Raw genomic sequence first — 144,179 nt, 5'->3', positions numbered from 1 at the left:
TGCGGGCAGCAGAACCTTTAACATTTTAATTATATCTGGATACGTGTATTCTCCCATACGGAGCATGTCTTTTAATTCTCTATGGAACCCTGCTGGATCTTTGTCATGACAGGGAATTAATTTCTTCATCTCGAGGAGTTCCATCTTTGTAATCGGAGTGTAAACAAACACTCGTTCTAGTTCGCCACCCGTTCCTCTGACTGGGTGGACTTCTCGTAACGGATTCTGTCTCTCCATGTAAAATGGTTTACCTTCTGGGGGTGAGGCAGGAACAAAATGCGGATTCAGAAACGTTCTATATTTGTGACGCTGTTCTAGAATGACACTAATTAAGTCGGTACCTAAACCTTTCCATCTATACTGGAGTAACTCGTTCAGGATATCATGTAACGGGCCTGGATCAGAGTGCTGACCCTCATACAATGTAATGAGGTGCTGGATCATATACATACCCACCAGTCGCTGCTCGGCTGGGGGCATTTTTAGAAACATTTGTGCCACTATTTCGTCTGGAAAAGTGGTAGAATCAGTAATCCATCGGACTGCTGATCGGGCTAGTTCTTGTTCATGCATGGTACTTAACTCACTGTAACCGATTCGTGATTTCAGAATGTGATCGGTAGCTTGGAATACTTGTTCTAGAGAACCTTGTTCTGGTGCTGGAGAATGAAAAATAGACTTGTGTTCTAGGCGTAAATGGCGATCTGGAAATCTAGATTTTCCTACATACGCTATTCTGGCGGGATTCTCGTCGTCTAACTCTTCAGGATCAGAGTTACTTTCTTTCTCGCTTACTTGTGCTTCTTTACGCTGTTCGTGTAATTTTAATATTTCTTTACGGATTTTCTTGTACATACTCTCCATAGCACCGACGGTCTTGTGCTTACCCTCGGCTATATTATCACTCCACCTTGTCAGGATTTTCATTTCGGCCGGATCTTTAGACGGGTAATCTTGTTCTCTTATTAGACAATTGATCAGAAACTTTAATATCATGAGCTGGATCTCGGCTTTCCTTTGAGACATGGCCTCGCTAATACTTTCTGGATCATCCCCTGTACGGATGAAACGATATATTCTGTCTAGATCTTCTTTCATATTCGGTAAGGTGACTAGATACTCGGCCACCTTTCTTACGCGGAATGAATATAAAACCATATTATCCTCGCCTGGGACTGGATCATAGCCGCATTCGGCAAGGGATTTTCTTATTTCTGCTACAGTCTGATGTCTGGGCGTACGCTGTGACGCTTGTGCATGTAATTCGGCTGTCGTTAAACGCTTGTGTGGCGGCGGGGTTTGAGGAGTACCTCCCCCTGCGGCCCCTAAACTAGAGTCGTCTACTGAGGCTCTTCGTCCTGGCAGAGTGGGAAATGGAAATGCAGGCTGGACTTGTATGGCGGGCTGGACCGGGGGTACCGTAACAGGTACTCCGGTGTCTGGAGGAGCGGGAAGTGCCTGATTTACAGGGACTGGCGGAGCGCGAACAGGATTTGCATATTCTGGGACTGTGTCGTCCAAATAGGACGAAATAAAAATATCAGCTGCGGTCTGTTTGTGACGTAGTTTGGTCGGAACTAATGGTGGCGGGAAATTACTGGATGCCTCTGGGGTCGCTTTTGGCAAGCCCTCGGCAAGGAGAGGATACATACCCCTAATAAGGGCATGCCTCTGTCTGTCTGACTGTTCGGCTTTGACTTGTTCACCTATCTCGATTAGTTCTTTTTCTTGTGCTCGTTCTAAGGATTCTCTACTTAATTCTGACTTTCTGATTTCCTTTTCAGTTCTTTTATGAGCTTCTTTGCGCCATAACTCGATGGCATCTTTCTGTGACTGTCTGGCTTTCTTTTTCCATAATGCCTCTTCTACTCGCATGATGCACTCGGCATCCCATGTACCCGATACGGGCCATCTATACTTTTCTTCTAACTGTTTGGTATACTCTACCCATAAATCTAGATACAGTATGGCGCTTATGCCATGCTTCTGATACATAAAATGACCTGGGCTGTCCCTAGGCGGGACAGGAACTGCTGCTTCCAGCAGACCCTTTCTGGTTTTTAACTGACGTAATTTCGAAAAGAGCGGCATGACTGAACTATAATCTAGACACAATACAATACACAATAAACACGATACTTATTCCCCATTCATACCACGACATTAAAATACATGAAGAACATTTAAAATAACAGTTCGAACAGAATACTACCTGGAATACTGAACACAGAATACATGAATTTTCTCGAGAACAGAACTGACTAGAACAGGAACTAGATGCACTGCTGAAACAGTACGAAACTTACCGGTCTCATAAAGAGACACGTCAGGACCCGCATCCACTGAAGTGGACACTTCGTTTGTGGGTCTGTGTACCACCAACCCACGGACCAGAGTCAATTAGATTGACCCTGTCTAGATACCACCCCAGTAACGGTACTCACCGGGCAGCAAGAACGGAAGGCCTCGGACTGGACTGGACTGCTACGACGACGGACGACGAACTTCGGACTTCAGTTACGGGTGGGCCTCCGGATACCTCGGACCTTGGACTCTCGGCTTGGGCTCTGGTCGGGACTCGCCGCGTTCCTCCACCGTCTCGTTTGGATGCTGGACCGCCTCCTCCGTCTCCTCCGTGGGCCTGAGGGATACTTGAAGCAGAAATATCTGCCGGTGCGCAGAAGAGTTCCGTCACGACTGCAGAGGGTCAGGGGGTCGGCGTGGCTTCACCGACGCGTGGGGAAAGGGCAAGTCCCTATTCGGGCGCCATTATGTGGTAAATAAATAAATAATACCCTATTTTTGAATGTATAAATGAATAACAGATAGCTCAATAAATAAGAGTCAAAATTCGAGGTAGTAGGAGTTTCGCAGGTTTATTACAGCATAAAGGACAGGAACAGGACAACCTGCATAGGAATAGGATGGCAGGGCCCAGCAGCGCTGCTGGTGTCAGGATCGGGACAAGGAAAAGGATGACTTTTTTAATAACAGTGCATGAGCATATATACATAACGCAAACACATAGCATTACATTGCAATAGGCGTAGCAGTGGGTGGAGCAGAAGGTGTGACGCGTAGCAGTCGCGAAAGATAAGGGTGAAAAGAGGTGTAACAGGGCGTATACATAGACATGTGATGCAAACGTAACAGAATATGTCATGAATGGGGCGGAAACCATGGAGGGGGCTACCTAAGGAGCCGGGACCTCTAACCTGATGGTGCGCGCAGACTAGCAATGACGTATCACTAGGAGAAGCTGGGGGCTATGAACTCTGTGCTAGGAGCAGAGACTGAAGTCTGGAGAGTCAGGGCGACATGTACCTAAGCAGTATCTAGTATCTGATGTTTAGAGAACATGTTGATATAAACTAGAAGTCAGGAGGGGAAAGGCTGACTTGATTCTAAGACTGGACCATGCATTATTCTACATGTAGTACGTGATGAAGAATATTAAATGACCATTAAATGCAGTATTTCTCTAACGTGGAGACGTGAAGGCTAGACAATGACGGAAACTATTGATGCGATTCAGTAGCTTAGGAATGCAGAGAAGGAGGACTGAACTGATAACTGGAACTATAACATACTTTTGGCAGACTCAGAGGCAGAGCCAGGCTGAACCGGGCACTGTGAGGCAGGAAGTAAGTGAAGGGTCGAGGATACAGGTGGGGGCTGTATCGCTCCTCAGCGAGGCTTTAGGAGACAGGAGCTGAATCTGATGTCCGGGCCCTTTTGAGGCCTAGAAACGGGGACTTTACAATGAAATAACGTGCACACTGAGAAACGTGGCAACGTAACTTTACATAGGCCTGATATTCGTAGTATTCACGAGGACTAGAAACTGGCATATTAGAGATGGACACAACTATAATTGCGTCATTAATCGAACATGGGGAATGCATATGCATATTTAATCATGCACACATAACATATGATGGATGACACGTAGGGACACAGAACATGGCAAAATTTACTTTTCCACAAAGTGATAAAGTATGCATTGGTGCTTGTTTAATTGCTGTTGCGTGTCTATAAGTGTCTATTTTCTTTTACTTGTAGGATAATGCTAAAAAAGTAGAACAACAATTTTTCAGCATTTAAATGCTACTGTCATGGTTGCAGATGTTCGTACGTCACCTGCAGTCGTACAAATAAAAGTTCCATTAAGTGCAATTGAGATGCAACCTGTCAACAGACTAAATGTACCTGCTGGTGGCTATGGTTGCAAGAGATATCTGGGACAATGTATACATTTCATCCCGACAATGAGTCTTCTGATTGGCTCACAGCACTGCATGACTAAGGGTTGTGTGACTTTCTGCTTCTACGCAACGAGGCCGGTGTGGTGCTGGATTTGTGTGGACCATTCAAACTTCACAAAGTGGGATATTTTTCCAATCACAATATGTCCCAAATACACTTAAAAGTTCAGATACTAATGCTAAAACAAGGCCAATGGAGGTACCAATGGGTGAGGCGGACTGTCCTAAAGGGCCCTGTGACCTTAGTGACAAAGTCAATGTTGCTCTAGGGCATGCTGCTTTATAGGCCTTCCCGCAAGATCGGAGGTGTACTTCAGTATGGATTGTGGTGGACAGGCCTTCAAGGTTAACCCAAGCTTACCATCGCTAGGGTCCACCTGTTTGTGCTAATACAGCAGGGCTTTTAAGGTCTAGGGGGCCTTCTTAGGTCTAGCATGGGAATGTGCCTTCTCAAGAGAGTGGTCTGGTGGACTGGTCATGAAGGCTGAACCTGGTTCCCCAGTTCCAAATTCGGCAACTCTGGCCATAGTGCACATCCTCACCCCCACTGAACACGTTACTGTCCCACTGAGAGAAACTCACACTGCCTTAAGCTCAGCTATAGCCCAATTGTTCTCCGCTAAAGACACCTGGATGCAACTCAATTCAAATTATGCACCAGCCAATATTATGCTGCCTACAAAAATAAAAATAATAATAACATTCTGGAAAAAGCAAACACTCATAGGGAATGCAAGATTAAGTATAGTATGTGAAATGTAAGCAGGAACAACAAACAATATGGTTAACTTAAAGCATTTACACTCATCATTCAGAAATCAGTGAGTGATTTTACCTAAAAAGTTAAGGACTATAGAGCTCAGAAGGGACCTGTTTCAATGTCCATTGCTTATATTCTTACAAAACGTAAGCGGTATGGTTTAAAAAGACCACACCCATGGACACAGAGCTGCAGTTCACATTTTTTTTACAAATTTTTTTTCCAATCTACCAAGCAGCCAAGTACTGCAGTACCTCCAGGAAGGTGCACTTCCCCAGCCCGGGAAAACAATGTTGTTCAGAGAAAGATGAGAAAACAATAGTAGAGCTACACTGGCAGACTCTGCAAAGTAGCGCTAATGTGTTTGGGTGTGAATGAAATCAATCTGGCCACTTTGAGACCACTTCGCCTTGCTTTATTTAGTTTTTTTCTTCATATTTTAAACTATTTATTTCCCTCTTTCTCAAGGCTGCACATTGGAATAGAAAAATGTCAGAAAAAGCGATTTCCATCAAAAGTGTTTTTCTGTTTTTAGATCCATTTCACAGGGGAACAATTAAACAAAAGGAGAGGAAAGAGGGTAAGATCCCTTTCTTGAAGTCACGGGTGTCAGCAAGTGAGGACACAAAGAGCAGGAGGAATAGTAAGAAATAGCAGGGGAAGGGGACACAGTCCTTGCCGTCTCTGGAGGAAGGAAAAGAGACAGAGTCCTTTTATTTCTCTGCCCACCTTGCCTGTCCCCAAATGGCCTCGAACGACTTATCTATAGGCCTTGGCTATTTACAGCATCCTGGAATGCATTTTTTAAATAAAAAAGTAGGGGAACGGATTGCAATAAATTAAAGAAGTAGGGGCATGCCATGCTCTGCGATCTAACACCCGCTTCGACCACTGAGTGAGTCCCTAAATAACACTGCACAGTCTGAAGAGCTGGGATTGGAAGCTGTAGGGGCACTCGCAATAAGCCACACACATTATTGTGTACTCTAATGCATGCCAGATGTGATCCATGACTTCAGCCGCCACATGCCACTATTCCAGAACAAGCTTCCAGTGTCTTCAAAGGGCTCCGCACCCTCTGTCCAGGGTTGACCGTTCTGTCTGCTGCTCACTGACGCAACAATGAAGTCGGAAGTGAGCCTCAGCTGCACTCACCTAGTTTGAAACTTTAGCGGTCGTGCTCAAGCTGAACACATTGAACTGGGTGGCTGCAGTGCACCTAAAGCAGTGGCCCTCTATAGAGCAGAAAGCATTTCAGACACTGCTGTCATTGCAACATGTCACCATTTAAACTTAAATAATACAGTGCAGATTTAGAATAAATTAATGCAGCGCAGTACAGCAAGGCATTTTGCTGCGCCGTGCTGCATTAGTTTGGAGGCAGAGGGATGCAACACATTTACAACAACATGTTTCATCTCTGTGCTTTCACCTGCACTGGCATACAAACTACTGCCATGAGCCGACGCAGGCATCCTTGCACCGTGGTGCAAGGATGCCTACGCCACGGGGATGATTGTTGATGTGCAGGTCCTGATCCTGCAGATAAACAATCAGAAATGCGCTTTTCCAAATTGTATGTGTGCTGCATTAGCACACATAAAACTTGTAAAACGTCATTCATTTAAAGGATTGTTTATGTGCAGGAAGAGACACCTTCCAGTACATAAACACTCACCAGAGGTGATTTCCTCTTTCTATGCGTCCTGCAGGACGCATAGAAAGAGGAAAACAATGAGGATAAATACATTAATTTCTCCTCGTTGGGCCTCCCTACGCCTCCCCTGGGGAGGCATAGCATTCAGACGCAATTCCGGATTTACAATTTCTTGTAAATCTGGAAATGTATCTTGTCCCATGGGTGTTGTGTGGGAACACCCACAGCAACAGACATGGAAGACCCCTTTTATGCAAAGTGCGACATGTAAAGGGGCCGAATTTACAAGGACAGGAAAAGCCACAAAGGGTAGCTTTTCCTGTCCTTGTAAATATGGGGCAGAAGAATGTGCTCCCAGTGTGTCACAAAAAGTGACACACTGGCAGCGCAACAGGCTTGCAAATGTGCCCCACGTTTGCAAATTAGTCCACTGTGATTCAAAGCAGCAGTAGGTTCACAGGTAATGAGAAAGGGAATCAATCCCTCTCTTCATCCCTCAGCATCCCCTTAGGGGCCACCTGCACTTTAATAACCAGGCTCAGTAGAGGTGTGAACAACACTGGTGTTTGTTCAACATGGCCGTGTCTCAACTCTACCCAGGGTCACTGGAACAATGCGGCAAGGGCGGACCAAATTATGAGGTAGGGTTCAATCAACCAATCAGTCAGTCAGGGAATTGTAAGCGTGCTACTCACCCATGAGGGTCTCAAGGCAAGGTGTTGATTAAATTGATTAAATTAGCATAATGTGGCACATTTTCCTTGATTGTTTTGTCATTTTTACACTTGATAACGCTGTCTGGGCATCATTTGCACCTCATTAGTACCTGTCATCCACCCAAATTTAGAAATAAACAACAAAGATTTGATAGGTCAACTATTACAAATGGCCTTCCACTGTGCGGTAATATGTCACTGGATTTTCAGTAGCTTTTGAACCATTTGGGCTAGAAAGTATTTTTGGGGTTACATTTTGCAGATTATGCGTCAGATGATGGATTACGTGGCAAAAGCAGCGAATCTATAATCATGTAAAAAACACTACAGCTGCACAATCATATAATTCCAGGGGCCCTGACTATACCTCTATTAGCCTCTGTCAGCACTTCACAATGATCAATTGCTGGATGTAAAGTTCTTTAAGCAGAATGATCACACAATATAACCAAAGCATGACTTGCATGTTTTGACACAGATAATCTATTTTCTTTTGCAGTTTGCCTACAAGGATGGTAGTATATTTCTCCACAAAGCATTAGGATTGCTGATTTAAGAGCATCCCAATCTGTATTAAATAATGCTTTGTAGTGTGCTGCATATTGTTGCTTGCCCTTAACTTTAATTACATCTTCATTTTGAATTGATTGACACCAAAGGAGTAGTAACCATTTATCAACACGGAATATACTAATGATCAGGGGTAAATATGGCCATACCAGAGGCGGTACATATCTCATGCCCTTTATGGACCTGTCGAGTGCCTTCAACCAAGTGGACAGGGGCAAGCTATGGATGATGATGCAGAAGACTGGGATTAACCCTGTCCTTGGTGACCTACTAAAAATGCTTGCATTGGGGCGCTACAGTGCTGGTGCGTTACAATGTAAATGGAATTTGCATCTGTGCTTTTAGCTCCAACAAGGGTGTAAGGGAGGGCTGCATATTAGCCCCCTTTTTATTTCTTTTTTATATTAACATCCTTGAAAAGGGGTTAGTGGTGAGAGGAAAAGACCTTCCCAGATGATTTCGTTTAGATATTTTTAATGGTTTTATGGGGGGACTCAATTTGAAAATTGATCATAAGAAATGTTTTTTATTATGACATGTGGTACAAAGAACACGGGCTCCCATTCCCTTCACATCAAAGGGATCCCCATAGCTATAGTAACCAATTTTAATTATTTAGGGGTTTTGATATCTTCAGATTTTAGTTGGGACAACATTTTGTCCCAGAGAGCAAGTACATTTGAGGGGGCAATCAATGCAATCATTAGGTTTTCAAAAAGCTAACCCATTAGAGAGCTTATTTCTCCCTATAAGAGTAAGTGCATTTCCAAGGGGATTTATGGGACTTGCGTATGGGGCTACTATCTGGTAGGCAACCATAAAAAATGAAAAATTAGTCCCTTTACACAGTTACTTGCTTTGCTGAGGAGGACAACAACTTTTATTCCTCATTTGAGAGTTGGATTGTCTTTTTGGAAGATCTAGTTCAGGTTGCCCCGCTGTTATTATGCTTAAAGTTCTGGCACTTGCCCCATAAATCATTCAGTCAAATGATTCTTGCAGACCATCTTAAATTAGATAATGCAGCCGCAATCCCTTGGGTCACTTATGCCCAAAAGACTTTCACAGCTATAGGACTGTCTAAGTTCTTTCACAAACCTCAAGAAATCCATGGAATGTCAAAGAAATGTATAAAAACCTTTTTCACTTCTGATAGGCCACTTTCCGGGCTTGAGAAACATCAGTCCATGATGTCAGTCACGTGTTATTTAGATCTGTAGTAGACTGAGGGCCAGGAATGGTACCTTACTTGGATAACATTTTTGAAAAGCAGATTTTATCTGACCCATTTTAGATTTCATACTTTGTATTTTTTGGTAGCCCACCCTAAGTTAAGCTTGTGGTTCTCTTTCTTGCCTCCCTGTCCTTGAGATGCGTTTTCTAAACAATCTTTGATGCATTTCATGTTCTTTTGTAGTTTTTTCTCCAGAACAAGGGTGTTTTTTATGCCCATTACTGCGCTCTTTTGGTTCTAGTACTTTTTCTGTCTGTTTACTCCATCTCCAACTGCTAGAATCTGAATTTTGGAATTTGAAAATGGCACTGTGAATGGCTTGAGATTACACTGTAATGGTTATATTTATTTAAATATTTTGCATGTATGAAATGTATTCCTTTAGGCCATGAGCTGAATAAAGTTTTTGAATGAATCAAGTGACACCACATGTTTGCATTCGAAAAAGTGTAGCTGTAAGTAAGCATGGGCGGATCTAGCGGATCTCGCGTACGCAAATTTGCGAATTTACGGATTTGCAATCCGCAAAAATACGCAAACTCTCGGGGATGTGCAGATTTTTACGTTTTTTGTGTTGGCGAGCGTTCGCGAGGATTTGTGGACCATTTCTCAATTGCAAACTTACTTTTCGGCTCGCAACGGCCGCAACTATGTTGTTTCTACGTCTGGTTTATCATCACAGGTTCACAGCACCCTCTGTTTCACCACTGCCACCCTCTGGTACACCCATGCCACCCTCTGGTACATCCTCACTGCCACTCATTAGGTTTGTTTATCACTGTAGATTATGGGGGTGAAAAAAAGCAAGCACACCAGCCCTGCTTCAACTGCCATGAATTAATTTGGGGTTGATTAATGTGTCAGTGATTTAGAAACTTCCAGTCTGGCTGGCACCTGCTTCCTTCCCTATCTGTAATTTGCTTTCTGTTGCAGTGAAAGCAAGCACACCTGCCCTTCTTCAACTGCCATGAATTAATTTGGGGGTGATTAATGTGTCAGTAATTTTGAAACTTCCAGTCTGGCTGGCACCTGCTTCCTTCCTTATCTGTAATTTGCTTTCTGTTGCAGTGCAATTTTTTTCACAGGACCTTTATGGTCTACTTGTAGCTATTCTATGAGCCTGCTGTTTGGGTCATAGCAGGGTCATAGAATAGTTGCAAATAGGCAACTGAACTCTGGAGGGGCCCCTCAGGAAGCACTAGAGTGAATGGTTACTAATGTTAAGTTTGAACTTTTTCACCTGGTGATTGCTTTCAGTTTAGCAAAAATCGTTTTTCTGCAATTTCGCGCAATTTGCGGGGCGCGAATCCGTGCGAGATCAATTTCGGAAGCCGCGAATGCGTGCGAATACACTATTTTTTTTTTTGCGGCGTGTATGTTTGCATGATTTTTTGCATGTTCTCAAGGCGCTTGTAGTGATACGTTTGCGAACTTACCCACGCGGTCGTACACGGGCGCGGCCATCTTGTTTGCGTGACGTAATTCCGTTTCCGGCCGCTATGTGTAATCTCGCAAAGTGTGCTGCTCGCTAGTACAATTTTGCGCGTGATCGCGAGGAAAATCTCTCGCGAACTTACCCACGCGGTCGTGAATGGGCGCGGCCATCTTGTTTCTCATTCATTGCTATGGTTCTGGGCATGCTTTCTGTATCCTCTCTGAATCTCTGCCATCCTTTGCTTGTTTGAAGTTTATTTGATCTATTTTACTTATTATCTATCCCTCTATTTTTCTAGCTCTATATTTTTGTGTTTTCTGCTACTTTTAGTTAATTTTAAACTACTTTTTTAAACTCTTTTCTTTTCTTCTTCCCTATTCTATTTCTTCTTTATCATTTAACTTCATTTCTGCCCAGACCATGGTAAAGGGAGCCGGGAAGCACCCTGAGAAGGGGAAGGGTCCCGCACCCCGTGCCCGGCTCCCGTGCGGGCGTTTGAGGGGGGAGCAAGTGATGCCACGGGAGATCTTTAGCGCGGAGGAGGTGGGCGCACTAATCTTCTACATCCAGCGCCAAGATCGCAACCGGCTATGGCATCCAGGAGCGCCGGTAGCGGTGGGAGAAGGTGTGCCGGGCCATGTTTAAGCTCTCTGGGGTCCGGCGCACCTATAACCAGGCCACCCACCGCTGTACGGATGTCATGGACCGGGAATGGGACTTGCTGGACGCGCTCGACGTAGAGGTCCCCGGGCTTGGTGAGTAGTAGTAGCTATTTCTAGCTATTTCATCACTACTCTGTTTTATCCGGCTCTGTTATTTGCAAATCTTTGTTCTTTACCAAGAGCAATAATGCTGCCGATTACATTGTAGGTAAATTATATTTCAAAATCTTCTATGCATTTCAGGTGCACTGCTCTCCTTCTCAGTAGCCTTGCTTGCTACTATGCTTATTTGTTTTGTATTTTGTGTTCATTTCATTGGCCTGAGAAATTATGTATGAGTGTAGTGTAAAGAACTGCGTAATGCTAGACACTAAGGGTCATATTTTCAATTACCGGCGCATCCCTGCAAAGTAGCAGGGATGCGGCAGTAATTGTGCACCATGCCACCACCACCACCCATGGGCCCAAAACGTCACAGAAGCCTTACGCATCTGTGCCGTAAAGGCGGCGCATTGCTGGAGTTGCGTGCCAACGATGGCGCAGCTCCAGCAATGCTCCGGGGTGCCCTATCTCCCCAATGCTGCATCAAGCCGTACGTCGGCTTCAAGCAGGCGCAGGGTTTCAATCACGCATCATTGTCCTAAAAGTGACTGATTGACATCTTGTAGATTTCCCTCAGCCACTTTTAGGATTCGTTCCTGCGCAGGAACGCCCTCCCTTGCGCCAGAGGAATGGAGGAATGTGAGCCGCAAGGGACTTCTAAATTAGCCCCAACAGACTGAAGTCCAGTACTTCCTTTTAGACACATGGCTATAAGAAGAAATAGTGGTGGTGGTCGGTGGATTGATAGTTTGAGTATTCACTGATCTGCAAGCACGATGGACTTTGTCTGTCACTTCGCCTGCTGTGGACTGCTGCCTGCCAGGCCTAGGCAAACCTTTTTAGTAGTCTGTTTAGTGAGTTACATAGGAACTTTCAAAGTCAACGGTCCGCAAATCAGGCAATACGAATAACGTAGTTTACCACATGAGATTGGTCAATATATCCCGTGGAATAGTTGTCTATCTATTTGCTATTTCTCCAAAATATTTTGTTATTGTTCTTTTGAAATGTTTGATTTGGTTGACAAATCTCATCCATGTTTTCTGGTCTTTCTTTCTTTCATGTTGTACATCAGCTCCCACCAAGGGGAAGAGGACACCGGAGGAGGAGGAGGGTGCTGTTCAGGAGGATGCAGGCCAGGATCGGGCAGGCGAGGGCTCCTTTGCTGGCCCCAGTAAGTTTTAATTTTAATAGAATACCTATTTTTTCCTAGCGTTCCTCATTCGATTTTTTCTAAATCGTCTTTGATCTTCTTGTAGACTGGATCTAAATTCTTATCCTGCCTCGACTATGACTCCCTGTGGTATTACTAGATTATTCTTATTAGTCTGTCTGTGTAGCTAATTAAGATTGCACATTTGGCAATTCCATTGGACTCCCATTCTAGTCAGCAATAGCTCTATGCACTGAGTGCAGTCCTCTGGTATTGTCCATAATGTCTTTTCAAGTCTTCTAAATGTTTATGCTTTGACAATTGCCAACATTAAAAAGGTGAATGACCACCAAGAAAGAATAAGATACTACTTTACTTTTGGTTTGGATAGTAGGACAATCCATTCTACTACTGTTGCAGAACTATGGACACTAAATAATGCATTGCTTAGCTTATCAATTATAATAGGTGCTGTTAGACTTTCCACATACCTCAGTGATAACAGACTTTGTAGTTGAACCCCCAATCTCCTTACTGACTAGATAGTGTGGCAGAGTCATTTAGCTCCCAAAGTCACCGATGATTGATCCCCAATGATGATTAGATTATCCAACGCAGGACAAGAGTACGGAGTCAAGAGTCAAGAAGTGTCAGAGGCACGGACTCATGCTTGCAAAAATTCCAAAACCTTTGGCTCATCCACTCTAGTCTGGAGGACCAAAAACCACAGAGTCTATTTAAGTTTAAAAGCTTTATTAAAAGTAAACACATTTATTAAGATCAACTTTGTCATAAAACTAAACGTTTAACTGAAAATGGAAAAGTGCTTAGTGCTGACGATTAATTGGACACATTTCTTGTGGTCGAGCCGAGCTCTCACCTGGTTTGAACTTGATCCTGCTCGTGTTCTTAGAAGTCAAGCTTCTGTCTGTTAGGAGAAAAAGTGGTGTGTGTTAAAAATAAAAAGCAAGCATTCATCAGTTGTGCCAAAAAGTGCTGCAAGACAACAGCCTTCCCTGGAAAAAGGGACATTTTTACTTTAGAGTATACAGTTACAAATTATTACATTGTATTTCGTTTTTTTAACATTGCTTTATTCCTCCTAGACCAAATATTATACAGTAGTGAGTGGTGTATTTCTAACATTCTTAAATGTACTTTGTAGGTGTAACATCTGGTGGCGGGGCCAGCGCGGAGGTGGTGGTGTTGGACGAGGACTCTGGGGAGGATGCGGAGCAAGTGCCGGACGTTCCTGTGAGGGTTCACACGGTGGTGGCGGGAAGAGGTAAGCTATATATTCCTTACTTATTAAGATTGAAGACTGCATAGTGTGCTTTCTGCACGGGTGTATTATAAATCAACCAGGTAGTATCCTCCTCTAAATGTACTTCGACTTAGCTGTGAAGTTTTTGGTGAGAAGAATCCCAATAAGATCTTAGATGAACTTGATGGATGGGATGATCGAAAAGCGAAAGAAGGGTGTAAGTAAGTGTGGAAGGACGAGAAATTTTATGATGGCTGGCAAAGAAGAATGATATGTGTTTGCTTGGTCCCCGAGGTGGCTGGGAAGGAAAGAATATGGTATGGTGCATGGCTGGGTCAATGATGAAGCAAGGATGGGTGGAAGGAGAACAGCCTGGGTGGGTGAAACAGAAACTGTATGTGTGCATATACTTTGAATGGATGGATGCCTGGAGCATGGTATTATCTGACTCTTAGATAGCATATGTGTATCTAGAGAGAGTAGATGGTCACTGGATGAACTAAGTGTTACCTTGAAGAGCATGTAACACCGCACCCGCACGTCCGTTCCAGTGTAGGGAAGGCAAGGAAAAGAAGTTGTAAATTTGTCCAATACTACCATGAATAGTAGCAGTAGTTTGTATTGCAACTGCAAGCACAGCATATATCCGGTTATTACGGTGGACACTCCGTACCTCTCTTAATAACTTTAGTTTAGTAGTAGTACGTCATTCATGTGTGGGTGTATCACTGTTCACTCAATAATAAGCAAAGCACCTAAAGTCATCCCATATGTCATCAAATACATCCCATGTGAAGTGATAGATAATCAAATTATTTAGCTTCTTCATTTTCCTTTACTAGTACTTATTTTCACTGTAGGGTGAAAGGTAAATTAATTAAGCAGTAGCACTTGTAACAGAGTATTCTCAGTGCCACCCGTAATAGAAAAGTAATAGCTTCACCACCTGCATGTACTGGACCGGTACAGTAACGCAAGTCTGTCTCACTCATCATGGTGTGCGTCTGTTTTTCTCGGGTGCAAGTTCACTGCGCTGGCATTCTGCCGGCTTGCATAAGATAACGTACCAATTTTCCTAAACAAGAGAGAAGAAGAAGAATAAGACTGGTGTACTGTTATAGTCGACTGTAATGGAAGTCCATAGTGGTCGTAGAATTTGTTCATTAAACTCCCACTAATGATAGAGCAAGGATGCAGAAGTGGGAGGTAAGATAGATACTGTCCTCAATAGTTATGTACTGTGCTTTCAATTTGCTACTTGTACTGTGACACAACTTTCGGCTCAATCACTTTGTGTTATTAATGTTAAGGAGCATTGGTTACAGACTATGTCTTTCGTTCTTCATATAGTTGCTCCTTCCAAATCGACATCACGGAGGGAGCAGGCTCGAATGGCCCGGCAACGGAGGCTGGATGCCACTGTCGCCGAATATCGGCGGCTGGTGGCCCTGGAGGAGGAGGACACGCAGTCAACCGGTGGAACCACAACATCCTCCACTGGGACAGCTGCATCCTCCTCCGTGCCCGCACGGGCTGCCAGACAGCGCAGTGCTCCAGCGGTATGGAGCCGGGCTACCAAAGCCAACCGCTACCGCCAAGCAGCAAAGACATCAGCTGCCCCCGACAGGAGCTGCAAGGCACGCCAGCGCCGCTTATCCCTACGAATGTCCTACCTGGAGCAGGAGGTCCTTAGCTACAAGAACTTGGTGGAGGGCCTCCGCTTCGACCATGCCACCCTCCGCAAGGAGTATGATGCCCTGGCCGCAAAATTCAACAGCACCCTCCAGTAGTGTAGTGTCCCTTGCCCTTTTTTTAGAGACTTTGGGGGGGGTGGGATTTGGGAGTTGGGTTCTTTTTGGGACTTTTGAAAGACAATCGTTGGGGTTGGGGAGGGTCTTGAGGGAGATTATTTTGTTAGGGCTACATAAATATAATTTTTTAAACTTTATCTGACCATACCTGTTTTTTACTGCTTTTGAGTCTGGTGGGTGGGGGTTTAACAGTAAGTTTGTTTTCCTGAAGAGTCCTAGGACTTTAGTAGTACTACCGTCAATCTCTCGTCTAGTCCTAATAGTCCATTATACTACCTCCCACCAAACGCTTATCTTACCTGTAATTTGTGTTTGAAAGTAGGGCTAGGCCCAGGGCTGGCTCCACGGGAAATGGGGATTAAGGTTGGCAATCCTGGGCGGATGAAATGTCCTCATTGCGGTGGTACTAGTGGTGTGACACAGTGGCAGTTGCATGCCTATGGAAAAATAGAAAACGAAACCTGGTTTGTCCTTACTGTAGCATTACAACTGTTACGGTACGATAGAGAATATAGCAGGTGACAGTACACTAGAACAGTGCCACAATGTAGCCTAACAAATGGTAAAGTATTGCAAGTATAACTAGTACTTGCGTTGAATTTATTTGACATTGGCTCCTACTACTACAAGAAATAGTACTGAAGCTGAGTAAGTCTAGAATATATCCTCGGATTCCTTCACCAGCCTGTTGCTATGACCTTATCCTCCCCAGCAAGTGTGTGGAATTATTGATGTCATTTAGTCACACATCAAGCAAAACCACACAGCCCAGGGGAAGAGGGTTAGGGTTGGGAAAATGGATGGGAATGGGGGTTTCTTTTTGGGTAGGTTTTGTTGAGAGAAGAAAAAAAAAGGACAGCATGGTCAAACACTAATTGAAGATAAAGAAATCTGGGATCAATTTAGAAGCAGAGAGAGATCCAAGAAATGCAGTCACACTCATAGAAGAAAACAATGGATACTGTATCTGTATGTTGTTGGAGTTGTCCTGTTGAATGTGGTAAGTAAGTTGCATGCAGCAAACAATTCCTCTTATTAGCGGCACTCCTCTATTCCAGCTGACGCTTCGTCCATCAATGTTGGTGACCACTGACAGAAGACACCCTGTCCATTGCCTGCCTGGCGGATGTTGAATTGCGGCTCGTTAATGTGAAGCCTGACTCCATCTTTTTTCCCCATTGCACAGACTGAAACCCGGCCTGTAATTATTGAACGGAAAACAGGAAGTGCTATTACAATACCACTGATAAACAAATATAAGGTATGTACGCTGTGTGGTGCAAAAAGTCACACTTTGATTTTCCTAATAGACAGTACAATATTTTTGAAATTGCGTACTCTGTCTGAGTCACCTTTTGAAGGATAAATAAGTATGGCCAAATTAATTTAGGGGATCTTTCCCCTCAAGCTCGGTGTACTGTGAACTGTGTTTTAGAACAAAATTAGACCTTCCCAGCAGTGCTCCCACCCAGACCCTTACTAAAGCCAGTCGCAAAAATGTAGAAGACCCCCAATCAGATCTCAAAAAACGAGGCCTAGCAGAAAAATGGTGACAAAACGGACTTTGAAAGTAAAAGTAGGCCCAAATACCCCCTTACCCACCATGGATTGTATTCAAACCACTTGCAAGCAAGCAAAAGTATCCATAGCCAGCATCGCTCCAAGAGTGCTCTAAGACCCCAGAACTCAGTTGCAAAAATCTAGAACACCCCAAAACACATGCAATCCTGCTGCTAGGGCTAACCCTAACGAACCCTAAGTTACAAAAAGTGCCAAAAGGCTTTTCCTTATGGATTTTGTCCAAACCACTTCTATCCAGTATTAGACCTTCACAGGAATGCCCCAAGAGACCCGCCAACCCACCCGCAAAAAAGCACGCGACAACACCCCCAAACAGCCAAAAAGCAAAATCTCATACTTACAATATCTCTCGGCCTTCGGTCCAAACGCGCTGTGCAGATAGGTCATCATCATCATAACTCCTGTTTTCCACCACGGATTTCCTGAAAAGCAAATGCAATCAAGATTAGACTGTCGCAGCAGTGCTCCGACAGAGACACCAAAACCCACCCACAAACACCAGGAAGCCCCCCAAACAGGCCCCCGAAAACGCTACATTGAGCAAGATGTCAGAAGAAATAGCAAAAAAAATTCTGCATGGAGTTTGTCCAAACCACTTCTATCCGGTATTAGACCTTCACAGGAATGCCCCAAGAGGCCCGCCAACCCACCCGCAAAAAAGCACGCGACAACACCCCCAAACAGCAAAAAAGCAAAATCTCATACTTACAATATCTCTCGGCCTTCGGTCCAAACGCGCTGTGCAGCTAGGTCATCATAACTCCTGTTTTCCACTACGGATTTCCTGAAAAGCAAATGCAATCAAGATTAGACTGTCGCAGCAGTGCTCCCAGACCCCAAAACTCACCCACAAACACCCGGAACCCCGCTAAAGAGCACCTCAAAGGCAAGCAAGTCAGCAAAAACGGCAAGAAATTTCCGCCTCATATTTGGTCCAAAACACTTTTATCCGTTATTAGAGCTTCACAGCAATGGGCCCAGAGCCGTCAACTCACCCGCAAAGAAGTAGAACACCTCCACAAGTGCTGAGTCTTTCTTCATTGGGCGTAATCCAGCCCTCTGCTTTGAGGGAAATAGGAGTCTGGAGGAGGAGGATAGAGGAGCATGTTCTTCTGAACTTGTGAACCTGAGGAATGTAGACTGCGGCACCTTCAAATCAATAAGCAAACAAGTGAAGACAGTTCTGCTGATGGGCTTGTTTTTGTGATTAGGTGATTAAAGTTTGAATTAAATTAACTGTGCAAAACAAAGAAAGACAGACACACAGGAATAAAAGTGAATAAGGACGAAAAAGAAAGTTATTGATTCATTGTCTCATTTTCAGGGCTCGGTGTCAGGGAATAAGAATAAGAGTTCGTCATCATACTCTGCGAATTCAGGCAGGATGAGGTCAGCGTCACCTAACAGAGAACAAATTCCCTCATCTACGTTGCTGTCCTCCTCATCTTCATGCTGCATGCTTTCTCGTACTTTGTAATCTGGTGGTATGAGGTGCTGATTCAGCTTGATCATTGTTAGCCTCTCCACATTTTTGGGCGAGAGGCGGCTCCGTTTGGGAGTTACAATGCCACCAGCAGCACTGAAAACACGTTCAGAAGACACACTTGCGAGTGGGCAAGACAAGTAGTTTATAGCCAGGTTGGAGAGCTGTGGCCACAATTGTTTTTTCCCATGCCAATACTGCAATGGCTCATCATTAAGAAAGACCTCTGTTGAGTCATTCAGATAGTCCTGCACCATCGACTCAAGGTCCTCAACGGTTCCTCCACTTTGGTTACTTTTTGCTGTGCTTGTGACCTCTTTTCGAGAACCATACCCAAGCCAACTTAGCCAATCCTCTTCAGCAGCCAATGTTACTCTTGTGAGTGGTGCAGATGATCCGGTTGCCAGTGTCTTTAACGGCTGAGAGGTCACTTGTGCCAGAGCCACAGGTGCAGAAGTGGATTCTTTTGACTGGGGATGGCCTGCTGATGCTGATGCTGATGTACTGCCTTCTCCTTCAATATCCTGCCGTTCTTTTTCAAACCTCTTGGCTGACCAGGCTAGCCAACGTTTGTACTTTTTAACATCTTCATCAGCAAAAGGAAAGAATGCTTGGCCTGCCAGCGCCTTTTTGTAGCGTGGATCCAGAATAGTAGCACAAATGTAATGCTGTTCTGAGTTGATCATTTTAAGACGTTCATCACCACGTAGGCGCTCTAATAATTTCTCCGACAAAACAAAAGGGTCTTTGTTTTTTTTCATCTTTTTCTAACTCAGAAGACACCACCTTCAGTCGGTGCTCCAGCATGCACAACAATGGGATAGCTTTTCCCAAATTACAGTCCTCCTTGCTGACTGCACGCGTGAAGACCTCAAGAGTCCGAAGCATGTCTGTCAGGCTTTTAACTATGTCCCATTGCGCCGCACCCATCCTCAGGTCCTTCTGAGCTGTACCCTGTTTTAAGAAATAGTGATCGAGTACCGTATACTGCTCATACAGACGCTCAAGCATGTAGAAGGTTGAGTTCCAACGTGTTGCCACCTCCTGGATGAGTGCTTTCACTGGCATTCGACGTTCATGTAGCAGGTTCCTCAGATGCTTCCGGGCCTTAAAAGAATGGCTGAAATGGTTGCACATTTTTCGGCAGATAGCCATTACCTCGCACGCTGGACTGTCTTTATCACTCAAGACTTTTTGAACTACCAGGTTGATACAGTGCGCCAAACACGGCACTCTGAAATAGTCACCCAGCGACATGGCCTTAACTACATTGGCGCCATTATCTGTGGAAACATAACCCATCTTGAGTTTTTTTGGGGACAGCCAGTGAAAGACCTTTTTGTTAAACTCGTCCAAAATGTTTCGTGCTGTGTGACTTTTCTCCAAGCCAAACATGGCTAGTGTTGCATGTTTCCGAGCAGCTTTAAAAACTTGGTCCGGGTCAACACCTGCGTTTAGCTTTGCTTTAACCCCTGAAAAAGAGACCCAGTGTGCAGTGATGCACATGTAATCAGCGCCTGCGCCACTGGTCCACATGTCTGTTGTCAGATGTATAGTGTGAACAGCACTCTTCTGCAAAGCTGCCCCAATCACCTCCAGCACATCTTCATGTAGTGCTGGAACCGGAACTCTGGCAAAATAGAACCGGCTAGGAACCTTCCATTTAGGGCAGAGCGCTGCCACTAATTCTAGAAAACCTACCGCTTCTACAAAAGAAAAAGGGAGAAGGTCCACAGCTAGCATTTTAGCCAGCTTAGTGTTATACAGACGCGTCAGTGGGTGGTTGCGTTCATATGGCGCGTCTGAACAAAACATGGTTCTAATGTTGCCCTGGACCCAGCATTTACGGGATGATAATGACTTTGTTGACCCAATTATGCTCGCTGGTGAACTTTTTCGTGTTGGTGTCTCACTCGCTCCAACACTCTTAGTGTGCCTCACATAGGGTGTGCTGCTGACAGGGGTACTGGGTGTAAGTGAAGTGTTTGACACGTCTTCTTCCTCCTCGTCATCATCAGATGAAACATCAACGTTTTCTTGACTTCCAATTCGGGCTTCCTTGATCGCCTTTAGGTGCGCAAGCCATTTGACAGTGTGCTGTCTCTCAAGATGACCTCTCTGGCCTCCGGTACCATAGTTGCTACCTAACTTACCACGACTAACTGCAAGCTTACAAAGGGTACAAATGGCGAACTTTTCCCTTTTTGGGCAAACAGTAAAGAAGTCCCAAACTGGGGACTTGAAGTGTCTGTGGGGCCTGGAGGAGGCGGCGATACTGGTGGTGGTGGTCATGCTGCTAATGCCAGATGAAGTGGAGGATCTGGATTGCCCAACTTTTGTACGTTGTGCACTTTCACCGCCACTAATTAAGGTCGAGGTGGATGGAGGTCCCTTGTTGTGAGAAAGAAATATGGAAGCGGTACGAGTTGGTGTACTACTTAACTCCAATGATTGTGGTTTTTCCACTGCCTCCTCGTCAACAACATCATCATCATCACGCTCAGCAGCTTTTCGGGATAGGGTCAAAATGTCTGTTTGCTGCATGCCCGCTGGGGCTGCAGTGACCTTTATGATGACTGGGTCGTCGTTGTCAGAGTCTTCATCAGCAGCAGTATCCGCCACTTCTTGTTTAGCCTCATTATCACACTCCATAACTCTGAGACTTTGGACGAGCTTCCTTTTACGCTTAACTACCTTTGTCAGATCATGGTGTGCCTCACTCTCAGATGGCAGTGGTGCTGGTTCCCAATTTTGATCCGTATCATCAGAAGGAGGTGTGCTTGAAGAAGATGTAGACAGCACCCTTGATCTCTTCCTTGCTAGGGGTGTGGAAGACAATGAATGATCATCAGGAGGAGTGTCTTCCTCAAATGATACCTCGCCTTGATTGTCGATTTCCTGATGTTCCCCTACTTCGGGAGGAACAACTATTGTGGGCACTTGTGACCCTCCATGCACCTCTGCTTGCGCATCTCCTTGCGCTGCCTCTCCTTCCACATGTACTTGGGCTTGTACTTGCACATGTGGTTTTTGTTGCGGCTGTGGTTGTTCAACACTCGTCAGATGAGTTACAACAACCTGTGTTGATTGAGGGACATTGCTGCTACTTTCTTGCGATGAGCCAACATCACTGGTCGATGGTGATTGAACAACTAGACTAACTGCCTCTGCAGCAGTCAAGGGCTTGGACTTAAGTTGGCGTGGTGGTGGTGGTGGCACTGAGCCCAATGGAGCGGGGGTGCTGCTCCCACCTTGGTCCCCAGCAGATTCCGCTGCTGCTGCAGGCGTACTTTTTTTTTTCCTCCCAAAAAAAGAGCCGTCCGGTACACCAGTCTCCTTGGTAACTTGCTTATTCTGCTCCTTACTGGCAACTTTCTTGCTAGAGGAGCTACGGGTAACTTTTTTTGGGGCCATCTTCTTCAGAGCAGGTCAGAACAGCAGGCAGCAGTTGCACGAGTTGCAGAGTTGTCTGTGTCCAGACGTGACGTCGCGTGACCTTATGCTGCACACACACACCGCTGCAGGACTTCTTCCTGGCACTGGTGGTTCTCTTGAGTCTTGTGCACCTAAAAGCAATGGAAGACAGAGGAACATCAGTTCAGTTATACACCCCAAAAAATAGAAAAACACAGAAAAATCAGCACAATCCCATGCCATCCATGATGTTTACATTCAAGACACCACACAGAAAGACTAGGCCCATGCAACACTCAGTACCCCTGGGCATAATGGATGAAAAGTAGGCAAAATAAGTGCAGGCCTCAGACACTGCCTCTCTTCAAAATGGCCCCTTGCACCCCAAGCACATGTTGCCTGTACCAGCCAGCACTCAAGATGGCCACCACCACCACCCACATGGCCAGTCCACATCAACAGTACACCCCAAAAAAACTGAAAAACACCCAAAAATCACCACAATCCAATGCCATCCAGGATGTTTACATTAAAGAGAGTGAGACCACACCACAGGCACACTCAGTCCATGCACCACTACCCCTGGGCAAAAGGCCACACCAGCAGCCACAAAAAACAACAAAAAACACAAAAATCAGCACAATCCCAGCCCATCCATGGCCTCAATGATGTTTAAATTCAAGAAGACACCCCAGAGAAAGACTAGGCCCATGCAACACTCACCACCCCTGGGCAAAGGGCCCCACCAGCAGCCCCAAAAAACGACAAAAACCACAAAATTCAGCACAATCCCAGCCCATCCATGGCCTCAATGGTGTTTAAATTCAAGAGGACACCCCACAGAAAGACTAGGCCCATGCAACACTCACTACCCCTGGACATAATGGATGAAAAGTAGGCAAAATAAGTGCAGGCCTCAGACACTGCCTCTCTTCAAAATGGCCCCTTGCACCCCAAGCACATGTTGCCTGTACCAGCCAGCACTCAAGATGGCCACCACCACCACCCACATGGCCAGTCCACATCAACAGTACACCCCAAAAAAACTGAAAACCACCCAAAAATCACCACAATCCAATGCCATCCAGGATGTTTACATTAAAGAGAGTGAGACCCCACAGGCACACTCAGTCCATGCACCACTACCCCTGGGCAAAAGGCCACACCAGCAGCCCCAAAAAACGACAAAAAAACACAAGAAACAGTACAATCCCAGCCCATCCATGGCCTCAATGGTGTTTAAATTCAAGAGGACACGCCACAGAAAGACTAGGCCCATGCAACACTCACCACCCCTGGGCAAAGGGCCCCACCAGCAGCCCCAAAAACGACAAAAACCACAAAATTCAGCACAATCCCAGCCCATCCATGGCCTCAATGGTGTTTAAATTCAAGAAGACACCCCACAGAAAGACTAGACCCATGCAACACTCACTACCCCTGGGCATAATGGATGAAAAGTAGGCAAAATAAGTGCAGGCCTCAGACACTGCCTCTCTTCAAAATGGCCCCTTGCACCCCAAGCACATGTTGCCTGTACCAGCCAGCACTCAAGATGGCCACCACCACCCACAAGGCCAGTCCACATCAACAGTACACCCCAAAAAAACAGAAAAACACCCAAAAATCACCACAATCCAATGCCATCCAGGATGTTTACATTAAAGAGAGTGAGACCACACCACAAGCACACTCAGTCCATGCACCACTACCCCTGGGCAAAAGGCCACACCAGCAGCCCCAAAAAACGACAAAAAACACAAAAATCAGCACGATCCCAGCCCATCCATGGCCTCAATGATGTTTAAATTCAAGAAGACACCCCACAGAAAGACTAGGCCCATGCAACACTCACCACCCTTGGGCAAAGGGCCCCACCAGCAGCCCCAAAAAACGACAAAAACCACAAAAATCAGCACAATTCCAGCCCATCCATGGCCTCAATTGTGTTTAAATTCAACAAAACAGTTGTATCATGCACCCATAACCAACCCTGGTCCTACTGGATACTGTGGCTACCCACAATATATTTTATTTAATGTTCTGAAAAAGTTCCAAAATTGTAGTTGCAACAACTGTAATGCCCCAAACAAACTTACTTGTGAAAGTTGATTTCTAATCCAAAAGTGATCCAAAGAAAGTCAAAAAGGCCTCAAATCCAAATATCCAGCAGCACCCACAAAAAGTAATCCTTCCAGGTCAAGGTCCAAATGAAAGTGACCAGCACATGAAGAAAGCACTGGGAGGAGCCTGCTGGACAGGAACAGGAAGTTGGAGACTGTGGGGCACTTCCTTCCTCCCCCCCAAAAAATGGACTCCTTGCAAAAAAAAAAAGGCCATGCAAATGTCAACCTGAGGAGTGATTCTGATAAAAATCATCATTTTCTGAAGGTTTATCCTGTTTGCTGGTGATTTTCTTGTGCAGAATTGCAAAATCTCTATTTCGCGAGTCTGAGATTGTTCCTGTCCGCCGCAACTACGTGTTCGCAATTGCGAACTCTCGCGAGGCGTGCTATGCAAGGTGGCAAGCCGCGATTACGTATTCGCGGGCGCCAAACTCCCGCGGGATCCCGCAGCAAGATCCAAAATGGCGCAACACTCGCAAAATATGATCGAGAAAAACAACTCGGCAAACGCTAAATGACGGAAAGTGAACGCCGTGCACCACGCCGCGCGCCGCAATATTGTATCACCAAGCAAAAAATCCGCCGCGAGCGAATTCACGGATTTTCGACAAATTCGCGAGAGTTCGCGGATTGCGAATTTGCCGAAAATCCGAAAAATCCGCGATCAGAGCGGATTTTACGCCCATGCTTAGCTGTAAGTCCCACAGTGCCATTTGCTATTCTTGTTGCAAAACACCTTGAGCCATATTTATCAACAGGCTGTGGGGGCCATGTGTCACATAGTGTGACACAAGGCTGGTGCAAGAAGCAAGTCATATTTTTTTTAAAAAAAACAATGCATATGCACAAAGGCATAGTTTTAAGGATTGTGTTGGGTAAAAGCTGTGCTGAATCTAACTGCATAACACAAGAATTCATATATGCAATGTAGGCATTTCCTAGCAAAATCCAATGCAACCGTAATGATGTAGTATTCATTAGTTTAGCACTGCATCATGCATCGTGGAGAAGGGCAATGCAATGCTACAAAATGTGCTAGAATTGCTGTACAGTGCCAACCCAGGCATCAGAAATGAACCTTTGGCTGCAGAACAAATTCCTCACCATCAATATACACTCTGGCAAGCCCAACTATGCCATGAGGGTTCATTATACTTAGGCTGTCCAGTTTTAGGTTTAAACCTATAATAACTGATAAAACCCCACGAGAAGGGAAATAGCCTTCACCAGTGTAAACATTCGAACACTGAAAAAAAACCTGCACACCACAAACTAAATGCCATTCAAAGAAAGAAAAAGGAGAGTGACAGAGTAATTTTTATTTCTTCCTGAAGGGGTCAATACAATGTAACTTTGTAATATAAGGTAGTAGTAAGAAAGACTGGGCTAACATTTTTCTGCTTGAGTTTTGAAGTTTATGGATGTCGCTAAAATATTGTTAATTTTTCCTTTTTTCAGTTTTGGGGTCTAAAGATACAGGGGTTAGAAGCATGTTTGATTTTTTGACTACATTTGAGTCTTTCACTGATAGGAAAAATGTAGGTTTCATAAGAATCTTTACCAATATGTACCATCACATTTACCTACGGAGAATGAGTAAAAAAAAACTTGATACTTCAGCCCTCTTTTCTAGTGAGTGAGTATTGATAGTAGGGGAATTGCCAAACACCCCAAGCTTCAAACATTCAATGCAAGGTATAGTAACAGGTATATGTGAAAAGAGTGCAGTCACGCAGCATCTGGGATAGATTTTTACCAAGTTCAACAAAGATTGGAGTGATTTTCTTTGTATTTGCAGTTATTCAGCTACATATATGAAAAAGTTGTGTGATGACCTGTCACAATCGATACCTCAGCTGAAGTGCTTCCCTGTAAGAGATCCTTGCCACTTTTTAGATGATATACTGAAAGCATCTATAGATGTAATGAAAAATACAATTGACTTTTTAGTCCATTCTGATACACTGTTTTGTTATGCAAGCAAACTAAAATGCAAATATTTCAAATGTTGTGCTTTGTTTATCATCAAAGGAAAAGTGATCGCAACTGTGTCACTTAGCTGGTAGTTCTCAGTCCTAGAGGCCATGAATGCTATATTATCCATATTGCAACTTTTTACAGAACCTTTGCTGAGTGATGATGCCAAAGGCAAGATATGTGAGGATATTTTAACACATACTGATAGTGATTTGAAAAAAAAAGTACACTCTACAGCTATCCTAGATTTTTACAGGAAAGCATGACAGCTTTAGTGGACGTAATTAAAAAAACTAGAGTCTGAAAACACCCTTGTCTACCAAGTATTCAGCATAATTGGTATATATGTGAAACATCTCCTTGAGAGTAGTCTGGGAGACACTTTCAGTGACGTTGGCACTGCAACATATTCCATGTTAGAGCGCTTGCCACTTGGTAAGCAAAGAAATGTTGAGGAACAATTCAGGAACTTTTTTTTTACAATGTGTTAGAAATAGCCCTTCGCCAACAAGGGCATTTGAAGTCAATGAAGCCTCACTGTAGTACTCTGTAGTACTCTGCACAAGGAAAATTTTCTCAGGCGTTTCAAAAGTCCTGCTTCATTTCTGACCACTTCAATAACTCTGAGGGCATATGCGCCCAGTTCAACCCATATTTTGCAGAACCTGTTGCAGAGAATCACAATCTTCAGGTGCAACAGTATTGGCATGGGAAGCTATGTGAGTACATTTTAACAAAACAAAATGTACCAAGGAAGGAGAGAAAAACAATTAAATAAAATGGAGATAATTTCAGAACATATCAATACTTGTATAATATCACAATATAATGAGGTAACAAGGAGCGTCTCTCCTTCCTTGGTACATTTTGTTTTGTTAAAATTAACTTTTGTGCCTTTCTCGTGTTGTTAATAAAAAAAATTAAAAAAATATAAAAAGGAAAGCTATGTGAGTGGCCAGAGTTAGCAAATTGTATACTGGCTACTTTGGCGTTGCCTGTCTCAAGTGTCAATGTTAAGAGGGCCTTTTCACAGATAAAAGTTTACATTAGAAGGGAAGAGTGAGCGTGCATGACCAAAGACTCACTGAAGAAGTATTGTATGGTGTACTACGATAAGTTTGATTTGTAGAAATGTGTTTGGACCTCATTTATACTGTACGTACATGGTCTATATACCCTGCACTATCAGTGCAGAAAGCAAGCAATAATAAAAGCGAAGAGTTCTATAAGCACCGAAAAAACACTGTTTAGGTTGTTTTTAATGGCGTGAGAATGTTTAACCACTGATAACCACCTTTTTTAAAGGTATTGAAATCACTTGAAAACACTGGAAAAAAAACACCAAAATTTACCAAAAATAGAAACTGAAAACAGGAAAGCCTAATTATACTGCAACTGGGAGTAGCTAAGATACAACCACATAGGTAGCAAATGAGGAAGGAGCTTGTTTCTGTCAGCGCATATCCCTCACTCACCTCAGACAGGAGACGGTCATACAGTTACATAGACTAAAGAGGGAGTCCATCATGGAATCCCTGGAGAAAATAGAACCACGTCTCCAGTCAGCAATTATAAGAACCAATGCCATCCCAGCACATGTAAAATTGATAGCTGTGCTACCCATGTTGGTTTCAGGATCTGTACATCAACAGATTGCCTAGCATTTCACAGGGATCACTTTCTGCCTTCCTCTCATCTGTGTTGGATGCCATCATAAAACTCACCACTCCACTACCTTCTGTTCCCCAAAAGTACTCAACAACAAATAGATACCAAGCAATGATTCTACACTGTTGCTGCATGTTGAATTTGTGCCCCGTATAGCAACATTGCTCATGTACTGAAACCGCAAGCACAGCTACTCAGTAAATGTCCATGCAAGAGTGGATCATCGTAGAACGTTCATCAATTTCTTGCAAAATGTCCAAGAATTTCACATGATATATACATTTTCTGCCACAGTACCATCAATGAGCGGTTTCAGAGTGGCAGATAAGGGAATGGCCTACTCATTGGTAAGAAAAGTTAAAATATACATTACACCAATGTAAGACATAATTGCCATCCCTGTGTTACTTTCTCAAGTCTGGATCTCGTGACATTTGTCTAGATCTCATGTCATGTGTATATAGTGGGAATAACCTTCTCCAACATGCAGTCAATGATGTCCTACTGGATGATTCCCTCACTGGACTGGAAGTAGGAATAATCTCACAGTGTGTAGTGTTGTCTTATCACACTGCCTGAGTGGACAGAACCACAATTTCCACAATGTTAAACAGATCAACCGACAAATCATGCGGTTCATACTTTTATTCAATATGAGTAGAAAGGATAAATCTTACCAACATTCGAGATGTATGCATGTGCGGTGGTGTGGCAAGTGCAGTTTATATGTCAGTTTTCCACTAAATTAACACTTGTTGTACAAATTCTGTAATCATAAGCATATGTTTCACACATACCTGTAGTCTGGTTAAAGTATTCTGAGCACAAATGGAAAAAAACTTCAAAACTACATGTATTCATGCACTGAAAGTGTAGCATCAAATCTTGTGTAAATGTCAACTCTAGGTACATATGTGATACCAAAAATAAAAGGTTAATCTCATTTTCAGGCATTCCAGTCAGTATATAGTCATAGATAATAAACCACATTGACATACATTATCAATATGATGGATGAACAATTTAGTGCCTCAAGTTGCCTACATTTCTTGCATCTCAGTCCATCAGCATAAAGCTGATAGAGTAAATAAACATGCTGTGAAAGACGTCATACTCAAGAAAATAACCTAGGTGAAACACAACCAAGATAAAGTATCACATTGTACTCCTAATCCAAATCTGAACTGCCGCGTGTTAAAGAAATGATGTAAGAATCAAGGCATATAAGTTCAGAATCTGCTACAAGGCAAAAATCACATACATACGTGTGAATACAGAAAGTGTTTCAGAGTGGAAAATGTGTGCAATGACAATTATATGTTGAACATACATGTGTAGAGCAATGGTCAACAATACCTAAGATAAATCTGTTAAAAGTTAAAGAAATGTGAATGACGTTGCCTGCATACATTACACACATAGTTAGTTATGTCTAAGTAGCAATATACCAAATCATTGACTTGATATTTTCCCCTTTTTGGGTGACCAAGGATAAGGTTTATAGTCATGGATTATGACCCCATTCCAATATCTCCAGATGGAGAGCCAATGAAAATGAAACTCCGTTCTGGGAAAGGCAAGAAATGTTGCTGAGCAAATGTTTCAGTTCCTAAAGTCCCATTTCCACTGCCTAGACAAATTAGGCGGAAGCCTCCTGTACTCTCCTCCTATGGTCTGCAAGATAATCTTAGTATGTGCAATATTGCATAACATCAGTCTCAAAACTAATGTGCCATGGGACAATGAGATTGAAATCACACATGAACCAGAAGAGGATGATGAAACAGATGCAGATATAGAGCACACAATGGCATGTTGTGTGAGATGGGACCAAATAGTGGCAAATATTTTTTCGTAATTAAATAAAAACTATATCACTCTATTATCCAATGAATAAAAAATGTTAACCCATCAATAGTGTGGAGTTTGTGTGTATGTCAAGGTGCATATATGGTCACACACATTGTCTCAACTAGATGTGGGTCTCAACATGTATGACTTTTAAATTTTGAGCTGTTGCTAAACATAGGAGCATATCTCAAACTAAGAACAAATCAATGCAGTGAGCCAATGTGATGCAGTGCACTGCATGAAAGGGACAGGACAGGATTGCCTCATTTCTAGATGGATATGGGGAATTCCTGTCCTCCCTCTCTTAAGCAGTGCAGTGTAGCACATCAATCTGTATTGCTGTGCACTGCTGCTTGATAGTGTGTTAAATGTGCTGCACAGTGTTTGATGGATAACAATTCCCTCAAAAATGTAGTCCCTGAGGCAATCTTCAAATTCATGTGTGCTGCAGATATGGACTAGCATGCAGAATGACATCAATTTGCAGGAACACATATTGCAGCATATGCTATCACAGATAATGGGAGACATCTGTCATGGCCAAAGGCATACCCTGAGGTGTAGATTTCAAAATGTCATTTGTTAAATTGGAATTTGTGCATTTTGGGGGATGCACGAAAAGCACACATGTTACACCATTCCAGGACTGATTGATATATGGTCTACATTTGCCCACTCTTGATGCAATACACATTTACCATGCTTTACAGATCAATGCAAGGAGGCTCAATGGCCTGTATCAGAACATAATAAACTCCTGCAGTAGCAATGCATAGCATTTATCTGAAAAGTAAGGCAAGGAGGATATTTGGCAAGCATCACATCACTTCAGGAATACAAATATGTGTAATTTGTGAGGCATGTAAGTCATCATGCAAGCACAAATGTTGTGCACATACACACATATTTCAAATATGGTGCTATGGTGGTGTTGGGTTGGAATTTTCCTCTGGATGGTAAAAGTTGTGTACCCTTGCTCTGAGTGTCCAACTGTATTGTTGTCTAGATCCCTATCCGCATAGGGAACATGGAATAGGCATGTGTGCTATGACATTTGCTGTGTAATGAATTGCGGTTTTGCTGGAACAGGAGGGGCACCCAAAGAGCTTCCCTCAAGTTGGTGTATCCTACTGCCTATACCAGGCGCAAAACAGCGCATGCGTGGGTGCAGCAGCATACCGTGTAGTGATCAGCAGTAGTGAAAATGATAATTCTAGACTGGGTCACGAGAGAGAGGCCTACAGACTCAATTAATTAATCTAAAGTTCTGTTGCTGTGTGTTCAACTCACCCAAGCCAAACATCAGATTGATCTTGAAGTGTGTGCATCAGAAAATCATGTGCTGAATCCATGTGCATAAACTACACAAAGGGGGAAAAGTGTGAGCAGTGTGCACATGGTAAGTGTATGTGTGCTAGTAGTGTGTGTTACAAGTGACACTCTCTAGTACAGTACAAAAGGACTGTAGTACTGAAGAGTGTGCGCAGACTGGGTGTGTGTGATGCATGTAAGTATGCTGGTGTTAGCACATAACATGTGAATTGCAATACTGGACACTGAATGTGCTGAGGCTGTAAACTGAGTGCAGAACTTCCTGCACTGCTACATAACATGGAGGACCTTGGGTTCCTTTTTGGGTAATGCCATGGCTGCCCGGGGACAACATGAGGAGTAGAGAAATCTCATCAGTCCTAGTTTGATCATGCAACAAAGCTGCAAGCTGGGTGAGACATACACTAGAGGATGGGAGAGCAAGGCTATCTCTGCGTCTTCCTAAGTGTTTTATAATTGAGTGATAAATCACCTGGAAGGGCCTCAGCACATCTCAGGAAGACATAGATTAGGCTAAAAAGGGAAGCAAGAAGAGTGGGGCAGAGGTCCCAGGAACAACCTTTAAATGCATCATGGTAACTCATTTGAATCTTGTTATGAGATTAATCAGCTTTGGAGTCTATCCTTGCTGGGCTGCTCTGGTGCCTGCTGTTTAAGCATGAGCGCAAAATCCGCTCCGATCGCGGATTTTGCGGATTTTCGGCAAATCCGCGATCCGCGAACTCTCGCGAATTTGCCGAAAATCCGCAATCCGCGATCGGAGCGGATTTTGCGGTCAAAAGTTCAAGCGAGCCTAATTAACGATGGCGCCGGCAAGCTGCCAGCGCCATCCTGCAATAGTTACTTAATTAGCTTCAACAGGAAGCTCTAATAGATAAGATACAGCAGGGGCTCGAGCGCCTGCTTTATTTTAACAGTTGGAGCTTCCTGTTGAAGCTAATTAAGTAACTATTGCAGGATGGCGCTGGCAGCTTGCCGGCGCCATCGTAAATTATTTCAACGGTGGTGTCTTTTGAATAAATATGAAGGGCAGGGTTCATTCGGGCACGACGGTCCTGGCACAAAAAAATAAACCTCAACAGGAAACACTTGCAGATATCAATAAAGCATGTGCCCTAGTTGAAGCTTAAATTCAGTGACTCATTCATCAGCCCAAAAATTAATCTGCTGCTCTGATCGGTCTCTGCCCTTTTATACACACAAGAGGCATGCTCGCATGGACGCCCCGTCCGTTTGGCCCCGCCCACACACTCGAGGTGTGCACCGTCTTCCCGCCATTTACCCACTATGATGGACATTTCACTCAAGGGACCCCTGCGCACTTCGGCGCGATTGCATAGTAACACACACTTGGCCGCTGGAACTAGTTGAAGCGCAAATGCAGTGACTCATTCATCAGCCCCAAAATTAATCTGCTGCTCTGATCGGTCTCTGCCCTTTTATACACACAAGAGGCATGCTCGCATAGACGCCCCGTCCGTTTGGCCCCGCCCACACACTCGAGGTGTGCACCGTCTTCCCGCCATTTACCCACTATGATGGACATTTCACTCAAGGGACCCCTGCGCACTTCGGCGCGATTGCATAGTAGCACACACTTGGCCGCTGGAACTAGTTGAAGCGCAAATGCAGTGACTCATTCATCAGCCCAAAAAAAATCGTGGGCGTTGGGAGGCTGGGCAGATGTGCCTTCTTCCCAAATATACCATCGAAAATCCGCTGTGATGCTGCTCTGATCGGTCTCTGACCTTTTAGACACACAAGAGGCATGTGCGCTCGCGTGGAAGCCCCGTCCGTTTGGCCCCGCCCACACACTCGATGAAGCCCCGCCCCCCAATCCGCAAATCCGCTAAATCCGCGGATTTTGCGGATCCACGATCCGTGGATCCGCTAAATCCGCGAATCGTGGATCCGCAAAATCCGCCCATGCTTACTGCTGTTACCCTCCCTGGGTGAGAAGGACTGCCCAGGTACCATTTAACCCATATTTACTCCAAAGGCTAGCTGGCTGGCCTCCTGATCTGAGGTCTTAGGGACATAAAATACTTCTAACCACCCCTGCTTTTGCACCTGTCATCAATCAATCTACCCTGCCAAGTGGTGCAATCCCAATTCTGAACTCTTGTAAATGGGCCTAAGGTGTTTGCCGCAGCAGAAGCCATGCATAATCTGTCGAACTAGCTGATCGCCTCTATTGCGCAAGTCAGATGTGGCACATCGCCTCTTTTGCATGGATCAAAACCGACCTCCCACCGCCTTTGCATGGCCCTTAGCATTGCTGCATAAGTGCAACTGTGCAGTGCATCATGCAAAGTACATTTGTGTAGCAATGAATCCGAAAAATCGATGCAAATGTTGAGAACTTGACTGTCACACCCAAGACATGATTCAATGGGTATGGCTTCATACCAGGAAGTAAAGAAGTGTAAATGTTGGTTGGTGCTGGTGGTTTGAGGAGTGCTGTGCAAGTTTTGAAAAGTCTTTGGTTGCTTTTGGTGTAGTCTGTGTCTTCTCTATTCCTGTGAACCATATTTTGTGTTGTCATGTGGCTGTGTTAGTCCTGAGGAGAAAGACTGCCATTTTACTTACATATTTCATAAGTTAATTTGCCTTTTTACTACACATTGACTTTGGCGGTATTCAGACATAATATCGAAGTAAAAATATAGAATGGACATAATATCGAATTAAAAATATAGAATGGACTAAATATCGAATGGACATAAAATAGTTGTTAAAAATATCGAATTGAAGGTAAGTAATATCGATTGTCAAAATATCGAAGTTTAAAATATTGAAGTTTAAAATATCGAAGTATATAATATAGGCATTAAAATATATCGAATTTTTTATAATATCAATTTTTTAAAGTGTTTTGTATGTTGGTATATGTGTGAAAAGTGTATATTATTTTTGTAATGTATGTTTACTTTTTTTTAAGTAATGTATTTTATGTTATTTAATTTTTGCGTAATTTAATTCTGTAGCGGGTTGTGGGTTAATATGGGAATAGGGTGGAAAGTAATTTAAATATATTAAATGAAATATAAATTTTTAACAATTATTAATTATTTTTTATTTAATTTTGCTTTTTAGTTCTGTAGCGGGATGTGGGTTTATAGGGGAATAGGGTGGGAAGTAATTTAATTGTAATTAATTAAATATTTGTATTTATGTATTGGTATTTATTTTGAATTTATTGTTAATTACTTTTTTAATTGGTAATTCATTTTTATTAATTGATTAATTCATAATTATGTCAATGGTTTTTTTTTCTGTAGCGGGTTGTGAGTTTATAGGGGAATATGGTGGGAAGTAATTTAATTGTAATTAAGTACATATTTTTTATTTATTTATTGGTATTCATTTTTAATTTATTGTTAATACATTTTAATTGGTAATTAATTTGTATTAATTGTTAATTTATTTTTATTAATTAATTATTTGATAATTATGATCATTGTATTAATTTATTTTCTGTAGCAGGTTGTGGGTTTATAGGGGAATTGGGTGGGAAGAAATGTAATTGTAATTAATTGCATATTAAAAATACTTTTTGTGTATTGATAATTAATTTACTGTTAATGAATTAGGTGGTATTAATTTGTATTAATAATTAGTTTTTTGTTATTGAAAATTAATTAGTTGTTAATTAATTATGAATAGATAATTGATTTTTAATAACAAATATTTATTTGTATTTCTAATTAATTAATTAGTACATACATGTTTTATTAATATATTAAATCATTACTTTCCCTACTGTTTAACTCACTGGAGTGGGAATAGTAGGTTTTACCCCTACGCTATCCAACGTTTTCCCTACTGTTGCACTCTCTGGAGTGGGAATAGTAATGTGTACCCTCCCGCTATCCAATTCTTTCCCTACTGTTGCACTCACTGGAGTGGGAATAGTACATTTTACCCCTACGCTATCCAATGCTTTCCCTACTGTTGCCCTCACTGGAGTGGGAATAGTAATTGTTACCCTCCCACTATCCAACGCTTTCCCTACTGATGCACTCACTGGAGTTGGAATAGTAATTTTTACCCCTACGCTATCCAACGCTTTCCCTACTGTTGCCCTCTTTGGAGTGGGAATAGTAATTCTTACCATCCCCCTATCCAACGCTTTCCCTACTGTTGCACTCGCTGGAGTGGGAATAGTAATTTTTACCCACCCGCTATCCAACGCTTTCCCTACTGTTTCACTCTCTGGAGTGGGAATAGTAATTTTTAGCCCTACGCTATCCAACGTTTTCTCTACTGTTGCACTCTTTGGAGTGGGAATAGTAATTCTTGCCCTCCCCCTTTCCAACGCTTTCTCTAATGATGCACTCACTGGAGTGGGAATAGTAATTTTTACACTCCCGCTATCCAATGCTTTCCCTACTGTTGCACTCTCTGGAGTGGGAATAGTAATTTTTACCCCTACGCTATCCACTGCTTTCCCTACTGTTGCCCTCTGTGCAGTGGGAATAGTAATTCTTACCCTCCCCCTATCCAACGCTTTCCCTGCTGTTGCACTCACGGGAGTGGGAATAGTAATTTTTACCCTCCCGCTATCCAACGCTTTCCCTACTGTTGCACTCTGTGGAGTGGGAATAGTAATTTTTACCCCTATGCTATCCAACGCTTTCCCTACTGTTTCACTCTCTTGAGTGGGAATAGTAATTTTTACCTCTACGCTATCCGTTTTCTCTACTGTTGCACTCTTTGGAGTGGGAATAGTAATTCTTACCCTCCCCCTATCCAACGCTTTCTCTACTGTTGCACTCACTGGAGTGGGAATAATAATTTGTACCCTCCCGCTAAGCAACGCTTTCCCTACTGTTGCACTCTCTGGAGTGGGAATAGTATTTCTTACCCCTACGCTATCCAACGCTTTCCCTACTGTTGCACTATCTGGAGTGGGAATAGTAATTTTTACCCCTACGCTAAATAATGTTTTCCCTACTGTTTCACTCTCTGGAGTGGGAATAGTAATTTTTACCCCAGCGCTATCCAACACTTTCCCTACTGTTGCACTCACTGGAGTGGTAATAGTTACTTTTTACCCCTACGCTATCCAACGCTTTCCCTACTGTTGCATTTACTAGAGTTGTAATAGTAAATTTTACTCTCCCGCTATCGTATGGTAAAAACTATTGAATTTTTTTATTAATATTACGTTAATATGTATATATATATGTATTTTTTTAACCTACTTTAATTATTTATTAATTTTAAGGTTATTTAAGTATTTTAAGTATGTTTAAATTAATTATATTAATTATTTCATTAATTTTCAATTACTTTTAAGACTTAAAAAAATTGATATTTTGACAACTATATTTTTTACAACAATATTTTTGATTCGATATTTTTGTACTTACCTGTTTGGAGACAGGAATTCAATATTTTTTCATTCTATATATTTTCCTCGATATTTTTGTAGTTCTATGTTTGTGTAATCAATATTATGTCAGTGATCCAACTTTGGCACACATTTGCTTGTGTGACTGTGCAGGATATGATTCTTAGAAACCAAATTTGCTTACATTATAACTTTGTAGACACAGTATGACAACACCAAAAGTTCACTGCTCAAATGCTGTTGTTTTTTAATCATCCAGTAGGCTAAATGGCTATCATTAGAGGATAAACAATGACAGCCAGGCTGAGGTCTCGGCATGGTAGCATGGATCTGTTTTATTATATAGACATGAGCATTTTCATGTTCAAATTAGAGGAGCACTCTGCTCTCACTGTGAGGTTGATGCTTATCAGAATTCCAGCTCAGCTGTTCCTGTTTCCCTCTGCGAGGAGGGATGTCGAAATTGTGACCAAGACGGGCCCCTGAAGACCCTTATCCTCAGGTAATGGGGAGTTAGATTATCCATTACGAGATTTTGGCAGATCACCTGCCTTGGGCAAAGAGGCTGGGGAGCGCATAGTAAGAATAGACTATACCCACTACTTTTATGCCAGCATATATATACTGCTTTAGCACAATAATGGGATTGTTTGTCCTTTTCACTGTGCTTGTGATGGTAATAACTCTCATCAATATGAGTCTATTATTCATTGCAGCAGATATATTTTATATAAGAATCACAGTGCTTCTATAAATATTGAAATACTTTGTTGCGTACTTCTTGTATATCTCTTTGGGTATGCATGAGGGACCGAGCGAAAAGATTCTAGTTCTGTTACCATGATTCCTTGGGGAGTCAGTGTTGTTATGTTCTGAGGTTGTACAATCTATTTGTTACCTTCTTATGTTTAAGTGTACATATGGCTGTGCAGTGTGCTAGAGGGACTAACAGACATCATATCCTGAGGGTGTGCATCTGATTAGTCTTACACCATCGAAATGTTTAAGTTGTCTGACTAACGCACAATTCCTACAGAGAAAGTAGAAGCTGTATAACAGTGTAGTCTCACTGAGTGTTGTTTTTTGTAAGTGTAATTGTATTTGTATTGTTGGGTGTTTGTCTTTTTTGGGGTAATAGTTAATTAGGTATAGCTATGGGTTAAAGGATTTTTTTGTTTGATGGGATAAGGATAGGTAGGGCTTGTGCTATTATTAGGCCTGGGCGGTAAATTCCGTTCTGCTTGTGGAATTTGCTGATTTTGGGTAATTTTACGTTCCACGGAGAGCGCGGAATTGGCCAAAAATCTGCGATCTGCGACTTCGCAGAATTGTTTGCTTGTTCACGCTTTCAAAATGTTTGTTCGCAAGATATTTCTCCCTGAGCATGCAAACAGCATTTGAGAACAGGAAAAAAGCATTGCAAACGGGCGGAACAAGCAATTCTGCGTGTTCGCTGAACCTTTGCGTGCCTGCGTAGATTTTTTACAGTTTCGCGGAGCTTTCCGTAGCGCGACTACGCAAATTCCACCCACCCCTAGCTAATATATACATGTCTGAGAAGGGGAGAGGGAACAACTTCACAGAGCAAGACGTTGGCTGAGTCATCTGGCTGGTAAAGCATGTCCTGCCGCTGATGTTGACTGCAGGGGGAAGGGTCAGCAAAGGATACAGAGCCCAAGATCCGAAGGATCTTTGGTATTTGTGCACGGTGACCAGCGCGGGATGCTCCATTTCCCAGCTTAAGCATTGTTGGGTAGATGTCATTGCCCAGGAAGCTGATGTGCTGGACCTGCTGAGAGTGGAGATCAAAGCCTTGTAGGTAGGTAACTTTGTTAAAGTACATATCAATATCAAAATGTATTTGCAATGTGTAGCTTCCTTGTGATCCACAAGGCAAAAAAGAGTGACTCCAGGTGGCAGATGCATCAAAGTTTCACACAAAGCAGCACACCTATTATACATGCTGTGTTGTATTACAGGGAGCTGCCACTCTTGACACTTAGGGGCACATTAGGAAAGCGGGCGGAAAACCACCCCGACCGCCATGGAGGCGGAAACTAACCGCCCGCCGTGGAGGCGGAAAAACCGACCGCCGCATTAGGAACAACCGCCACAAAAGACCGACTGCGGCGGTAGCGGGCCAAGCAAAGCCATCCGACGCGGGAGGAGACAGGAAAAAAACGACCGCGGCGGTCGGATAAGCAGCAGAAAAGGCACAACCCACCGCAGGGAAAGCGGACACACCGCACGGGAAATTACGATATCCCCGAGGGTGTCGCGGACGGAACCGCCGACACCGACAGCCGCGGTCGCACCCAGCAATGAATGGGAGAATTGGCGGTCAAGCAGCAGCAAAGCCACAGCAGCGGACGAATATGAAAAGCATGGCGGTCGATGTAAAAACACCGCAGTGATGCCTAAATGGCATAAACAAAGTAGCACAGCCCCCAAAATATACAACACACATACACATAAACATAAATAACTAAATTAAAATACAAAACCACAGAACCACTCCCAAAACACACCTGACAACCAGAATCCAATTGGACACACCCACAGAGCTGAGTACAAAGCCACCCCCTTCACTGACCACAATCCTTTGCATCACTCCAGAAGAGAAGGCCATACACCACACCTGACAGGAGAGACAAAAGAGCACAGCACACACACCCACCCACCACCACCATCAACACCACAATCACACTATCTCAAACAAACCCCCATCACACAACACACCTCACACATCAGCACCACACCCCTGCACCCCCACACCCCTGCACCCACAAACACCTCAACCCCCACACACCATGGCAGCACAAAAAATGCCCAAATTCACCGAGAGTGAGTTGACAGTCATGGTCAACGAGATTGTAAGAGTAGAGCCACAACTATTTGGTAGCCTGGTCCACCAGACACCATTAGCCACCAGGACACAAATGTGGGAAAGGATAGTCCAAAGGGTGAATGCAGTAGGGGCCACCCCAAGATCCAAGAAGGAGATCATGAAGCGGTGGCATGATCTCAAGAGGGTTGTTAAGGAGAGGAGGAGCAAGAAATGGACGCTGGCAAACGCGACTGGCAGTGGCCCTCCCATCTCACCGAAGCCATTCACACCATGGGAGGAGAAGGTGCTTGCCATCCTGCTTCCTGAGAGTCTCAAAGGAGTAGCCGGGGGAGCGGAGGCTGGTAAGAACAAACAAATGACAACCACCACAATGAGATTTACTTCCTTGCAATACCCAAACACCATTACACTGTCCATCCCCACCCAACATATAGCCAGCCATCCTGCTTAGGAGGCCTGTATGGGGGAGGGAGGTCTGTACAACAACTCACAACATAGCCCCTGGCCCACAGCTGAGCAGCATGGAGGCCTCCCCCACCCAGGAGCATGTGTCAGCCATTGCACTGTTTAACAAACATACTTACAGGTTACTAGCCATATTGCATTGGAGCACTGTTTGGGGTGGGAGGGTTGTATCACAACTCCCAGCATACTCCCTGTCCCACACCCCAGCAGCATGGATGCCTCCCCCACCCAGGAACATGTGTCAGCCATTGCACTGTTTAACAAACAGACTTACAGGTTGGTAGCCATCTTGTATTGGAGATCTGTTATGGGGTGGGAGGCCAGTCTCGCTGCTCCCACCATTCCCCCTGGCCCACACCCCAGCAGCATGGAGGCCTCCCCCACCCAGGAGCATGTGTCAGCCATTGCACTGTTTAACAAACAGACTTACAGGTTGGTGGCCATCTTGTATTGGAGCACTGTTTGGGGGTGGGAGGGTTGTATCACAACTCCCAGCATACTCCCTTTCCCACACCCCAGCAGCATGGAGGTCTCCCCACCCAGGAGCATGTGTCAGCCATTGCACTGTTTAAAAAACAGACTTACAGGTTGGTAGCCATCTTCACTGGGAGGGTGTGTGTGGGAGGGAGGGAGGGAGTGAGGCCTGCACTACTACAACCACCATTCCCCCTGTCCCACACCCCAACAGCATGGAGGTCTCCCCCACCCAGGAGCATGTGTCAGCCATTGCACTGTTTGACAAACAGACGTACAGGTTGGTAGCCATCTTGTATTGGAGCTCTGTTATGGGGTGGGAGGCCAGTCTCACTGCTCCCACCATTCCCCCTGGCCCACACCCCAGCAGCATGGAGGCCTCCCCCACCCAGGAGCATGTGTAAGCCATTGCACTATCTGACAAACAGACTTACAGGTTGGTAGCCATCTTGTATTGGAGCACTGTTTTGGGGTGGGAGGGTTGTATCACAACTCCCAGCATACTCCCTGGCCCACACCCCAGCAGCATGGAGGGCTCCCCCACCCAGAAGCATGTGTCAGCCATTGCACCCTGCACACTCACCTAACAGGTACGTACCTAACGTAATTCTTCTTGAAGTGTGTGTGGGGGACCTGCATCCAGAAAACAACAACAATTGCACGCAATGCATTGACATTCAACATGTATGACAACATGATGTCCCTCTACACTATGAAATGTTAGACGGTGTTGCCATGAAATGTACTACTGATGATGGCATATATAACTAGTGTACAGACAAATGATGATACGCAGATGACACAAACACTGAACACTCCCCATCTACTCCACAGGTGATGAACAACTCACTGCTGAGGAGCACACCAACGACCAGCAGAGCCAGTCTCCACCCCCGACACATGGACTCTCAGATGTGGACTCCCAGGACAGTCTGGATGATGAGCTCCAGCCCGGCCCATCTGGTGTGCCACAGACACAGAGGTCCCAGGCCTCCATCCTCCCCACCACCACCACCTCTGCTGCTACAACAACGCAGCAGAGCCCTGCTGTCATGGCCTCTGCCTCCACCGCAACCACCACCGCCACCACTGCCACTGCCACCAACACCACCAGTACCACCAGTACCACCTGCAGCACCCTCCCTGTCCCTAGGGATGACCAACCCACAGCAACACCTGTGGAGGGCAGGGAGAGAGTGCGTGGCCCCCCAGTGGCGAGGGAAGAGGTCTGTGGCAGCAGAGCAGGTGGGTGGGCCAGGGTCACCACCATACCTCGGGAGGAGTGGACACCATCCCTGGACCACTTCACCAGGGTTGTGCAGGCCTACCAAGAGGTCCAGGGACAAAGTGGCCGGTCGGATGAACTATTAAGGGAGCTCATCCTGCTGATGAGTTCCATCGATGACCGCCTGGGACAGATGGTGGACCTCATGGGCCAGCAAGTGGCGTTGCAGAGGGACAGGCCTGTGTCCCAACCACCACTTCCATCCCCTTCAGTTGCTCCGCAGGATGACAGTGCTCCATCCTCCCCTGCGCCAACAGAGAGGGGCGAGTCCTCTGACGCCGCTGGCCATTCAGCAGGCCCCCCACCGCCAAAAAGATCTAGGGGCGTCCAAAGAAGAGCCTGGGAGTCTCTGGAGCCAAAGCACCTGCCACACGCCAGTCACGGAGCCAGCCGTGAAGACATCCCTCTTCCCAACTGCATTCACTGTTTGGACTTTCTTTCCCCACATTGCTTTGGCAATGGCACCTCTCTGTTGGACTGGGTCACCACATCCATGTGGAGTCTACTCTTGCATCTCATTGAACAGGACTGTCAACTCACTGCTCATTCTGCACCTTCATGTAAATATTAGCGCACCAATCACATGTCCACTCACAAAATAAAATACCTGATGCACCAGTTTTTGTGTAGTGAATTCTATAGCGCAGTATTTACATTGTTGATAATGTCCATGATGTGTACAAATGTTGTACAGTATGCAGGGCAGGAACACTCTCTAGCACCTAGGGAGACACAACATAACAACAGTCACTGGTCTCATTGTGGCAACACACACACATCACTGCACCAAAAAATATCCAAGACATCACAGGCATACTACACAATGTCTAGCAGATGTGCACAAATACGGTCCAGCTTACAGCTCCGTACGGAACGTCACTGTCACCAAAACCACACATAGGTGACAGAACATGTGCTATCGGTGACATCCGTGCATATCCATTCACAACAAAATCAACCACACCACACAATGTACACATTGTACCTCGTCACCCACCTTCAAGTGAAGTAGCGTTCTATGAGCTGCTGGCTCTGGTCAACTCCTTCCTCCTCTCCACTGTCCTCATCACTGTAATCAGGTCCCTGAGCAGGTGGTGGTCTTGGTTCCTCACCATCGTACATGAGCAGGGGGACCACCCTTTGGATGGCCAGGTTGTGCAGCATACAGCATGCCACAACGATCTTGCACACCTTCCCAGGCAAGTATGCCAGTGCACCTCCGGTCCTGTCAAGGCACCGGAACCTTGACTTCAGCAGGGGGAAAGTCCGCTCGATTACCCGTCGGGTCCTGCCATGGGCCGCATTGTAGCGGATGTCTGCTGGTGTCCGGGGATTACGGAGTGGGCTCAACAGCCATGGCTGACTGGGATATGCTGAGTCACCTGTGAATGACAAACACACATTGCAATGTTGTACAGCCAGAGTCCAGCAAGTGACACACAGCACGCCATAGCAGTAGTGATACTCACCCACAATCCAGGTATGTTTGGGATGCAGATTCTCCATCATCCGTGGCACCATGCTGTTCCTCATGATGTACGAATCATGGGCCGAACCGGGATACTTTGCACACACATGTGATATGGTCATGTCCTCAAAGCACACTGTCAGGATCCGCCGTGTTGCGCCTGCATAGCCATGAAACTACGTTTCCCATGATCCTTCCTGTATCTCCTCAGGAAGTACTTCAGAGGAGGAGACACGCTTCCGGGTGTGTGTTATTCCTGTTTTCGTCCCCGGCGTGAGAGCAGTCTCTCTGCACGCCAGTTCCTGTTTCCTAAGACACGGAGCACTTTGAGGTATCTGTGATTCTGAGGTAGGAGCCTCTCGTCAGGGGAGTTCCTTTGTTTGCGCGCTGATTTCCCCGGCAGCGGTAAGACTTTTCTCCCGATTCCTTTAAACTGTTACCGGGTACACTTTCGACCGCGGCTGGCGGTGGCATGTTTCCGGGTTTTGATTTGTATTTTTACGATGATACGAGGATAGTATCATTCCAAGGACTGCCGCTTGTGTAGTCAAGAAGTTGGTGGCAGTAGTTATAGTCGCGGAGCGCGGTGGTGGTCGAAACCACGCGTTACCGTGAATTCCTGGCAATGTTCTATTTCTAAATAAACCCTGAACTCAGTAGCGAAGCGCGGTAGTGAAATAACTACGCGTTACCGTGTATTACGTTGAGACTGGTGTTCTGTAAGAGAACAGAACGCCGTGGTGGACGCAACTACGCGTTGCTGTTTATCTTCATTGTTTGTAGAGAGTGTAATCTTCAACAGTGGTGTTGAGGGGCGGAGTGTTGTGGTTCTTGCCTCCTACACACTTCCGTATCCTCAGCTCTTCGTCTGGGAACTGGTTTGGTCCTATTGAAACTCATTCTTTCTTTTGGCTCAATGGACCCCCAAATACATCATGCCCACTGTGTTGCCATGTGGGAATCCAATGGCAGTATTGGAGTGACTAGATTGGCTCATTATCGAGGGTCTTTTCTTTTCTTATAAGCAGGTATTCTTGATGCATGTTTAGCGAGACTTTATGAGAGTAGCATTTCGTTTTAACATAGTGTTTACAGAAGGTGTCTTTTGTCCTTACAGGTGTCCCTTCCCTGCTGGCCCTTTCCTTTTCCCTTCCTTTGTTTTTTATTTTAGTTTGTTATTTTTTCCCTCGCCTAATGGCTCGAACACCCTGTATATTCACATCAGGGTGTTGGTGACATTTGGAGGTGGAACCATTAGTGCATCTACTGGTTCCCGTGGAGATAAACCTGACACACACCACCTGCACATTCATGGAGTGGTAGTGTTTGCGGTTCCGATAAATGTCCTCCGTTGCCTGCGGTGCCACCAGACCTACATGGGTGCAATCGATGGCACCGACTACATGTGGGATGCGCCCAAGGGGATAGAAGTCACCCTTCACGGCAGCCAATTCACGTCCCCCGGGGAAATGTATGTAGCGATTGCGATATAGCATCATGGCCCCAAGAACATCCCTCAGCACCATGCTGAACATGGGCTGCGACATCCCCCCAGCGTTAGCCACGGTCTCCTGGAAGGAACCAGACGCAAAAAAGTGGAGTGCTGCCATCACCTTGTAGGTGGGTGTGAATGCCGTAGGATAGTGACGGCGATGCTGCAGGTGGGGCTCCAATAGATCACACAGGATCTTCAATGTTGGTCTGTCCAGCCTAAATTTCCTGATGATTGCCTCATTCTCCATGTCCTCCAGCACTGTCAGGTGACGTAGGAGATTCGGCCTCCTCCTAGTTGAGGAGTGAAATGAATATGTCAGTGACAAGCATCATGAGATGGGCATAGCACTAAGCATCAATGATGTCATGGGAAAAAAACGAGTGCCAGAGAGATGCATGGCACATCAGGTTACATGGCTGGCCAATAGCTACACACAGAGGGCACGCCTCTCCACTGACAATACACAAGTGCCACAAACACATCCGGGATTGTGAATGTGGATTTAATGGATGAACAATTCACATGTGCAGACAAGGTGCAGCAAGACCCTCCAATGTATTGTGACTTACCATGTCTATCATACCCATCTGCTGTACCTGCCACACCTCAATGCATCATGTAAAGTCGGAACACATTCATTGACACAATGATCACAGTAGCAGGGACACTTCCGGTTGTGTGCATGAGCAGTTGTGAATGCACAAGTCTTGTCCGATACAATGCAGTCACACCAGCCAGGTCAAGGTCTGCACTGACCCACAACACATTAAACGTCACGACATCATTTACACCAGCTAAAGTCTGTCAATCATCATCAGCCATCATATTTCAAACTAAAATGGCTGAAGGCCAAAGTGTCTCACACTGAACGTGCGTCCACCTGTGGATGACATGGCTGTGTGGCATCGTGTGTACAATGATGTGCCCTTCACCATGTTGCTGCAGGGTGCGGATACAGTGTCCTTGATTGACATACACAGCAATGGGTACGAAAATGGCAGTACCTACCGCCGGTCCCCTGCGGTGTGACCCCAGCACCACCCCCTTCACAAGTGCGGTAGCCATTGCCATATGGACATGTGTATATGGCGGTGGGTATGCTCCGCCGCATGAGTCGCGGTACCTACCGCCGGTCCCCTGCGGTGTGACCCCAGCACCACCCCCTTCACAAGTGCGGTAGCCATTGCCATATGGACATGTGTATATGGCGGTGGGTATGCTCCGCTGCATGAATCGCGGTACCTACCGCCTGGCCCCGGTGGTGCATCACCGCCATGGGGCATTGCATACAGCCAATGGCAGCGAAGATCGCGGTGGCATGATGCAGATTTGAAAATCGCGTTAGGTGTGCTCCGCTACCGTGGAGGCGGTCATTGGATGCTTTTGAATGATGCACCATCGCGGTAGCGCAACCCGGGCACCCACGGTGCGTCACCGCCGTGGAGCATTGCATACAGCCAATGGCAGCGTTGACTGCGGTGGCATGATGCAGATTTGAAAATCGCGGTAGGTGTGCTCCGCTACCACGGAGGCGGTCATTGGATGCTTTTGAATGATGCACCATCACGGTAGCGCACCCTGGGCACCCGCGGTGCGTCACCGCCGTGGAGCATTGCATAGAGCCAATGGCAGCGTTGACCGCGGTGGCATGATGCAGATTTGAACATCGTGATAGGTGTGCTCCGCTACCGCGGAGGTGGTCATTGGATGCTTTTTAATAAGGCAGACACGGACAACCAATTGTAGCAGCTTTTAAGCTTCCAAACGACCCCAGGAGGCTATACATCTGTGGGAGTGAGCCTCACATTTCCACTGCTCACAGAGCCTGCTGCCTGGGACCCTCTCCTGCTGCTGCTTCATGAGCCTGCTGCCTGGGACCCTCTCCTGCTGCTGCTTCAAGAGCCTGTTGCCTGGGACCCTGTCCTGCTGCTGCTTCAAGAGCCTGCTGCCTGGGACCCTCTCCTGCTGCTGCTTCAAGAGCCTGCTGCCTAGGACCCTCTCCTGCTGCTGCTTCAAGAGCCTGCTGTCTGGGACCCTGTCCTGCTGCTGCTTCAAGAGCCTGCTGCCTGGGACCCCTCAGAAATCACTTCCACCACAGGTCTGCCATATCCACAGGGATGTCAAGAACAGATAATATCCGTGCCAGTCCATTCACGAGTGATGAGCTGGATGTCCTTGTGGACGAGGTGCTGGCACAGTACCCCCGGCTGTTTGGTGGTTCCAATGTTGTAGTAAGTCACCATAAAGGGAGCTGTAGGGCAGGGTGGTGTCAGATGTGTAGTCTTGATGCAGCAGTATATGCTTGGGGATGTGGGGTGATGACAAACACTGACGGACAATTCTTGTACTGCGTTGTGCTGAGGGAGCCGTTTCACCGGATTGCTGTGCGTTTTTCTTTGCCCACGCCAAGCCCACTTCTCGCGTCCCCCGCTCTGCGGGTGCCGCTCGCGTGATGAGACTCTGCTGTCAGGGCTGCAAAAAGACTGTTTCGGGAACTGAGCGGGACTGCGAGGACCAGCGGGCAGTGCGTAGCTTAATCTGCCACAGCTGGTCCTCTTCCCGCCCCCATCTACTCCTCCTACTTCAGTGACCAGGGGCTCGCGCTCGCGGGACGCGCGCGGGCCGAAGCCCGGGGCTAAGCCCAGGCAAAGGGCGGGCCCTCTTAGGCCCTCAGAACCCGGAAGAGCCCGGACCGGGCCCCCCTTAGATGTGTAATTTTCGGCGAGGTGTGAGTGACTCTTAGATCGTGTATCTGTTTTCCAGTAGCGGGATTTACCTATGTTTTTACATGACACATTTAGCTATTTGGGCACTGTGAAATGTGTGAACAGTTAGGTCTGTGAATATATCATTGTTATCGTGTACTTTGCCTAGGTATCCATTTCATTAAGTTGACACAATGACTTCACCTGCCCCCATGGTAACATCATTAGGGGGTGGAGGAGTAAAACAAGGGACATTAGATAACTACTTTATCAGGGCTGTTGCAGGAACAGACAGGGACATCGCACTTGCTGAACGACGGGCCGAGAGACGTCGCTCTGTTGAGCTAATTAAGAACAAGCGTTCTGCTCTGGGTCCGCTACAGCTAGCCCTGTCCCCACTTCCTAGTATCTATTGCGAAAGTGAGGGTATTGAAGCCTCGTTCGGAGATAGTATTCCACTACTCCTTCAAGTCATCACCCCTCCACCCGACATCACCCCTCCTCCCGACCCAAATAATGACCTGCTCATAAATCTCTCTGTCTCTTCAGGTAATATGACGCAAGAGGCGGGAGTTTTGGTAGCTTTACCGTCACCCGTGGTTGAGCCTGCTAAAAAACGTAACAGATCTTCCAAAAACCCACGACCGCAAGAAGGAAAAAGGTGGGCAGTAGATCACAGACAAACAAAGTCAGTCACATTGATTGTGCCAAACTTAGGAGCCTCACATCAGATGCACCTACACTACCCGCACCATCTATTGAATCTCCCTTCCCATTATTAGATCCACTTGGTATTAACTGAATGGGAAGTATTGAAAAACTAGTTAGGTCACTCACATTGCCCTTGGTAGAGAGACTACAAAAAATAGGCCAACAACTGGGGAATTTAGAACAGGCAATCAATGAAATCAAAGAAGGAGTTAGGGGTGTTTTAGTGCCCTCATTGGTGTCTACAACTATCGTATCGCCCCCAAATGTTATTGTTCCAAGGGTGACTAAAACCACAAATCAAACTAATCCGAATACCCAAAAACCAATGCCCCCCCAAACATCACGGCTAAAGGAGAAAAGCAGTGATAAAGTGGCTCAGGATGGTGGAAAGCCTTATCCATCGGGAAATCTTAATAAAACTACCGCTCATGAGGTTTCTGTGAGGCCACCCACTCCTAAGAGGTGCAACGTGGAACTGCCTCCGGAAGCAGTTCCGCTTGTGGTGGTGCTCATGGGAGTTCCGGTATTGGAGGATGGTAAAGACAGTAAAATTGAAAACCAAAACCAGCTGAAGAACAAAGTCATATTTTGGCTTAGGAAAAATCGACCACTTCCTCCAACTGTGAAGGGCGAAATTCTACATGTTAGGCGCCTTCCCTGGTTAGGTCCTAGCACAAAGAATATCACGGGGGACATCATTATAATACATTTTAGAGATACAAGGGCAGTCAGTTATATTTTAGATTGGTCTCCTCCCAACGGCAGTAATGCAATCACAGCACGTGATTTGACCCACTTTTATCCTAGAAACATGATCAACCCCATTAATCCCAGGCCGCTGGTCCATTATCAGGATGACGACATTAGACCCTTATTCCATCGTGAGGCCAATTGCTCCAGGCCTCAACTTGATCAACGAGATGATCACCTTAGACCTTTATCCCTACATCAGGATGCTTTCTTTAGGCCCCTACCCTTACATCAGGCTGATCACTATAGACCTACTTTTCAATATCAGAATGATTCCTCACTATGGAATCATTTTTCTACCCGGGAAGGCAGCTTTAATCATCAACCGACAACAAGACCATTTCTGATTCCCACACAGAATCGCTTTAACATTCTGTCAGGTTTAGATGATATTGAATGACTAATAACCTCCCCAACCCTTCTGGATAATTTCAATTCGTGCCTCCCAGACAGGTCGACCATACCCCAAAAGGTCTTTCTATCTGAGGATCACTGTGGTAGCTTTCCTCTCACCAGCGACCTTCCAAATAAGGCCATGGATAATAGTGTTTTGACTGAAGGGCCCTGTAATTTATTACAAGATCCTTCTATGCTGTCTCAGGGGCAAATTGCGGAAACTCAAATCCATTCCAAACAACCGCATCTTCCCCCCAAGGTACCATCATCTAGTAGCTTGATCCTTTCTATCCTATTTTGGAACATTACAGGCTTGCGCTCTAAAGTCGACCAACCTAACTGGCTAGAAATAATTAGAAATCACAATATAGTATGCTGCCAGGAAACATGGTCAGTTACTGCTATCCACCTTCAGGGGTATAGATTGTATCATTCAAGCGCACGCCCTTCTCTTTTTGGTAGGCCTAAGGGAGGCTTATCAGTATATGTATCTAATACCCTTTCATTTAAGAAAATCGTAGAAATTACAACTGAAGACAATTATCAGATAATTAAACTCTCAGTGAACCAAGGGCATACATATTTTCTGGTAAATTCCTATAACAATCTGTCACCACTTGATTTTGTGAAAATGGTAAATAGGATAACCTCTGCTCTAGATGAGCACCGGAACAGTTGTTCCTCCCTCCCTGTTAAATTGATTTGGGGCGGCTATTTTAACATTACTTTATGTAATGAATATACAAATTCAAATTGTGGTATTGTGGATGAGGGCGGAAGACCTTTAACGCATTTCGCTCACTCCAGTGCTGGGAGCATTTTAAATGAAAAGTTTTTTACCCTAGGACTGGGGTTTGCGAACGAATTAGTTTAACCCCCAATTGATTTCTCCCTTACCTTTCATGGCAGGGGCTGTAACACCTTAATCGATTTCATTTTGATTTCTAATCATATGAAGGATGAGATGCTTACATTTTGTACTGGAGACGATATTAGTAGTGATCATTTCCCTAACAGTGTCACTATTTCAGTGCCGACTGGACGTGACTCAACTGTGGTAAATAAATAATTAATTACCGGTACTATTTTTCTATGCATTAAATAATACAGATAGCTCAATAAATAAGAGGCAGGATCCGGGGTATCTGAGTTGAACAGGCTTTAATCAGGCACAAGGGAAGGGACAGGATCGGAACAGCCTGAAATAGAATGGCATGGAATGGCAGCTGCAACGTCTCATTAACATTACATGATATATATAGTAAAACAGTACAATTACATTGCATACAGTAGGCGTAACAAGTGACAAACGTAAGATAAGAACTCATGGGCGTAAAAAGAAGGCGTGCACAGGGCGTGCACGAAGACATGTGATGAGAACGTCACAGAAGTGTCATAAATGGGTGGATACATGGAGGGGGCTACCTGGGCAGCTGGAACCTTTAACCTAGTGGTGCGCGCAAACGGGCCATGACGTGTAACTGGGGAGAGCTTGGGGCTCTGACTTCTAGCACTAGAAGAGGAGACTAAAGTCTGGAATGTCAGGGCGACATGTACCTATAGCATATCTGGTATCTTGTGTTTGGAGTACATGTTGATAGAATCTAAAAGTCATCAGAGCAAAGGCTACTTGACACTAAGGCGGGTGCATGCATATATTCTTCATGTATTGCGTGTGCTATGAATCTTCTATGGATATTAATACCGTAATTCTATTGCATGGAGACAGGAAGACTAGACTATAGCTGAAGATGTTTATGCGGTTCGTTAGCTTAGGAATGTGAAGACGGAGAGCTGAACTGATAACTGTAGGCATAACATATTCTTGGCAGGCGGGCAGACAGAGCCAGGCCGGGCACCGCGCTGCGCGGCAGGAAGTAAGCAAAGGGTCAGGGATGCAGGTGGGGGCTGCATCGCTCCTCAGAGTGGGTTCAGGAGACTGGAGCTTGAATCTGGTGTTCAGGCCCTTTGAGGCCTAGAAACGGGGACAATTCGATGAATTAACGTGCATAATGTAAAACGTTGGCAACATAGGCCTAATACTTGTTGCTTACACGGGGACTGGATAACTAACATACTAACGTTGGACACAACTATAATTGCGTCTTTATTCGGTCATAGGGGGACATATGCATATTAATCATGCACATATAACATAGGATGGGGAACACGTAGGCACACATGACAAGGCAAAATTCAATTTTCCTCATTCCCTCCTTGTGCCCTACGTTTCCATCAGGAAACATTAATATTCATGATACCATCTATCATTTCATACAGCATCATTTGCTCGTCTCGATTCTTCTTGGAACGGGACTTTGAACTTGGAATACAGGATGTAGCGCACAAGCCGCAAATCGCAGGGCCACATTGTAAACAGAGACAGCAACTGAATATGATCATTACTGCTATACCCAGGAATGACAATACTTTCCATCCCCAGGCAGATATTATACTCCAGAGCCAACCGGACCATGTCCAGGTGCCTGGATTCTGGTGTAACTGATGGGCAATTTCGTGTAGTCTGGTTATAGCTGAATAAACAGACGGTGCGTTATTAGGAATGAAAATGCAGCAACTAGATCCGATGACTCTACAAGCTCCACCCCTATCGGCCAGTATGACGTCAAGGACAAGACGATTTTGGAGCACGACAAATCTCATAGCAGATTGTTCTTCAGTTAAGTTAACTAGAGCTGAAGTAGTCTCATTCACTACTGCTTCAAGGGTTCTGGTTAGCCTACGTATTAGCTTACTATTCTGGACAGGACCTATGAAGAAAAAGAAACCTTTATTGAAGTCTTGATACTGTTCTAAGGCAGTTTCAGTTTGATCGACAATTTGGGACTCGATCTCCCTTCTATGTCTGACGTGCACTAGATGTGTATTTCTGTGATAATCGGATGGGGCTAGGAAAACTGGTGGCAGTAGGAAGGCAATGTAACATGTTCCATCCCAATCTAGGGGCAGACGTACATATGCGGTCTGACCACATACAAAATACGAATGACGTGAGGCTTTGAAAGTAGATTTCCCACTGTCACTATACTCGACCACAGTAGTACAATCACTGTGTCCTAGATGTACTGAACCATTCTTTCTGACACATAATTCGCCTTTCACTGGTAGAACTGTAATAGCAGGCAAATCTGGAGTAGTTTCGGACTGAACATTCAAAACCATGAAATTCGAGGAATAATTACCTAGATCATATACTTCATTTTCTAGATCTAACCCTGTTCTATGGGAAAGACCTTCCTTATCTGGGAAACATGTTCTATTCAGAAGGGACATATCGTTTGAGGATGACGTTAACGTGGACCATGCTCCACACGAACCATTGTGTGAAAATGGATAGGGAAAGAGTGGCAGAACTCCCTTCGGTGTCTGGAAAGGGGGAAGTCGACCACACACCCAACAATTTGTGGCATTGCTAGTCTGGTGTGAATAGTGTAACATTCGGATAAAAGTATTGTTGCGCATGGCAAGACGATAGGATAACTCGTGAGGAGGCAGTTCACTAAATGTGTGCTCTACTGTAACATTAGAGGAAAAATGTACATGTGAAACGATAGGAGGAAAATATATATTTTAAAACATAACTTATGCCTGTAATCGTAGAACTCAGAAATAATAAAATTAAAAGAGTAACAATGCATCGACTTCGAAGATTCTTTCGATAACGTATTCTCTTAGAGTTTCGACTAACTCTCTCACTATGTGGGTCTATCTCATACATGTCAGGAACCTGTCTAACCGTTTCACCCGAGAGGGACTTAGACAATTAAACTGGCTGACTTACTAGACCGTAACTTTTCTTTATACTCCTGCTGTGGAGTTTTCTCTAACAGGGGAAGTTTAGAGTCAGTATCTGGGCAGTCCTTGAGAACGGGGCAGTCCTTGAAAAAAGTCTTTGGACGGAGTCCATGAAATCGTTTCACGTGACTGGAATGCAACCAGCCTTTGCGGCCCTCCACCTTGATCGCGGTCCTTGTCGTCATCAGGACGAGCTTTGGTTCTCTCCAGCGGGGCTCCAGCGGACTTGAACGATCAAAATTTCTAATCAGAACGAGGTCGCCTGGTATGACCTCGTGCGGTTTCACTTGGGTGTTGTCTGGAAAGGCAGCGGCGACCTGTGAACGACAAGAGAGTAGTGCAGACATCAAGGAAGCCAGGTAATCTGTCAGCATATTACTGTCAACATCGGTTAATGTACGTGGCCTAGGTGTACCCCACATGTTTGGGGGACGACTGAAAACTACCTCGTAAGGGGACAGACCTGAACGGGAGTGAGCGACCATTCTCATGTAAAAAAGGGCGACTGGCAGTGCTACCATCCAATCTACGCCTTTCTCTGCGCATACCTTTGCAATGCGGATTTTCAGGGTCTGATTATGTCTCTCTACGAGACCAGCTGCTTCGGGATGTCGTACACAGTGGAACTTCTACTGGTACCCTAACAGAAGGGATACTTGTTTCATGAGTTCGGAGGAGAATGGCTGGCCGTTATCTGAATACACGACCCTCGGTAATCCATAGCGGGGGAAATACTCACGAACCAACTGCCTGGCAGTGGTTGCGGCAGTGTAATCTGGGACTGGATATGCTTCTGTCCATCTGGATAAAGCGCATACAACTACGAGGACATACTTGAAACCTCGACATCGATCCATCTGAATATAATCCATCTGGAGGACTTCAAAAGGGTGGTCAGGAGGATGGAATCCACCTTGTTCCACCGGGACACCTTTACCTGGATTGAACTGACAACAGATCATGCAGGTACGCACTTTCTGCTTGGCTGCTGCTCGTAAATGCTTGTTAAACCAGAGGTTCTGAATACTGTCTAACATGGCTTTTTCTCCTAAGTGTGCTGGACTATGTGCGGTGTTAATAATGACTTGAACCATAGAGTCGGGGAGAAACCATGTGGCTTTTCCCTTCGTCAACCATCCCTGATCTGTCTGGACCCCTCCTTGTTCAGACCATTTCTTGATTTCATCTGGGGTAGCATGTGACTGTATATCTAGTACGTCTTGTGTAGGGTCCTTAACTGTCATACAAGTCGTCTGATCTGGAATATCTGTCTGTGTCGTGTTAACTGGAATGTCTCGAGTCTGAGCTGTAAGCTTGGCTGTTCGATCTGCCAGGTCGTTACCCTGGGAAATGATGTCAGTGACTTTCGTATGTGCCTTGCACTTCATGATAGCGATAGCTGTCGGTAAATGTATTGCATCTAACAGAGCTTGAATGAGGGGGCCATGCTGAATCTTGGTTCCATGAGAAGTCATGAAACCTCTCTCTTGCCAGAGTACTCCAACGTCGTGTACGACTCCGAATGCATAACGTGAATCTGTGTATATGTTTACTTTCAGGTTCTTAGCTCGTATGCAGGCTTGGGTCAGAGCGACGAGCTCTGCTGCTTGAGCAGACAGGGTGTCAATACGATGTGTTTCTATAACTTCAGTTTCAGTAGTCACTGCATACGCGGCTACTAGTTCTCCTGTACTTGTTCTCATACATGAACCATCCACATAAAGCGTCAGGTCGGGATCAGGTAATGCAATGTCTGTCAAGTCTTGTCTTGGCTTTGTCATGGTGTTAACAACTTCCACACAGTCATGTGTGGCAGGATTTGAAGTAACTGAAGGTAACAGTGTAGCGGGATTTAAAATGTTGCAGCGTCTGATTTCTATGTGTGGCTGAAACAATGTCAGTTCATATCCTGTTAAACGTGCAATTGTCAAGTGTTGAGTCTGTGTTCGGTTTAAAAGAACTTCCACGGAGTGTGGAACTTGTACTGTCAGGGAGTGTCCTAACACTATGGAATCACTCTGTCTGATAGCTAGAGCTGTGGCTGCAACCGACTTGAGGCACGCAGGCAGAGCCTGGGCCACCGGATCTAATGTGCTAGAGAAATAAGCACAGGGCTTGTATTGTCCTGCTTGATCTTGTGTGAGAACAGACAATGCAGTACCATCACGTTCAGTGACAAAAAGTGTAAAAGGCTTACTGTAGTTTGGTGTTGCTAGAACAGGTGCTTGGCATAAAGCTTTCTTTAACTCATTGAAAACAAGTGTATGTTCTTGGGTCCAAGGGAGGACAGTCAATGTGGCTGCCTCCTGTGTCGTTAACTGTATCAGTGGCTTGGCTAGATATGCGTACTGATGAATCCATTGTCTGCAGTAAGAAGTGAGGCCGATAAAAGCTCGCACCTCCTTCAGAGTCTTGGGCTGTGGAAGATGTGCTATTAACTGGATACGGTCTGGTGTCAACTGCCTACCCCTCTTGGACAGTAAGTGTCCAAGGTAGACCACTTGCTGGACACAGAATTGCAGTTTCGAAGGGGACACCTTGTGCCCCATCTCGGCCAGGAAATACAAGACTGTAAGTGACGCACGTTCGCAGTCACGTTCAGAACGGGCTGTGATCAATAGATCATCGACATACTGGAGCAGGGCAGTGTCAGTTGGCATGTGAATATTGTCTAGTTGTCTTTTAAGTGCTTGACTGTAAATACTAGGACTTTCTGTGAAACCTTGAGGAGCTCGTGTGAATTTATAGCTTCTTCCTTTTAAACAGAATCCGAAAAGAAACTGGCTGTCTGGATGAATGGGGACACTAAAGAATGCGTTCTTGAGATCAATAACAGTAAAGAACGTAGCTTCGGAATCAATGGCAGTCAATAGGGAAGAAATATCTGGAACCACTGGGTACTGGGGTATGATACATTTATTAAGTTCTCGAAGGTCAATCACTAATCGATAAACTGGAGGTGCATTGGGATCTGTACGTTTTAGAATCGGAATGATAGGAGAATTACATACATTGGAGTCAGTTTCTACAACTACTCCTTGAGCAATGAGCTCGTCAATAATTTTTGATAAGGCTGCTACAGCCTCAGGTGGCAATTTGTACTGTCGGATCCGTGGTAATACAACACCTTGCTTTAGAGTGACACGATATGGTGTAATGTGCATACAACCTACATCAGTTGGACCTTGCGCCCATAAATGCTGTGGTACATTCAATAATCTTGGATCAAAATCACGTAATACATAATGACCTTTAAAATCACGTAAAAACAATCTCACTCCTTCTGGGGAGCAACAGATGACTGCTCCTAATTCTTTCAGTGTCTTGATACCTAATAAATTTTCTGGACATGATTTCGTAAGTAACAAGTCTGTAGTTCGGGACAATGGACCAACTTCTAGGGAAACTGGTTTCGATATTTCATTAACAATAGGCTTTCCTGAAAATCCAAGGGAAACATTTCTAGAGCCTAGAGTGGAGCCCCTGGAACCTCGTCATGACTGATGGTAGTCCTACTTGCCCCTGTATCAATCAGAAACTTTCTGTCTTTCCCTAATACTTGACTGTGTACATAGGGACCCTCTTGATCTACAGGAATCTCGATGAGAGGCAAGCCAACCTCCCTCTCTAGGCTGTTTCATGAATACTGCTGATATTCTGGATATTCTGACTGTGCATACTGGTACATCTGCTGTGTAACGTGTTGTGTGGCAGCTATAGGCTGCGGTACTGTAACTGTCTGTTGTGCATTCTGCGGTGGCTGAGAATTCTGCGGAACATGTTCTTGTCTAGGAGGACGTGGTCTCTCTTTCGTTTTACCAGTAGCTATGTTGTGTTTCAGAACTGCACATTCGTTTATATAATGACCTGGCTGTTTACAATAATTGCATGTCCCTTTAATGGGAGCTGTAGAATGACTAGTCTGATTCGGACCCCTCTTCTGACTGTCTTGTGGAACAGACTGTGCAACCAGTACTTTCATTTTCGTGTCTTTCATACGTCTCCTTTCATGTTCCTGCTCCTCCCTGATTCTGTTCTGGTGATATTGTAGCATCTGGAGCATTTGTGACGGAGTATTAGCTTGCCAGGTACTTTCGACTTTCAGTACTCGATTTTTAACTTGTGGTAAAGAATTCTCAACTAGTTTGGTAACAAAAAGATGTGGATACGATTCACTACTTGTTTTCAGGCCGCTATTAATAATGAAAAATTTCTCAAATCTAGAATAAAAATCACTAGTGTCTTCGTCTTGTTTCTGTTTACAGGCTGAGATGGCATCCCAGTCTTCCTTTTTCGTGGCTAGTAATCTTGGCAAGACTTGTATTAACAATTCGGGCAATGCTTTAGCTTTATCCCCAAGACCGGTACCTGGAACTCGTGTATTATCTTCAGTCTCTAATGCGGTCCAATCTATCTTTTTCTCTCCCACCTCCCATTCTTTTTCTTTAAGTTTTTCATATATGCCCGCAGGCAACAGGACCTTTAACATTTTGATGATATCAGGATACGTGTATTCTCCCATACGGAGCATGTCTTTTAATTCACGGTGGAACCCTGCTGGATCTTTATCGTGACAGGGTATTAACTTTTTCATTTCTAAGAGTTCTATTTTCGTGATAGGGGTGTAAACAAATACTCGTTCGAGCTCACCCCCCTCCCCCTTAACTGGGTGTACTTCTCGCAACGGATTCTGTCTGTCTATGTAGAATGATTTTCTTACTGGGGGTGGAACAGGAACAAAATGTGGATTCAGGAACGTTCTGTATTTATGGCGCTGTTCTAATATGACACTAATTAAATCGGTACCTAGACCTTTCCATCTGTTTAGGAGTAACTCGTTCAGAACATCATACAAAGGACCTGGATCAGAATGCTGATCCTCATACAGTGTAATGAGGTGCTGGATCATATACATACCCACCAGACGCTGCTCGGCTGGGGGCAGCTTCAGAAACGTTTGGGCCACTATTTCATCTGAAAACGTGGTAGAATCACTAGTCCATCGAACGGCTGATCGGGCTAGTTCTTGTTCATGCATGGTACTAAGCTCACTATAACCTATTCGTAGTTTCAGAGTTTTATCGGTGGCCTGGAATACTTGTTCTAGAGAACACTGTTCTGGTACGGGAGGAGGAATCACTTTCTTGTAATCTAGACGTGAATGTCTGTCGGAAAATCTAGTTCTACCTACATACGCTATTCTGGCGGGATTCTCGCTGTCTACCTCTTCATTTGAAGAGTCGTTCTCTTTCTCGGTTGCTCTTTTTGCTTCCTCCTTCTGGTGTATACTTATAATTTCCTTACGAATTTTCCTGTACATACTTTCTATACTACCTTGTGTCTTATGTTTTCCCTCGGCTATATTGTCACTCCACCTAGTCAGGGCTTTCATCTCGTCTTTGTCTTTATCAGGATAATCCTGTTCTCTTATTAAACAGTTAATCATAAATTGCAAAATCATACTTTGAATCTCGACCTTTCTGTGTGCCATAGCTTCGTGAATACTTTCTGAATTCTCCCCTGTACGGATAAAATGATATATTCTGTCTAGATGTTCTTTCATGTCAGGCAGGGTGGCCAAAAAGTTGGCAACTCGTCTTAAACGTACTGAATATAATATCATGTAATCTTCGCCTGGAACTGAATCATATATGCAGTCAGTAAGGTGTCGCTTGAGGTCCGCGTATGTAGTCACTTTTGGCGTGCGCTGTAACGCTGCGTCTCTCAGCGTCATTCGTTTTACTTGAGGCGGGGTGGTAGGAGCACCTCCCCCCGCTCCTCCTGAACTAGAATCGTCAGTTAATACTGAACGTGCTGGTAAAGTTACTGGTAAAACGGGCACACGTAATGTGGGCTAGTCAGGGGGTACTGGCACATTAACGGGGTCCCCGGGACCAGTGGCTGGAGGAACAGGAATTACATTATTAACAGGGTGCTGAGGGTGAGCAGGCGGAATAGGATTTGCATATTCTGGGACTGTATCGTCCAAATAGGACGAAAGGAAAATTTCAGCTGCAGTCGGTTTATGACGTAGCTTAGTCGGGACCAATGGTGGCGGTAAATTACAGGGTACTTCCGGGGTTGCCTTCGGCAAGCCCTCGGCAAGAAGAGGATACATACCTTTAATAAGGGCATTTCTCTGTCTGTCTGACTGTTCTGCTCTAACCCGTTCACCTTCTTCTAGAAGTTCCCTTTCTTGGGCTTTTTCTGAGGATTCCCTACTTAATTCTGCTTTTCTGAAATCTTTTTCTGTTCTTCTATGAGATTCTTTACGCCATAACTCTATGGCATCTTTCTGGGATTGTCTGGCTTTCTTTTTCCATAATGCTTCTTCTACTCGCATGATGCACTCGGCATCCCATGTACCTGATACAGGCCATCTATATTTCTCCTCAAGATTCTTTGTATAATCCACCCATAAGTCTAGATATAATATGGCATCTAAGCCATGCTTGTGATACATAAAGTGTCCAGGACTGTCCCTAGGAGGGACGGGAACTGCTTCTTCGAGTAACCCTTTTCTGGTCTTTATCTGACGTAACTTTGAAAACAGAGGCATATTTGAGTCGTACTTGAACTTGGACTTAAACACAATACACGATAATCACAGTAATGAAATGGCAAACAAAGCACTCATACCACGACATAGAAATTCATTAATAACAGTTTGAACAGAATACTACCTGATACACTGAAAACATAACACTTGAATTTCTCGAGAACAGACTTACTAGAATTACTGGATGCACTGCTAAAACAGTACAGAACATACCGGTCTCATAAAGAGACACGTCATACCGTATCCACCTAGGTGAATACTTCGGACTGGATCTGCGTACCCAGACCCATCGGACCGGAGACAAACTAATGACCCCGTCTAGATACTCCCCCAGCAACGGTACTCACCGGGAAGCAGAACTGAAGGCCTCGGACTGGACTGGACTGCTACGACGTCTGGTTACTACGCATGCGCTTCGAACTTCGGACTTCGGAAACAGGTGGGCCTCCGGATACCTCGGACCTTGCTCTCTCGGCTTGGGCTCTGGTCGGGACGAACCGCATTCCTCACCGCCTCGTCTGGATGCCGGACCGCAGTCTCCGTCTCCTCCGTGGGCCTGAGGGAGACTTGATGAAGCAGAAATATCTGCACGTGCACGGTAGAGTTCCGTCACGGCTGTAGAAGGGTCAGGGGGCCTGCGTTACATCGCCGGCGCGTGGGGAAGGGGCTCGTCCCTATTCGGGCGCCATTATGTGGTAAATAAATAATTAATTACCGGTACTATTTTTCTATGCATTAAATAAAACAGATAGCTCAATAAATAAGAGGCAGGATCCGGGGTATCTGAGTTGAACAGGCTTTAATCAGGCACAAGGGAAGGGACAGGATCGGAACAGCCTGAAATAGAATGGCATGGAATGGCAGTTGCAACGTCTCATTAACATTACATGATATATATAGTAAAACAGTACAATTACATTGCATACAGTAGGCGTAACAAGTGACAAACGTAAGATAAGAACTCATGGGCGTAAAAAGAAGGCGTGCACAGGGCGTGCACGAAGACATGTGATGAGAACGTCACAGAAGTGTCATAAATGGGTGGATACATGGAGGGGGCTACCTGGGCAGCTGGAACCTTTAACCTAGTGGTGCGCGCAAACGGGCCATGACGTGTAACTGGGGAGAGCTGGGGGCTCTGACTTCTAGCACTAGAAGAGGAGACTAAAGTCTGGAATGTCAGGACGACATGTACCTATAGCATATCTGGTATCTTGTGTTTGGAGTACATGTTGATAGAATCTAAAAGTCATCAGAGCAAAGGCTACTTGACACTAAGGCGGGTGCATGCATATATTCTTCATGTATTGCGTGTGCTATGAATCTTCTATGGATATTAATACCGTAATTCTATTGCATGGAGACAGGAAGACTAGACTATAGCTGAAGATGTTTATGCGGTTCGTTAGCTTAGGAATGTGAAGACGGAGAGCTGAACTGATAACTGTAGGCATAACATATTCTTGGCAGGAGGGCAGACAGAACCAGGCCGGGCACCGCGCTGCGCGGCAGGAAGTAAGCAAAGGGTCAGGGATGCAGGTGGGGGCTGCATCGCTCCTCAGAGTGGGTTCAGGAGACTGGAGCTTGAATCTGGTGTTCAGGCCCTTTGAGGCCTAGAAACGGGGACAATTCGATGAATTAACGTGCATAATGTAAAACGTTGGCAACATAGGCCTAATACTCGTTGCTTACACGGGGACTGGATAACTAACATACTAACGTTGGACACAACTATAATTGCGTCTTTATTCGGTCATAGGGGGACATATGCATATTAATCATGCACATATAACATAGGATGGGGAACACGTAGGCACACATGACAAGGCAAAATTCAATTTTCCTCACAACTGGTATTCCTGGGTTGTTGAACCAAAGAGCCTTGAGTTTAAATAAAACTAACGGCTACTCGGTCAAATGGGCCAAAGTAGACCCGGATGTTATCACATCTAATGTCATCACCAGAGCCTTCCCTATGTTAGAAACATGCCTAAATTCGCACTCCACCGCAGACGATATTCTGTTTAGTTTTATTAATATTACTAAAGTAATTAGCAAGGAGCTGCTTCGTAAACAAAAGCAGTATGGCTCACAGGAAAAAGGGTGGTTTAATTCGGAATGTCGCAGAGCCCTTTCAACCCTAAAAACAGCCTTACACAAACCCGAGAGGGATCAGCTTGAAATTAGGAAGCTGAGAAAGCTTTATAATTTGGCGAAAAAAGAATGTAGGAAAGAAAGGAAAAAAGATCTGTGGGTGAAGCTCCACGAGAGCTGTAATAGAAAGGATAGTTTAATGTTTTGGAAAGTGGTCAACTCACCCTTCTTGAATGATGAGAACACTGGTCCCAGTGTTGAGGTAGCAATCACTGCAGAGGGTTGGGTTTCCCACTTCTCAAAAATATTTTAGCTGAAGGTGTTGACCTTAATGAAAGTATAAACATATCACCCTATCCTATTGAACTATCTTTTAGTCACAAGGCAGTAATTAATGCCCTGTCATCCTTGAAGCCTGGCAAAGCCCCCGGCCGGACGGCGTACCGTTGGATATTTACATGCATACTCAGGAGCTCTGGTCCCCAGTACTGACCAGAGTAATTGAAGCAGCATTAAAAGGGGGTCTTGTAAAATCCTGGTCAACTTCTATCCTGTTGCCCATTTTTAAGAAGGGCGACCGTAACAATCCAGCATGCTACAGGCCCATCTCCCTCCTGGATTCTCTTGGTAAAGTTGCAGGTCGCTTGATCCTAGAGAGATTGCGGGCCTGGTCTGAGGATAACAACATTATGACAGACCTGCAATATGGTTTTCGGGAGGGCCTGGGCACTGTAGAGCAGGCCTTGACTCTCTCCCTTCTAATCTGGAAGTATGCCCAGGCCAAGAAAGGTAATCTCCACTTGGTCTATGTGGATTTGTCCGCAGCCTTTGACTGTGTCTCACATTCAAGGCTGTGGTCAATCCTAACAGAACTGGGCGTAGACCCACCGATAATATCCTTCCTACGCGAGCTGTACTCGGGAGCATCGGCCAGGGTGAGATTTGGGGTGAACGGGGAGCTTACTCTCCCCTTCGCAGTCACAAAGGGAGTCAGACAGGGGTGTGTCCTGGCTCCCTTCTTATTTAACCTCTATACAAACGGTCAGGAGAAAGCCATGCTAGAGGGGAGTCAGGACCTACCAGCAATCGCCCGTCGCCCCATTCCTGCGTTACTTTACGCAGACGACGCGGTGATCATGGTGCGAACCCCACTACAACTTCAGATCCAGTTAAACTCTTACTGCAAATTCATTGCTTCACTGGATTTAATGGTTAACATTAAAAAAACTTTTGCTATGCATTTTGGTAAAAAGACAGCTAAGAAAAAATCGATACTTATTGAAGAAGCCAAGTTGGACTGCACTAAGACATACCCTTACTTAGGTATTTTATTTGATAATATTTCTTCTTGGAAATCGGCCATTGTTAGTAGACATCTCCTATTTTTAAGAGCTACTTCTGCCCTAATTGCCTTTGCGCGTAATAGGGAAGCCTCCCCCAAAAGAACTTATGCAAATATACTATGCTAAGTGTCATAGCGTAGCTGTTTACGGTGCTGGGGTGTGGGGCTATGTACCTGTGGACATCTTGCAGAGGGTTGAGAACAATTTTATTCGTTATCTGTTGGCCGTTCCTCCGTGCTCTCCAACGTTTGCTTGTCATGTCGAATTGGGCATGGATTATATTGCTGATTACATAAAAATTCAGCCAATATTAATGTGGCACCATATCTGGTCAACGGAGCAGTGTAGCTTAACTCGTGCCTTAATCTCAGATTGCTTGGGTCTAGACAACTGGTTAGATATTCCGTGGCTGTCCTTTGTACATAACTTTCTCAAGGATTTGGGTCTTTCTATATATTTTAAAGAACCTGCTATTTTATCTACTATTACAAGAAAGACTTTGAGATTGTCATGTCTGTCACACTTAAGGGAACTACGTATAGCCCAAGAAATTAATAAAGTTTCAAACCGGCATAGTGTAACTATTCAATGTACTCAGGGCATCCAGCCGTATCTCACCTTTTGTCTGACCAGCTATGAAAAATATCTGTTGACACGGTTTAGGCTCAATATGTTCTTCCGTCTGGTTACATTCCCAAGGAGACAAGATTGGTCAACTTCTATTATCCGGTGTCCTTGCGATGGTATTTCTGAACAGTCAAATATTCACGTATTTCTGTTCTTTAAATTCTATGAACTACCACGCAAACGTTGGATTATTCCAATCTTGTTATCCCAAGGCCTGAGAAGATGCCGCCCTGCCCTTATGGCATTACAACATTTAGAAACAGTATCAAATGCCAAATGTATAGCTATGCTTCTTAAAAACTGCCTGAAAATTCGTTCCACACATGATCAATTATAGTACCAGCGTCCTACTAAAACCCTTGGCTGAAAACTGAATCATTTATAGTAATTATGTTTGATACTATACAACTAGTCGGCGGTATCCAAACTTTTTAACCAAACAAATGTAGTTATAAAAGACTTTATTTTGTCAATGTACATATAATGTTTAATACTATTTTTATTCTATTTTTATGATGGTGTATGAAATTGTACATTATGACTGTTGCTTTTATGATTTTATCTTGTCTTAAAATTGAATAAAGCTTTCTACTACTACTACTACACTGACAGACAAGCTGTTTCCAGGTTGGGGGGAGTGTGTGTGTTGCAATGTGACTCTTACCTAGGCCTGTACTCGTATGTGTGAGTGGGGTGTGTTACATTGTCGGGCATACAGAACCAACGGTTGTTAGCCATTTAGATGCCAGGACAGTGAATGCTTGTGAGGATATTTCGGGGTGCCCCTGTAGTCAGAGTCAGTGTGACCCACAGAGTAGGTACAGTGGCTGCACAGCCATACGTTGAACATCAGCCAACTTACATGCTACAGTTGCTTCACACTGATTAGTAGATTTGCCCCATCAGTGCCCTGTACAATGTCTGAATTACACACTGCTGTCGATGCATTTGTGTTGAGGCATCATGCATTTGTGTGAATGTCATGGAGACTAGGCACCACAATGTGTGCATGCATTCACTAATGTTAATGCCATGCATAGTGGCCTTGTGAGGGTACCCCCAGTTCTGGAGGGAGGGAGGTTACTGTGAGTCCTGAGTCAGTGTCTGTCTGCTGTACTGATAGATGCTGACATCTGACATTGTGTAATTGTTCATTTGCCCTTCTTTACTCTCATACCTGCAGCTCACGGTACACCAACATAAGGCCATGTGGAGGGCCATAGCAGCAAAGGTGCGAGCCCTGGGGGTATCAAACAGACGAAACACACACTGTCACAAGAGGTGGGACATATAAACAGGAATGTGGCTTGATGCCCCTCGGCGCCCCGAAAGGAGGAGAGCCTTTGATACGACTCTTCTATGAAAGGAAGAGAGCCCTTGAAACGTTTTCAGCTTCATATCGAAGTAAGTTAATTTGCGAGATTGACTCGAGCCACTTTGCTGACCAGCCACCGCGTTACGTTATCTCTTTAATCCTCGTTGTTTTCTTTCATTAACAGCGCATACTAGTGACTGCCCCGAAACCTTGCTGTCATTACGAATTATCCGGTATGTTTTGTTTCTGAACACTTAGCTGTCTGACACTCCGTAATGCCACCATGCACTTTCATGGATCATGACAACACACGCTTAGCATGAATTTATTTAAACAACACTGACACAGTTTGCATGTTTTGCACGTTTTTTCCTGTTTTTTTTGCTTCTAGTCTTGTGTGCTGAATGTCATTTATTATGGCGCATACCAATGATGTTATTTTCACCAACAGAGCTCCTTGAGAAAGGGCCATGCCCGAAATGCATCGGAGCGTTTGTTTTTTCACCATAAATGTACACTGGACTCCATTGAATGAGGATATGAAATGAAATATTCGCTAATGAAAGTACGACACAAATGAACTTTTTGAACTTGTAAAACAATAAAAAACCAAATATAAAACAACGGAGTCTGTCCTCTGTGACGAACCCAAAGGTGTGCCCAACCACAGGGACGCACTTACGATGTTTGTGCACTAACTAAGTATTATTCATTGAGCGTACTTGGACGGTTACGCTACCTGGTGGAGCACCCAACCTTATAAATTTTGCAAATTTACAAGAACTTTTCAACAAACCATCGCTGTGCATCAAGCCACCTCCCTGTTTATATGTACCACATAACCGCCCTCAAGGCTGGTAGCACGCAGTTACAAACCTCCACTATGCAATACGATGAGATTTCCAAAACCACAGAACAAAGAGCCAGCACTCTGGCCTTTGGAGAGGATGAAACCGCACGGATTTACGCTCTAATCAATGAGGATCTCACACAAGCTACTTCAAACCGCACAAAAGAGCAATGCGTTAAACAGCTATTATACCTATCAAAAAGGAGGATAAATCAGAAACTCCACGCCAATACTCTTATTAAATACCACCGAGCACTGCGCATACCACGTGGAGTCAGGATAGCACTTAAGCCTTCTTTGTGCAAAAACTCCAAAGACTTTCAGGAAAGATGGAATGCTATTTTAAACAAATGCAGCCTAGATTTAATCTTATTGATTGTGGAAGAGCTATCATGCATACTTACAGACCTATCTAAAGAAATCATTGAAATTGAAAAAGAGTTGGAACAATCTATCTCACCCGAGGATTTAACCAAAACTATGGAAGAAATTAATTCACAACTCGATAAACATACCAAAGAAATTAATGAGAGGAAAATTCGGAAGTTCCGACGGGACACTTTAGATTACAAATTAGGTGAGGTTTACACCTGGGCGGACATATACGCCCAACGGCGTCGCAATAAGCCATATAGCCAACAAACGGACACCTCATCTTCAGGCAGTGAGACATCCAATCGCCCACCTAAACGTACCACTTTCAGCTCGACCACACCAAGAGATACCCAGGAAGCTGGTCTTAGCACCGACTCAACCACAAATAGCATCCCCACCCCGGGGCCTTTTTTAGAGGAGGGCCCGAGGAAACCGAGGACTCCGGAGGGGCAAAAGAAAAGGAAACAAATCAGACCAAAACAAGAAGCACAAAGAAAATCAACAAAAAGAAGAATCGTTAGTCATCAATATTTCGGACATGACACTGACACCATATGAAGTCAAGCTTTTACAAAAAGGAACAAAAAGGAACATCTTTCATCCCAACTCATTCCAGCAACCTTCTCGAACTAGAGATAAGTACATTTAAATTGACCAGAAAATAGAGGCTGAGGCATTTCTTCAGCAATGTGTTAACACCAACTACAGTGGTGAAACCTGATCAAATGCTTGGCTTACTCCCAAAAAGTACCTACATGCCACCATGCAGCCACAAAAGTATAGACACTTTTGAAACTCTCGTTAAACAAGATATCGCCAAAATTAATTTCAAAAGGAAGACACAACTAAATATCACTCAAAAAGATAAGGATACTCTCAGGAAAATAGCCAACAACAACCAAATCAAGTGCCTTAAGGCAGACAAAGGTGGTGCAATAGTCATTGTAAACACCAGCATGTACACAGCAAAGACAATGGAGCATATCTCTGACCGTAATACATACATGCCACTTGAAGACAATCCAACCCTTGAATACAAGAATGAACTAAGGGAACTTATACTCAAAGCCGTCAATGAAGAGATCATTGATGACAGGACCAGGAAATACCTTATGGTAGAACATCCCCGAAGTCCAACCATTACAATGCTTCCCAAAATTCACAAAGACATGGTGGACCCACCATTCCGACAGATAGTCTCCACCAGAGGTTCCATCCATGAACCAGTGGGTACGTTTTTGGACCGATATCTACAGCCGCTGGTTAAGAGTCAAAAAAGCTATATAAAAGACACCACCGAATTTTTGGCCAAATTATCTAAAGTTAACACAGAAGAAGGGGACGACCTCATTCTATGTACTGCTGATGTGAGAAGTTTATACACATCAATCCCACACGGCGAAGGGATTGACGCCGTGGAAAAAGCAATTTTGAACAGTGACATTCCAACCTCCTTACAACCTTTCCTTATGGAGTTGATGATCTACACGCTATACCACAGCTATTTTACTTACGACAAGCACTGGTACCTACAACTGTCCGGGATGTCCATGGGCAATTGCGCCGCGCCAACCTACGCTAACATGTACATGGCTGAGTTCGAAAACACATTCATTTATGGCAACAGAAACTGGACAGACAATCTAAAAATGTTCGTCCGTTACATTGATGATCTTTTTTTCATATGGAAAGACACAAGGGCCAAATTGGAAGCGGCACTCACCGAATTAAACACCAAAGACAACAGGATCCAACTAACCTGGCACATCAGCGATCACATCATAAGTTTTTTGGATGTATCCATTGAATTAACAGAAGGAAGATTAGAAACCGATCTGTTTAGGAAAGACACAGACCGCAACAACACTCTCCACCATACGAGTTTTCACCAGAATTCCCTCAAAAAGCACCTTCCATATAGTCAAATGCTGCGGATTAAGCGAAAAACTTCGGATCCCACAACTTGTCGCACCCGCATGAAGGAAACAGGTATTAGATTTCAGAACAAGGGGTACCCTCAAGATGTTATAACCGAGGCAACTGAGCGAGTAAATACCATCTCACGCAATGAATCTCTCACCAGAGTAACCAAAAAAGAAGACAACAGAATGGTGGTGGTTTCGCAATATTCCACTCAAAGTAGTCTATACAAAAAAATAATTTTTAACCATTGGCGCGTACTCGCCACAGAACCTGAATTTAAAGAATTGTTTAACGCTCCCCCCATTTTTGCCTATACCAGAGCAGATAATCTAAAAGATGTACTGTCAAGGGAATCTACAAAACAGATTGCACACAATGGAACGCTTCCCTGTTACAATTGTAGCAGCTGCAACAACATAATAGGAGGGAACAGCATAAGCCACCCCATGAGGGGATATAACATTAAGGTGAATGTAAATGCTACTTGCGATTCTATGAACCTTATCTACCTATTAAAGTGCCCATGTGGGAAGATCTACATAGGGAAAACTGAGAGGAAAATAAAGACACAACTTAACGAGCACAAATCTAATATACGGACAAAAAATGAACGATCCAGCATAGCCACGCATTTCCAAGAACAGAGACACAACATTGCCCAGCTCAAATTCATGGTATTAGAGTTGGTTGAGAAAAGAGAAGGCAGAGACAATAACAAAACTCTATTACAAAGGTAGACAGCCTGGATTTATCGGCTACAATCTTTGAAACCATTCGGCCTTAATGACCGTAATAACTTTGCTGTTATTTGTAAAGATCAGTACGATATCAGAACGCATTGCAAATTGAGTGGTTTGTTTAACTGTTTTTGTTACCCATGTTTCATGTTTTTTGTGCAACTCTTGTGACTTTGTGACATATTACAATTACACACATGCCTTTAAGCTCACACACGTTGTCGTTTCTACCCGGTACACCCCGTTTCCCATACAACTGTTGTTATTGTCTTGAAGATAGTGCATTCACTGCACTTCCCTCATCGCTCATTACCTGACCCATGCTAAGATGGGCGCCAAAATTCTATCAGCTCCATCAGTCCGTTTTCTATCTCCTGACACCACGAACCTTTCCGGGTTCCCGTCAGATTCAAATTCCCTGCTAACGCGGTGACACACCCACGCTTAGGCTACCTCGGCGCCCCGAAAGGAGAGCCTTTGATACGACTCTTCTATGAAAGGAAGAGAGCCCTTGAAACGTTTTCAGCTTCATATCGAAGTAAGTTAATTCGCGAGATTGACTCGAGCCACTTTGCTGACCAGCCGCGTTATCTCTTTAATCCTCGTTGTTTTCTATCATTAACAGCGCATACTAGTGACTGCCCCGAAACCTTGCTGTCATTACGAATTATCTGGTATGTTTTGTTTCTGAACACTTAGCTGTCTGACACTCCGTAATGCCACCATGCACTTTCATGGATCATGACAACACACGCTTAGCATGAATTTATTTAAACAACACTGACACAGTTTGCATGTTTTGCACGTTTTTTCCAGGTTTTCTTGCTTCTAGTCTTGTGTGCTGAATGTCATTTATTATGGCGTATGCCAATGATGTTATTTTCACCAATAGAGCTCCTTGAGAAAGGGCCATGCCCGAAATGCATCGGAGCGTTTGTTTTTTCACCATAAATGTACACTGGAATCCATTGAATGAGGATATGAAATGAAATATTCGCTAATGAAAGTACGACACAAATGAACTTTTTGAACTTGTAAAACAATAAAAAGCCAAATATAAAACAACGGAGTCTGTCCTCTGTGACGAACCCAAAGGTGTGCCCCACCGCAGGGACGCACTTACGATGTTTGTGCGCTAACTAAGTACAAGAGGTGGGACGACATCAGCCGGCTGGCTAAGCAAGTGGCAGAGATGACCTTGGGGATGGTACCACGCACAGGGCGTTTGGCATGGCGCACCATGACTCCGCTGATGGGACGCATACTGGCAGTGACCAATCCAGACCTGGATGCACGTCTGAAGGGGCACCAGCAGCAAAACAGAGATGGTGAGTATCTGGGGAGGGATAGTTTGTCTGGGAGTGGATGCATGTGTACAGGGCCTGTGGCAGCGGTGACACATGTGATGTGCGTGTGTTGCCATGCTGTGATATGTGATGTGAGTGGCGACTGTGATGTGTGCCTGTATGAGGCATTGGGCCACCATGCCCTTACTGTGCTGCTCCTGCCTGCAGTTCTCAGTCCACAACAGATTTGTTTGTGTCCACATGGTCACTCTTCTTTGGGATGGTGTGGGGAGTCCATATTGTACAGTACTCCTGTGTCCACTTAATGAGTGTGACACCATGTCTGTCTACTTTTCATGCACCATGATGGTTGAGGCCCACACATCCGACGACAATGTGAACCCTGTTTGGCACATGGTGAGTTTTTATGGCCTAGTTGGCATTGTGGCATGTGTAGTCAATTCAGGTGTGTGTGGTCCCCTCTAGTTCCCTTTTGGGCTGTAAGTGGTGATGTGTGTTGTGGCTACATCATGTCCATGGGGCAGGTCAATGTGGGCTGGGGGAACACCATCCATGGGCAGGGTGTAGTGCTGTGAGGCATCGACATGCCTCACTCCTGGCAGTTTGTCTGCATGACAGGCACTGTTGTGGTCTATATCGTGTGTAGCTGCACAGTGATTGCAGGGTGTGGTGGTTACCATGTAGCTCTAGGCCTCTACTGTGCTGAATTGATCTGCAATAGTGTGAACAGATGATGACACTTACACAACCCTGTTTCTCTCACTAATGCAGATTCGCAAGACACCACGGCGGAACATGATCCTGAAACAAGTGGTGGCGAGACTAGCACGACAGCGGCAGCGGAGGCAAGTGAGACTGAGCCTAGTGACACTGAGCACACCAGCGCTCCTGAGGGTGACAGGAGTATGCATGAGGAATCTGTTGCTGAGACACAGAGTACCACTTTATCTGATGCCAGCGGGGATGCATCCCTGTTAGCAGGCACAGGGGATGGGGAGTCTGCTGCAGCATCTGACACCCAGCGGCCACTGCCCAGCCTCCCATCCACTTCCTCTGGTGCTGCCCGTATCGTGTTACTAAGAGGGGACGTGTAGCATTCACACATGGCACCGCTGCCCCTGCACCTGTCCCCCCTGCTGCCCTCCGTGCAGAGTGCGTAGAGCTCCTGCGGCAACTTTGCGTGGGCCAGACCGCCCTGCTCAATGCCTTCAGTGCCCACGAGAACAAATTAGGCCAGGTCTCAGCATTCATGGAGGGCATACACTCTGACGTGGGTGGGCTACACCGCACAGTCCAGTCATTGTCAGCCACAGTCACGTCAGCCCTCCAATAGGCACATGGTCCCATTGCAGCTCAGGTGCCTGTGACGACCACACATTCAGTGGCCACATCAGAAGACAGTGACCACTTGGGACCTACGTCAACAAAACGATACAACACTAGGAACACAGGTCAGACCCAAAGCAAACAATCCCGTCCACAGACTCCATCCCCAAAGAAGAGCAGGGCCCCCCCAATATGCACGGACAAGGTGAAGTCACAGAAGAGCAAGGCCAGAAGATCATTGTGGCAGACATCAGGCTCACATGCTGCAGAGGCATCACCAGAATATGACTCACCTATGCCCACAGAGGATGTGTGGCATGTCATGGCTACACCTGGGGAGAGCACAGGGACACAACCACCCACCACATCGACACCAAAACAAAGTACATCGAGGCAGGTGGAGGAGGGCCCTGTTGGGACCAGCCCAGTCATTGAGGCAGAGGAGATCCCTGTTGTGAGCAGCCCAGTCATTGAGGCAGAGGAGAGCCCTGTTGTGACCAGCCCAGTCATTGCGGCAGAGGAGAGCCCTGTTGTGACCAGCCAAGTCATTGAGGAAGAGGATAGCCCTGTTGTGACCAGCCCACTGATTAAGGCAGGGGAGCCCAGTGTTGTGTCCAGGCCAGTGATTGAGGAAAAGGAGGGCAGTGTTGTGACCAGCCCTGGCAAGAAGGGACAGGAGGGCACTGTAGACATCACCCCTGGGGGAAGTGGGAAGGTGGTCACTGTAGGGGGTACACCTTCCAGAGAGGGTAAGGTGGTCCGGAGGTGTAGCCAGCCCAAGAGTTCAGCAGGATCAAGCACTTCACCAGAGGGAGTGCCAGTGTCTGCCCCTGATGTGGGACAGTTGGTGTGTGTGCCTGTTGTGTCAACGCCCCTTCCCATCAACCCCACGACAGGGAAGCAATTTCATATTCCAAAAAAGTGGAAGGGCACCCCTCCAACCTCTCCCACCCACACTATGTCAAGGGTGTGCATGACTCCACCTCCACATGCCACGGTGCCACCTGGTCCACACAGCCCTCCACCTTGCAGGCCCTCTGTTATTACCACATCACATGGCCCTCTGTCACACCAGTCAAGTGGACCTGCTGTCCCTGACACACAGCCAGGTCCCAGTCTGCATGACAGCCAGGAGTGAGTTGTCAACACCCTCATACGCCTGTGCCACACACAGGTGTGCTAGTCAAGACCATTGTTTGCGACCTGGGTGTATTGCTGGCCCTGTTGCTCTGATGTGCTGTACTCACCCCTGCCAAGGACTCCGGGCCTGTTGCTCTGAAGTGCTGTACTCACCCACGTGCAGCCTCTCATGTACTTGCTATCTCCTCTGCCAAGGACTCTGGGCCTGTTGCTCTGATGTGCTGTACTCACCCCTGCCAAGGACTCTGGGCCTGTCGCTCTGATGTGCTGTACTCACCCCTGTGCAGCCTCTCATGTACTTGCTATCTCCCCTGCCAAGGACTCTGGGCCTGTTGCTCTGATGTGCTGTACTCTCCCCTGTGCAGCCTCTCATGTACTTGCTATCTCCCCTGCCAAGGGCTCTGGGCCTGTTGCTCTGATGTGCTGTACTCTCCCCTGTGCAGCCTCTCATGTACTTGCTATCTCCCCTGCCAAGGACTCTGGGCCTGTAGCTCTATGTGCTGTACTCACCGCTGACAAGGACTCTGGGCCTGTTGCTCCGATGTGCTGTACTCACCCCTGCCAAGGGCTCTGGGCCTGTTGCTCTGATGTGCTGTACTCTCCCCTGTGCAGCCTCTCATGTACTTGCTATCTCCCCTGCCAAAGACTCTGAGCCTGTAGCTCTGATGTGCTGTACTCACCCCTGCCAAGGACTCTGGGCCTGTTGCTCTGATGTGCTGTACTCACCCCTGCCAAGGACTCTTATCCTGTTGCTCTGATGTGCTGTACTCTCCCCTGTGCAGCCTCTCATGTACTTGCTATCTCCCCTGCCATGGACTCTGGCCTTTTTGTTTGTGTTTCACCTGTGCATAGTCTCTGCCATTTGTCCATGAGTTTGTGGCTTGCTGTTATCTAATACTGTTGTATTGCTACATCTGTTCACTATGTGAATAAATACAGTTACTTCTGGTGTGTGTTTTCTCAGTCTCCTTGCTGATTAAAGTCCTTTTCTTATTTGCATTTGCTTGACTGTGTACCATGCTCTATGTTAAAGTTCACCATTGGAAGGCTCTCTGTAGCCATCTGATTATTAGACAGGGGTGACAGGGTCTTCCGCCCATTCTGGCCCTGCTGATGTTGTACTCTGTGATGGCTATTTCACAGGCAGTTATCTTGTTGGTGATTTGCTATTGTTGCATACACCGTTCACAGGTCATGTTGGGTGACATTGGCAGCACAGGGTGTGCTGTGGTCAGGGGTTTTGTAGCTGGTTGTGATGTCATGAGGTATGTGTGTGTTTTTCTTTCTGTATGCCCAGGCGTGTATGTGTATGGTCATCTTGTGTTGACCCTTACTCCTGGTGCCATGGCTTACATGACATGTGTGGTGTTGGGTGTAGCAGAGGTGTGCAATGTGAAGGGTGTAAGTTTGTAGTGTGTGTATGTGTGCCCCTGTATGGTGTGAGACACACATGTGTCAGCCAGGAGTTGTATGCCTGTTTGTCTTGTCTTGCCCTGTGTGGATGTTTGTATGCAATTGTGTGGGCTGTGGGGAGTGCACAGGTGTTGTGTGTTCCTTGTCAGCCAATCCTGCAGTGCCTGTGTCCCTGGTTGTGTGTTGTGTGTTGCAGTGTGTGTGTATTGTGCTTGTTGTTACAGTGCTTGTTGGTTTGCATGGGGGTGCACGGGATAGGCACCTGGGCTGTGAGTAGCTCGGGTGGGGTGCAGTGTGGTTTGGGGTGGTGTGTCACTGTGATGTTTGTGCCCTGCCCATGCCTTGGTGTGGCCCTGCCTTCTGCATAGTGCGCATGTGTTGACCGCGGCGGTGACGTGACCGTGACCGGGACGTTGCTGCTGGTTGGCGGACCTTGTGTGTTCCGGATGCTGTGGGGTGCCTTGTTGTGAGGTGGGTGATGTGTGGGTGCCCATGTGGATGTGTTGTGCCCCCCACCAGGATGCCTGTGTGGTGCTTGGTCCCCGTGTCGGCATGTGTGTTGTGTGGTGCATATGTGTAGTGGCGTACCTGCGACGGCATCCGCGGCGGCCCATCTGGCGATAGTGTTGCAGCAGGTACATGACCGGGTGCATGTGGAGGGCTGGGTCCATGGGGTTCATGTCGGGTCTTGGTGTTCGTGCTCCGCTGTCGACTTTCCGCCTGCTTCAGCAGTGCGGTGTCTCCGCTGCGGTGCGTCTGCTTGTTAGGGCCATCCTAATTTGTCGAGCGGAGCGGGCGTCATCGGGCACGGCGGAGGGTCTCGATTGGCTCCCGCCGCCGCGGTGGCGGGTGCACTTCGATGACGGCGCGCGGCGCTCCGCGGTGGACGGGAACTGACCTGTGTTTACCTATCCTAATGTTGCGGACGTGAGTTCCGCTGCTCGCGGGTGGTAAATGCTGGTTTTCTGCCCCGTCATCCTAATGGACCCCTTAGTAATGCAAAGCAGCTGTTTGTCCAGAAGAGGCTACCATTTAGCAATATCAAGCACTGAAGAATTTTTAAGCTTCTAAATGTAATTGGATTAATCATGTATTGCTGCTTTCACTCACACATGTGACACAAATACAGCACAATATGTGGCTATATCAGCCCCAATAGCTAGATTCACAATACAACTCATTATTCACACTGTGCAAGGTATTAGATATGTCTGTGTGGCAAGGCTAGTATGTATTTACCAAGGAACACATTTATAAAATCTTCACGCAGTGCAGCACAGCTAGGCAGCTTGCTGTGCTGCATGAAAGTGAAAAGGCAGGCAGGTGCGTATTTAACATTTTATGGTGCATTCCTTTCATTTCCTACCACTGCCACACTTTTGGCTGTCTAATGCCAATGCTTGCAGCCTTGAGTCATGAAGCAAGGGGGCATGTGTTTAATCTGGCCAGCAGTTCTTACATCTGACCTTTCACCTACTATCAGATCAGCCCTGTGAGATGACTAGCTGTATTCCATGGCCTGAAAATGTATGTATGTGTGTAAGGGTATCTAAATTTGCAACTATACCGGAATGTCACAGTACTAAGTTAAGGTTTGGAATTGAGTGTAGTTGCTCTATATTTAATGAAATGTCTCCATTTTTGTTTGAAGGTAGCTATTGCCCAATCACCCATGATGAAGTTGACAGCTTGAAGGATAGTGATGTGTAAAGTAAGTGTGATGGCCACATGGTTATAGTTCTGTGACAAATGTGTGGGATCCATGATAGTTGTAACAATGTGATGTGTTTGGTGAGGTATATATCACCTGCCAACAAACCACTCTGAATCATTGAGCAAACACAACATCACACATGTCAACAGAATGTAAATAAAAAGGCATGTTCATGTGAATGTAGTGTCAAAATAGGTGTGGATACGTTTTTCTGTAGTACCCTACTTGAAATAAGAGCAGGATGTACCTGTGTGTCATGCCTAATGGCACCTTGAACAAACAATCATGACAGTTTTATCCGTTTAGCCATCACATTACAATCACTGCACATCAAATTGATTCTGGAAATGTAGCAGTTACATCCTAACTTTAGTTGTATCCTAAAACAACTCATTAAAAGGTACAATTGACATCTCAACAAGTATTGCTGCTGGGGTGTGAAATCTAAACATTCCTTCAGTTTTACCACTTACATGAGGTGTAGCTGTTGTACTCCTGTATCAGGGGTGACTGAACATCCCTCAGAAGTGTCCATGTCAGAAACTAAGTAGAATGGAGCGGCAGTGGCCCCATTAAACTGATGCCTTTCATGGCTGTGTGGATGTAGGGCAGCTAATGTATTGATCCAAGGTGTACTTTAAAACAATAGCTCCCAGCCTGTCTAATGCACACTGTGAGGGTAAATGTTTACATGGCAGGGAGTTGTACTGTGGCCTAGAAATTGTACCATGGGTGATAGCCTGCATACATTGCATGCAGTGCAGGAAAGGGCAGGAATGCATAGTGATTCCATGATACAGTGCATTCCTGTCCTATACTCCTGGAGCCATTTTGCCTGCCCAGGACCAGCAGAGGCACCCTTGCATCATGATGCAAAGGAGCCTGTATTGTAGGCAAAATAGTTTGCGGGCAGGTAAGCACATCTGCCTACATAAACGCACTCCTGAGAGGCTTTTGAATCTTTCTTTGTGTTCTGCAGATTGCAGCACAGTACAAGTAGATTACAGGTTCTCCTGTGGACTTGATGATTTATAACACATTTCCAGATCAAGCATTTGTTAATATCCCTATATGCGATGGCATTACACACCATGATATATGCAGGCCGACCAAAGCAATACCAATAAATGCAATGTCAATTCTTGTAATAATCTATGGACGCATAACAATGTTGATACCAGTAGATACACTGTCAATATATGCCATATTCTATGCAGGCATAACAGTTTCAATGTCAGTAAAGACAATATTGATGTACGCTATGACAACTGTACGCACAATGCTGAGGATGCCATCCTCAGCATTGCATGGTCCACAATCTGACAGGAAGAAGGAGGGAGGTGCCCCTGAGCAGGACTGGTTTGATAGTATATTTTCTTGGATCCCCCTATGGGTGTCCAAAATATTCACAACACTACTTCCAGTTTTCGTTGGTGTACTACTGTTGAGTGTTTTCCTACAAATTGGGTTTCCCTGCTGTAGAAAATGCAGTCTGTGGAAAAGTAAATTTTGCCATGTTCTGTGTCCCTACGTGTCATCCATCATATGTTATGTGTGCATGATTAAATATGCATATGCATTCCCCATGTCCGATTAATGACGCAATTACAGTTGTGTCCACCTCTAGTATGTCAGTTTCCAGTTCTCGTGAATACTACGAATATCCGGCCTATGTAAAGCTACGTTGCCACGTTTCTCAGTGTACACGTTATTCTATTATAAAGTCCCCGTTTCTAGGCCTCAAAAGGGCCTGGACACCAGATTCAGCTCCTGTCTCCTGAAGCCTCGCTGAGGAGCGATACAGCCCCCACCTGTATCCTCGACCCTTCACTTACTTCCTGCCTCGCAGTGCCCGGCCCAGCCTGGCTCAGTCTCTGAGTCTGCCAAGAATATGTTATGATTCCAGTTATCAGTTCAGTCCTCCTTCTCTGCATTCCTAAGCTACTGAACTGCATCAATAGTTTCCGTCATTGTCTAGCCTTCACGTCTCCACGTTAGAGAAATACTGCATTTAATGGTCATTTAATATTCTTCATCACGCACTACATGTAGAATAATGCATGGTCCAGTCTTAGAAGCAAGTCAGCCTTTCCCCTCCTGACTTCTGGTTTATATCAACATGTTCTCTAAACATCAGATACTAGATACTGTTTAGGTACATGTCGCCCTGACTCTCCAGACTTCAGTCTCTGCTCCTAGCACAGAGTTCATAGCCCCCAGCTTCTCCTAGTGATACGTCATTGCTAGTTTGCGCGCACCATCAGGTTAGAGGTCCCGGCTCCTTAGGTAGCCCCCTCCATGGTTTCCGCCCCATTCATGACATATTCTGTTACGTTTGCATCACATGTCTATGTATACGCCCAGTTACACCTACTTTCGCCCTTATCTTTCGCGACTGCTACGCGTCACGCCTTCTGCTCCACCCACTGCTACGCCTACTGCAATGTAATGCTATGTGTTTGCGTTATGTATATATGCTCATGTATTGTTATTAAAAGTCAGCGCGCTCATCCCAGATCCAGCCCCAGCAGCTGCTGGGCCCTGTCATCCTATTCCTATGCAGGTTGTCCTGTTCCTGTCCTTATGCTGTATTAAACCTGCAAAACTCCTACTACCTCGAATCTTGACTCTTATTTATTGAGCTATCTGTTATGTTATATGTCTAGTCAAAAAGAGAGGTATTATTTATTTATTTACCACATAATGGCGCCCGAACAGGGACTTGCCCTTTCCCCACGCGTCGGTGAAGCCACGCCGACCCCCTGACCCTCTGCAGTCGTGACGGAACTCTTCTGTGCACCGGCAGATATTTCTGCTTCAAGTATCCCTCAGGCCCACGGAGGAGACGGAGGAGGCGGTCCAGCATCCAAACGAGACGGTGGAGGAACGCGGCGAGTCCCGACCAGAGCCCAAGCCAAGAGTCCAAGGTCCGAGGTATCCGGAGGCCCACCCGTAACTGAAGTCCGAAGTTCGTCGTCCGTCGTCGTAGCAGTCCAGTCCAGTCCGAGGCTTTCCGTTCTTGCTGCCCGGTGAGTACCATTACTGGGGTAGTATCTAGACAGGGTCAATCTAAATTGACTCTGGTCCGTGGGTTGGTGGTACACAGACTCACAAACGAAGTGTTCACCTAGGTGGATACGGGTCTTGATGCGTCCCTTTATGGGACCGGTATGTTCCGTACTGTTTCAGCAGTGCATCCAGTAACTCTAGTCTGTTCCGTTCTCGAGAAATTCTTGTGTTTCTGTTCTCAGTATTCCAGGTAATATTCTGTCCGAACTGTTATGTTATGATGTTGTTCAATGTATTTCCAATGTCGTGGTATGCCTGAATTGTTTTCCCAGTTGTTATTGTTTCTCGTGTATTGTATTGTGTTCCGATTCAAGTTTACAATGTCTCTCTTTTCGAGATTACGTCAGCTGAAAACTAGAAAGGGTTTGTTAGAAGAAGCAGTTCCTGTTCCACCGAGGGACAGTCCAGGTCATTTTATGTATCAGAAGCATGGCATAAGCGCCATATTGTATCTAGATTTATGGGTAGAGTATACCAAACAGTTAGAAGAAAAGTATAGATGGCCCGTATCGGGTACATGGGATGCCGAGTGCATCATGCGAGTAGAAGAGGCGTTATGGAAAAAGAAAGCCAGACAGTCACAGAAAGATGCCATCGAGTTATGGCGTAAAGAAGCTCATAAAAGAACCGAAAAAGAAATCAGAAAGTCAGAATTAAGTAGAGAATCCTTGGAACGAGCACAAGAAAAAGAACTAATCGAGATAGGTGAACAAGTCAAAGCCGAACAGTCAGACAGACAGAGGCATGCCCTTATTAGGGGTATGTATCCTCTCCTTGCCGAGGGCTTGCCAAAAGCGACCCCAGAGGCATCCAGTAATTTCCCGCCACCATTAGTTCCGACCAAACTACGTCACAAACAGACCGCAGCTGATATTTTTATTTCGTCCTATTTGGACGACACAGTCCCCGAATATGCAAATCCTGTTCGCGCTCCGCCAGTCCCTGTAAATCAGGCACTTCCCGCTTCTCCAGACACCGGAGTACCTGTTACGGTACCCCCGGTCCAGCCCGCCATACAAGTCCAGCCTACATTTCCATTTCCCACTCTGCCAGGACGAAGAGCCTCAGTAGACGACTCCAGTATAGGGGCCGCAGGAGGAGGTCCTCCTCAAACCCCGCCGCCACACAAGCGTTTAACGACAGCCGAATTACATGCACAAGCGTCACAGCGTACGCCTAGACATCAGACTGTAGCAGAAATAAGAAAAACCCTTGCCGAATGCGGCTATGATCCAGTCCCAGGCGAGGATAATATGGTTTTATATTCATTCCGCGTAAGAAAGGTGGCCGAGTATCTAGTCACCTTACCGAATATGAAAGAAGATCTAGACAGAATATATCGTTTCATCCGTACAGGGGATGATCCAGAAAGTATTAGCGAGGCCATGTCTCAAAGGAAAGCCGAGATCCAGCTCATGATATTAAAATTTCTGATCAATTGTCTAATAAGAGAACAAGATTATCCGTCTAAAGATCAGGCTGAAATGAAAACCCTGACAAGGTGGAGTGATAATATAGCCGAGGGTAAGCACAAGACCGTCGGTGCTATGGAGAGTATGTACAAGAAAATCCGTAGAGAAATAATAAAGATACACGAACAACGTAAAGCAGCACAAGTAAGCGAGAAAGAAAGTAACTCTGATACTGAAGAGGTAGAGGACGAGAACCCCGCCAGAATAGCGTATGGAGGAAAATCTAGATTTCCAGATCGCCATTTACGCCTAGAACACAAGTCTACTTTCCATCATCCAGCACCAGAACAAGGTTCACTGGAACAAGTGTTTCAAGCTACCGATCACATTCTGAAATCACGAATCGGTTACAGTGAGTTAAGTACCATGCATGAACAGGAACTAGCCCGATCAGCAGTCCGATGGATTACTGATTCTACCACTTTTCCAGACGAAATAGTGGCACAAATGTTTCTGAAAATGCCCCCAGCCGAACAACGACTGGCGGGTATGTATATGATTCAGCACCTCATTACATTGTATGAGGGTCAGCACTCTGATCCAGGTCCGTTACATGATATCCTGAACGAGTTACTCCAGTATAGATGGAAAGGTCTAGGTACCGATTTAATTAGTGTCATTCTAGAACAGCGTCACAAATATAGAACGTTTCTGAACCCGCATTTTGTTCATGTCTCACCCCCAGAAAGTAAACCATTTTACATGGAGAGACAGAATCCGTTACGAGAAGTCCACCCAGTTAAAGGAACGGGTGGCGAAATGCAGCGAGTGTTTGTTTACACTCCGATTACAAAGATGGAACTCCTCGAGATGAAGAAATTAATTCCCTGTCATGACAAAGATCCAGCAGGGTTCCATAGAGAACTAAAAGACATGCTCCGTATGGGAGAATACACATACCCAGATATAATTAAAATGTTAAAGGTTCTGCTGCCCGCAGGGGTGTATGAAAAGCTCAAGGAAAAAGAATGGGAGGTGGGAGAGAAAAAGATCGATTGGGCAGTTCTAGAAGCTGAAGATAAGGCACGAGTACCAGGTACCGGTCTTGGAGATAAATGTAAAGAATTACCAGAATTATTGATACAAGTTTTACCCAGATTATTGACAACTAGAAAAGAAGACTGGGATGCAATCTCAGCCTGTAAACAAAAGCAAGATGAGGATATTAGTGATTTTTATTCTAGATTTGAAAAATGTTTCAGCATCAACAGTGGCCTCAAGACAAGTAGTGAGTCATACCCTCACCTTTTTGTTACTAAATTAGTCGAGAATTCAAGCCCACAAATTAAAAATCGAGTTCTAAAAGTCGAAAGTACCTGGCAAGCTAATACCCCGTCCCAGATGTTGCAAATGCTTCAATACCACCAGAATAGAATCAGAGAAGAGCAAGAACACGAGAGAAAACGTATGAAAGATACGAAAATGAAAGTACTAGTTGCACAATCTGTTCCTCAAGACAGTCAGAAGAGGGGTCCGAATCAAGCCAGTCATCCTGCAGCTCCCGTTAAAGGGAACTGCAATTATTGTAAACAGCCAGGTCATTTCATAAATGAGTGTGCAGTTCTGAAACACAACATAGCTACTGGTAAGACTAAAGAAAGACCACGTCCGCCTAGACAAGAACAAGTTTCACAGATTCCTCAGCCACAGAATGCACCACAGACAGTTACCGCACCGCAGCCTATTGCTGCAACGCAGCACGTTACATCGCAGATGTACCAGTATGCACAGTCTGAGTATCCAGAGTATCAGCAGTATTCATGAAACAGCCTAGAGAGGGAGGTAGGCTTGCCTCTCATCGAGATACCTGTAGATCAAGAAGGTCCCTATGTTCACAGTCAAGTATTAGGGAAAGACAGAAAGTTTTTGATCGATACAGGGGCAAGTAGGACCACAATTAGTCATGCCGAAGTTCCAGAGGCTCCGCTCTCAGGCTCAAGAAATGTTTCCCTTGGATTTTCAGGAAAACCTATCGTAAATGAGATTTCAAAGCCAGTTTCTCTAGAAGTAGGTCCATTGTCCCGCACTACTGATCTGTTACTTACTAAGTCATGTCCAGAAAATCTATTAGGCATTAAAACACTGAAAGAGTTAGGTGCAGTTATATGCTGTTCCCCAGAGGGAATACGATTGTTCCTACGTGACTTCAAGGGTCACTATGTATTACGAGATTTTGATTCAAGACTGTCTAATGTTCCGCAGCACTTATGGGCGCAAGGTCCAACTGATGTAGGTTACATGCAAATCACACCCTATCGTGTGACTCTCAAGCCAGGTGTAGTGTTACCACGAATCAGACAGTACAGATTGCCACCAGAGGCTGTAGCAGCCTTATCCAAAATTATTGACGAGCTCATGGCTCAAGGAGTGGTTGTAGAAACTGACTCCAATGTACGTAATTCTCCGATCATTCCAGTCATGAAACGTACTGATCCAAATGCACCCCCAGTATATCGATTAGTGATTGACCTACGAGAGCTTAATAAATGTATTATTCCACAGTACCCAGTCGTCCCAGACATCTCTTCCCTATTAACGGCCATTGATTCCGAAGCCACGTTCTTCACTGTCATAGACCTCAAGAACGCATTTTTCAGTGTTCCTATTCATCCAGACAGCCAGTTCCTTTTCGGATTTTGTTTAAATGGAAGGAGCTATATGTTTACACGAGCTCCTCAAGGTTTCACAGAAAGTCCTAGTATTTACAGTCAAGCACTCAAGAGACAACTAGACAACATTCACATGCCAACTGACACTGCCCTGCTCCAGTATGTCGATGATCTACTGATCACAGCCCGTTCTGAACGTGCTTGCGAGCAAGCATCCCTTACAGTTTTGTATTTTCTGGCCGAGATGGGGCACAAGGTGTCCCCTTCTAAGCTTCAATTCTGTGTCCAGCAAGTGGTCTACTTAGGACACTTGCTGTCCAAGAGGGGTAGGCAGTTGACACCAGACCGTATCCAGTTAATAGCGAGTCTTCCTCAGCCCAAGACCCAGAAGGAGGTACGTGCTTTTATCGGCCTCACTTCTTACTGCAGACAATGGATTCCCCAGTATGCATTTCTAGCCAAACCACTGATACAGTTAACGACACAGGAGGCAGCCGTATCGACTGTCCTCCCTTGGACATCTGAACATACACTTAGTTTCAATGAGTTAAAGAAAGCCCTATGCCAAGCTCCAGTTCTAGCGACACCGAACTACAGTAAGCCTTTTACACTTTTCGTTACTGAACGTGAAGGTACAGCATTATCTGTTCTCACACAAGATCAAGCAGGACAATACAAGCCATGTGCTTATTTTTCGAGCACATTAGATCCTGTAGCCCAGGCTTTGCCTGCGTGCCTCAAGTCAGTTGCAGCCACAGCATTAGCTATCAGACAAAGTGATTCCATAGTCTTAGGACACTCCTTGACAGTACAAGTTCCACATTCTGTGGAAGTTCTTTTAAACCGAACACAAACTCAGCACTTGACAGTTGCACGTTTAACAGGTTATGAATTGACACTGTTCCAGCCTCACATAGAAATCAGACGCTGCAACATTTTAAATCCTGCTACATTATTACCATCAGTTACTTCGAATTCTGCCACACATGATTGCGTGGAAGTAGTTAACATTACGACAAAGCCAAGACAAGATCTGACAGATACTCCGTTACCAGACCCCGACCTGACACTTTATGTGGATGGTTCATGTATGAGAACAAGTACAGGAGAACTAGTCGCCGCGTATGCAGTGACTACTGACACTGAAGTTATTGAAACACACCGTATTGATACCCTGTCCGCTCAAGCAGCAGAGCTAGTTGCTCTGACACAAGCCTGTATACACGCCAAAAACTTGAAAGTTAATGTTTACACAGATTCACGCTACGCATTTGGAGTTGTACACGACTTCGGAGTGCTCTGGCAGGAGAGAGGTTTCATGACTTCTCATGGAACCAAGATTCAGCATGGTCTCCTTATTCAAGCTCTGTTAGATGCTATACACTTACCGACATCTATTGCTATCATGAAGTGCAAAGCACATACGAAAGTTACTGACATTATTTCCCAAGGTAATGATCTAGTAGATCGCACAGCCAAGCTTACAGCACAGATTCCAGACATTCAAGTTAATCCGACACAGACACATACTCCAGATCCGACTACATGTATGACAGTTAAGGACCCTACACAAGATGTCATAGATATCCAGTTACATGCTACTCCCGAGGAAATCAAGAAATGGTCCGAACAAGGAGGGGTCCAGACAGATCAAGGATGGTTAACGAAGGGTAGAGCCACATGGTTTCTCCCCGACTCTATGGTTCAAGTCATTATTAATACCGCACATAGTCCAGCACATTTAGGAGAAAAAGCCATGTTAGACAGTATCCAGAACATTTGGTTCAACAAGCATTTACGAGCTGCAGCCAAGCAGAAAGTCCGTACCTGTATGATATGTTGTCAGTTTAATCCAGGTAAAAGTGTCCCGGTGGAACAAGGTGGATTCCAGCCCCCTGACCACCCTTTTGAAGTCCTCCAGATGGATTATATTCAGATGGAGCGATGTCGAGGTTTCAAGTATGTCCTTGTAGTTGTATGCGCTTTGTCCAGGTGGACAGAAGCATATCCAGTCCCAGATTACACAGCCGCGACCACTGCCAAGCAGTTGGTTCGTGAGTTCTTCCCCCGTTATGGACTCCCTAGAGTCGTATATTCTGATAACGGTCAGCCATTCTCATCTGAACTCATGAAGCATGTTTCCCTTTTGTTAGGGTACCAGTGGAAGTTCCATTGTGTACGCCATCCTGAAGCAGCCGGTCTCGTAGAGAGACATAACCAGACTCTGAAAATCCGTATTGCAAAAGTGTGTAAAGAAAAAGGTGTGGACTGGCTAATAGCTCTACCAGTCGCTTTATTTTATATGCGCATGGTCGCACATTCCAGATCAGGTCTGTCCCCGTATGAGGTCGTATTCGGCCGCCCCCCTAACATGTGGGGTACTCCTAGACCCCGAAGTATTACCGATGTTTCAAGTAATATGCTGACAGATTACCTAGCTTCCTTGATGTCTGCCCTCAACTCATGTCGTTCACAGGTTGCTGCCGCATTTCCAGACAATACCGAGGTGGCACCGCATGAAATCGTTCCAGGATCCATGGTGATGGTCCGCAACTTTGACAGATCAAGTCCGCTGGAACCTTGTTGGAAAGAGCCCCGACAGGTCCTCCTCACCACCCGTACAGCCGTGAAGTTGGAAGGACGCAAAGGCTGGGTACACCTTTCTCATGTCAAACTTTTTAATGGACTGAAACCCGTCTTAAAGAACATTTCCCAGGATTTGAAGGATTGCCAAAGCATTGTTCTCAAGGACTGTCCCGCAAAAGACATTGCTACAACCCCTCCCCTGTTAGAGAAAACTCCGCAACAGGAGTACAAGCTAAAACTCCGGTCTAGTAAAATAAGTCAGTCAGTTTGATTGTCTAAGTCCTCCCCTAGGTGAAACGGTTAGACTGTTTCTGACAATGTATAAAATAGACCCCCATAGTGAGAGAGTTAGTCAAAACTCAATTCGATGTATCGTTTTTCTAAGTTTCATATTATTTCTCAGCATTATGATTTCCTGCACCAGTTATGCATTTTTTTGTATTTCCCAGTTCTTCATGTAAAAAAGTCTGCTAATGCTACAGTAGAGCACACGTTTAGTGATCTGCCTCCTCATGAACTCTCTTACCGCCTCGCTATGCGAAATAACTCATTTATCCGCATGTTACATTACTCACACCAGACCAGCAATGCCACTAATTGTTGGGTGTGTGGTCGACTCCCCCCTTTCCAGACACCGAAGGGAGTCCTGCCACTTTTTCCTTATCCATTCTCACATAATGGTTCGTGTGGAGCATGGTCCACGTTAACGTCATCCTCAACAGATATGTCTTTTCTTAACAGTACATGTTTTCCAGACAAGCAAGGTCTTCCCCACAGAACAGGTTTAGATCTAGAAAATGAAGTGTATAATTTAGGTAATTATTCGTCGAATTTCATGGTCCTGAATGTTCAGTCTGATACTACTCCAGACTTACCTGCTATTTCAGTACTACCAGTCAGAGGTGAATTATGTGTCCGAAATAAGGGTTCCATACACGTAGGACATAGTGATTGTACTACTATTGTCAAGTATAGTGACAGTGGGAAATCTATTTTCAAAGCTTCACGTCATTCTTATTTTATTTGTGGTCAAACTGCATATGTTCGTCTGCCCCTCGATTGGGAGGGAACCTGTTACATTGCCTTCCTACTGCCACCAGTTTTCCTAGCCCCACCTGATTATCATAGAAACACACATCTAGTACACATTAGACATAAAAGGGAGTCCCCAATTGTCGATTATACTGAAACTGCTCTAGAACAGTATACAGATTTCAACAGAGGTTTCTTCTTCTTTATAGGACCTATCCAGAATAGTAAACTGATCCGTAGGTTAACCAGAACCCTTGAAGCTGTAGTAAATGAGACTGCCTCTGCTCTAGGTAACTTAACCGAAGAGCAATCTGCTATGAGATTTGTCGTTTTACAGAATCGTCTCGTCCTTGACGTCATACTGGCCGATAGGGGCGGGGCCTGTAGAGTCATCGGATCTAGTTGCTGCATTTTCATTCCAAATAACGCGCCGTCTGTTTATTCAGCTATAACCAGACTCCATAAGATTGCCCATCTGTTACACCAAGATCCAGGCACCTGGACATGGTCCGGTTGGTTCTGGAATATAATTTCCGCATGGGGATGGAAAATATTGTCCTTCCTAGGTATTGCAGTAGCGATCATATTCAGCTGCTGCCTCTGTATACAATGTGGCCCTGCGATTTGCGGCATTTGTGCTACCTCTTGTATTCCTAGTCCCAAGCCCCGTTCTAAATCCCGTTCCAGGATAATTCGAGACGAGCAAATGATACTGTATGAAATGATAGATGGTATCATGAATATTGATGTTTCCTGATGGAAACGTAGTGACAAGGAGGGAATGTGGAAAAGTAAATTTTGCCATGTTCTGTGTCCCTACGTGTCATCCATCATATGTTATGTGTGCATGATTAAATATGCATATGCATTCCCCATGTCCGATTAATGACGCAATTACAGTTGTGTCCACCTCTAGTATGTCAGTTTCCAGTTCTCGTGAATACTACGAATATCCGGCCTATGTAAAGCTACGTTGCCACGTTTCTCAGTGTACACGTTATTCTATTATAAAGTCCCCGTTTCTAGGCCTCAAAAGGGCCTGGACACCAGATTCAGCTCCTGTCTCCTGAAGCCTCGCTGAGGAGCGATACAGCCCCCACCTGTATCCTCGACCCTTCACTTACTTCCTGCCTCGCAGTGCCCGGCCCAGCCTGGCTCAGTCTCTGAGTCTGCCAAGAATATGTTATGATTCCAGTTATCAGTTCAGTCCTCCTTCTCTGCATTCCTAAGCTACTGAACTGCATCAATAGTTTCCGTCATTGTCTAGCCTTCACGTCTCCACGTTAGAGAAATACTGCATTTAATGGTCATTTAATATTCTTCATCACGCACTACATGTAGAATAATGCATGGTCCAGTCTTAGAATCAAGTCAGCCTTTCCCCTCCTGACTTCTGGTTTATATCAACATGTTCTCTAAACATCAGATACTAGATACTGTTTAGGTACATGTCGCCCTGACTCTCCAGACTTCAGTCTCTGCTCCTAGCACAGAGTTCATAGCCCCCAGCTTCTCCTAGTGATACGTCATTGCTAGTTTGCGCGCACCATCAGGTTAGAGGTCCCGGCTCCTTAGGTAGCCCCCTCCATGGTTTCCGCCCCATTCATGACATATTCTGTTACGTTTGCATCACATGTCTATGTATACGCCCAGTTACACCTACTTTCGCCCTTATCTTTCGCGACTGCTACGCGTCACGCCTTCTGCTCCACCCACTGCTACGCCTACTGCAATGTAATGCTATGTGTTTGCGTTATGTATATATGCTCATGTATTGTTATTAAAAGTCAGCGCGCTCATCCCAGATCCAGCCCCAGCAGCTGCTGGGCCCTGTCATCCTATTCCTATGCAGGTTGTCCTGTTCCTGTCCTTATGCTGTATTAAACCTGCAAAACTCCTACTACCTCGAATCTTGACTCTTATTTATTGAGCTATCTGTTATGTTATATGTCTAGTCAAAAAGAGAGGTATTATTTATTTATTTACCACAAGTCCCCAATTAGGTAGTATGCAAATAGCTGGGGAAGAAATAACAGACAGTAAAGCAACACACACAGGCTTGAATAATGTTACTGATTTTGGAAAAAGGGGGTGGTGATGGACAGAGTTTCTGAATGATGCAGAATACTCTTACCAAGTCAATAGATCATGGTTTTAATCCATCACTGTTTTTTAGCTCACTGCACCATCCCAGCTCAGAACCCGGCTATATGCAAATTAGTCTGTTCCGGTCCCAGTGCATGATGGGAACAGGGCAAACCAAACTACCAAGCCAATTGATGGATTAAAACCATGATCTCTTGACTTGGTAAGAGTATTCTGCATCATTCTGCATCATTCAGAAACTCTGTCCATCACCACCCCCTTTTCCAAAATCGGTTTTATCCACACTATGTGTGGGAGGGTATGCTCAGACGTGAGTCCCTTGCTCATTGCACCATCAGGATTCAAGCAAGCCGGGCCGAAGAAGGCTGTGATGCCAGAAACCGGTCCCCGGAAGCTTGTTTCCTTCCCAGTATAAGAATTGGCTTGGTAGTTTGGTTTGCCCTGTTCCCAGCATGCTCTGGGACAGGAACAGACTAATCTGCATATAGCCAGGTTCTGAGCTGGGATGGTGCATTGAGCTAAAAAACGGTGATGGATTAAAACCATGATCTCTTGACTTGGTAAGAGTATTCTGCATCATTCAGAAACTCTGTCCATCACCACCCCCTTTTCCAAAATCGGTTTTATCCACACTATGTGTGGGAGGGTATGCTCAGACGTGAGTCCCTTGCTCATTGCACCATCAGGATTCAAGCAAGCCGGGCCGAAGAAGGCTGTGATGCCAGAAACCGGTCCCCGGAAGCTTGTTTCCTTCCCAGTATAAGAATTGGCTTGGTAGTTTGGTTTGCCCTGTTCCCAGCATGCTCTGGGACAGGAACAGACTAATTTGCATATAGCCAGGTTCTGAGCTGGGATGGTGCATTGAGCTAAAAAACGGTGATGGATTAAAACCATGATCTCTTGACTTGGTAAGAGTATTCTGCATCATTCAGAAACTCTGTCCATCACCACCCCCTTTTCCAAAATTGAATAATGTTACTGTCATGACATATGAGGGGGATGAAGTAGATGGAAATTCAGCTAGAGGGGGAATGGTAATATCCGTAAATACAATGTCATTATATACCAAAGTATATGCAGGCCCGACCAAGGCAAAACCAATTAATGCAATCTTGATGCACATCATAATCTATGCATGCCCAATAATGTTGATACCAGCAGAAACAATGTTAATGTGTGCCATAATCAGTGCACGCATAACAATATTAATATCAGTAAAGACAATATTGATGTATGCTATGACAACTGGATGCACAATACTGAGGATGTCTGTAAAAAGTATACCAGTGTAGCTTTTGTCTGGCCACAGAGGGCTAATAAATGTCAGGTTGCTACTTTTTCTCTGCCCAAATTGTTGCTATTTTTGTCCACCAAGCCGATATTGATAGACTATCAGCTCACTCAGCTCCATGTATTACACAGAGCATCCCTTCTCCTTCAGCTTTAGGTGATTGGGGGCTAAGGCTTTTAGGACAAAATAATCATTTATCGTCAACCTTTTCTCTTCTAATCTCTTTTAGATCTCCCATTTATGCATTATTGATGTTGTGGTGTTGTTAACTTTTTTTTAATTATGCTTCATGTCTAAAAGTTATGTCATGGTTGTGAGCTTATGCGTTTATGAAATAATAACTATTTTTCCACAAATAAGAATTCCATATCTGTTATTCCACTGCTGGAAATCAACTTGTACTGTTCTGCACAAACCATTGCACTTTGTTACATGTTTTTATTATTTCATTGCATTTGTCTTTGTCAAATTTGGAAACGTTTTTGATGCATCCATTTTGATAGTGCTCATAGCCAGTAGATTGTTTTCAGTACAATCTCCACAATCAGAGTTGCATTTGTAATTATTTAAATATCTTGAGACAATGAAAAGTCTGTAAAATCCTTAAACAAGCTCCCTGATCCATCATGGAGACTCCACTAGACCACTTGCAAGCTAGTTTCGCCACATAGGCTCGGAAAGTAGAGCTCCACTGGCATGGATGGCACGCCCATACCAAGACACACACATTCCCCTGGCCTAAGGGTGGAACATTTGATACCAACATCATAGAACCCACAAGAGCTTCCATTCAGACCAGCCATACGGGTCAATAGAGGGCCGTGAGAATGGCTCTGTTAGGAATACATGCTGACTGCAGGGGACCTCAACACTCTACTTACACAACTACAGAGATAGCAATGTCAGAGAAAGCTCCAGCTCCCCCAAATCCGACAGTGAGGGCGAAGTCATAGGTCTGGGCCCGCCAACCCGGGGGAAGTTAGGGAGCACAAGCCAGAGAATACCAAGGTACTAAAATACATGCTTACCCACCTGACAGCCCCGGGCTGAGGAGGGCTCCATTATCACAATGTTAGATGGCGAGACCCCATATCACATATCACATTTTGGTGGATACAGGGGTGGTAAGGTCAGGTTTGTGAGAAGGAGCAGCCTCCATATTATAAGCCACAGACAAAATACAGTGAATCTCGTGTTCCATGGATGAGGTCCCCCTCATGGAACCCCTCAAGCTAGAAATAAGGGAGATTTATTTTACTATCCTTCCTCCCCCACCAATAAACTAGATGGGACCTATTATACAAGTTAAAAATGTCTGTCCAGTTCACTGAGCATGGGACTATAGCATGCTCCTTCCCTGGAAACTCCCCTCTAGCAAGCAAGCCAGCAGACCGCTCCCATACCACATGGATGCCAGCCAGGTCGATCCCCGCACATCTAGCCTACTTACATGGGGCAGCCCTAGATTATACCGGAAGTCTCTCAGAGCTATACTGGTTAGGTCGGCAGTGGTCAGGTCGTGCACACACCCTCTTGGTGGAAGGAGCTAAAAGACTTGCATTTAAGGTGCACAAGGAACAGGAGACTCAGGACCATGACACGCACATGCCTACTGAATTCCCAGAGGTTAGGTGGGGAGCTGGCCCAAGGCCCGTAGGGACAATGGCGGTAGCCACTAGTCTGCATGAAGTACTAGGGTTACCTGGTTCAGCCTCTGTCACAACCCCGCCTTTTTCTCAAGGGAGGTGGTGACACAGATAAGGCGCTCCGTGCTGAGTGATGCGTTCCCTGCACTGGAGATACCCTACCTGCCACTGTATGCAATTCTGAGGCTAACAAGCCCTACAGGAAATTCGGTATTCCTGAATGGCAGGGCAAAACCCCAAGGAGATATTCCCACCTGCCACATGGGAAATATCCTGAAGCCTAAAATGGGTGGGCTACAGTCTACAGTCCCCACCTCCACTCACTGATCCCCTTGAAGTGACCAAGGAACAGGTAGATGAGATCACCTTCAAAAGGACCATGGAGAACAGAAGTGCGCAAATGGCACCTGGCTGGAAGAGGACTCAGCCACGGAACCCAAGAGGGATCCAACAGAGTGTCTGCTCCAGAAGGCAACAAGGCAGGCGACCCCCAGTTCCCAGAGAATGCTTATATTGTTACTGAATAAACCACAGAACTGACTATTGTCACCTAGGAGCATTCCACAAACAGAAAGGAATAGTCCCAGGACAGCCCACACAAAACGCCGATCCACACAATCAAGCCCAGAGCAACATCACTGGATTGTACAACCATCCCCAAGGAAATCAGTCAACCTGTGCCCCAACACAGCACTGACCAGATGGTTGGCTGTGCCCATGACAACAGGCACAGTCATGGCAGGGAGGGGTAACTGTTTGAGGAGACAATGCCATTGCACAATCAGAAAATACAAACATGCAGTAGTACAAGACTGCCACCAACAATGGGGAGACAATGTAGGGGACCGGGTTTGTGTCTCGGCAACGACGCTCAACATCCTGTGATTCTATGCAAATCACTTAATCTCCCTGTGCCTAACAAAAATTAATGTGTCCATCTGTAACGAAACTAGTACTCATATAAAGCGATCTGATACCCGAAGTCTCGGGTCTAGTTTGCGCTATATAAAACTCTAAAGAAATAAAACTTAAAAACAGGATGTATCCCCTTCATACCCATGATCAGATACCTTTCCTTAGCAACATCCACAGCAGCTTTATAGGCCACAAAATACTAGGACGATTAAGAGGTCATGCTAGAGTTTTCTATCCAGGTGCCGCAGGGGCCTGGGCTCCCACTGCGGTTGATCCCCAGGGTGGGGTTGGCTGACCACATCCCCATGGGGAAGACAGTCTGACGAGGGAGGAGGGTGGTCCAAACTGGTGGACAAAAGCAGGTATCCAGGTCCTTTCACCCAAGTCACTAGGTCAATCTCAAAATTCAAAGGACCCCCATCCTTTAAAAGGAGTTGCTTTGGTGGGTGCTTCTTATAAGTCGACTCCTGATTCCCAATTAGTTGCTAATACTATACAATCGTCTGCACCTCATCTCATCATTTCCTGTATATTCAAATTTGGTACTTCGGAAGAGGATAAGGTTTCTGTAATGATTGACTCGAGTGACAGGTAATTTCTGTGACATTAGATTTGCTAAGACTTTAGGAATCTGATTTCTCAAGAAGGAAATACCTGGGTCTGTCAGTGCAGTTGATGTAACCAATCTCTCATCAGGATAATTGTCCACAATACTGAAGTAATCTCTTTGTGGGGACCAGGTCAGCATTTGAGTATTTAGAATTTTAGTCTCATCTATGTCCCTCAATTACAGCTTATTTTGGGATTACCTTGGCTCACGGAGCATAATTTGAAGATTAATTGGGCTAGAAGATCTATAGAAATGGATTCTGATTATTGTAAAGAGCATTGCCATGATTTGGATCTGACAATTTTGGCCAATCAGACTAATACAATTTGTGCTGTGGAAATACAAGAAATTCTGCAGGAGTATCTCGACTTGGCAGAGGTCTTTGATGAACAAGAGGCACAGAAATTGCCCCCACATCGGGATTATGGTTGTAAAATTGAATTGGAGCCTGGAGATTCATTGCCCTGCAGCACAATGTATGCCCTCTCGGAAACTGAGAATAACCATCTGAAGAAGTATTTCGATCAGTACCTGGCTAATGGGTTCATTCGTCCCTCCCACTCTCCAGTTTCGTCTCAGCTATTTTTTATTCCAAAAAAGAATGGTAAACTTAGAATGTGCATTGATTATCAAGCTCTCCATCTTGTCACTAAGAAGTTCGATACCCTCTGCAATTATTTCGGAACTTTGGGATCAGGTGAAGAGGGCGAAAGTGTACACTAAACTGGATCTACGAGGAGCCTATCACCTTGTGTGGATGGGGGAGGGCAAAGTGTTGAAGACTGACTTTCAGACTCAATTTGGATTGTTCGAGTATCATGTCATGCCATTAAGCCTGTGCAATGCCCTGCCGCCTTCCAGCATTTCGTCAATTACATCTTATGGGACTTTTTGTACCGCTTTCCAGTGGTATATATTGATGATATTCTTATCTTTGCAGCAAATAGGTAGGAACATATCCAGTATATGCGAGCTATTCTCCAGAGATTGCTTGTTAACCATTTTTTTGTTAAGTGGGAAAAATGCGATTTTCATACTTCTCAGGTGGAGTTTTTGGGCTTTGTGCTGACTCCAGAAGGAGTATCCATGGATAATGCTAAGGTGAAGGCAATCCGAGATTGGCCCTCTCCACGAAACATAAAGGAAATTCAAAGTTTTATTGGCTTCACCAATTTTTTTAGGCGTTTCATTTTACATTTCACTGAAAAAGTATGCCCACTCACTCGTGTATTGAAGAAAAAGCAATATTTCAATGGAATACAGAAGCTGAGAAAGATTTCAATGATCTGAAGGAGATATTGATTACAGCTCCAGTACTACTACACCCAAATTCAGAAGTGCACTTTTATGTCGAAGCAGATGCATCCAATTGGCAATCAGTGGAGTTCTGTCTCAAAGACATAAGTGCACTGGACAACTTCATCCAGTGGCATTCGATCCCGGAAATTGACAGCAGCACAAATAAACTATTTGATTACTGATAAGGTGTTATTGGCAGTTAAGGATGACTTTCAGGAGTTGAGGCCTTATTTGCTTGGAGCTAAACATGAAGTGACAGTTTTTACTGATCACAGAAATCTGCAATTTTTAAAGCCTGCTTTAACTTTGACACCAAGGCAATTGAGGTGGTCACTTTTCTTTGCAGATTTTAACTTTGTCCTGACCTACAAGCCTGGTTCTTCAAATGGCAAGTCGGACACCCTGTCACGTTTGAATACTGGTGAGAATGAGAGAAATGTAGATAAAGGATTGATTGTTCCTGAAGAGAAGATAATTGGGTCCATAAAATACTCAGATCTGTTAGCCAAGTTAAAGAATTTCTTCTCTGAAAAATATTTTTTTTTGTCCTCATACATGCCACCAGAACAGATAAACTCTAGATGGGGTCCTTCTGCGCCTTCCACACAAACATATTCGATAGCCAACCTGGATATCTGTGCCGGGCAAACAGAGTTCGCCCAGAGGTAAGGCTGTCTCCTGCTCCCACTCCCGTTCACCTAACTAGACAAACCATAGGTTACTAGGGCGGACCGGACAAAAATCATCTGGCATAATCATAGGACCGATGTTAGTTCTTCCTCCAGGTCTCTAGAGCAGTCCAGATCTTATTAATACTAGATTCATCGCAGGCCATATCTGACTGGCTAGTCATAATGATGTTTTTAAGACAATCAGCAAATGTAGGTGGAGCCTTCGATTTCCATGCCCTGCAGATTTCCCTTCTGGCAATGACGATTACATAAAACAAAAATTTTGAAGCAGGGGTACTCATACAATAGTCCCACAATAGACCAAAGTAAACTAATCTAGTACTGACTTCAATTGGCCTTAATAGGACCTCCTCCAAGAATCCACATACCTCAGTCCAGTATGGAGCAATCTTTGGGCAACCCATAAACATATGTTGGTCGTCTGCAGCATGGTGCTTACATCTGGGGCAGTAGTATATCCTTGTGGTCACCTTGGATAGTTCACCTGGAGTCCAGTACACACTATAAGCAGTATAAAGATGGTTCCTCCTAAGGTTCGCTGGTTTAACCACTGTCTGTGACATGATGAAGGAGTCACACCAGATTTTCCGTACCTCCTCTCGGTTTTCTATAAGAATATTACCCCAGAGACTCTCCAACTCGGAGTCCAAACAGTCCCGTGCTTCAATGAAGGCCCTATACCAGAAAGAAACCTCACATTTCCATAGGTCCGCTCTGGAAATGGAATCAAGGGGCGTATTTATCTTCTTCATTGCCCCAGGATTATGTTGCCCACCAAGCTGAGAGCTGGTAAAACTTAAATCTTGTTAAAGTCCCATTTGATAAATTAAAGAGGGACTCCCAGTTCATAAGCTGTGAGTTTTTACATAGGTCACCCCACACCACAATACCAGCTAGTTTAAGCGGCTGACACAATTGATCCAAGAAGCAATCAGGCGTGCCCGGGGAGTCCCAGATCGGAGACTATATGGTGTAATATGATATCCCCAGGACTCTCCTGATGTAGCCCCAATTCTTAAGAGCAGCCACCAGAATCTTAAGACGGACTTTTTTGTAAAATTTGGGGTCACCAAATTTAAAAAGAAAAGATTCCTGTCCCTGCAGCACATCATGTAACATTGCCCGAAATAAGAGGCCCTGCGAGGAAGAGTCTAGTTTATTGGCTAATATTCTAAAATTCTTAAAATGGAAGGCATGACAGTAGGAAAGTAGATCGGGTAAGGCCAAACCTCCAATCTTCAACCCTCTCCTTAATTTCTTTCAGGCAATTCTGGGTGTTTTTGTTGCCCATATAAAGCAACTGATCTTCCCTTGGAGACTGGCAATATCCTTAGAATTGAATGGTAGTGGAATTGTATTGAACAGAAAGGGTATTTTAGGCAAGATCGTCATTTTTACGAGGTTAACTCTCCCATAAATATTCAATGGTAGACTTCCCCATCTCAATAATAACTTGCAGACCTCCTTAGATACCTTCTGCCAGCTAATCTTAGGTATATCTATCAATTGCTGGATTAAATGGATCCCTAGGTATCTCATCTGTTCTCTGGCCCCCTGTATGGTGCCTAAACTGTTCCACCCCATTATATTGGTTTTTTCTCTGTTGATTTTATAACCAGAGATTTTACCGAATTCCTCAGCCAGTTCAAATAACTGTGGGATTGCATCAATATAATTTGAGGTGTACAGAAGAAGGTCATCTGCATATAGAGCGGTTTTAAGCTCCAAATCCGCAATTTAAAAAGGTGTATTGATACCATCCATTCTAAGTGCACAAACAAAGGGTTCAATATTTACATTAAACAATAGGGGGACAGGGGACAACCCTGCCTGGTGCTTCTAAAAATACTAAACCACACTGTTAGGGCACCATTAACTAGAACTTTCACCCTAGGATTCAAGTAGAGAGATTTAACAGCTCCAGTTTAATTTAGTGGGAAACCAAACTTATTCTTGGTCTCCAAGAGATACTCCCAGTTAACCTCTTCAAAGGCATTAGCGGCATCAATTGCGACAATGGTAAGTGCCAAGTTTTTTTCCTCCACAAAGTCGATTGCACAGATTTCCTGGAAAGTAAGCTCATTGAGCTGCGTCCCTGGTATAAACCCTCTCTGATCAGGGTGTATAATTGTTTTAATAATTCTGGCCATCCTGGTGGCCAATATCCCCGAGAAGATCTTCAAATCAGAATTTAATAGCGAGATTGTTCTGTACGATTCGATTTTTTGGGGATCTTTATTTTGTTTAGGGATCAGTGATACTGTCGCTTCTGACCAGGATGGGGGATACATTCACCTTGTATGAATATTTTCTTAAAAAGTACTTTTAATACCGGCACAACCTTATCTAAAAGGCCTAAATTGACTTTAATTGGTATTCCGTCGGGGCCAGCGGCTTTGCCCCGACTAATTTTCCTCAATTGTTCTCTGATCTCCCCCTCCGAGATGCCGGTAGCTAGATATTCCTTTTCAGATTCAGACAGTTGGGGTACATCCCTAAGGTCTAAACAAGCCCTAACTGCGTCTGGTCCATAAATGATATCATCTTGATATAGACCCTGCATAAATGACCTGGCCTCCTCTCTGATTTTATCATCTTCTCATAGCAACACCCCTGACCCCCTTTGTATCAAACTCTTGATGTTATTACTCACCCTTTCTGTTCTTGATTTCCACGCCAGGAGGGAGCCACATTTTTCACCATAGGCGAAGTTCTGTAATTTGCTGGCATCCCACCTGTCCTTTATAATCTTATCCATTCTAGCATTAAAATCCGCTTGTAGACTAACCAACTCCCTCTCCAACTGAGGAATAAGTCCCCTAGCTGTCAGGGCTGCTTGTTGCAACTCCAACTCTTTCTCCTTCATGTTCTTAAGGTCCTCTATTTCTCTTTCTTTGCTGGTATTCCTCTTATGGGTCATTAGAGAACTCAGAAGCCGAATCAGGTATGCATTAAAAGTCTCCCAGACCATCTGTTCAGTGGAGGAGCCTATGTTGAAGCTAAAAAAATCTCTGAAAAAGAATTGAGCGAATCGGTCAACGGAGGTGCTGGGAGAGAAGTCAAGAATGGAAAACCGTTTCATGAAGGGAAACTCTATATTCCCAGTGATAATCTGCGCAATTTGTTAATCCAACATTTCCATGATAATCTGCTAGCTGGTCACAAGGGAGTTAAAAAAGACTTTGGATATTATCAAATGAGAATTTTTGTGACCAGCAATGGAGGCTCAGGTGAGACAATATGTGGCATCTTGTGAGCAGTGCATGAAAGGGAAGGTCACTAGACAAGCTCCACAAGGTTTGTTGCTTCCTATGCCCATTGCTCCATATCCATGGATTATAATTTCTATGGATTTCATTGTGGATCTTCCCTCTAGTCAAGGGTACTCTACCGATGAGTCAATGTGTTCCTTTGAAATCCATCCCCAATGCTACCAAACTATCAACACTTTTCACTTTGCATATAGTAAAAGTCCATGGGATCCCTAAGGTGTTTGTCTCCGACCAGGGTCCTCAGTTGTTTCACACTTTTAGAGGGCCTTTCTAAAGAGACTGGGAGTAAATTCTTGATTGTCTTCTAGTTTTCATCCAGAGACAGATGGGCAGACAGATAGGGTGAATCAAGAGCTGGAACAATATTTGTGCCTGTACTTGATGGACCATGAGGGTGAATGGCCAAGTTTAATTTGGGCAGCAGAATTTGCCTATGACAATGCGGCTTATTCCTCCATGGGATTTTTCCTATTTTATTTGAATTCTGGTAGACATCTAAACATGTTCGTAGGAAAGCAAGAGAATGAGGTCCCCACTGTTGAGGCAGTTGTTAAAGATTTAAAAAGAGCTTGTCAGGTTGCCACCAGTAATTGATTAAAACAAAGCGTTCTCATAAGTAATATGCAGACAAGAAGAGACAAGAGGCTCCAATTTACAGTCAAGGAGATAAGGTGTGGATTTCGACTTGAAATATGCGCCTTAAGGGAAAAATAAACTTCCAACCTCAGTTGTGGGACCCTTTCAGGTAGATAGAATGGTAATTCCAGTGAGTGTTAAGATTCATCTCCTTCCTAAACTAAGAATGCATCTAGTATTTCATGCATCTTTGATTAAGAAAAATCTGCCAATCCCAGTTCTAGTTCAGTCTGAGGAAGAATTTGAGGTTAACTGAATTATTGATTCCAAGGTGAAGAAAGAAAAGTTGTTATATTTGGTGGATTGGAAGGGGTATGGCCCAGAAAAAAGGACAAGGGACCCAAAAGCTCATTTGCATCCCCCTAGGTTGCTGAGAGAGTTTTATAAGTCCCATCCCAATAAGACCAGAGAGGGAGGAGAGTGGTCTTTGGTGGTGGGTACTGTCAGGTTTGGTCACAGTGAGCCACAATTGAAGCTAAATAATGGCTGTTTCAGGTTCAGAAGATTCAGTTTACCCAAATACCTTTTATGGGAGGCTGCGTGCTCCATCTCCATGAAGCTTGTTTCACTAGTGCTCAGAATTATCCTTGGCTTGCAACCGCGGTATTCCAAGATGGCCGCCAACAATAGTTAGGAAGGTTTCGGTCTAGTCTTTGAGCTGCAAACGAGCAGCAGCTGTTTTTGTGCTCGCGCGCTAAACGCCTGGCACACTTCAACAGATTTTGGTGAGGAGAGACTCTTGTCTCTTTCAGCTCTTGCCTGTGAGGAATATTTCCCGATTTGAATGACGTTTTCCAAGACATAGCGTCTACAGCTATTTGTCAATCTTCTGCAGCTCATTCTGGAGAGGAATTCTGTTGTTTTCTTAGTCTTCAGTTTTGGACAGGGGAAAGAGTATTTTCCTGTCAACTTGTGAGTAAGGTATTTTGAACTACTCTAAGGTGGTGTGAGAAGCAAGTGAAGAAGCCTGCAAGTAAGTCTACAGAAGTAATATCCTTTTCCTCTCAGCATTGAAAGGTAGCCTAAAGGCTACATTGCAGACTTTGGAGGAATTTGAAGACTGTGTTTAAAGACTTAGAATGTATTCTTGCTTATTGGAATTCCTCATTTTTTGATAAAACTAGACAAGCTACAGTTTGAGTCTTCAGCTTCTTTAATATAGTGCTGCATATCAGAAAGAGTGAAGACTACAATTCCCTTAAGCTTTTCTGATTCTTCATTAGAGCATCCTCTATCTGGAATCTCATAACTGCAAATCATTTCCGAGCATAACCTTGGTTAGACATAACGTCAGAAGCAAAACATGTAAATATAAATATATATATATATATATATATATATATTGTTTTACTTACCGACAAGAGACTCTTCAGTTATTACTAAAGAAAAGAAAGAGAACAGTGCAGTGTCTTGGAGAACTACATCTGAGATTACGATTTCTTATTTTCACCAGAGAGCAGCAACCCACTGTAATAAGACAGGTAACAAGGGACTAGATTGGAAGGGTCTTTTTTAAGAGTAATTTAGAATTGTTAGAAGTTATATGTTATTCTTTATTTCAGGTGCCCAAGAGAATCTTCGCTTGAATCCAGACACAAAAAGGCACAGCAGTGGCAATCTCTCTTTTCATCCGAATCCCCTTTCCCCCTCTTTACTGCTGGGGAGCTTGTTAAGTTCCTTGGCAGTGGAGTTGGGGATAGTGGAATAGTTAATCTGATTCTGTGGAAACCAGAGTTCAGGTGATTGGAGGTACTTGACAGCAACAGAGTAGAACCCCGCAGAGCATTAGTAAACATCACAAGGTACAAGGCCTATCCCACAGCACTGTACCATTTTACCAAACCTAGTGACATCCAAATGAATGTAGACAGGATGCGAAGAAGGGGCACTATAGGGGAGGACACTGTTTGACCCTGGGACTTAGTAGAAAAGAGGTTATTGGAGGTAGCAAGACCACCGCACCAGTGCACAAATCTGTCCCCTCCCGCCTCCGTCTGTGGTCCCAAAGTGAACCTTAACATATTTGCCCACCTTTTATATTGACAAGTGGACCCCAGACATGGAATTCCAGTGTAGGGTTGCTCACCTTGATCGTTGTTGGGGAAAATGAGTCTCATGGGAAGAGGTCAAATGCCAGTAGAGACAGCCTGTACCAGGACATCTGGGATACTCTGAATAATAGGTACACATGGTTAAAAGGAAAGCAGCAAACCCTAATTGTACGGCAACTTACACTGTATTCCTTGTGTTTCAAAGGCAAAGGAAACATACTGCTTGGTTATAGCGAGAACTGTCAAGCAGTGCTACATATATTGGACCTAAAATGGGGCACCTCCACGTAGATAAATTGCTACTGGCAATGTGGTGAGCTTGCCTACAACCAGCTTGTCCCTGGATGGTGAGGCCTCTGCACCCTCATGACCACACACACCCCAACACTGGTCATCCCTGGTAAAGATCAGTCTGAGTTGTTTTGACATCCACTGCAGAAGAGAACAGCTCTGTTGCATCAGGCTCAGAGAAGAAGAACTGCTGATCATTTTTGGTGGGCTCAGTACAACAACATTCTGGAAGAATTTAGATTGTTTTCACAAACTCAAGTAAATGCAGGAGAGTCCATTTCCTTCTTCATGCAAACAAAGGTGAGCACATGTTAATTACAAACAGACAGATGGGGGATGTTGAAAACGACACTGAGCTCATACTAAACGCTATCTAGGAAGAACTGTCAGTCATCCGCCTTATGGTGATGCAACACTGGTATGTCTTGTAGTTGATGACCACAATGGAGGCTGAAATGTGCCAAGATTAGAGCTTCCTGTTGTACTTTTATCCCTGGAAACTGTCTTGAGAAGGGATCACTGGCTCTTGCTGTCCAAGCACTGGATGGTCTACAAGCTGGCATGAAGAAGGAGGGAGGTGCCCATGAGCAGGACTGGTTTCATAGTATCTTTTCTTGGATCCCCCTATGGGTGTCCAAGCTATTCACGACACTCCTTCCAGTTTTCGTTGGTGACCTACTGTTGTGTTGTTTCCTACTAAATGGGGGTTTCCTGCAGTCCTCAAATTAGGTACTATGCAAACAGTTACGGAAATGATAACAGACACTACAGCAACAAACACAGCCTCGAAAAATACAACTGTCATGATTTATGTGGGGGACGAAGTAGTGGAAAACTCAACTTGAGGTGGGAATGTTAATATCTGTGAATATGATATCATGACACACCATGATATATGAAGGCCCGACCAAGGCAATAACAATAAAGGCAATGTCGATGCACGTCATAATCTATGCACGAATAATAATGTCAATACAAGTAGCAACAATCTCAATGTATGCCATAATCTGTGCACACATAACAATGTTAGTTTCAGTAAAGACAATATCGTTGTACACTATGACAACTGTACACACAATACTGAGGATGTCGGTAAAAATTGTATCAATATGTTAATTGTACACATTTTTATGAACTAATATCATTGCTGTTGGATTCACCCAAGGTGACCTCCCCATCAACCCTGAGTCAGAGGTCCATGGTCAGACAGGTCCTGTGACCCAAACCAGAGCCTACCAATTGACAGGTCACAGGTGGGGTTACACTTAGCCCAAAGACAAAAGAGCACCCAGGGAAAACACTGATAGATAGGCAGTTACACCACAAACAGGTCTGAGAAAAATGGCCCCAATAAAACACGTCTGGCCAAAGGACTGCATACCACAGATAGATACCACATACAGTTTCGAACATTCATCCAATCAGGACACAGCATGCACACCACATGTAGTGATCACGCTCTCCCCAAGCCAGACATCTGGACACATACAAATTGGCCCACACTGACTCTCTCTGAGGTCGAAAGCCATCTTTGTCCCCCTTATTAGATAGTTGTACTTGTTGTTTATGACAAAACCAAGAATGCCATATTGATTTATTGTACCTCATGAACAATATAAATGGTTGGCCAAAACTTTTGTAAATTGAGAGACTTTCTTCAGATGCTATTCTGTTGGTACTCTCCTGGCCGCGGTGTTTAAATAAACCAACCTTTTCCTGTTTTACCAAACACCTTTTTTCTTTTCATTTTTTTAAGGTAAATTCATATCTGAGCAACACTCTGATGCCAAATCCGTGAACCTGTCAAACAAAGGGTGTTGAGGCAGTGAGACGCCCACCCTCTATCTATGGACTGGTTCTCTGCCACAGAGTAAGGCAATTAAACAAAAACAATTGGTTCTGTTGGGGTTTATAGATTACTTTAGAGTACTCAAGCAGTGAAAGCTTACTTGTAGCAAACACCAATGATTTAAGGAAAGAAAATAACATAACACATAAAGATGTATAGAATTAAATGCTGTATTTAGGAAAAAAATTCAATTATTCAAGGCTGTCGCAATTTACAAATTCAATTGCAGAAGGAATAAGTGACTGTGGTTAAAAACGTGACATGTGGTTGTTGGTGACATAGACAGTACACTATATACAAGACAATTGGACGTGAAACATGGGAAGGGAATCCGATTTTCTTTTTGTCCTTATGGTTGTTGACCATATACCGCAAGATCCATTAATGATTTAGACTGTGATCATGAGCGTTTTGTAGACATATGTGGTGCATCGACATTTCGACCCTGAAGTGTGCGCAGTTATGTGAAATGTGTCAAGGTGGGTCTTCTTCAGGACAGGAGAGGGGGTAGGCAGCCTAAAGGATTAATTTAAAAAACTTCATACGGTGTCTTTTATGTGAAAGAAATATAATTTAAAGGTGAAAGGGCAAGAGTCAAGCTTACCGAATTGTAGATTTGTCTACAATACTGAAGGCTTCTTAATCGAGTAGTGATTTGTGGTTCAAGAGTTCTCAGTTCTCCACTGGGCGGTAGGAGCCTGTGGGAGAGTGATAAGAACTATACAGTCACTCATATGTGTGTTAAACTCAGTTGATATAGAGTTAAACCTGCTTAGTCCATAAACTATTATTAAATGCAATGACTTGCAATTATACTGGTTGGCCGCTTGTTTAATATAAAATGAAAACAATTGTGAATTACTTATCTATAAGCGATTGGTTGAGTCAGCCTGTTTGAAGATGTACCTTAGTGGTATCCTATTGTGGACTTCCACCTGTCAGTTGGAGTCTCTTTGGAATGCCAATTAAATGATTTACTGTAAAAATAAATGCAGGAATAGGTGCATAAATGACTGCACTGAATGTCTTAATTTAAACGCAGAGACGCGTTTTCTAGAATGTGGCTGGGCAATCACTCACCGAGATCTGGCAGGGGAAGGCATCCGTCCGGCACTTGCTTCGTTGAAAGAGTGAGGCCGGGGCGGGAGGCAGGTGATTTAAAAAGTTTACAAAGCGTGAGCCCGACATGCATGTTATACTGTACGTAATGTAAGACGTAAGGTGATGTCGCACACGAGGTGCAGTAACTCAAGTATAGCCATCAAGGGACCGGTAAAAAGGCATCTTGCATATGTGAATAAGTACGCATTTTAAGATGCAAACTGTCCTCATTTTAACACATGCGGTACCACATTGAGGTTTGGCGATCAAATAACACATTCAATGGCATGAATTTGAGATGGCACATAAAATTGTACATTGCGGGCTATCGATCAAATACATGTGGTGCAACGGATGAAAAAATCTCTAAAATGCTGTTGATCAAAAAAACATTTGAAAGAGTAAGGCAAGTCAGCAATCTGCACTGCCTTGCATAACTCAAGGTTACTTGTTACATGCAGACACGGAAGCAGCCATTGCTTTCCTTCTCACATCTCAATTAGGTATTGCCTTGACCTTGCCCACCCTTGCATGATGCAAGACCAGCAGCAAAATGTACATATCCGGACCATGGGTGTTATGTACCATTGACACATCAGAATGGGTATGGATAACTGGTGTGAGTGAAATGCATGGTGCAATGTTATGCCTCCATAGATGTTTGTACACCTGCACTGACCTTACTTGGGTTACTTTGACATAATATAGTTGGAGGTTTCTTTATACTGAAGGTATATTGTACATTTATCTACACCAAAAATAGGTGTAGGAATGGACAGGCACTTATGATTGCACAAAACTAACATGCAGTGATAGGGGGTCTAAGGGAACATTTAAAGACCAAACATGGATATATTCCCCACAAATAACTATAAATACAACAGGTTATCCATGGTTCTAGTGAGCCTAAACAAGCCCTCAGCATAAGCAAAGACCTTAAAACTGTAATCCACAAAGATCCTTAACAAGGAAAATCCTTAACCCCTTCTGTGCTCATGACAAGCTCAGCTCGGCATGGCACACAGTTGCTGTGTGCTCATGGCGAGCTCAGCTCGTCATGACGCCCACCCACGGGGGAAGCGCTGGCATGTTTTCACCAGGGAAGGCAAGGGAAGACCTTCCCCTGCCTCCCCTGCCACCCCTTGCGTCATTGGAGTGTCCCCTGTGTTTACCGACGTGCAGGAAGTCATTTGCTTCCTGCGCATCGGCGAACTAAGAGGTCAGTTTTGGGGCTGAGGAGGGGGGATTTAAATGAAAGAGGCACCTGGGGAAAGGAAAGGGTTTTCCTTTCCCTCGATGCCTCTTTTGTGCATTCCTGCTGCACGATTTGTATTTGACCAGTGTTTGTTGTTTGGGGTTGCGGCCCCTTGGGCAAGGGTCACTCCCCTTTTAGGGGCAATATCACAGGCTTTGTCTGCCCTCTGGGGGGGCAGAGTTAGTCTATTTAATTGAAAGTTGGCCCACTGGGCCAATGTGCTGTGGAGTGGCCCCTTGGGCAAGGGTCACTCCCCTTGGGGGGCATTTTCGGCAGCCCACAATGTTTTTTTTGTTTTGGGGAGCAACCCCTTAGGCAAGGGTTGCTTCCCTTTTGGGGAAACTGGAACGGCCTTGTCTGCCCCGCTGGGGGGCAGAATTTGATTTTGTAATAAAAAATCAGCCCATTGGGCCAATGTGCTTGGGAGTGGCCCCTTGGGCAAGGGTCACTCGCCTTGGGGGCCATTTTAGGAAGCCCACAATGTTTTTGTTTTTGTTTTGGGGAGCGACTACTTAGGCAAGGGTTGCTCCCCTTTTGGGGGCAACTTGAAAGGCTTTATCTTCCCCCCTCGGGAGGGGGGGGCAGAATTTGATTTTGTAATAAAAAAACGACCCACAGGGCCAATGTGCTGGGGAGTGGCCCCTTGGGCAAGAGTCACTCCCCTTGGGGGCCATTTTAGAAGCCCATAATGTTTTGTTTTTGTTTTGGGGAGCGACTCCTTAGGCAAGGATCGCTCCCCTTTTGGGGGCCATCATTTGCGCTTTGTTTGCCCCCCGGGGGGGCAGTTTTTTTTGTTTTATGTATTCAGCCCACTGGGCCAATTGAATAAATGTAGTGGGAGTGGCCCCTTGGGCAAGGGTCCCTCCCCTTTTTGGGGCATATATTTTGCTTTTGTCTGCACCCTGGGGGAGGCAGTTTTAACTTTATTTTAAAAAAATCGGCCCACTGGGCTAATTTAATAAATGTACCGGGGAGTGGCCCCTTGGGCAAGGGTCACTCCCCTTCAGGGGCCATTTTTGTATGCCCATGATGTTAGGTTTTGGTTGGTTTAATCCACCATTATGCTTTAATCCATCATCATGCTGTAACTCACTCCACCACCCCAGTTCAGACATGGCCATATGCAAATTAGTCTGACCCTGTGCTTCATGGGAACAGTCCAGCCCAAACTGCCAAGCCATATCTTCCCTGACCCGGAAACAACCATCCTGGGACCGGTTTCTGGCATTTCAGCGGTCTTCAGCCAGGCTAGCTTGAATCCAATGGCAAAGTGAGCAAGGGACTCATGTCTGGGCATATCCTGCCAATTTAGGGCAATTAAAGAGCACAGGGTCAGTCTGATTTGCATATGGCCATGTCTAAACTGGGGTGGTAGGTGAGCTAAACAATGGATTTAACCAAGATCAGTTGACGGGGTGAGTGTTAGATTTGCCCAAGCGCTCTGTCCATCATCCCCTTTGGTATCACCTTGAGGGGCAGTTCGGCTGTTTTTATTTTTTTTGCCCTATGGCCACTAGGGCACCAGGGTCTATTTTTATGTTGGGGATCCGCCCCTTAGACATGGGTCGCTCCCCTTTATGGGACGATGATTGTGGCCATTTCTGCCCTCTTTGGGTGGCAGAGTAGCAGTATGTGTTTAGGCCCATCTGCCCCTAAGGGGGGCAGAAGCCACTAGACACCGGAGTTTTTTTAAATGTTTGTTTTGGGGGTAGCCTCAAGGGCAAGGGTTGCTCCCCCTTTAAGGGGGTGAATATTGAATTTATACTGTTAGGCACACCTACCCCTTAGCTTGGCAGGTAGACTGGTGCATTATTTGCATATGTAATTGTAATGTTTTTTTTTTCCTTTTAAATCTAGTGTAAAGCTTTTGATTCCTGTTTGCGGTTTCAACAGTGGTTGTTCTACAGTTTTGTGTAGTTGCATTTTTTTGGTAAGAAAAATATTTTTGTTGAATGTACTCCAAATGAGTAATATTGTAATGTATGAATTAATTTTTTTGTAAGTGGTGTCATAGTGGCAGCATATTTAGTTAGTGTTTTGAGCATAAAAATCTTTGTGATGTGTTTTGCATTGTCTAATGTGTAATTTTCCTTTCTCTTTCTTTTTTAGTGGGATATTGTTGATACATACTGTGTCTGTGCAGAGTACGTGGTGGTGAGTTTAGCTGCTTCTGGCAAGTGAGTGGTATCGTTTTGGTGTCTATAGGTATTTTTGATAAAGGTGCATTTTGTTTATTACTTATTTTACAAAGTGTTTGTTGTTGTTGACTTGTTTGACAAGTTACCTTTATTAGTAATCATTATGGCTAGCCGTAGAATGACTGCTCAGCAGGTGCTTGATATGCTTTTTGAATCTTCCTCTGAGCCGGATTATGACACTTACAGTGCGTCTGAGGGAGAGGATGGAGGGGAAGATTCTGACAGTGAGTTTGCTCTCCACATGGAATCATCGGATTTTTTTTTTTTATTATTTTTTTTGTGTGTGTTTTATAGAGCGCGAACACGACCCGTGAGGGTATCAGAGCGCTTTACATGGTATACATTGTTGAACAAACAAAATGATTAAGGTGCAGGGACAAACAAGATCAACATGTATGGTTACAATCATCGTGAGAGTCAGAAGCAAAAACAAGGTTCCAAATGTTCCCGTCGTGGGCAGTTGGTGATAAGGGAAGGCGGTAGTCATAGAGTAGCCCGCTCAATGGGGTGGATGCGGGCAGGCCTTAGGCGAGGAATTTACCCATGAGGAAGGTTTTGGTCTCATTTTTGAAGCGTGCTAGAAGAGGGATTTTCCGGATGGAAGGTGGGAGAGAGTTCCAAATTCTTGGTGCTACTCCGGTGAACGCCCTGTTGTAGGTTCTTTTTTTTTTTTTAATGGAGGCAGGTTGGAGCAGGAGGTTTCTGGCGGACCTGAAGTTCCTGCTTCCCCTGGAAATCACTAGTTTCTGTGCCAGATAAGCAGGGGTGTTTGTGTATAGGGCCTTGTGTATAGTGCAAGCCAATTTCAGCTGGATTCTGGCCTCCAGGGGGAGCCAGTTCAGCGCTTTCATGTGTGGAGAGATGTGGTCAAACTTCCTGGTACCTGTGAGTAGTCTGACAGCCGCGTTGAGGCAGGCTTTTAGAGGCGCTAAGGAGGTCTTAGGCTTCCTACTGGAAGTGCTGGAATCTGGGTTGATCCAAACATGGTGCAGCCGATGTTGCCTGCCTTTAGCGGTGATGCAGGGTGTAGAGTGGATTGTGAACATTTTTTGCCTATACAGTTTTTCAGTTATTTATTGATGATGTATTTTTGGGTGAGATTGTTGAGCAGACTAATTTGTATGCGGAACAGTTTTTGAGGGACACCAGTGACAAACTTAGGCACCACTCTAAAGCTACCCGGTCGACTCCCACAAATTTGGAAGAGATTAAGAAGTTTTTGGGTTTGACTTTATTGATGGGCTTGCTAAGGAAGCCGAACCTGGCTTCATATTGGTCTACCAGCCCCTTCATGGAAAAAGCCATATTTCCTGCAGTTATGACTCGTGATCGGTATTTACTTTTGCTACGCATGCTGCATTTTGTTGATAATTCTTTGGCGTTGCCAGGTATTCACCCTGACTGTGACCGTCTTTTTAAGATTCGGCCTGTTCTTGATAACTTTGTAGATCGTTTTTCAGAAATCTATACTCCAGGGAAAGAAATATCTATTGATGAGTCTTTGGTTTTGTTCAAGGGTCGCTTAGTTTTTAGGCAGTACATCCTTAGCAAGAGGGCACGCTATGGAATTAAGCTGTATATGTTGTCTGAGAGTAGAACAGGATATGTTTTGCATTTTCGTGTGTATACTGGTAGAGATTCCACTATTGAACCCCCAGGTTGTCTGTCCACTTTAGGAGTTTCTGATAAAATTGTGTGGGATCTTGCTAGAAGACTGTTTAACAGAGGCCACCATTTGTACCTTGATAACTTCTACACAGCTGTGCAATTATTTAAGGAATTGTTTAAAGTGGACACTTTTGCATGTGGCACAATCCGCTCTAACCGCAAAGGTTATCCGAAAGAGCTTGATTGCAATAAACTTCAGAGGGGTCAGTGCAATTCCTTGCGTAGTGATGAACTACTAGCCGTAAAATTTGTGGACAGGAAGGATGTGTACATGCTGACTACCATCCATTATGAGAGTACTTTACCTATGCCTGTGTGGGGTCAAGTTGCTGAAGTACCCAAACCTGTGTGCATTTTAGACTACAATAAGCACATCGGTGGTGTTAACAGAGTAGATCAGAGGTTGCTATTCGGAAGGCTTATGTTTGGTATAAGAAGTTGGCCATCCATTTCTTCAGCGTAGAAACTTTCAATGCTTTTATTGTGTTCCAAGAGTGTTCTCCTGCGTCAAAGCTGACATTTCTTCAGTTTCAGCACTCTTTGATAGCTAGCCTTGTTGTTGTGGAACAGTTAAGTGTTCCTAGATTTGGAGTGGTGGAGGATGTGGTTCGATGGAAAGATCGCCACTTTCCTGATTACATTCCTCCCACATCTTCAAAAGACTTTCCCATTAGGAGATGTAGAGTCTGTTGGTGAAGAGATTTGCGGAAGGAGACTTGTCTTTTCTGCCCCGAATGTCCTTCTAACCCTGGGTTGTGTGTGCCTGATTGTTTTAGAGCATACCACAGGCAAAATAATTGTTGGGAGCATCCATGAGTGGTAAAGTGAACTGCCTGGTCTGTATTGTTTAACAATTTGTAATCTGTTTCAAGGTTGACATTAGTGCATGTATTTAGTTTCAGATTTTGTGTTGGTAGATTTTTATCTCTTTGCAATTTGTTTGTGTTTTTTTTGTATAAAAAATCCTAAATGTGATAGCGGTGTGTTTAGGCTGGCACATGGATGGCGGTGTGCGTGGATTGGCGCTTGGCTGGTGGTGTGGGTGGACTGGCGCGTGGCTGGCGGTGTGCGTGGACTGGCGCTTGGCTGGCGGTATGTGAGAACTGGCGCTTGGCTGGTGGTGTGCATTGACTGGTGCTTGGCTGGCGGTGTGCGTAGATTGGCGCTTGGCTGCTGTTGTGCGTGGACTTGCGCTTGGCTGGCGGTGTGCATGGACTGGCACTTGGCTGGCGGTGTGCGTGGGCTGGCACTTTGCTGGCGGTGTGAGTGGACTTGCGCTTGGCTGGCGGTGTGTGTTGACTGGCGCTTGGCTGGCGGTGTGCGTGCATTGGTGCTTCGCTGGCAGAGTGCGTGCACTGGCAATTGGCTGGCGGTGTGCGTGGACTGACGCTTGGCTGGCGGTGTACGTGGACTGGTGCTTGGCTGGCGGTGTGCATGGATTGGCGCTCGGCTGGTGGTGTGTGAGTAGTGACTGCTACTGGTCATTACACACACTGCTAGCTGTGCGCCACTCCACGCAATCCATCAGTTTGTGTAGTTGTTGTGTCAGGAATGTGGGGGTGTGAAAGTGATGGGCCCTTGAATGGCGCTGTCTGCTGATGTGAGTGTTGTAATGTGATGAGCCAGCGGCTGGCTGTTTGAATGTTTTGTATGTGTCACTCATATGAAAGGTATATGAATGGCCTGTAAAGAGGTTGGTGCCTTGTCGTGGCTTTACAGCTCAGAGATGTGAGTCAATGGTTCAGTTTCTTGTCCTTTCAATTATTAACAGTGCATTTCATTTTTGTGAAATCACTTGTTAGTACAATTGTGTATGCTGAACCATCACTCACACTTGTGCCAAATCCAACCAGTATGTGTGTGTGCTTGAGGATTAGATGGTTGTGCAGTAATATTTGTCTTTTTTGTCTTTCTGAAGCAGGGTATACCTTGTCCCTTTTTATGAATGTTGTAATGTGTTGGTTATGTGCCTGCTGGTGTGAACGGTCTTGTGGGTATCACGTATGAAAGGTGTGTGAGTGGCCTGTAAAACGGTTGGTGCCTTGTCGTGACTTTACAGCTCACGAGCTGCGAGTCACTGGTTCAGCTATTTGTGCATTTAATTATTGACAGTGCATTTAATTTTTGTGAAATATCTTCTTAATACCATTTTATGTACTGAACCATCACTCGCCCTAGTGCCAAATCCAACCAGTATGTGTGTGTGTTTGAGGAATAGATGGCTGTCTTGGAATCTTTGTCTTTTGAGTCTCTCTGCCAAGGTGTACATTCCATCTAAGAATAACCTACCATCTGTAGATATTATCGTTAACCCATGGAAGTACATGGTGATGTTTCTCTTGTGAATTCCAACAAGTTTTTTTATCCACAATGTTCTGCAAACTTAAACATGTCTGTCACATTTTCCTTGCAATATTGTGCCAAAAATCTCACGCTGCAAAAATAAACAGATAATTATGTAAAAATGATTTGGTTTTGCAAGGGAGTTCACCTGGGTTTTTGGTCCCAGGCACGGGGCCAAAAACCCAGGTGATCCCCCTTTAAAAAGCAGGTGGTTTTGAGATAGGCAATTTTGATGTCGCCTCACTACGTTTTGGGCCCTTGCCTGTCACGGGTGCTTGGGCCTCCCACATAAGTGAGGCACCATTTTTATTGGGAGAATTGGGAGAATACTGGGTGGTAAGAAATGTGTGTAAGCCCGGTGATGCCACACTTTCCCACACAAAAATGTGTGAAAAAACTGATTTTTCCAGCAGGAATTCTATGTAAGGAAACGTTGAGGGATCCACGCAGGCCATACCTCCTTCGAAGCCCCCGGGTGTCTACTTTCCAGAAATGTGTGTGTTTGGTAGATTTCCTTAGGTGCCGGCAGAGTTAGGGTTAAAAAACTACAGCTAGGCACTTTGCCAAAAAAGGGTAATTTTTCACTGCAAAATTGAGGTGTGACCACGTTGCAATTGGCGCAGTTCCCTGTCGCAGGCACTAGGCCAACCCACACAAGTGAAGTACTATTTTTCTCTTAACACTTCGGGGAACGCAAGGTGGTAGGAAATTTGTAGATCCACGCAGATTCCAGCACTTTCCACCACAGAAATGTGGGGAAAAATGTGTTTTTTTGACAATCTTTTAGGTTTGCAAGGGATTCTGGGTAACAGAACCTTAAGGGAGGCAGTAAAGTCACCCCATCCTTAATTCCCCTGGGTGTCTAGTTTTCAAAAATGTATAGCCTTGCTAGGTTTCCCTTGGTGCCGGCAGAGCTAAGGTTCAAAAACTACAGCTAGGCATTTTGCAAAAGAAGGGTCATTTTTCACTGCGACATTGAGGTGTGACCACGTTGCTTTTTGCGCCGTTCCCTGTCCCAGGCACTAGGCCGACCTACACAAGTGAAGTGCCATTTTTCTCGTAATACTTTGGGAAACTTGGGATGGATGGAAAGTTGTGTATCCATGCAGATTCCAGAACTTTCCACTACAGAAATGTGGGGAAAATGTGGCATTTTTTGATAATTTTTTAGGTTTGCAAGGGATTCAGGGTAACAGAACCTGGAGGGTGGCAGTAAAATCACCCCATCCTGGATTTCCCTGGGTGTCTAGTTTTCAAAAAAAGTATAGGTTTGCTAGGTTTCCCTAGGTGCCGGCAGAGCTAGGGTTCAAAAACTACAGCTAGGCACTTCCCTAAAAAAGGGTCATTTTTCACTGCGAAATTGAGGTGTGACCACTTTGCGTTTTGCACCGTTTCCTGCTGCGGGCACTAGGCCGACTCACAGAAGTGAGGTACCATTTTTCTCCGATGACTTTGGGGAATGCGGGGTGGGTGGAAATTTGTTGATCCACGCAGATTCCAAAACTTTCCACCACAGAAATGTAGGGAAAACGTGTTTTTTGGACAATTGTTTAGGTTTGCAAGGGATTCTGGGTAACAGAACCTGGTGGGAGGCAGTAAAGTCACCCCATCCTCAATTTCCCTGGGTGTCTCGTTTTCAAAAATGCATAGGTTTTCTAGGTTTACCTAGGTTCCGGCAGAGCTATTGTTCAAAAACTACAGCTAGGCACCTTGCAAAAAAAGGGTCATTTTTCACTGCGAAATTGAGGTGTGACCACGTTGCGTTTTGAGCCGTTTCCTGCCGTGGGCACTAGGCCAACCCACACAAGTGATGTAATGTTTTTCTTGTAAGACTTTGGGGAACGCAGTGTGGGTAGAAATTTGTGGATCCACGCAGATTCTGTAACTTTCCACCACAGTAATGTGGGGAAAATGTGGCTTTTTTGAGAATTCTTTAGGTTTGCAAGGGATTCTGGGAAACAGAACCAGGAGGGAGGCAGTCAAGTCACCCCATCCTGGATTTCCCTGTGTGTCTACTTTTCAAAAATTTATAGGTTTGCTAGGTTTCCCTTTGTGCCGGCAAAGCTAGGGTTAAAAAACGACAGCTACACACTTCGCAAAAAATGGATACATTTTCTTTTTTTTTATTTCAAATCATTTTTATTGAAGTGATAAATAAAGAAAAGACATAACAATAATTCTTCCTTACAGACATTATCAGGTCAGTTATTGATGGACATTACAGAAGAAAAGCAAGATGACAGTAATAAACAATAAATAAAACAACTCAGCTTGCATCTTTATGTTACAGTTACATACTTAACACTCAGTAGGTAGAGGTCTCAGCATGGGCTCTGGTATGTCACAGCAGATGTGTTCCTCAGTACCACAGGGCAAGTAACAGAACCACTTTAACTCATCATGGAGGTTCATAGTGAAATGATGATGCATCTAGTGATGTCCATAATTTCCTATTAGACGGTTTCCATGTGGCTGCCTGCAGCGCTGGATTATTGGCACCTCTTAGGAATGACAGCCATTCTTGCCATATTTTGAAGTTTACCTCTTTCGTACTTTTCCATTTGCATAGTACCACCTTACATGCCAGTGTCAACATTAAGTCCAAAAGTAGGCGGTCCTGGTCATTTGACAGTTGTGGATCTAATGCCCCCAAAAGAACATAGGCAAAGTCCTGTATAGGCCTTATTTTGAATACGTGGTGAATGCATTCAAATATTTTACCCCAGTATGCACTCAAAGAAGGACAGTTGAATAGCATGTGTGCGAGATCTCCCGTCCCCGAGTGGCAGTTCCAGCATGTGGGGGAATCCCTTAATTTACACTTGAAGAGCCTATCCGGAGTCCAAAATGCCCTATTTACTAGCATGTACTTCGTTTGAAATAGAATGGGTGAGACTTTTTGGGTAAGAGCCGTCTTATGGATCAAGGCCCAGTCAAAGTCTATGCCTGTTAAATTCGGTTCAGCTTCCCACTTCAGTTCCACCTTCCTATGAGTTTTCCTGGGTAAGGGCAATAATAGTTTGTACACCCTAGAGACAAAGTGTCCCGCACACATGAGATGCGGGATATGAGTCAGTAGCCATGGTGTGTAGGGAGAGAAATTGCGTGCAGTTAGTATCGCTTTGATTTTTAGGAAATCATAGAAGTCCATCGGAGTAAGATCGTGCCTCTGCTGCAAGGTTGAGAACGGGAGTGGTGTCCTCCCCTCGTATAGATCCCCCACCAAATTAATACCCTTTGTGGACCATGAGTCCCAGAAGAGTGTACAGCCCTTGTGTTTGAGATATGGATTTCTCCATAGGGACATGAAGGACGACTTAGCGAAGGTCAATTTGGTTTTGTGTGTCTGGTCAAGTCTAAGCAAAGCTCGCCTAGTATTTAACATTATGTATTTGGAATGTGGTAGGTGAGACAGGTCCATAGTGAGTAGGGTTTCAAGAGGAGCGTGGTTCACCAAAGCTTCCTCTATGTTAATCCAGACTGGTGTGTAGTGTGGTGATTTCGTCAACCATTGAGCACCTTGTTTGCAAAGGAAGGCTGTTTGGTAGTTCCTGAATGAAGGCAGACCCAATCCTCCTCTGTCTTTAGCTAATTGCAGCTTTTTTAATGAAATTCTGGCTTTTTTACCTCGCCACAGGAAAGTGCCAAACAGTTGATCCACCTTAGTAACAAAGTTGTTCGAGAACGTCATTGGGAGCATGCTGGCCAGGTAATTAACCAACGGAGTAGACATCATTTTTAGTGTCTCCGCTCTGCCCCACCAGGAGAGGAATTTTGGCGACCACCCTTCTAGCAATGTAGATATCTTTTTAAGAGTCAGGTCTTCATTTATTTTCAGGGTGGTGATCAAATCTTTAGCGAAGTCTAAACCCAGGTATTTAAAACATTTGGGCTGCCATGTAAGGCCTGAATCCCCAATGACACTTTTATCACCAATATTGTTCAGAAGCTTGACCTCTGTTTTGTCCTTATTAAGTTTGTACCCAGATACTCAGGAAAACTCCTCAATATCAGTCATGAGCGCAGGTATAGCCTCCTCAGCTCTCTCAGACAGAACCAGTACATCATCTGCGTAGGCAGTTAATTTGACTGTGCAGTCCCCAAATGGGATGCCCACGATTTTGGGATCTTCCCTTATATGGTATAGGAAAGGTTCGATTGCCAGTAAAAAAAGTGAGGGGGACAGGGGACATCCTTGTCTTGTTCCCTGCTTTAAACAAAAGGTAGAGGAGAAAGAACCGCCAGCTCTGACCCTCGCTGAGGGGCAACAGTACAGGGACATTACTAGTCTTATAAAGGTTTCCCCTAAGTTAAATTTGTGAAGGACTGCTTTAAGGAAGGCCCAATCAACCTTGTCGAAGGCTTTCTCAGCATCCAATGTTATTGCTGCTGCAGAAGTGCCTAGCAATTTAGCCTTTTCTAGAACATGTGCCAGAATCCTCGTGTTGTCACTGCACAACCTGTTTTTAAGAAAGCCTGCTTGTGAAGGATGGACTAACTGAGGAAGGACCTTCTGGAGGCGGGCGGACAGTATCATAGCCAGGATCTTGCAGTCTATATTGATCAATGAAATTGGTCTATAATTTTTTGGGAACGAGGGGTCCTTCCCGTCTTTGGGGAGAACTGCAATTATTGCTTCAGCTAATGTGCCCCTGACCTCTCCTGAGTTATTTATTTCATTAAATAGATGCAGAAGGGGTTCCACTAGTAGGGAGGGGAAGGTTTTATAAAATTTAGCTGTAAAGCCATCCGGGCCTGGTGCCTTTCCAGATTTCAGATTTTTAATCACATTCCTTATTTCTAAAGCACTAATCGGGGCATTAAGACTCACTTGGTCTGCAGCAGAGAGACATGGAAGATCACATTCGTCTAAGTAACTCTCAATCTTGTCCTCCTCCACCGCCTTGTTCTTCGCATAAAGATCTTCATAGAACTCTTTGAACACCTCCGGTATTTTGCCTGGGTCCGAGTGTGAAGAACCGAAGGCGTCCTTAATGACATTGATCGAGTTTTTTTGGGCTTTAAACTTCAAATATGAGGCTAGACTCTTGCCAGCTTTGTTAGAGTCACAGATCTTAAATCTCCTTGTTCTGTCAAGCCAAACTCCCGCCCTCTCACTAACTAGCTTATTATATTCATATTTTTTATTAGCCAAGGCGTGTAAAGACATATCATCTCTATCTTCCAAATGTTTACACTCTAGGCTTGCAATTTCACTCTCTAAAGACTCCAGATTCGCATTATGATTTTTATTCATCGCTGACCTGATTTTAATGCACACCCCCCTTATAGTACTTTTCAATGCTTCCCATCTAGTAAGGTCAGATGTGTCACCCATCTTGTTGTCCTGCAGGTAGGAGGAAATTGCGGTCTGTAGCGTGGCCCTATGTTGGTCACTATCCAAGACCTCATCATTTAGGCGCCAAGACGTCTGACGAGAGGAGGGTTTGGTGTTGGATATGGATAAGGAGATGCAAGAGTGGTCAGACATTACTCGGGGTTCTATAGTAGTAGAATCTACCCTGGGGACTCCGTTCTGTGTTATGAGAATATAGTCTATCCTAGAGTATGAATCATGTGGTGTGGAATAAAAAGTATAATCTCTCCCTGTGGGATTTTGAAGCCTCCATGCATCTACTAAGTTGAATCGTTGACACAAATTGAGGAAGGCTTTATGTGACTTGTTCGTTTTGAAGGGACAGTGGGAATCTCTATCCAATATTACATCCATTGGGAGATTGAAGTCCCCGGCCAATACGTGGACAGCATTATCTGGGATACTTTCAATATGCTTGTTCAGCTTCTCCCAAAATTTTAGGTCGCTAGTATTAGGAGCATATACGTTCGTGACATAAAATTCTGTATTGTCCCTACTCAGTTTGGCTGTGACCCATCTCCCATCATCACTCGCTTCGAAGGACAACAGATCTACCTTAGATTTCCTTGCCACAAGTATCAGGACACCATTCTTTTTGCTCACAGCCTCTGCTCCCGCCACTTCATTATAGAACTTATTTCTCAGGTGGAAGAATTGCTTACTTTCCAATTTCGTCTCTTGAAGTAAAACAATATCACCTCTCAATCTCTTCACATAATCCAAAACCTTTTGTCTCTTAATAGGTTGATTCAGCCCTTTAACATTGAGGGATAGTATCTTCAGTTTGTCTACATTGCAAACTCCCAGCGGAGTACTAATTGTATTATGTGACATCAATAACTCCTATCTTCATCACGCTTTTATATATCACACATGGTAACAGCATTTTTCCAAGATCTAAAGGGCCCATGTGTACGGTGATATGACAGTAGAGTCTCCGAGCCTCCCCACTACCAAGCGTTAGACCAATAAGCAAAATGCAAGCACAAAGAAGCCAAAGCAAAAAACACATAAAACATAACCCAACCCCTAAACCCCTCATCCCCCCACCCATCCCACCCCACCTGTGTGTAGTAGGTATGGTGACTGAAGAGAGATTACTATGCAACCTCCCCGTGCGTAAACTTCAGATAAGTTTTGGAACAAGTGAATTTACACAATAGAACAGTTGTATACTGCTAACTAATGTATCTTTAGGAAGGCATATTATTGGGACATTATCGGAACTAACAAGTATAAGTATGAACATGAAGTGAGATTATCAAATATCCGTTGATTCCAGGGCAAAATTTCGACGACAACAACAACAACTCCAACTGACTTAGCCCTTCAAAATACCAACTGGTAAGCATTTCAACATGTAATCAGGTGTACATTACCTAACATTCGTCACACTAGTAGGCGATAATAAGACATATTCGGTGTCTGTTAACACAAAACGTGAGTACATACCACGCTGAAAAACCATTCAGAAGTGGGTAAATTCTAAGCAGAGCTCAGTATTGTCGATACCCCTTCAAGCTAAGGGAAGGGGACACAAAAGAGAGCTGTTGGGAAAGCGACAGCAAAGATCAGTCACTTATAGCCTGAGGCCGAAGCTTGATCCCCTGAACCTTCTGGTCTGCTCGTTTCCATTTCCAGATCCTCAGGACCATCCAACATGCGCTTCAATTTCACGGGATCTGAAAAGATGTGTGGAGAGCCCTGGATGATCACACGATATTTTGCAGGACCCATAAAACCATATTGAAAGCCCCTTTTCCTCAACAGTGGACGGAGTGCCAAGAAAGCTTTCCTTACGTCTACCGTCTCCTTACTAAAATCCTGCGAAATGTAGATCTTAGCAGATTTCCACAGGATATGGTTATTCTTCCGCATGAAGTCTAGAATTTGTTCAACATGCTGGTAGCGTAGTGGCTTACACACAATAGCTCTAGGGCCTTTTTGATTCTTATTGATCCTGCCCGGTACTCTGTGTGCCCTATCAAACTCTAATGGATGATGAAAGGTTAAGTTAGTAGCTTGGGTGAACCAGGACTCCAAGAAGGCCACGCAGTTCCCAGGTTGATCTTCCGAACCCTCCGGAACCCCAAAAATACGTAGGTTCCCCCTTCGGTTCCTGTCCTCCAATTCCGCGAGTTTGCGAGTTGTTTGATCTGCAGAAATACATAGGCGCTTGATGGCTTCACACGACTTGACCTCCATGTCCTCGAGTTTGCTGATCCTTGACTCTGCCTCCAGCAGTTTTGCATTGGTGTCGCGGTTATCCTGCCTGATCGCCGCCACTTCTTCTTTGGTCGCCTTCGCCAGATCCCTTACTTCATCCAATCTGCTAAGTATCAGATCGATCGGATCAGGATTGCTTTTCCCTCCTTTGTTGGGCGAATTCGGATTCGACTGATCATATTTGAGCCTCTTCAAGCTCTTCATTAGCTCTTTATTTTCTGCCATGGTTGAATATGGCGCAGGTTTCTTAGTCGTTACAGACGAGTTTATGGAGATCACTTGATTCTATAGACACAAAAAGACCCTCTTAGGTCACCCAGGAAGCAATACCGTAGTCGTACTGATCGTTATTATTTCTTGACCTTATTCACAACCGTGATGAAGCGAGCGCATTTCAGATAAGGGAGGAGGACTTCATAGCCAGTACAGCCGCCATTCTCGCCATTATTTTGTTCGCCAACTGTATGTAGTGCTTGCGTAGGTTGTTTTGCGCCGGTCGTGCTAAACGAAAAACAAGATGCTGCTTACGTCCCCTATATGGATCTGAGCAGGCTACCTGCGTGCTTAATTTTGCATTTGTGTGGCAAACGTTAGCCCCAGAACTTTAGATTCAGGCATTTCCTTGGTGCAGGCACATGGGGTGAAACATTGCTCATTCGCTGGCCTTAATAACTCAAGAATAGTACCCCCATAAACAGACAAACAGTCCATATATCCTGAGGCGAACAAGGCACAGTGTTCATGGATTCTCCCTCTGATTCACTTCTATTTAGAATACATGTCCGTGTTTTCCCTCCAAATTTATATGCAGTCCAAAGTTACAAAGTTCTCAAAACTCTACAAAAGCCCACATGTCACAGATCTCGCCGAGCCGAAGGCAGATTAATTACTTTTCCTTCCCCTTGATGTGCGCCAGTGCTACCAGCGCCTGAGCCGTTGACTCGTTATTAAACGTCGAGATTTGCCGAATGAAGCTACAAATCCGCCATCTTATGTAAGCGCGAGCAGCGTTTACTTTACAGCGGGTGCATTACTCACGCGACCCTCATGAAGGTGTCCTCGACTCGGTCTTTCCACCGGAGCCCCCAGCGGATTATCCAGGATCTGTGTAGGGTCCTCACAAGGCGTCCGCCGACACCTGGGTTACCGCGCGGTCTCCCGTCCGCCCTGGTCCGCTTCAGCCACCGGCGCGCACTTCAGAGCAGCCAAAACGCCACTTTCTGTTCACGGAATTTGTCGAGCGACCTCACATTCTGCTCCTCTCATGTTCCGGTTGCCGAATCTTGATTTTCGGCTGTGTCAGCGTGGTTCCACTTGCTCCCAGTTTGTTTAGAAGCCTCTGCACGGGTGGAGAGATTCACATAGCCGCCATCTCTCTCGGCGTCCAAACCACGCCCCCCAAAAAATGGATACATTTTCATTGTGAAAATGTGGGGTGTTCACGTTGGGTTTGGTGCCCTTTCCGGTCTTGGAAACTATGCCTACCCACACAAGTGAGTTACCATTTTTATTGAGAGACTTAGGGTAATTCAGATTTGTAAAGCAACTGTTATTACCTATTGATTTTTGATGCATTTTTGCCTTCCAAATGAAAGACATTGTGTAAAAAATAAGTAATTTTGAAAAATGACCTATAATTCTCATGCTAGTATGAGTATTCCCAATTTTGAAAATTTGGAAATATGTACTGTTTCTAAATTCTATAATTTGTTCCCATTTCAGAACTACTTAGGTGTCTTTCATGCCGATCAGTATCTTGTAATGTGGATGAAACGGCAGAATGTTTAAGGGATTGCATTGTGCAAGTGAATCAATGGATGCAGATGAACTGTTTAAAGCTGAACGGCGATAAGACAGAGGTCATGCTCTTGGGCTCCAATGTGGATTTCTGGTCCCCCAAATGGTGGCCTGACAGTCTGGGCGACTGCCCAATCCCTGTATGTAAAGTAAAAGATCTGGGAGTCTTATTCAATGAGAAATTGACCTTTAATGCCCAGACCAATATTCTGTCCTCTTCCATCTGGTATATCCTAAAAATGATCAGAAGAATATGTCCTTTTATCCCATTTGATTCACGCAAAACAGTGGTCACGGTGCTGGCATTGTCTAGGTTAGACTACGGAAATGCTTTATATGTAGGGATTCAAGTCCAATATCCAGCTAAACTACGTCTCCAGAATGCAGCAGCTAGGCTAGTGCTATACATACCCAGATTCGATTCAGTCTCTCACAGACTAAGGGCCCTTCACTGGTTACCAGTGGACAAAAGGATTGACTTTAAGTCTTTGTGTCTGGCACATAAGGCACTTCACGGCTCAGGACCTCAGTTCCTGAGAACACATTTTAAAGGGTATGTCCCAGCGAGAAGTCTAAGATCGACTCACACAAAACGTCTTCAAGTTCAGGCAGGTGAAGTGGGGAGGAAGAAGCTTCCTGCTGAGGTCTGCCAAGTTATGGAACCTTCTACCCACTGCAATAAAAAGTAGCCCTCACTTCTGGCTTTTAGAAAGGCAGTCAAAACATGATTGTATCCCAGTTAAGCTAGAATCGCACCCCTGCATTAATCTGGAACGCATCAAACAACAGCGCCAAGACGCCCTTGGGAATTTGTGCGCCTTATGAAGCTTACTAATCAAATCAAATCAAATCTAACAATCGTCAATATAGTGCTTCCACAAACTAATGGAATAGTGGAAAGGATTTGTTTCAGTTAATACGTGCTCTTGCTCAAAAACATGGACGTACAAATTCGCCAAGATAGGCTCGAAAGCTTTTACCATGCTCGTCCCAGAGGTTTGGAGGTAGAGAGTGTCCTCATACTTGAAGAAATTCTCTTTGATGGCTAACTTAGCGCAGGCCATGATAAATTGTACTGGAGATATTGAGTCCAAGTCACTATTCACCAGAAGTATTCCGAAGGCGTCCAGTTTCTCGTCTTGGGGGATGGAAGTTTATAAAGACTCGACATCGAACAAAACTAAAAAATCAGTATCCATGTTGAACTCCACTTCAAGTAACAATCTGAGGATGTCCTTAGTGCCCTGCAAGTAGGTAGGCATCTCTTACACCATGGGTCTGAGGAAGTGGTCCACAAAAGTGGACAATGGTTCAAGAATGGCCTGATATAATCGGCCGTGCAGGTGGTGGTCTCTGTGGTTTATGCACTTTGGGCAGTACATAAGAGTACAGCATCACCAGATGTGGGGTTGTCAAGAAAGTATCGTCTTGGGCAGTAATCCAGCCTTAGTTGGTCGCTTCTTCTACCATATTGGAGAATCCACATTTGATCTTCTAGGTAGGATCTGTTTTGAGAGGTCGGTAAGACCTTCTGTCTTCCAATTGGCGAAGACATTCGGCGTGATATGTTGTGGTGTCCAGAATCACAATGGCACCACCTTTATCCGCCGGCTTGATGGTAATCTTGTAATCAATTGTCAGGGTACGAAGCGCCTGTTGTTCTTTCTTGGGAAGATTATTGAAATGTCGGTTCTTATTAGCACACAGGGCAGTGACCTCGCCCGTCACAGCCTTTTCAGAGGTCAAAACTTGAGCCGGCATAGTGTGAACTGGTGGATTGAAGGTGGAGCATTACTTTAAACCAGTATTGATGTCTAATTATTAAGGATGTTTATCCTTCTTTGTCTTTAAAGAAAAAGTGTAAACGTATCTTGCAAAAGAACTTTGCCAGCTCACACTGAATTTGAAAAGGGTCGCCACTGTAAGTAGATACAAATCCTAGGCCTCTGTTGAGTCCCGATTGTTCATCAGATGTCAGAATGTGGCTACTTAGGTTGACTACTCGGTCACTTCTGCACTGGTCCCTGGTAGTTGAAGGGTCTTTGTTTTTGTTGCGGGTGTTCCTGGGAGACGGTGGGGGGCTCCAGTGCACCTGGGCCTGTTGATTTCTCCGTCATCCTTTGGAGCGTCCACAGCCAGACCCTAAAAAAGGCTGGTTCAAAAAAAACTGTGGGTGGGGTTGAAAAGGTTCTACATGGGGATGACACGGAGGTGTTGGATATCCCCAAGAAGTGGGGGGGGGCACTAATGTTGATAATGTGAAGCTGGTGGACCATTCCTCCAATTCTACTTGCTGTTTCTCCCTCAACCTCTATTTAATTGTCCGCTGGTGGTTGATGAGTCTGATTCACTCGACCTCTCTTCTGAACCTGAGGACGAGTAGTTGGATCCGTAACGTCGTCATTTCCTTTTGAATTCCGGCGGAGTATAATTATCCTTTGTGTATGGATACAGTTTTTCGTGGGAGAAACATGCCAGGTCTTTTTTTAATTTCTCTATTTTAGTCATCAGGATAGAATCTTTAAAATCCTTATTGGTTTTGTTTGCTTCTTCTGCATTCTTTTTAAATATGGTGACAGAAATTGTACTCCTTATTTGAGACTCAAGAATCTGTAACTCAATAAGGATGGTATCTGCTACACGCTTGGCCGTACTTATGATTAAAATAGGGTAATCACGTGTGCATTGCCACGAGATGAGTGAACAGTCCTTCAAGAAAGTCTTATCTTGAAGAAATAACCTTGGGGTGTTAGTGATAATCAAGCCTGTTGGGGCACAAATACCATGGAGATATTCCGTCATAAAGGCCCCATGGATCAAAGTACGAGAATGTGATTTCTTCAAGCCAAATAGTGTAGCCCGATCATCTCTATTGTTAGTCTCGGTATTAGATATCATGTCTATGATGCTGGGAGTGGTGAGTATAGCCTGAAGTGTTGCATCATCAAAAGCTAAACCAGTGAGCTCAGCCATGTTGAAAGTTCTGCCAGTATTGAACACAAACCCTTGGACTAATCTAAAGAGCTATAAACAGGACGTTTACAACGATCTGAAACATGCAATTTGGAAACGACCAACAGTTGCAGCTGCTCAAGAACAACACAAACACGCAGTGATAGGGGGTATAGGGGAACATTTAAAGAACAAGCATGGATATATTCTCCACAAATAACTATAAATACTTCAGGATATCCACGGGTCTAGTGAGCCAAAACAAGCCCTCAGCATAAGCAAAGACCTTAAAACTAATCCACAAAAATACTTGAGAAGGAAAATCCTTAAAAAAGGACAGATTCCCATCACTAACCCGAGTGACATGCTTCATCATATAGGATCTCCTCCTGGTTGCAAACCTATTGCAACCAAGTGCTACAACCCCCTCACTGAGAGGGAGGATGTTGGACTTGGCCCTTCTGGCAGGTTCACCCCTAAACTTTTTGCTTTGATATGTGACTTGGTGTTAGTTATTTTTGGCTTCTGTGCACTTTAACACTGTGTCCTAGTATAAAGTGCGTGCGCTCTCTGAGTGCATGTTGTGAGATTGGCCTGCCCTCCCATAGGAATGCATTGGGAATATGTTTGTCCATGGTAGTTCCTGATGTGTGGGGAGTGCAGGGTCGAGTTTGGTATGTGCAAACTCATGAGAGTAAATGCTGTGCGATGTTGTGTGCAGATTTACTGTGTCTAGGGTGAAAGTGCCATTTCTAGAAGTTGGGATGTCTGTGTCATAAATGTGAATTGACTGTCTGGCTTGTGATTGGCTGGAGCTGGCTGGTGTGCCTGGCTCCAGGAGTCAGGATGGGTCTGCCCCGGTGGTGAATGGAGAGATCTGCATGTTGATGTGAGGGAGGGGTGCACCTAGGACCTGAATAGAGCTGGGCTTTCCCTACACAATGCTGGCTCCGCCCCCTGTGGTGCGACTGCTGTCCCTAGCCTCTCCTGTGAATGGGGAGAGGGGCTGAGCACAACAGAGTGGTCCAAAACCAGTTGCATCTGGTTTTTCCTTAACCCTGCAACCTGAGACAAAGGATTTCTGTGTATAAGAAGGGGCTGTGACCCCATGAAAAAGGTTCTCTTTCCTTATCCTACCTTGATGGGGGCCTGCTGCTGCTGGGTCCCAGGAGGAAACTCCACTGGGGACAGCCTCCTTGACTGAAGGGCCCTGTGAGCTGGCCCCTGGGCCCAGCCTTTGCCCCGCTTTTTACTGCATTCTAAAAGGACTTTTCTCTGAGCTTTGCCCTGGACTTTTGTGCCTCTAAGCGCCCTGTGAGCGCTGTATCCTTATTTCTGAAGGGCACTGCTATTTGGTGATTCCCGTCCTGAGGGATTCCCCCGGCGTGGGGATCCCCCCTTTTGCCGAACTACGGCGCGGGTGCCACCCCGCTCATTTGCTGTGTTAATATCCTAGCGGGTGCCCACCCCGCCAGGGACTTGGTGCTGTGGTGCTATTATTTTTTTATATAGCCCCCGCGGGTGCCCACCCCGCCAAGGACTTTATATTTTACCGGGTGCCTACCCCGGATTGCCGCTGTCAAAGAAATCAACACTATGGGCCGCCGCTCTGCCCACTGCGACCCGGAAGTGCCCCAACAGGAAGCATGAAGCGGTGGGAGCCTACCCCACGCTCCTGCATATAGCTGGAGAATCGTGTGACTGTGGAGGAATCCCGGGACTCCCGTCTTGAAGGGAGAGCCCTGCAGCCAAAACCAAGGACTGGTGAGAGGAGCACCGGCTGTCCCAGAACGGAGCAAAGAAGCCTAGCGGAGACGCCGCCTCCCAGCAGCTGGTGATTGCGGGCGTCTCGGTGGGTCCCCAGTCAGCGGAAGAGCTGCCCCAGTTGGCAGCGGGCTGCTCCCCCGTTGTTCTCCCGCATTTTCTGGCCGAGCCCACGTGGCTCCAACGTTGGGGGCATACTTTTGTTATAGAGCGGCCCCGGGAGGCAGCGGGCCGCTCCCACTTTAATCTCGACATCCGAGGGCATTTTGTTGATTAGAGCCCACGAGGCTCCACCGTGTTTGGCAGCATTGCTGGGTGAGTCAAAGCCCACGAGGCTCCCACGTTGTTTTTGGGCACTGTTGTTTATTAGGAGCCCAGAGGAGAGCCAGGAGGCACGCTGGGCCAGGCTCAGTTCCCCAGCTGCCCAGCACTTAGTGGGCAGCTGCACCGTTTAGGCCCTTGCGCAATCTGCTGTGGCTGCCTGCGCAGCCAGCCCAGACATTCTGGACATTGGGCCTGTGAGCCCCTGAGAGGCCAAGTTGGCCTGGGGTCAGTTCTGTGATCTTTTGCGCAAATGTGATACTTGCCTAATGTGATATATGCATTACCTTTTTGCCTATACCTCTAAATGTGTGTTTATGCTTAGGAGGTTGTTTTTCCTAGTATAGTTATGCTAGTGAGTTCATGGTTCCCTGCATGATATATGCCTAAGGTGTTTAGGATTGCGTATTTACCTTTTACCAGTGGTTACTGGTTGTGTTCTACAGTTGCTATTTGGTGCCACACTTATTCCATGTTCTAAGTGCTATTCCTACAAACTGCTATTCCTACAAAGTGCTAGTTCTACCAAGTGCTTATTCCTGACAGTGGTCCATGTGGCCCTGTCCTATGTATATAATCCCCTGTAAATCCCGCCCGTGCCAGTGGCACAGTGTAAATTGTGTGTTTATTATCTAATGTGTTTAGTATAATACAAAGGCTATTTTTATATATAACCTTGTGTGGAGTTTCCTTTGTGGTGGGCCTTGGGTGTTGTTGCTGGGTGCGCACGCAAATGTTTTACACATTGCCTCCGGGATAAGCCTGACTGCTCGTGCCAAGCTACCAAGGGGGTGAGCAGGGGTTATCTTTTTTTTTTTTGTCCTCATACATGCCACCAGAATATATAAACTCTAAGTGGGATCACTCCGAGCCACTTGCACACTAAGTCTTCTTGGATTCCACCCTTGATGGAGTGTGCGGAGCATACAGAGATCGCCCAGAGGTAGGCTATTTTTTAGTCCAACTCCCCTTCGTCACGTTACCTGGGAGGACCAGACCTGTAACCTCTGGCATAATCATTGGACTTCAGTTATTTTTCGGCCCAAGTTCTTAAAGCTGGCCACACTTTACTAGCACTTTCGCCACCACACGCCATGTCCGACTGACTTATCATCATGATATTCCTCAGGCACTCTGCAAATTTTGGAGGGACCTCCGACTTCCACTCTACATGTAAATGTATTGCGACTTATATAGCGCACGTATCACCCGAAGGCATCAAGGCGCTTGCTTAGGGAACCCGTCCTGGTATTCCCCTGTGAGATACCCCGGCAGGGTATCCACAAGGTGAAAGCCAGGCATCCCGCCGCAAGGGGCCGTAGTGGAGATTAAGCAAGCTATTGCCCAGAGTCGCAGAGTGTGACCCCGTGAGTCGAGTAGGCACCAGAGCGAGAATTGTCGAGTCGTGGAATTTTTGAGCCCGAGACCCGCCGAAGCGGGGAATCGAACCCTGGTCCACGGCCAATCTCAGCTTCCGGGTCTGCCGCCTCTAACCACTGAGCCACGCTTCTCCACATACATATTTCTCTCCTTGCGATCACAATAACATAGAAGATGAATTGTGTGACTGGATTATTAATTGAGTACCCTTGTGGGAGACCAAAAAAGGTTAATCTAGGGCAACAGGTGATCGATGTTAACAAGACCTCTTCCAAAAAACCACACACCTGTCTCCAGTAACTAGTAATTTGAGGGCACTCAAGAAACATGTGCAGGTCATCAGCTGCTCCCAGCTTACATTTCGGGCAACAATATCTCTCTGCTGATATCCTGGAGAGTTTGGCCGGAGTCCAATACACCCTGTAAGTTGTAAACAGGTGATTCCTTCTGAGATTGGCTGGTTTGATTGTCTTTTGTGATATTGCAAATGCATCAGTCCAAATTTTCCTAATCTCCTCCGGATTTTCTGCTAGATCTCCACTCCAAAGGCCGGATATTTCGGAAGTTAAAGTGTCTTTTGCCCCTAGCAGAGTGCTATACCAGAAGGCCACCTCGCGCTTCCAGACACTACCTCTATCGATAAGATCTAGAATTTGGGGCTCCTTCTGCATCCCCCAACATTGTCTCCCCCACCATGAAGACAACTGGTAGAACTTAAATCTTGTTAGGGACCCCCCAGTAAGATTTACTAAAGATTCCCAATCTAACAGCTGAGAGTTAATACTAAGGTCCACCCACTTTGCAAAAGCCGCCTCTCTCGATGGGACTGCCAGTCGATCTAACAAACAGTCGGGGGTACCAGGTGCGTCCCAAATGGGGGCATGCATATTGTAGTAGGGGATTTGCAAAACTTTCCGGAGGTACAGCCAAGTTCTTAATGCAGCCTGTACAATTTTCAGGCGGACCTTTTTATAAAATTTTTGATGGCCAAATTTATAAAGAAAAAATTCCGAGCTTAATGGCTGGTCTGCTAACATTGCCTGAAATAGGCGACCATGCGAGGAGGAGTCAAGCCTGTTTGCTAAAATTTTTAAATTTTTAAGCTGGAAGGCGTAGCAATACATCAAAAGATCCGGTAACGCAAGGCCTCCCAACTTCAACCCCCTTCTCAACTTCCTCCAGGCTATTCTGGGAGATTTTGTAGCCCAGATGAATGAGCAGATTTTCCCTTGTAGGTTGGCGATCTCCTTGTGGTCAAATAATAGTGGTATGTTATTAAACAAAAAAGTTATTTTGGGGAGGATGGTCATTTTTATTAGATTCACTCTTCCATAAATGTTCAAAGGAAGGGTCACCCACCTAGATAATAACTTGCTGACTTCCTTTACCACCATCTGCCAGCTAGTTTTAGCGGTATCTGCTAGTTTCTGTGTAAGCTGTATTCCTAGATACCTCATTTTTGGTTTAGCGCCCTGTACTGGGAAAGTACTATTCCAACTCATGATTTCGGTCTTTTCTTTATTTATTTTGTAACCCGACACCCTTCCAAAATCTTCAGATAGTTTAAACAGTATGGTGATCGATTCTGTAGGGTTGGTAGTATAAAGAAGAAGATCGTCTGCATATAATGCCGTTTTAAGTTCTACCTCCCCCATTTTAAAGGGCAAAATAGTAGGATCCGATCTCAAGGAACATACAAAGGGCTCAATGTATAAATCAAACAGTAGGGGAGACAGGGGACAGCCCTGCCTTGTGCCTCTGGAGATATTAAACCAGTCCGTCATGCCCCCATTAATCAGGACTCTGGCCCGGGGTTCTTATATAGGGATTTAATTCCCTCAACAAACATGGGGGGGAACCCAAGCCTGGCCATTGTCTCCCAGAGGAAAACCCAGTTTACCTGGTCGAACGCCTTAGCGGCATCTATCGCTACTATTGTAAGTGGAAGGCCTCTTTCTTCTGCAACATCTATTGCCCCCAACACCTGGAACGTAAGTTTGTTGAGTTGCCGAGAGCCAAGAGGTAGGAATACTTTCCCCTTGAAGGAGAATTCTATTAAAGAGTGGTACAAGCACAGGCAGAATTACTTCTAGGTTGTCCTCATAAACTTCTGTTGGTAAACCATCTGGCCCTGCCGCATTCCCCCGACTCATCTTCTTCACTTGTGCCCTCACTTCCCCTTCCGTGATCTCACTGGCCAATAAGCTCTTTTCCTCCTCGGGTAGTTGGGGCAGATCTATCTGGCCCAGTCATGAAACTACCGCCTCTACTTCAATACCTCCATCCTCTTGGTATAGTCCCTTAAAGAATCCCCTAGCTTCCTCGCTGATCTCATCTTCGCCTGTTAGCACAATCCCAGAGACTCGCTGAATTAGCGAGTCTATGTTATTCCTGCTCTTCTCTGCCCTCGCTTTCCAGGCAAGAAGGGCTCCGCATTTCTCCCCATACTCAAAGTTCTTCATTTTGCTGACCTCCCACCTGTCCTTAATGACTTTATCACTTCTTGCTTGGAATAGAGATTGGAGATCCAGAAGATCTTTTTCTAGCCTTGGAATACTTTCCCTATCTGCCAGGACCGCTAACTGCAATTCTAATTCCTTCTTTTTAATCCCTTCAAGGTCCTGGATGTCTCTTATCTTTGAGGATTTTCTTTTAAAGGACACCAGAGAACTCAAAATACCACTTAAGTAGGCCATAAAGGATTCCCAGACCAGTTGTTCTGTGCCTGAGCCTATATTAAAAAGAAATAACTCAGAAATACTTCCTTTAACCTTGGACTTGGTCTGATTCTCCAACAGGAGTGTTCTGTCCAGGGTCCATCTGACCACAGTAGGCTTAATCCTAAAGTTTAATATAAACTCTACCGCTGAATGATCAGAAAGGCCTACAGGAATATGGGTTACCGACACTAAGTCAGGCATTAAGGTACGGTCTATCAAAAAATAATCTATTCTTGTTTAGTGTTTATATTTCTTGCTGTAAAAGGAATATTCTTTGACAGCACCATACTTAACTCTCCATGCATCTTGAATGTTAAAATCTTTCATGATATTCCTTAAAACTAGGAGAGAATTTTTGGGGGAAGATTATTTCGCTCTAGAAGTATGATCAAGCAGGTTATCAAAGACCAGATTAAAGTCCCCTCCTAATATTACTGGCGCATTATACTGTAGTAGACTACCCTCCAGCTTCAAAAGGAAGTTGGAGTTATCCTCGTTAGGACCATAATACACCGGGCACGTATAAGGAGCATTATCTATTAACACGGCCGCCACTAGCCATCTACCAGACTGGTCAGTGTCCCATTTCCGGACTTTTATCCCTTTATTAACTCTGATGATAATAGCTACCCCCCTTGATACCCCCGTCTGCCTTGAAAAAAGTACCTCCTCTACCCAACCTAGTTTGCTAAAGACTTGTTTACACAGCTTTGCCTCTAAATGAATTTCCTGTAATAAACAGACCGATGCCTCTGAATTTTTTAAAAATTCACAGACCCTTGATTGTTTCTTCACACTCCCAATACCATTAAGGTTCCAAGAAAGAATGATTTTACCATTAACCCTACTGACAGCCATGATAAACCTTAAAAAGTAACATTCCCATTTTCCAATGCGCTGACTGACTTACTGGTTTTGCAATATATGAGGACTTTTAATTTTTTCCCTCCCCCCCTAGACCCTTCCCTAACCCTCCCACGGGGAACCCTCCCATCATATTAGGCGCTGGTCTCACCTATGGGGAACCCCCAGCTCCAGCGGCACTGCACACTCTTATTCGACTGTTGCAGGACTTCCGGATTTTTTGTGTATTTTATATATTTTATATCTGTGTTTTTTTGTTTTTTTTTGAGTTGCTAACTGTTGGGAAACACGCTTTGCATTTTTATATTTATACAATTGTTTTTTTTTAATCTTTAAATATTTCTCCCATGTTTCCTAATTTCTTTTACTCTTTTACTCAGATAATGTCTAACGATAGCTCCCACTTTAGTTCACCACTTCACCACTAATCATCTGGTTTAGTAATCAAAAAACAAACTATTTTCTCATCTGGGACAGGAGTTCATCTACCTCCTCTGGGTGGTTACAGTTGTGCATTTTATTGTTCCACATCACCTTTAACAGTGCGGGAAACTTCATCTGAACCTGTGCTCCTAGTGACCTGAGTTCAGGCATTCTGGAGCCTAATTCCCACTGTCTCTGGGCTGTCCGGCCACCGATGTCAGAACAAATTAAATAAGGTTTAGCTCGATGATGTAAGGGGGACCGAGAGAGGCACCTTTCTTAGAATCAGTTCCTTGACGATGTAAGTTTGGAAATTGACCAGTATTTTTCTTGGTGCCTTCCGATCTGGATATAACCTAAAGGGATCCCTGTGCACCCTCTGGATCTCTGATTACAAATCGATGTCTGGCCGATCTTTCAAGACCCCCTCTTGTAAGAGCTTGCACACAAAACCTTTAATATCCTTGACTTCCTCCCCTTCTGGAAGATTCAAAATTCGGATGTTGTTCCTGCGTGTATGCATCTCCAGTTTTTCTATGTGCATCGTTAATGATTAATTTTGTACCTTTAAGGAAACTATATCTTTGGTGTTTCCCAACGTGGACTTAGATAGCAGGGAGACTTTAGACTCCAACGCGTTTCTGCGAGCACATATGTTCTCTAATTTTGCCTCCAGATGGTCGAATCTGTCATGTAGACTTTTCTGATTTCTTTCTGACACATCGAATTTACTCAAAAGATCCTCCCTAAGGGACTGAAATAGGGAGCCAATTCTGTCTCCTTCAGACTGAAGATTAGTCTAACACATTTGTGGTTGAGAGACCGTGGTATCTTGAGTAGCTACAGGGGTTGTCGAGAAGTGGGCCTGTGCCTGGACCTGACCGGGACCGGGACCCACTGGAGCCTGGGTCAATGAGGGCAATGGGGAGCTAGTCAGCCCAGTCGCTTGTAAGTGCACTTGCACTGGGTGACCCTGTATAATGTTATCTACAGACTCTACAGACTCAGCTCTCTCAGTTGTTTTTGAGGCCCCCAGCTCCACTCCATCTTGAATGTTATCAAGGGGTGCATACTGATTTTCCAGCGTAACGGCTGAAGGCTGAGGCTGAGGCTGAGCTAACTCGTTCGCTTTTCCCCTGGGACCCGCCGTACGTTCCATGATTTTGAAATAAGCTTCGAGCGATGGAGTGTGTTTCTGCGGCTGTAGCTGGTAGGTTGCCTTAGTTGTCCCCGCTTTCTTAACTCCTAACTGTCTCTTCCTTTTAAACGGGGTTACTGGGGTCGGGCCGCCTCTCTCGAAGTTATCTACAGAGTCCAGAACACCCTTTGACTTCAGGTCTTGCTTAGACCTTAATTGATATCTGTTTCTGCTATTAACCTTCTCGAGTTGTTTCCCAGAATTTTCACTTAACTTTCTCTCAGCTGATGATGGAGAAACAGCTATGGAACAGGGCGCCACCCCCCCCCCCTGTAGAAGATGATGTTCCACTCTTCTTTCCGAGTGATAATTGAGCTAATGAAGCAGATGACATTGATTGCAAATCCATGCAGCCCCCCCTTATTAGAACCGCCTTACCAGTATTTTGAGCACTGACCCCGCTTACTGTTGAAACATGGGACCCGCAAACTGGCCCACGAAACTATATGGTGAGGAGTGCGACTTGCGCGCGGTTCCGGTTCCACAGCCTCTTCCGCTGTTCGCCGACCGACCACGCTGCTTCTACTCCTAACGCCGGCAAGAGGGAGGATTGTCTGCTGCTAGACTCGGCTCTCCCCACCGCACCACTTGCCATGCGTCTTCAGGGTCCTAGTGCCTCCGAGCGCTGTAACCGGCTCTCCTGTAGTAGAGACACAGAAGATACGTGTCTAAAAGTGACCCCAGATGGGAAAGTAACAAAACCCGATTATCTCACCGCATCGAGATATTGAAAACCGCGTCCTGCTTGATCTCTATACCGCCTTCTTCATCTGTAGTACCGTTGAGCTGTGGAGCTCCGCGACGAGCGTTAGCCTGCCGCAGCCATGTTCCCCACGAATCTGAGGAGGGGTTATCTTGGCGTGTGACTCCCTTGCCCTGACTAGAGTGGTGGTTTCTGCCTGGCTTTGTTGCAAGCCTTAGCCAACCTGAAATCGACATTTCTAACAGGGGAGCTCAGGGATGTTTTCAAAACAGATCTTGAATTGCTAGGATTTCCTCAGATCCAACAGATGTGAGGATTTGTGATTAATGTAAGCGATGGGAGCAGTGCAAAAGTATATGGAGTGAGAATAAAACTGGGTAGCAAGAGAAAAAAGGTGGATTTGTTATCTCCTGATTTCCAAATTAAAAACAGTGCAAATGCAGTTTTAACATAATAACTACAGGAGTCCAAAAACAGGGTCTACATGTTTCAGCCATGTGGATTGTATTTAATCCAGCCTTCCTCAGGACCTCAATCTAATATTACTACTGTGTGGTGACAAAAAAATGAAAGTGACAAAATTAATAACTCAAGGTTGGAACAAATACAACCTTATACCTGGTGTCTAGGTCCTCTGTGAATTACATAGTGCTGATGGCACCCGCAAGAAAAAAAGGAGTGATGTTATGAAAACAGAATAAAGTCTAGTGCTTATGCTGAACATTAGTACAAAATGCGGTCCAAAAATGACCAGCATTATAAGTATCTAAATAGTATACAGCTTGCTGACATATACTCAATTGTGCTTTCCTATAATTCACCTGGCACTTGCTCAGGAAATGAGGCCCACTCTATAAAAAAGAGGAAAAGGCAAGGAATGGTGAAAAGAACATAGAGCTTTGGATGTAACCTATGATGCCCAAATTTCCTCCACATTTAACAATCAGTTCCAGAGTATGTGCAACTCTTGATAGACCACATGGGTGTGACACTAGCAAGAAGATAGAAATAAAACAAACAGGCAATTTCATTTAACATTCAGGTTCTCACACACATGCAATCCTGCGAACAATGCAGGCACTCTTGCATTATGCTGCTGCACAAACAGTGCCAGGAAAGGACAAAAAAGCACCATATTGGATAATTATGATGCATTCCTGCCCTTTCACTTGAACAAAGGGCAGTGCAGCAAGGTGACTTGCTGCATTGCCCTATGTCAAACCCTCATAAATGAAGCCCTTAGATTATTTTTGTTCTTTATTAGTCTCATGTTTATAAATCAACTAATGTCTTATTCTCATCCTACCATAGTATCCTGTGTGGTGCAATTAAAGTGTGTGGTGCTCTCTTTCAAAGCCGAATATTTTTACTTCTGCCAACAGTTTGTGGTAGTGGATGCCGCGGCCCCATAGGCACTTATTTATGAAGGACTGGGACTTTTTTAGCTCCATGCCCCAGTGTGGAGGACTGACTGATTTTAAAATGTAGGGTCAGATTTATCATAGTTTTGCCTCACCCTTGCACCTTCCAAGGAGGTGCAAGGGTGGCCCAAAACCTAAGTGAGATGTATCAAGCCTACTTTTGATGGCACTGCATGGCTTGATTAATCTGGAGTAATGTCAGCAGTGCAAATTGCTGCCTTGCGTTAAACTGTGGCAGGGATATGTTCCATGGGTGGAGCATGAGTGTTCCCAAGCATTTGCTCATGGATTTTGGTGCGTTTCCAGATTTACCATTAGTGGTAGACCTGGGAATACCCAAAATGCTAAGACTCTTCAGGTGAGGCGTAAAAAGGAGAAATATCTTTATTCCTCCTCATGTTTTCCTTTTTCTTTGTGTGCTGCAAAGGGAAATTCTTCTGGTGATTGTTTTTGTTCAGGAATATGGATCTTCCTGAACAGAAACAATCCTGCCTAAATTGCAAGCACCCTTGTAGAGTGCCTGTGATGGCACTAGGCAGCCAGGGTCATGGAGAAGGCCATAAACGCCCTACTCTCCGAATTCATGGAAGAGAACCATGTCCTGGACACGTCCCAATCCAGCTTCTGAAGCAACTAAAGCACCAAGACCACACTCCTCGCTGGCAGCAATATCCGCTCCCTCCTCATCCGGGTGAAACCACAATCCTCCTCCTACTGGACCTCTCAGCCACCTTTGACACATCGCCCACTGCACCCCAAATATCAAGACTCTGCGCGCCAGCATCTGCGACAAGGCACTGGACTGGATCCTTTCCTTTCTGACCGGCAGACTTCAGTGAGTAAGCCTACCCCTGTTCCTCTCAGAACCTATAGAGATCAGCTGCGGAGTGCCCCAATGTTCCCCCCTGAGTACCACTCTCTTCAACACCTACAAGGCTCCCCTCGCAGCCATTGTCAGAAGCCACTGACTCAACATATTCTTCTACGCCAACGACACCCAGCTGATCATCTCCTTCACCAACGAACCCACAGCCGACAGAACCAGCTTTCACAATGGAATGAAGGCAGTTGCCACTTGGATGCAAGACAGCTGCCTCAAGCTCAACTCGGACTAGACAGAAGTACTCATCCTGGGACCCACCCCCACAGCCTGAGATGCCTCCTGGTGGCCTGCTGCTCCAGGAACCTCTCCCACCCCTAGAGACCACACATGCAACCTTGGCATCGTACTGTACTCCTCACTCTCTGCCAAATCAATGCAGTATCCTCTTCCAGTTTCCACACACTCCGCCTGCTTCAAAAGACCTACAAATGGCTCCCCACAGAGTCCAGGAGGACGGTCACCCATGCCCTCATCACCAGTATACTTGATGACAGCAAAGCACTCCACACCACCATCACCCAGAAACAGCTCAGGAAACTACAGAACATCCAAAATGCTGCAGCCCAGACTGGTCCTTGACATCCCCCACTGCAGCCACATGACACAATACTACTGACACCTCCACTGGATCCCTATCAACAACAGAATCACCTTCAAGTTTCTCGCATTTGCCTACAAGGCCCTCCACAACACAAGACCAGAATATCGGAAGCACGGTCTCTCTTTCCACACACCCGCTATACAACTTCACTCTGCCCAACTCACCCAGGCCTCCGTTCCACAAATCCACAAGACCAGGACCGGAAGAAGATCCTTCGCATACCTAGCCACCAAGACCTGGAATACTCTACTCCTCCACCTCAGGTAATCTGCATTGAAAAATCATGGTCTTAATTTGGTGAAACTAGGAGAAATGCTTTATTTCACCTTGTTTCTGATTTTTCCATATGTGCTGCCTTATGTAGTACACATGGAGAAATCAAAATGCCATGGTTTGATCACGTACAGGAAGGTGTCCCTTCCTGTACATGAACAAATCTTTTCAAAAATGCCATTTTGTAACTTTGATGTGTGTTGCATGAAGAAGCACACATGAAAGTTACGAAATGGTATTTTAGGATTGTTTATGTGCAGGAAGGGGCAACTTCCTGTACATAAACAACCCTCCCCTACACCCCTGCACTCTGGTGTAAGGATGTCTGCGTTGGTGCTAAGTCGTGAAACTTAGTGCCATTGCAGGGGGAAACGCCAGGCTGAACCATATTCTGGAGAATAGGGTGCAGCCTTGCATTTCCGAAGTGGTGGTGAGAGGCGTTAAGCCAAGGAGGCTATCGCCTCTCACCGCCACATACTTGAGAATATCCTCAAATGTATTTATAACTTCCCATGATGTTCTCACTCTGGGGCATATTCTCAAGGAGCTATCGCTGAGTCATCGGCACTTTATCGCAGCCAAAGTCACGATAATTTTATCTCCCCATTCACAAGCTGGTGCTAACAGCCCATATCACCAGTTTTCGGTCGATAGCAGCTGCAAAACACATCGCCACAGATGACCACGTCAACTATTGCTAATGAGATGCAGAGTAGGCGTTCCTGTGCAAAAAGCCTCTGCAACACCACTCCGCAACATTCTCAACGACCAGCCAGATCGGCGATGAGAACCCAAAACAGGTGATAAGGCGCATTAGCAGCAGGGACAACAGCCTGCACCAGAAAAGGGAGCCAAGGCCAGAGCCACACATGAGGGGCAACAGATGCCATGGAGCCACTGACTATGCAGCTGGGAGCCCCACCAGGGCCACAACACACACCGCCAACCCCCCAGGACCCCCCAGACCAACACCGAGGCAGCGCAGACTAAGGGAGCGATCCTCAGAAAATGCACCTACCTCACAGACCCAATACCAGAGAATGTCATTGCCCACCACAGGCTCAAAGGGACAAACATCCTTCCCATCCTTACCACTATTGTCCACAGGCTGACAGGCCCAACATAGCAGACAAGCAACATCCCACCTCAGACAAAGCTGCTGGCCGTGCTGCATGTGTTGGCCTCTGGTACCTTCCAACCACCAACAGCCAGAGTCGGGGGAGTCACACAGCCAGCCCAATCCAACTCTCTCACAACGGTCATGGATGACACCTTCAGCTTGGTACCACACTATCTATACTTCCCCCACACTGCGCAGGAACAGCCGGAAACCAAGCAAGGCATCTACGCCACAGCTGGCTACAATCGCGTGCTATGGGGCCATTGACTGCACACAAGAACCGCAACAGAAAGCGCACATATTTCATCAATGCCCAGGCAATAGTGGACCACCAGGGAATCTCCACCAACGTCGATGCCAACCACCCAGCCAGTGTGCATGATCCCTACATCTTCCGACAGTCCATCATCAACCAGCGCTACCAGGATGGCACCCATGGAAATGCACTGTTTGTTGGCAAATACCAAATGAGCACACCACACACTTCAATTACACAATCATGCAACTCACAACACTGGGAATGCACACGTCACAAGCTTACATACATCATCCCAAACAACATGCACACCCACCAGACATGACAGCACAACTTACTGTGGGAAACTGGGCCAGCCATGCACATAAGCCATCAACGGATGGCACCTCAGCCACACAATAGCAGAGTGTGGAAGAGGTGGGGACATGGCATGTGCGAAGGAGGCAAATGACCCATGAATAAGAATGGACACAATGCCAAGTGTGGCGTGGATGTGCTTGTCAGACTGCAGTGTGCAGACCACAAACATATCCATCTCAACATACACCGCTGGTGATTTTGAGTGTAGTGGACAGTGGACGCAACCATGTCACCACAGCCAGTGGGGAAGATTGCATAAAATGTAGCTTGTTACGTCCCCCCTGTAAGCATGAGCAGAGTGGGCTGGCCCGGCATACGCCAGGCCAGCGTAGGGGTGTGAATAAAAGGCACGTAACTCTGGGCCTGGTCCTCTGGGCCTGCCCAACGTGTCTGCGAGGTCGGCGCCTCTCACCCCACCACCAGGCCGATGTCGTTGCCGTGAGCGATGTTGCCTGCAATCCTGTGCGCCTGTTGCACCCCGGGCCGCTGGTCTCCGAACCAGTCTTACCCGTCGCTGAGCACCCCGGCCTCAATGCCCACCTGCCGACACCAGCGTGTGTCAAAATGGGCCCACCACATGCCGGTGCAAGCTCTAAGCCTGATGCCCGGGGCCCTGGAAGCCTCCTCAGACCATCACGCCCTTCGCAACACAGGCCCGCAGTACTACTTTCTCATTGACGTACTCTACCGGCATACACAGTGGACTAGTAGGTCACACATTTGGAACTGAGTCTTGATTACACAATGCAGAGCACATTAATTATGGCAGAATTTATATCACTATACTCCCTTTGATGTGTTGCCACCAAGTCTGTGCATAGCATTACAACTACACATGTCTGCGGGCCCACACGGACTACTTCCCTCGGCCTACGCTGCGCACGAGTAGGTCACACAATTGGAACTGAGCATCGAGTTTTTCAATGGCAGAGTACATATCATTGCACACAAGGAGAGATGTAAGAGGATGACGCGTTGCAGTCAGGAGGAAAAAAGGATCATCATTACGGAGGTGATCGAACACTACCAACAACTGCCCTGGTGTCACTAACTCTGTGCATTGCGAGCCATCGACACATGGCTGTGGGCCACTACTGACCGCTGCCTCTGGCCTACACCGCGATCGAGTAGGTCACAAATTTGGGACTGAGTCTTGATTTAACAATGACGGAGTCCATATCGTTGTACCAGTATCATCGCAGACTGCATCCCCTCTCAACTTGTGGCACTAAGTCATTTCCCCTGCATTCATGGACAGTCTCTGGGTGAACTTTGGTGGCGTCTGAGTCTATGGACTAGGGGGTAGTCTCCATTTCCGTGTAGCTGATACTGAATTTGTGGTGGAAACGAGGCTGTAGCATTCTACTCCTCCATTCGCTGCTTCCGGGCAGCTACTGCCCTCTGCATCATGCCCTGGAGGACACCTTCCACTGTCCCCCGCAACCCTCTGTCACATTCTCCTTGGACATCGTCGAGGACCCGCTCAGTGTGCGTGGCCCTACCTCAGTGGACAGAAAGTCACCGTCCCGTGGCGATGTGCCTGTGCCGGATGCTGTGCATCCGGGGCCACTAACTCTGTGCAGCTCAAGTCAGGGACCCTGTCTGATAGAATATTGGATGGCCTCTGAAACGATGGTCTTCGGGTCTTCAACGCCATGTGTCTATGGCCCTGTGCTGCCCGCTGTCTCCGGCTTCAACTGGGGTCCACCAGGGCTAACACATCAAATCGAGACATGACGGTCCCGGATGTCGTATCACCCCAGGAGGCACACGCCACCTTCCCCAGGACCATCTTCAACGCCATCTGCTAGAGTCTAAACAGTCATACTGGCGGTCAAACAGAGTTGCTCACAGCTGTCGTGGATGCCATCATCTGCCTGATACCCTGCTCAGCACTCCAGCACTGGTTTTTCTTTACCCTGCTCAGCACTCCAGGTGCCACTGACTCAGTGCACCGCAACCCATGGACTGTTACTGATTGAGTTTTGTGCTGTGGAGAGGTTGCGCAGCAATGTCACCTCAGGCAGTGTGGGAGACCTGGGACGATGATGAGGAACATGATGCAGGTGTAACACACCCCACTGCAGCTGCATCAGGTATATCCCGAAGGAACACATCTTTTTGCACACATGAGCGGACTCAGCTCTAGTGCCCCAACCTCAGTGCAATGCAACTCACGGACACTTTTATTTGCATATTGGGTGACATCTGTACTTGCTCCGGCTACCTTCATGTTGCTCAGCAGTTTTCTCATGTTATGCTGGTGTTTTCAGTTTCTGTTTTGATGCTGTTCACTGTTCACATTGTTGCCAGCACCAACCACTCCATGTGGGCTGGCTTACACTCACCCCATACACATCCAGCACAGGCGTCACTGCACATGTGGCACTGCCAATAAATGGGGCGGGCGCACGTGCCCATAGCCAGCTCCACATACTATCTGAGTGTGTTCCTGTGGTCATATTGTATGCATGAGGGCCCAGGGCCCTACGACATTACATTGTGCTGTGTACAGCAGATGCAGGCATGTCACCGCAGGCAGTGGGTTAGAGCTTGGACATGTAGCTTTGTTGTCAACCACTCAATACATACGAGGAGTGGACTGGGCCGTCGTACGCAGTGACGACGTGGGTGTGTGAATGATAATTGCGCGCCCCTGTGAATGGTTTTGTACTGGAAATGTGCATATGCATGTGTCTCTGTAGCAGTGTGGGTCTCCTTTGTGGGGTGTAGGTGAGTCCTGAAGGGCATTAGACACCTACGTATGTGATCTAGGTTGTCTTCCATGGGTTCAGACCCCACCTGCACCTGTTCGGCCACCTCCTTTTGGCATTCTGACACCTGGCATTGGAATGGCATGTTTGGGTTGGTGAAGTGTTGTGAGCCAGCTGTGCTTACGGGTGCTTCCTGCTGTGTGGTCTGCGCAGGGGCTGGGTTCTCCTCTATATAGCTTGGCTGCTCTGGTGGTGGGTTGCCTGGGATGTCCATGAGCTGTTGTAGGGTGTCGGTGTCAAAGGTGTGGTGGTCCGCTCCGGCATCACTGATGAGTTGTCTGGTCTGCTCTGCTGGAGGTGTTGTTTGTCCCTATGCAATGTGAAGGGAAGATGCATGTTGACATTATGTTGACATGTATGTTGGCTCATTGTTATTGTTTACATGCAGACTGTATGGCAATTTACATCGTGACTGTTTGGGAGGTGCTGGATTTTGATGGTGGACAGAGGACATTTGAACTACATGATGGATGTGAGGTTGTACGCATACATTCCCATCTCACAGTTTACTGCTCTGTTGCCTTCCTGTTGGCAGCGGGTTTGTCCTTTGTTTGGTTTTCACATCATGCAAGCGCCTCTTGGCCTCCTCGATTTATCTCCTCGACACTCCAACTGCATTCACGTTAGTCTAATTGTGGATCAGTTGATGGTAGTGTTCTGTCATCTCCGTGACGCTGATCTGCTTTGCCGGCGGACTGCACCCTGTCTTCCTCTCCCTCTTCTCCTTGGCCGTCCCCGACCCCGTTGTTCCTTGCTGGTGGTCTGTGGGGCTTGTGAGGTTCGCGCTCACCTCTGCACTCGGTCAGGGTGCATGCATGTTGCTATGCGCTTTAAATTGTTTTTGGTGTGCTTTGTTGGCTGCTTTTATAGTGTATTTTCCTTCCAGAAGTGTGGGATTTGCAGGCATGCCACTGCTTTTTGCTGCTTTTTGTATCGCAATTGGCCTCATCGCAACTTTTTTTGCGTTCGTGTTTCGCGTTTTTGAGGCTTCGCGTTGGCTTTTTCGCAGACATTTGACGCGTTGTCTGGGGCCTATCGCATGGTGCCTCCGTGTTGTGAATACTTAGTTAACACTGCGTTATTTTCCCACGATAGACTGCAATATGGAAAGTTCTGTTAAGCTCAATTTGGGGTACTTGTTACACGTTCTTAAGAATATCCCCTTCTATATCTAGTGTGGAAATATTGCAAATAGACTAGGGCCGGGTGAAATTTGCGGGTACAATAACGTAAACTTGTATATGTTCAGGATTTTTTTTGTTATGCTTGGGAACAGGAGCATAGGAAAACAAGAACAACCAGAACATGAGCTGTTGTTGTTCCCTGCACTTGCGTGTTAGCACTATTTATTTTGCATGAAATACTTTTGTCTTATAAATGAAATGTACACAATGACGCGTTACAGACTAAAATACAGTGCTATATTGTAGTTTGCATTTTGTGAATTTAAGCATAAATTTGTGATATGTTGCATAATTATATAAAAGTAAATCATGCGAATTTCGCACACTCTTAATATGGACTGGACGATTTAGGTGGCAAGATGGCTTTGTGAGTAAAAAGATTAACCCAGGCTTTTGTTAAGAGAAGAATTTCAGCTATCAACTCAGCCTGCCTTTCTGCCGAGCTTGGTAAATTATTGTTCATTAAGTTGGGTACAATAACATCTGTTAGTTACAATGCTTAGGGACGAGAAAAGTAGAAATATAATAAGATATTGCGTGAAACGAGAAGTTCTTACCAGGAGAACTGCGTGTTCCACTGACAGAATCCGAGCAGCTGAGTCTGGAAATGTGCTCTATTCTTGGAGCCCGTATGTTTGCAAAAGACGAGATCTGTACAGAAATGCTGCAGCCTTTCAGTTGGTGCACTAAAGCTTTCAATATGCTACCAAAACGAGCTCGGAAATGAACGCTTCCATTGTAATTTGATGTTTGACCTGCGGCGGGTCTCTGAAATCCTTCAACTCAAAAGCTTAAAGGACAGGAGGATCGGTGACGGAAATGCGTTTAGATCCGTCTGGACACTTACGGCCAGATTCATGAAACGAAAATCGGCTCGCAAAGGGCCAGATTCTGAGAATCTGGCCCTTTGCGAGCGCAATTATTGCATTTGGGATTCATCATCCCAAATGCAATAATCGCTATTATAGAATTCGCAATTGTGCGAGGAATTGCATTTAAGGAATCTCTATTTGAGATTCCTTAAATGCAATTCATGAAACATATAAAAATTGCGAATTTGCAAATTTGAGCCGCTATTTACCGCGAAGTCAAACCTCGTGGTAAATAGCCGAAACTTAGAAAAATGCACTTAAGTGCATTTTTGTAAGTTGTATGTTACACACACACATGTCCTTGGGACATGTGTGTGCGTAACACCAGCGTCCAATGTCATTTTAGGGGTGCAACAGGGTGTCCTTTGGACACCCCTGCAGCCTTGAAATCGCACACTCAAAATGGGAATGGCTAATAGCGATTTGCACATTGATATGTCTTCCCATTCCTCCCTATCAGCCTGATTCATGTACGGGCCGTTTTGCGTGTCCCTAATAGCGATTAATAGCGACTCGCTATTGAGGAAACGCAAAACGGCATTCATGTACTTTTCGGGGAAAAAATAGCGACTCGCACGCGGGCGCTAAAGCCGTTAGCGACCGACAAAAAACGCAGAAAAATCGCTATTTCCGGCTACCTGCGATCGGGATAGCGACTCGCAATCCCGATCGCATGGGATAGCGACTCGCAATCCTGATCGCACGGGATAGCGACTCGCAATCCCGTGCGATCGGGAATGCGAGTCGCAATCTCGCGGGATCTGGAAAACGGGAAGACGCATTACGAGCACCGTGATGACATCACAACCAGGAAGCAGCCAAATCCCACCCCCAAACAACACAGTGACGCTATCAGTCGAGTGTTCACGACCGAAAGCTGCCGCTAAACCGCCGTTAGCGACTCACAACCCCGCCGAAATAGCGACCGCCATGTCGGACGAACCCCAGCCAGGCCCCAGCAACAGCGCTGGCCGCAAGCGCAAACTGAAATTCTCCGAACAGGAGCTGGAGAACCTTATAGAAGGGGTGGTGGCCAACCACGACCAGCTGTTTGGTGCCAACTCCCGGAGGGTCCCAGAGCAGGAGAAGAGGAGGATCTGGGTGGGGATTGCCTCCAGTGTCAACTCTGTGGGCGTTGCGGACAGGTCTCTGGAGGAGCTTAAAAA

This window comes from Lissotriton helveticus, chromosome 4_1 (assembly GCF_964261635.1).
Source record: "Lissotriton helveticus chromosome 4_1, aLisHel1.1, whole genome shotgun sequence".
NCBI classification, from domain to species: Eukaryota; Metazoa; Chordata; class Amphibia; order Caudata; family Salamandridae; genus Lissotriton; species Lissotriton helveticus.
This window is presented reverse-complemented; position numbering follows the sequence as displayed.